At 39.9% G+C, this 115,364-nt stretch overlaps 7 protein-coding genes and 2 long non-coding RNA genes across 11 annotated transcripts in view; 5 read left to right on the forward strand and 4 right to left on the reverse strand.

Moving 5' to 3' along the window:
• The window catches only part of LOC103362532 (Kv channel-interacting protein 2-like), a 28,572-nt gene extending 12,475 nt beyond the window's left edge, over nt 1-16,097 (forward strand). Inside the window, exons 2-9 of the mRNA XM_008288912.1 lie at nt 11,533-11,635; nt 11,829-11,949; nt 12,062-12,131; nt 13,449-13,519; nt 13,846-13,953; nt 14,056-14,160; nt 15,849-15,911; nt 15,994-16,097. Coding sequence (XP_008287134.1) covers nt 11,533-11,635; nt 11,829-11,949; nt 12,062-12,131; nt 13,449-13,519; nt 13,846-13,953; nt 14,056-14,160; nt 15,849-15,911; nt 15,994-16,041 — 689 coding nt within the window. The 3' untranslated portion in view covers nt 16,042-16,097. The remainder of the gene's footprint in view (nt 1-11,532; nt 11,636-11,828; nt 11,950-12,061; nt 12,132-13,448; nt 13,520-13,845; nt 13,954-14,055; nt 14,161-15,848; nt 15,912-15,993) is intronic.
• A 1,981-nt stretch (nt 16,098-18,078) lies between these two features.
• Nucleotides 18,079-42,935, reverse strand: LOC103362533 (junction plakoglobin-like). 2 transcript variants are annotated; one of them, XM_008288913.1, is made up of 16 exons: nt 42,790-42,935; nt 32,938-32,990; nt 32,283-32,453; nt 31,943-32,196; nt 30,528-30,766; nt 28,640-28,841; nt 28,198-28,342; nt 27,936-28,039; nt 27,500-27,838; nt 26,183-26,335; nt 25,966-26,085; nt 25,737-25,887; nt 23,013-23,134; nt 22,686-22,725; nt 20,440-20,578; nt 18,079-19,082 (listed from the first exon to the last, which is right to left on the reverse strand). In XM_008288913.1, exons 2-15 carry the CDS (start codon nt 32,948-32,950, stop codon nt 20,442-20,444), a joined length of 2,190 nt encoding a protein of 729 aa, XP_008287135.1. In that variant the 5' UTR covers nt 32,951-32,990; nt 42,790-42,935; the 3' UTR covers nt 18,079-19,082; nt 20,440-20,441. The 2 variants fall into 2 exon arrangements, with proteins under 2 accessions (XP_008287135.1, XP_008287136.1); XM_008288914.1 differs by lacking the exon at nt 42,790-42,935 and adding an exon at nt 33,116-33,138.
• Nucleotides 42,936-49,801: 6,866 nt separating this feature from the next.
• LOC103362540 (uncharacterized) lies at nt 49,802-62,241 on the forward strand. The gene is made up of 3 exons (XR_520469.1): nt 49,802-49,911; nt 53,259-53,394; nt 62,079-62,241. It is a non-coding gene; the product is annotated as an uncharacterized LOC103362540 (long non-coding RNA).
• A 1,663-nt stretch (nt 62,242-63,904) lies between these two features.
• Nucleotides 63,905-88,953, reverse strand: LOC103362538 (uncharacterized). Of its 2 annotated transcripts, none has more exons than XR_520468.1 (3): nt 88,934-88,953; nt 87,971-87,972; nt 63,905-64,154 (listed from the first exon to the last, which is right to left on the reverse strand). It is a non-coding gene; the product is annotated as an uncharacterized LOC103362538 (long non-coding RNA). The 2 variants fall into 2 exon arrangements; XR_520467.1 differs by lacking the exons at nt 87,971-87,972; nt 88,934-88,953 and adding exons at nt 68,662-68,666; nt 83,533-83,543.
• hap1 (huntingtin associated protein 1) lies at nt 69,515-84,353 on the forward strand. The gene is made up of 14 exons (XM_008288918.1): nt 69,515-69,777; nt 74,572-74,648; nt 74,894-75,010; nt 75,107-75,201; nt 76,272-76,380; nt 76,576-76,654; nt 76,741-76,871; nt 76,965-77,039; nt 77,375-77,586; nt 79,597-79,815; nt 79,950-80,287; nt 80,931-81,119; nt 81,353-81,455; nt 82,693-84,353. Exons 1-14 carry the CDS (start codon nt 69,588-69,590, stop codon nt 83,093-83,095), a joined length of 2,337 nt encoding a protein of 778 aa, XP_008287140.1. The 5' UTR covers nt 69,515-69,587; the 3' UTR covers nt 83,096-84,353.
• Nucleotides 84,422-85,040, reverse strand: LOC103362536 (cholecystokinin). The gene is made up of 2 exons (XM_008288917.1): nt 84,794-85,040; nt 84,422-84,623 (listed from the first exon to the last, which is right to left on the reverse strand). The coding sequence occupies exons 1-2, from the start codon at nt 85,038-85,040 to the stop codon at nt 84,547-84,549; spliced, it is 324 nt and encodes a 107-aa protein (XP_008287139.1). The 3' UTR covers nt 84,422-84,546.
• A 426-nt stretch (nt 88,954-89,379) lies between the features above and the next one.
• LOC103362535 (keratin, type I cytoskeletal 19-like) lies at nt 89,380-95,779 on the forward strand. Its single transcript, XM_008288916.1, has 9 exons — nt 89,380-89,711; nt 90,763-90,891; nt 91,526-91,608; nt 91,863-92,019; nt 92,142-92,303; nt 92,391-92,516; nt 94,775-95,004; nt 95,093-95,130; nt 95,214-95,779. Exons 1-9 carry the CDS (start codon nt 89,406-89,408, stop codon nt 95,318-95,320), a joined length of 1,338 nt encoding a protein of 445 aa, XP_008287138.1. The 5' UTR covers nt 89,380-89,405; the 3' UTR covers nt 95,321-95,779.
• Nucleotides 95,780-103,218: 7,439 nt separating this feature from the next.
• krt15 (keratin 15) lies at nt 103,219-105,449 on the forward strand. Its single transcript, XM_008288915.1, has 7 exons — nt 103,219-103,780; nt 103,950-104,032; nt 104,142-104,298; nt 104,415-104,576; nt 104,672-104,797; nt 104,897-105,114; nt 105,220-105,449. The coding sequence occupies exons 1-7, from the start codon at nt 103,298-103,300 to the stop codon at nt 105,332-105,334; spliced, it is 1,344 nt and encodes a 447-aa protein (XP_008287137.1). The 5' UTR covers nt 103,219-103,297; the 3' UTR covers nt 105,335-105,449.
• A 2,880-nt stretch (nt 105,450-108,329) lies between these two features.
• On the reverse strand, nt 108,330-111,881 carry krt98 (keratin 98). The gene is made up of 8 exons (XM_008288919.1): nt 111,543-111,881; nt 110,919-111,001; nt 110,369-110,525; nt 109,725-109,886; nt 109,521-109,646; nt 108,725-108,945; nt 108,576-108,586; nt 108,330-108,472 (listed from the first exon to the last, which is right to left on the reverse strand). The coding sequence occupies exons 1-8, from the start codon at nt 111,879-111,881 to the stop codon at nt 108,375-108,377; spliced, it is 1,197 nt and encodes a 398-aa protein (XP_008287141.1). The 3' UTR covers nt 108,330-108,374.
• Nucleotides 111,882-115,364: the final 3,483 nt, after the last annotated feature.

Below are 115,364 nucleotides of genomic sequence, written 5' to 3' on the forward strand. Positions count from 1 at the left end.
TGTTTAAAATCTGTTCCTCAAAAAATCCATAAAAAGATTTTAAAAGTGGTGTGGGAATTGGGTCTAAAAGGCAGGTTGTTGGGTTTACTTGGGAGAAAACTCGACCAAGTGTCCTTGCATCAACCAGGGCAAAACTCTCCAGTGTTTCCTCAGGCAAGGGCAACAGTCCAGGTGTGTTAGCAGGTAAAACTTGTTGGGATAAAAGGCTGGACCTGATGTCCTTGATTTTAGTTCTGAAGTGGTCTGCAAAATTCTCGCAAAGAGCGTCTGTTGACGTATTAAAAGCTTTATTAAAATTAGTGCCTATAAAAATATCAAAGGTGGAGAAGAGGTACCGGGGGTTGTCTTTATGGTCTGTGATGAGTTTTGAGAAATGAGAAGTTCTTGCCTGTTTGATCGCGTTATCATAGGTTTTGAGTTGTTGACGTAAAATCTCATAATGTACAGTAAGTTTTGATTTCCTCCATCTCCTCTCTGCACTCCTGCAGTTTCTTTTTAATGTAATGATTTTGTCGTTGTTTCTCCACGGGGGTGTAGGTTTTCTTTTTATTGTTCTGGTTACGAGTGGAGCTACTGAGTCTAAGGTTGACTTCAGTCTACTGTTAAAACGATCAACGATAAAATCACAGGATGCAGGTAAAAAGTCAGCAGGAGTGCTCTGTAAAACCTCGATAAAATTTGCAGCTACTTCAGAAGTTAGGTAGCGTTTCCTCACCGTTCTCACCGGGGCCTCATGCAGGTTAAAACTGGTGATGTTAAAAAACACACAGTAGTGGTCAGACACAGCCACAACAGAGGACACACCAATGGACAGGCCATGGGTTATGACCAGGTCCAGGGTGTGTCCTCTGTTGTGAGTCAGCTGCGTGACATGCTGTTTAAAATCCATGCAGTTTAAAAGGTTTAAAAAATCTCTGGACATTCGGTCCGAGCTGTTGTTTAAGTGCAGATTAAAATCACCAGTTATTAAAATTTTCATATATTTGGAGTGAATGATGGATAAAAGTTCAGAAAATTCACTGATAAAAAGGCTAGAGTTGTTGAGGTGGTCTGTAGACTGTTAAGCAGAGAATAGGAGTGCTGCTAAAAACAAAGGCGTGGTGCTTAAATGAGGTGTAACTGTTAAAAGTCACTGCACGTTCCTACCTCAGAGACATCATAGAACCCATCATCATCCCCTAATTCCGCCAGCACACCCCCAACTTTCTGTTCATGGATGACAATGCTCCACCACGTCGTGCCAGAACTGTCACAACTCGACTTCAGGAAGTCGGAGTGCCTCATATGGTGTGGCCAGCAATGTCTCCTGACCTGAACCCCATAGAGCATGTCTGGGACCAGCTGAAGCAGAGACTGGATGACCGTACTCCACCCCCACGTGACCTGGCAGAACTGCGTGTAGCACTTGTGGAAGAGTGGAACGCATTGCCTCAGAACAACATCATGAGACTAGTGAGGAGCATGAGACGTCGTTGTCAAGCTGTCATTGCGGCAAATGGTAGAAACACCCACTACTGACATTGTCAATTTTTGTTATTTTGGGGCTATCCCTGTTATTGTTTAAATTTTGGGGGTAATAAATATTAAACTAATGAAAATGGTGTTTCTTCTCATTCATTATTAGTAATATCAAAGGGAACTTTTACTTATTTCATTAAAATTCAGACCAAATAGGAAAAGCACTAATGTAAATAACAATGTCCCTAACTTGTTGTGAGTAGTGTAGTTATCAAGTTAATTTCATGAATTTGTCTTAACCTGAATTTAGTTTTTAATCAACTAATGCAGAAATGTAAGTAATTTAAACATATTGTCAAATTGATGGAATTACTAGCATTATTATGTAAACACAACCCATCTATATATCCCATCCATCCATCCATTATCTATACACCACTTAATCCTCACTAGGGTCACGGGGGGCTGGAGCCTATCCCAGCTGACNATCATTTCGAGGCCATTTCATGAAAATTAACGTGTTAAGTGCAATAGAACTATAATAGAATTATAGAAGTGTACAGCTTCCCTGACAGTGCTAACATTAACTGTAATCATTTTTTAAGACCACAAAGACAAACAAAACAAGAAGCCCACTGCTTCGGCGAACGTAATCATTTATTAAGACAACAGCAGCACACACTAGCATCATTACAATGTAGCGCGTCTCAGTCGGTCGGCTTAAAAATCGTTACAGTTAATCCTAAAGTATCTGACTTTTCCCCTAACTTTGCCTACCTAGCCTAGGTTTTAGCTCTGTGGGTTGAAGCATCAGACCAGGCCTATATTCTGTTTGATAACAAATAATAAATACATAGCATAAATATATAACATCATTTATAACATTGAAAAAGTTAAATGGATTATCCATTTAGTATGCATGTGCTGTGGTGTGGTAGCCTACATTTATTCTTGTCTTGCTATTGTTGTGTATCAGTCTCATTCACCACAGCAAATTCCTTGTGTGTGCAAGCTCACTTAGCAATAAAAAAAAAGCTTCTGATTCTGATTCTGAACTAACTAAGCCTAATTTTTTTTTTGATTTTGCCATTTTAGAAATTCAAAGCAGACACAGGCTCTTGCACTTTATTTTGTACCATGAAATTATTTTATTTATTTTGTTTTCGTTTTGAGCCAAATTCTGTATTGTTTGGTTATGACAATACAGCAGAGTTTGAATGTGATAAAATAAATAAGAGTAAGCTGTTCGGCTTAAATTTCATATTCAACTGGTTCAGGAGTGGTTCTTTTTATTTACTTAAGGACATTATGTTGTGACTGGCTGGAAATCAGGGTGACATTCATCCATCCATCCATTATCTATACACCGCTTAATCCTCACTAGGGTCGCGGGGGGGCTGGAGCCTATCCCAGCCGACTTAGGGCNGACCTTCTTGCTGTGAGGCAACAGTGCTAACCACCGAGCCACCTTGCAGCCCCGCTGGCTTAACTGTTGCTGATAAAATTTTCTGCTCAGCTAATTGATTAGTTGATTGATCAGTGTTGTGTAACAAACACTCTGACTCCTGTCTGGCTCTGCTCTGCCTGAGGACAGGCGAGGTAAAATGAACTGAGACGAACCTCTGCAATAATCACCGAGAAGCTCATGATGTCAGCAGAGGTGAAAGAGCGAGTACAATAAATTTACACAAGTTTGCGTGAGTGTGTCCTCGAGGTTTGTTTTATTTAGTTTTGTTTTAAAATGGACATCTATAATGTGAACTGTCTCCTTATCGGGGATTATTGTAAGCACATAGGCTGTTGTCTCAGCAACATTAGCATACCAACGTTCATTTAGCATTGCGTGACCCTCCTTAAGCTGTCATGACCTCCCAAACTAAACACAAAATGCTCCCAGTGAAATAACACAGATGGAGGACGAGTGTTTCGGTTTAAATTACCAATTCTTTTTTGACTTTTTTTTTTTTTTTTTTACTTCACAGGTTAATAATAATCTGTCACAGTGGGCTGTTAATGCTCAGAAATAACAAATATTTTCTTTTTCACTTATGCCCCACTGACATACTTTGGCTGATCTTTTTGGCGTACAGTCAGGATGGAAAATTAAGTTTTTGGAAAGAGAGTTTTGCCTTTTATAGCACTTTGGTGGTCATGGCTTCTGTATTTTCTCTGCAGATTTTGTCAGTTTTGTGAGAATTGGGCATGAAAAGTAAGAACTAATTCAACCACTGTGTGAAAAAGCAAGTAAAAACACTCATCATGTATGCAATCGCCACTTTTGAAGCTAACAGCCCTCCGCTTTATGGGTCAGTTTAGTTCCGAAATCAATATTTTCAACCTTTTTTTCTTGTGTCTCTCTGATCCGACTCATCAAAAGCCCAGTAAATGGGTTCACATCAGAAGCTTTGAAATCTGCTGAAGTGTTGTTTTTTTTTTAGTGAACATATTGACTTTATATAAGTAGAACTCACTGTAAAGTTGTCCAGAAAAAAAGTGGTTTCAAGCGTGGCCTACAGAAATGTTCAGCGCTCTTCAAATTTCTTTGTGTCTCCAGTTTAACCACCTTGAACTTGAATTGTTTGCAGCAGTAGCAGATAGAAGAGCCTTTAAAAGTGTTTGTAATGATGGGAAGAAGTGTATTGATCCGCCTCAGAGGGATGCAATCCTTCAAATCGATTTGCACTATCAAAGTCACCCTGAGGGTCTCTAAAACTGAGAAAAGGCTGCTGGAAATGTCAACAGCAGCTGAAATAACTGTTGAATGGGTGTTGTTCATCAGCAAGCCCCCTGCAGACACATTGTGATCACTGTGTGCGACATGTATGGGCCAGTTAAATGGCTGCTGAATATTTAATTACCTACTGTCAGTTGCTTTTGCTCATAATATGAACAGTGGGAGCAAAGTACAAATTCTCTCAAGGAAACAACATTTTGTCTTGTTTTTAAGTTTATGTGTAAAATAGCCTCATCAAACAGCAGCCTTCTCAGTAACCTAGAGAATATGACTGCCCTACACTCTGTCATATAAAAATATCAGCTAAAAAGAAAAAAATGACATTTTCTCCTGTTATTTTACTGTTTTTAACAATTTTGTTCTCTTGTGTCAAAGCGTTTTTGTGTTGCCTGTGTGTGTGTGTGAGGAGCCATTTAAAGCTTTGTTTGTTTTTCCATAGTCACGCAGCTGCTGTATTTGATAGTTTGATTGATACATCCTCACTATCCACTGTCACTGATGCTCATGATAAGCGCATTTAAAGGTAACTGCTGCCCTGGGAGCCACAGAAATTGGCTCTATAAGGTATAAACTGTTGAGATAAAAAATGAGCAATAAAGAGTGATATGAAACATGCCAGGATGTTGAACATAGGATTTAACAGAGAGTAATACATGGTTTGTTCTAACAGAAGGAGATTGTATTAGCAGTTTATGCTTATTTATAGTAGCCATCAAAATTTCATTTTTGCAACTAAAGGCTGCTGATAAGCTCTTGAGTACACATTTAATCTGCGTGTTGCTGCAGCTGTTATACACGAGTTTCATTGCATGTTTCAATGTGCTGCTGTGTGTTTAACTGCAATTTAATCCCTGTTTATTTTGCATTAATCACAACTAAAGCTCATTATACAATGGAGATCTGCAACAGTTGCAAACAATGACTGTTGTCATCAGTGCCGTAGCTTCAGCCTTACCTGTGAACAGAGATGGAAGAAGTACCAATACAGCAATGTCTAAATACTTCATGAAAAGCTATTGCAAGGGGCTGCAAGGTGGTGCAGTTGGTTAGCACTGTTGTCTCGCAGCAAGAAGGTCGCCGGTTCACGTCCCGGTGGGGGCACCGGGATCTTTCTACATGGAGTTTGCATGTTCTCCCCGTGCAGCGTGGGTTCTCTCTGGGTTCTCCGGCTTCCTCCCACACAGTCCAAAAACTGTAGGGTGAATGTGAGTGTGCTTAGTTGTTTGTCTCTAAGTGTAGTCCCTGCGATAGACTGGCGACCTGTCCAGGGTGTCCCCTGCCTTCGCCCTAAATCAGCTGGAATAGGCTCCAGCCCCCTGCGACCCTAGTGAGGATTAAGTGGTGCATAGATAATGGATCGATGGATGGAAGCTACTACAATAAAAATCACACTTAAGAAAAATGACAGAAGTATTAGCAGCAAAATGTAGTATTGAAATTAGGATAAAGGTTTATATGATATGATTGAGGATTGAAAGTGAAGTGACAGTGTGTCAGCAACATGGTACAGTTGGAACTACTTTATTTGAAGTTTTATAAAAAGGGACAGCAGCTAAGTCTGAGGAGTCTTCACATGATAAATGGGAGTAAAAAAGATGAAAAAACAAGTTCAGATTCACAAATCTGTTCTTGGTTTTTAGGACTTTTCCTCTAACCTTTGATTTTTGTTGAGCTGTTGGATCAGTTGACATTTTATTGAAATGATGTGAGACATTTAGAGGGAAAAATCTGTATTTTGTGGTGCTGTTAACAAGTCATCATTGTTACAAACTGCTTTGTAAGAAGTCTAAAATGTTGGAAATCAACCACTTAAACTATTGCAATGTGCTGTATTTAAACAATTTTTAGATTATCTACTGTATAGAGTCTTCATCTTACATGTGACAAGTTGCTAGAGCTGTAAAATTAGTAGAAAAACAATATTTCCAACGGAAATGTAATAAAAGAGGAAGGACAAAGTAGCAGAAAATGAACAATTCTCAAGCAGAAATACCTCAAAATTATAAAGTTTAGTAATACTACCTTTCTTAACTTTCCACTACTACATGACAGACATTTTAGTGCAGGTTTCTCTTTGGTTGTGAATGAAAGTTTTGCAAGTTAAAACTCTTTTATATGTTTTCTATCATCATTCATTCACCTGAATGTTTATTTTCATTGCAGTCAGGCATCTATGGATTAATTCTGCTTGTAAAACAACCAACAGGTTTCCCTGTCTGTGTGTTTTGGTGTTCAATGAAGCTCACTTGAGCTACATGCACTTCTGTCTCTGAATTTGAAGCCTTTTACAGTCATGTGTAGTCTGATTGTAACTCAATGCTGCCTCCTGGTGGCAGGAAATACCCACAAGTACTTAGACTGGAAGTAATTTTATGCTCTTTCAGCTCCTTTCAATCAGGCAATCAGAACAAACAGACAAGGCTGATAACCGATTAACGAATAAAGAAGATGTTCTGCAGATGCATGACTGACTGACAGGAGCAGAAGTGTAGAGTAAGTCCACAGAAGGGAAAGTTTAGAAAGGGAATCAAAGACGTGACACAAGATCACACTGAAAAAATAAGACAGAGAGCAGAGCATGAATAGAATAAAAATGTCAGAATAGCTACTTTTGTCCAGCACCTTTTCATCCACAGTCTGTTTGTTCTTGAGTTTCTCGGCATCAGAACAAAGTTTCTGTGTCTGGTTGTGGATTAGAGAGACTATAAAAACAAGATGCCTTCAGCTGAAACCAACTGAGACCCTTTAACAAAACACAAAGAGGATTGAGGACCAGGAAGAGATTCAGAAATAAAGGATGAAAGGGAGGTTTGGGTTTCACCCCTCTGCTGCTCCTGCTGGAATCAGAGAGGAGGATGGCAACGCTCTGTTTCCTTCAGTCAGCAGCTTTATGAAGATACTGAGGAGGATGTCAACCTTTAGGATTATTGATTGATTTATATGCAGCTCAGAGCTAGTTATCAGCTGATAAAGCTGAAAGAAAATAAGTGTGGATTCAACCAGTGTGGAAGGACTATAAAGAAAGTCAAAGGAGTGTTGTATGTCAGTCTCACACTGAAGACAACATCAGTGAACATCCTCTTTGAAGGAGCTCATCAGAGGTAAAGGCCAATATAATGTCCTACAGAGGAACCAGAAGGTGACAGCATCAGCTAAAGACGGGCAGATAATGTAGTTAGAGGGACGAGTGAATAAGAGGAAGAGTGTGAAGTTTATTTGTTTTTTCCTTGTTCATTTAACAGTTAAGATGTTTTGATTTTAATGTGACTAATACAATGTTTTCATAGCTGAGATTGTATGATGTGCTTTATTTAGTGGGTTAGTGTTCATCATACATGTTTAAATATTATCAACATGCTTCTTAATTCTAAGAGCTTCAGTAAAAAACAACTGGACATTCAAGAATCTAAAAGAGAAGTTCAATCACTTTTTACCAGGACCGCAATGAGTCAGAATCAATACCGACATTTTGCCTTGCTTCTTAATTATTACCAGTGCTAATATGTTCCTGTTCATTTAAGCCTTGCACATTCAGTTAATCAATTGTGTCAGTTTTAAGGCATTAAAATGAAGCTGTTTATGGGTCAAACACAGACAGCAGCTCGTTTGTGGGTCTGTTGTAGAGAATCCTCAATGTTCCTGTCAAAGGTCAAGTGACAAAATTGTGTTGTGTCTGTAAATGTCAGCGGACCATGACGGTGGGCGTCTGGTCTCTTTATTCAACTCCATGGAGCATTTACTTGTCTCACTACAGCTACAGCACACATTTTTGTTTTAGATTCGAGTACGAAGGTAACAAAGAAGCCAAACATGTCAGGTTAAACGCTGTATGTGTAAAATAATGCTCAATACTTCCACTTTATACAGTTGTCCAGCTAAAAACATGGAGTCTTAGATTTGAAACTTCATGTAGCTTCAGTGAAAAGTTGAAACAAGATGATAAAGATATGCAGTAAACTGATCTAAAAAATGATTCCCAGAATTTGACAATCCTCAGCATTTTCTTCAAGAGCAGCCATCAGGTCAAAATGTGAACTTCTCTAATACTTGGGTTTATGACGCTCCCATTAGTTTCAGTTGTATTTTGTTTTTAAGGTCAATTAGCAAAAGTTAGCATGCTAACATGCTAACCTAAGACAGTAAAACACACGACACAAAGTTCCAAATTATTATGCAATTTGTATGTAAGTGTCAAAAAGATTACTTTTTTTTTTTTTCAAATTAAAGTCATGGATGGTATTGTGTCTCAGGGCTCTTTGATCACTGAAATCAATCTCAGTCTCCTGTGATAATTAATTTGCCAGCTGAGCCCAATTAAAGGAAAAACTACTAAAGAAGGACGTTCCACATTATTAAGCAGACCACCATTTTTAAGCAATATGGGAAAGAAAAAGGACCTCTCTGCTGCCAAAAAGCATGAAATAGTTGAATGCCTTGGACAAGGTATGAAAACCTTAGATATTTCACGAAAACTTAAGCATGACCATCGTACTTTTAAGAGATTTGTGGCTGATTCAGAGCCCACACAGGTTTGTGCAGATAAAGGTACAATGAGGAAGGTTTCTGTCAGACAAACGCATCGGATTAACAGAGCAGCTACTAAAATGCCATTACAAAGAAGCAAACGGGTATTTGAAGCTGCTGGTGCCTCTGGAGGGCTGCAAGGTGGCGCAGTTGGTAGCACTGTTGCCTCGCAGCAAGAAGGTTGCCGGTTCGCGTCCCGGTGGGGGCACCGGAATCTTTCTGCGTGGAGTTTGCATGTTCTCCCCGTGCAGCGTGGGTTCTCTCCGGGTTCTCCACACAGTCCAAAAACATGTTGAGGTTAATTGGTGATTCTAAATTGTCCGTAGGTGTGAATGTGAGTGTGCTTGGTTGTCTGTCTCTAAGTGTGGCCCTGCGATGGACTGGCGACCTGTCCAGGGTGTCTCGTGAGGATTAAGCGGTGTATAGAAAATGGATGGATGGATGGTGCCTCTGGAGTCCCACGAACATCAAGGTGTAGGATCCTCCAGAGGCTTGCAGTTATGCATAAACTTTGTATTCGGCCACGCCTAACCAATGCTCACAAGCAGAAAACAAGTGGGCAGTGGGCCCAGAAATACATGAAGACAAAATTTCAAACAGTTTTGTTCACTGATGAGTGCCGTGCAACCCTGGATGGTCCAGATGGACGGAGTAGTGGATGGTTGGTGTACAGCCACCATGTCCCAACAAGGCTGTGAAGTCAGCAAGGAGGTGGCGGAGTCATGTTTTGGGGAGAGAGCTGCATCTTTTGGAAAAAAATTATCTTGTCTGACATCATAAATGGTATCAGCTTGAAAAATCACACAGGAGACAGAGAAGGCCTTGCACTGAGAAAATGAAGCCAGGGTTTTGCTACTTCCTGGTTGACATCTTGGATTTTTGGAGCCAGTGACGCAAAAATCGTCGGGGGGGTGGAGCCATAGGAGCAGCGATTGGTCAGACAGATTGAGAGGCAGGCCCTCTCTGCCCGCCCACATTTACCGCCTTCTGCTCGCTTCGTCTGCATCGTCGCTGACGACTGTCAGCCACGCCCCTTGCCCCGCAAAATGTTGACGATTTTTTAAAAATTCAGTACTGATTTATTTTCAGATTGGCCGCCTGATCTCTGGATTTGATTATGAAAACTAATAAGAAAAAAATCCTGAGCTGTAGGAATGCAGTATTTCGTGATCTGTACTTACTTCTTTTCCAATTCCAGTCTATGGGAGCCAGGGCTTTTTGGAGCCAGCAGCTAACGGACGTAGTGATATTGCAGGTTTTTGACACTTCCGGGTTGGCTTCCTTTTTCAGGGCCGGTTGCAACGTCCATCTTTTATACAGTCTATGGGCATGAAGAACTATGACTCATCATGACATCATCATCTGCAGCTTTAATCGTGATTGACAGCGCAGTGCAGCTGCTCATGTGACTCACTGACAGTCTGAGGCATAGACTGTATAAAAGATGGACGTTGCAACCGGCCCTGAAAAATGAAGCCAACCCGGAAGTGTCAAAAACCTGCAATATCACTACGTCCATTAGCTGCTGGCTCCAAAAAGCCCTGGCTCCCATTGACTTGAATTGGAAAAGAAGTGATCACAGATCACGAAATACCGCATTCCTACAGCTCAGGATTTTTTTCTTATTAGTTTCCATAGTCAAATCCAGAGATCAGGTGGCCAATCTGAAAATAAATCAATACTGAATTTTTAAAAAATCATCAAAATTTTGCGGGGCAAGGTTGACAGTCGGCAGCGACCATACAGACGAAGCGAGCAGAAGGCGGTAAATGTGGGCGGGCAGAGAGGGCCCGCCTCTCAATCCGTCTGACCAATCGCTGCTCCTATGGCTCCGCCCCCCTCTGACGATTTTTGCGTCACTGGCACCAAAAATCCAAGATGTCAACCAGGAAGTAGCAAAACCCTGGCTTCATTTTCTCAGGGCAGAAACCAACAGGTGACGTCATGGTAGCTACGTCCATCTTTTATACAGTCTATGGTCTGAGGCTGAGAAGAGAGACTATGAAAATTCCCTGTTAGTATGTCAAAGTGTAGTGAAGGGGAATAAATTGTCAAAATGGAGGTCAGACGGGCATGAGGTTGCAATACAGACCGAGGACCCGACCAACGCTGCTTGCAGCTTTAATTATTGTTGTTTTCGTGTCCTTTCTATGTTTTTGGATGCTGCTGTGGCGTGTAAATTTCCCCCAATGGAGGATCAAAAAAATAACTCTAAATATCTAAAAATCTAAAATAATTCTATTCCATTCTATTCTATTCTATTCTATTCTATTCTATTCTATTCTAATTTGTCAGTTTTCACTTTGACATTAGATTTTAACACCTTGGGTCCCCTTTAGTGTCATTTTACAACATGCATTAAACACTTTAATTAGTTATTAATTTAATTTAACATCGGATTAAGCTCAATTTGGACATTTAGTTCCCTAGTCTGTCTTTCAAAAGACTGAATGAATAAATCAAGGATTTAAAAAAAGCATGTTTTCTCATCATGTCAAAGAGGAACTAAGACCGAACAGTGTCACAGATTTAGGTCACACTCGAGTTGACCCCTGTATCTCAGCTCAGACTCCAGTCATGTGCCATTTCATCTGTGACCTCTCATGGTGGACGTCTTCCAAACAGCTTTGATCCTGCTGGGTCTCACTGGTTCAAAGCCAGGTCAGCAAACTAATTTCCCTGCACCGAGTGGCATGGACAAGTGATTACAAGTGTTCGAGCCTAGTTTGGGCAGCGTTTTACCCATTCACCATGGCAGTCATTATGTGGGCCACCTTATCTGCCTCTAATATCTGCTCTGATTGGTTGTTTTCCAGGTAATCCGCCATCCAAACCCAATAAAAAGACCCTAAAGCAGCGGCTTCTCAAACTGCTGCTCTGCTGTCGCTCTGGCTCCGACCCATCAATCGATAAACGCAAGTGCCAGGACACACAATCACACTAACTCAATCACTGAGCAAATAAAACACTTTAAAGCTTTCAGTCTCTTTTTTTCTTTTCCTCCCTTTATGTTTTCCACTTTCTTTTCTCTAAACCCAACACTTTAAAGATGCTCTGTTGTATCTCAGGGAGTAACTATTCCTCTTTTCTTTCTGTTCGTTCATGTAGAAAGCATAACGGAGGAAGGTGAATTGGCAACAGTGTGTTACAGACCAGAGGGACTCGACCGTCTTGTGCAACAGACCAGCTTCAGCAAGAAAGAGCTGCAGGTTCTCTACAGAGGATTCAAAAACGTCAGTCAAAGATTCCTGCGAACTATTGATTCCTGTGCTCAGTGTGCAAAACTTTGAAGCTATAGATCTTTGCCTGTGGATCTTTTGTTGACACTGTTTGTGATTTCTGCAGGAGTGTCCAAGTGGCGCAGTGAATGAGGACACGTTCAAAGGCATCTACTCCCAGTTCTTCCCTCAGGGAGGTCAGTCACGCCCATGCCCTTCATCACATGTTTTTAATTTCACTTGATTCCTCCATCTGCAGCGTGTTCACATCTGAAGATAGCTGATGATGACTCACGCCTCTCAAACACACCACCAGATCAGGTCAGCGCTGCAGCTTGTGTTCTCTGCTTTGAGCTGTGCTCCTCTGAGAAATCCTTGGTTTTGCATTGACTTGCAAGCTGCAGTGTTAAATAGGATTTATAACTTGTGGAATGATGTTTAGTCATACACTTCAAAGCCTGTTAGTCATATATCGTACTTAAAGAGCCCATATTATGCTTTTCTTTGGTGTGTCATAAAGCTGCTTTCTGTGCATTTAAAAGGTCTGAAAACAGAAATGACTTCTCCTTACCTGCCTGAAACTCCTCCTTTGCAGTCCAGGGTTTTTTTTAATTTTTTTATTGTTGCCTATCTATGTCACCATGTAATACATTTGCATAACACCAGCCTCTTTAATGCAGTTGCCCATACAAAGTACACACTGTTGCATGCACTATACATACATTTGGATTGTAGTACTTTGTCATGATATAGCACCTTAACCAGCAGATTCCCAAAACCTGCATTTTAAAGGCTTGCCATGTTACATCATTTATCAGAGCCAGAAACTGTAAAAACAAAAGAAATGATTGGATTTTCAATTTTCTGATTGTCCTATCCTAACATATCCTATCATATCTGACGTGTAGTTTAAAGCTTAAAATCATGATATTTCATCAAAATAACTTAATTTTAAATGTCTCATTTAAAACAATCCACCAAAATGAACCCTTCTTGTGAACCAGATTTTGTAAAACTTTAGGGACTCTTTGCCTGAACTGGGATGAACTGCAGTCAGTGTTCACAAAATACAAATAGGAGACAAGTATAGAAACAAATTAAGTAGTGAAATATCTATAGTATGTGGAGCTGCCATTTCCCCCACAGTATTGATCACACATGTGGGTACTTAGTAACATGTTGACTCCAGTTTTTATCATTTTTTGTAAAATAAATAATCAAAGAAATTTAACTTCAATGTGCGAAAAAGACATTTTTGAGCTGTGTTTACTTCCAAACTTGGCTGTGCTGTTACAAAATGCAATATACAACTACAGACTTAAAAATGATGTCAAAACATCACAACTGAAAACTCATTTCAGTCAAAAAAACATGTGCAGCTCATGTTACTGCATGTCTAATGTCTCTAATATGTTCCTCTTCCTCTCAGTTTAGGCAGTAATATACTTGTTCATGTGCTGATCACACAGTTACAGTCAGAAATGTGACTCATGCTTATATTGTCTTTGTTCCAGATTCAAGTATGTACGCACATTTCCTGTTTGAAGCCTTTGACACCCACAACAACGGATCGGTCAACTTTGAGGTGAGACTCACTTTTCTTTAGTTGCGACTGTCCAGACTAAAGACTTCCTTTTTCATCTTTGTGCTCTTCATAGAGCAAAGACAACACAAAGCTTTCTTCTGCAGCTTTTCCCTCATATTGCATAAATCACATAACTTTTTAGGATTATTTCACTTTAATAGTTTGTATCCAGGCTTGAGACTGAAACAAGAAATGCACTATAATATGATGCAGTATAAATCAGTAGAGTGAATATAGCTCCTTCCTTTTCACTTTATCTGTTGAGTCACTGCTATTATCTTTTCTGATTTCAATCATGCCTCAGTTTTTCTTTTTCCCTTCTGTAGGATTTTGTCATAAGTCTGTCCATTATCTTAAGAGGCTCCATCACTGATAAACTCAACTGGGCCTTTAATCTTTATGATCTGAACAAGGACGGCTGCATCACCAGAGAGGTACCTGAACCGCTCTCTGTCTGTATGAACTGCCTCGTGTTATGTTGGTTGCTCATGTTCTTTTTTTTAATTTTTTTTTTAAACTCTGTTTTTTTCATGCAGGAGATGACAGATATAATGAACTCCATCTATGACATGATGGGGAAGTACACTTACCCCTTAATGAGGGAGAATGCACCAAAAGAACATGTTGACAACTTCTTCCAGGTGAATCAAATCAATACACTCCACAACTCCAACACTAAACTCAAGTCAGGGAATTTATTGACATTAATCTGATGGAAAAATATATTTTTTGTGCGTGTTTGGAGCTGCCATGTGAGATGCTGCTGAGCTCCCAAAATGTGCAGCTGGAGACCCGTTGACCCTGTCAGATAGGATACAACCACAAACAATAACACTTCTTTTTGCATGTCTTCACTTGAAATTCTTTTTTTATTAAAGTATGTTTTAGCATTCAAATTGTGCTTTTAAACAGGTGCAAGAATGTATATTTCCCCAAACACTTGAGACATTTCATATCAATCAAAATATTGTGCAGTGTTTCATGTACTGCTTGTTCTGCGTAACAGCAACCAGCATTGTTCATTTAAAGGAACCCTTCAGAGTTTTGCTTGGAGACACACAGAAGTAATATTTATGCTTTGTTATTTACTTTCACTCTAACAAATATCTGCATATACCTTGTTGTAAAGCTATTTTTAAGTGTTTTAAATCCAATGTTTCTTACATCCGGCTTTACTTGCTTGCAGTTTTCTTCTTCTGCAACTGAAGTTGCTTTTTATGCCTGAAACCAAGGTTCATGTTATTGTCTGTTGTGTACGTTTGATCCAGTTTCCAATTGCAGTTATACACTAAAGAGCTTTATATAACATACCTGTCACCATCTCCTACGATAGCTGCATCTAACTCTACTTCACATTGATTGCTTTCTGGATCACTGCTTTTATTTGCTGTCCAGACATTTTTGAGCCTCTCTTTGAATACTGTTGCTGGGGTTTTTTGATCTTTAGATGGCCTCTCATTCTCATTCATCTTTTTTTCAATTCAACTGGCTTTTTATAACATTGTTGGAACCATATTTCAATCACCAAACATGGCTTCCTCCTCTGCCCATGTGTTGCTGCAGCTTCTGAACAATTCATAAAATGTTTTCACACTAGAAACAAACCGAGTCATGGCTCAGTTTGTTTTGGAGCAAGACAGCATCTTTTTTTTGGACCAAGGTTTGGGGGAGTTTTCATGTCTGTTGTCTAAACGGAAAAGTCTGCACCAAATGAGCTGTGAAAGAGCCGTTTGTTGATGCATTGCTGCATATTTTGGCATGTTACCTTTACATGTAAGTCAGTGTCATACTATCTGGGAGGAAGGTGTATTGTGTGATATGCCTGTGCACACTTGTGCATGTGTGTCTTTTCTGCACATGCACAACATAAACAAAACGGTCAGAAACTCCCAATCGTTAACCAGCAAACAGAACTGATGTTCTTGTCCGTGTTAGCTGAAAATAAAGACTTAAAACACTGCATGTTGTTTGAGCTACTTATTACAAATACACTCTGGAGATTTTGTCCACCAGAGGCACTATGGAAAGATGTTTTGTGAGCAGATTCCCAATTTGTTTGTATCTTCTGCTACAAGGAGGCTCCTACTGCAAGTTTTACACTGTTTGTCTAATGTCTAGTTTGTAGCATGATGTTAGGAAAAAAGATTTTAAAAAATGTGGCTTTGCAAATGTCTTATCAAAAACTAAATGTCTGACCCTTTAGCCCTCAATGACACACACAAGGCAGAGAAATAGGGTGTAACCAATACATTTTTAGTTCCCATAAACAACAGAGAGCACTTTAAGGTAACTTGTGAAACAACTCGATTATGTGTTTTTTTTAAATCAGAAAATGGACAGAAACAACGATGGAGTGGTCACCATTGACGAGTTTCTGGAGACGTGTCAAAAGGTAACATGAAATCAGATTATATCATCTACACTTCAACCACACAGCTGCTGAAATTATTTCAATCTTTTGTTCCTCCATCCAGGATGAAAACATCATGCAGTCCATGCACATGTTTGATAACATTATCTAAACATTGTTGGACAAAGACAGAAGAGAGATTTTCCATTTCTGCTGCAGTAACAAACTCCCAGTCAGGATGGTTTCTGGGCCTGAACAGTGAGGAAGGTTCAAACAACAAAGATCCGAGGATACAATCCCCAAAAAACATCTTTTTAAAATTGTTAGTGAAGAGATTGAGCAGAGTGAGTCAAGTCTTTTTGAAGACTAACTTGTGTGAAATGTGAAATGTTAGATTTTTTTTATTTTTTTTTTACTAAGTGTATATGAAGGTGTTTAAAGGTGGATTCTGGTGTTTTTTAAGACAATGACAGACTAAAGCTCTGATGACCAGATGCCTCAAGAAAACACACAAGTAGCTGCAGTTCCAACGTCCGATGTCTTCTTCACTCGTACAAATGGAGTGAAGTGTTTCTCTGATGCTTGTGTTAAACCCTAGAGAGAGACTATATGTGCAGACATGTTGAACAAAAGGAATAATGCTCATGATGTTGTAAAGTACCTCACGCTTTCACTCGTATTCTACGACGAGGAGGACAGCTCCAAGTTCAAAAGCAATAAAGTCGACACGTGACCGGTTCGTCCTTGGTTTTCTTACGGAGTTCACCTCTCACATTCAGTAGAATAGTGTATATTGTGTCTGCATGATGTGTCTGTTTTGACTGGCCATTGAAATTATTTTATTTAAAGTGTTAATATATGTAAATGGTGACAGTGATGATGAGGAAATGGAATAAAACCACACAGTTGCTATGCAAAAGAATTATTTGGTTTCTGACCTGCTGAAAGTTGATGTAAGAGTTTGGGTTGTTTGTTTTTATTCAGATGAAGGTTAAATCAGTGATTAGGAGGCTGATGTTGTGTTCCCTTATGATTATGAAGTATTATTTCAAGGATGTGATGAGAGTTCAACCTTGTAATGGTAAAATGTTATTTAACAACATAAATCCAAAATGTTTGCTTTTAGATCCTCTCTACTAATATAACAGTATTTTCTGTCCTGTACCTCATTCAGCACCAATTATGAACTGAGATACACTATGATTTCCAGGATTACACAAAATTGTGGAATAAAATCAACCATTTTTCAGGTCAAAGCAGTGTAGCAGGAAAAGATTTTCTTTCCTGAGAATCATGATACTGATGATTGAAATCAGGGGAGTTTTAGAGATGGTAAAGAAACCTTGCTTTCCTGTGAGGTTCCTGGAGGAACCTTTAATAGCTCAATTCAGAGAAAAAGGCTGCTGGAGAAACCAGTGACTTCTGTATGTGTATGCTGGCCTGGGGTCTGGAGGAGGAAGGAGGAGCTTTTCTTTTTTTAAAACACAGTCAAGATCATAAAGTTATAGAACTCTTCAGAACAACATTGAAGATGTTCTGCGAGTTATAGATACTGGGTATATTTAAGTAAAATCAGGGTCTTGTCTGACTTTCTGCCAACAGATTTGTGTAAAAATGGTCCCTGACACCAAAGGCAAAGTCTCTCAATTGCATTTAGAAACATCCATAATATGTTTTTGGGATGTTTGGAGGATAAACATATTCATTACATATACATACTGATAATAATTAAGAATTCTAAATAGATACAATAGAAACAGTGGCGATAGTGAAGAACCCCAAAGGGACCTTAAAGCCCTTTTACTTCTGAGCGTGCATCCCACAATTGTTTTATTTTTCATTTGGTTGCAACCTGCAACTGCACCAATAGATGCTATTGAATTCTTAACACTGCATATTTATAAACGTGCAATTTTGAGGCAGTACAACTGTTTGAATTTAGCATAAATTTACTATAAAGTAACATAAATTGATTACTTTCGTGGGCCTGCTCCACAAGAGATTAGCATGAAAACCCATAAGAGCCATTTAACAGTGGAATGTGACAGAATATTTTCTTATGAATGAAAGTTTTTCTGTGTGTGTGTAACTACAGACCACAGAAGTCTTGGTATATGGGATGGATCTCAAACATTGATCACAGGTGTAACAGCTTCTGGATTATTCACAATTATCAATGATCTTTAACTCAGTAAACACGGACACCATAACATGTTTAATATATCCTTTATTTTTTATTAAACAAATTTTCAGTAAAAACTCTTATTAAGTAGAAAGACAAATTTCCCTGTCAGTAGTTTGCTCCAGCTGTAGGGCGATCCCCGACTGAATCCTCTCATGTGTAGACTAAAGAATCAGATGGATCTACAGAATCTGCTTTACCCACAATGTTGTTCTCTTTCTTACTACAGCCACATACAACGTTCTCTTTAAATTCAGGTTAAAATCAAAGACATCTTCTTTTAATAATCTGGTAATAGTGGGTCACCTTCCCCAGTAAATAACTTATAAAAGATGAGAAACAACTCATAAAAAACAAAACAGCTGTAATCATCTAATAATACACATCAGCCGATTACAGAAGAGTGGGGAGCATCCCTACGCTGCTGCTCAAAGACCTCCACCTCTCCCCGTTTGTTCTACTGAATCAGTGCCACAAGACAGAAGTGTTAACCAGCTCTGCACTGACTCTTGGGTCACAGCGGGAGAAAGTTGACAGAATATAGTATCAAAACTACAGCAAGGACAGTAGTGTCTGTTACAAAGGCGTTAAGTGGAGCAGTGAATAGGTGCACCGTGCACGTTGAGCCACCTCTGGCAGTGTTTTCAACTATTATTCTCTTTTTTTTTGTTTCATTTTCTTATAAAAAAAAAAGGAAGCTACATGATTATTGTCACAAAATAAAATCTCTTTGGCATAGAACACCCACCCGAAAGCGTAAACACACATACTCACATGCACACACTCTGAGAAGGCTCTCTAACAGAAACTTACGAGCATCGTCACTGTCATAATTATAATCCGCAAAATTATGCTATAAAACAAAAGTTGAGCCCTGTTAAGATTATGAGTCCCGTACTCGGCAATAATTGCATATATTACATCAGGTGGAGAGCAGAGGGAAATAATCTCCTCTGGTCACCACGTTCTCTCCTTCTTTGTATCCAACTTCAGCTGCTTGGCCGCCTCTGACTTCTCTTTCTGCTCTGGAACTGTTGAAAAACCAAAACATATAATGAGAAAAGAATCCCCAGAGAGGACAATTATTTTAGAATGTTTCTGCTGGATGAAAAACTATGAGCTTTTTTTTTTTTGTCACTAAAGATGTTTCAGTATTTGTGTTTTTATCTGTGCTTTTCTTGCCCATTTGAACTGGACAGGACTTTTATTTTGGAAAAAGGTGATGTCATACCTTGACTACACCAATCAATGAGGTGCGCTTATGTTTGTTGCCTGGGAGATCATTTCAGATGTACAATTAGGAAAACTTTTTTTAATGTTATCAATATATATGCAATGTATATTGTGTTATATGTATATATAATATATGCAGTCAGGAAATTAAAGAAAAATTACACCTGGAGGCAAATTCAAACAGAATTAATTCTGAAAGATATTAACTTCAAAATAAAGTTTATATATATACATTTAAAAAAGCGCTTTAAAAAAAAATTCCACATATTTAACCAGGAAAAAGTCTCCCTGAGATTAAGAATGACTTTTACAGTTTTGAGTGTCACAGCTAAGACAGGCAGCAGCACAATTTAACAAATGAAATTAACATTTATTTAAAGATTGAGAGGACAATAAAAAAAAAAAAAAAAAACGCTCCACATTATTAATGTCAATGTGAGTTAATCAAAACATTTAGATTCCAATATGTCTGCCTCCATGTCATGTAAAGCTACAATAATGCAATTTTCATCATCTTTGCTTATGTGACTATAAATATAGTAAATCCTCAACTTTTTGAGACACGTGCTAATATAACTACACTTTAAAAAATAAATAACTACAAAAATGTGGTTTTTAATCATGTTTTCAATACCACTAATGTTCCCAACCACTTAAGCTTCGAAGAAATCACTGGTTTCTATGACAACACAAATAATGTCAAGAACATTCTCTAGATAGTTTTCATTCTTTTTAGTTTCTCGTCTTCTTTAGGTTTTGTCTTAATTGAGTGGAGCTGACGTCCTAATCTTACGAATAACAACAAAAGCTAAATATACATATATTTTTAAAGAAAATATGAATTTCCATTTTTATTTTTACCCATCTGACAGTTAAAAAATACATTTCTACAACTTTATTTTCCTTCTGCTTGTTGCATGTGTTCATTTGTCACCTCCTCAGTTTATTTATTCATTTATTATAGTATCATATGTCATAATTACATTGAACTGCTGTTGTGTATTGGATGTACACTTGTTGAATAAATAAATAAAAAAAAAAAAAGTATTTGATCTGAAATGTAATGACAGTTAAAGGGTTGCTGGCAGATCACTGTTGATTTGATCAAACTGAGTTTTCGAGTGCTAAAATCTTACATCTTCAGCCTGTACTGACCTTTAATAAGGCTCGGGGTAAGCTTGTCTGTCGTAGGCCATGCTGGCTGGGTAATCTTCATGCATGATGTTTCCGTCCATCCCGTCCATAGGGATGTCACCTGCATATCCTCCGTAGCCATGGAAACCAGCGTCTAGCTCTGCAAGAGATCATAGCATTTAAATTTTTTTTTTTAAGTTATTTTTTTGGCCTTTATTCGATAGTGAGAGAGAGACAGGAAAGTGGGGGAGAAGAATGGGGGAAGGACGTGTGGGAAAGGGTCATGAGCGGGACTCGAACCCATGACCTCCACATCGGGACTGTAGCCCTGTACATGGGACGCCAGCTCAACCAGGTGAGCTATAGCGGCGCCCCACAGCATTTAATTTTTTTAATAACAGGTTACATGTCATTTAGAGTCACTTATTTTTTGCTATTGTCATGAAACTGACCATAGAGGATGATATCAGGGATATAAAGTGCAAATCCTTCCACATTTCAGTACATTTTAGGAAAACTGATCACAGAGCAAAAAGCAGCTGATTTTTTTTTTTTTTTTTTTAAGTCTCTCTGCTTAGAGACAGAAAATACCACGGCCATAAAAGGAAGAAAAGGGATGTGAAGGAAAGCACGGAGATTAAGGAAAAGATACAACCACAGATAAGGAAACACCAGGAAGGAGCTTGATGGAGGAAAAAAACATTTAGACATCAACTTGGCAGTGAATAATAGGAAATTATGTGCCTGGAGGAAAAAACAAAAAAACCTTTAAAAGTATTTTATTATATGCATTTGAATACAATGAAATGTTGGTGCAATGTGACTTGTTTGGGGATAGAAAGTACAAAATGTACAAAAACTGGAGAGGACTGATGGAAGAGGTTGAGTTTGTGGTTAATTTGAAAGAGATTGGGAAATAACATCCATCCATCCATTATCTCTACACCTCTTAGTCCTCACTAGGGTCGCCGGGTGGCTGGAGCCTATCCCAGCTGACTTAGGGCGAAGGCAGGGGACACCCTGGACAGGTCACCAGTCTATCACAGGGCTACACTTAGAGACAGACAACCAAGCACACTCACATTCACACCTACAGACAATTTAGAATCATCAATTAACCTCAACATGTTTTTGGACTGTGAGAACCCGGAGAACCCGGACAGAACCCACGCTGCACGGGGAAAACATGCAAACTCCACACAGAAAGATCACGGGTGTCCTCACCAGAACACAAACCGGCGACCTTCTTGCTGCGAGGCAACGGTGCTAACCACCGACCCACTTTGCAGCCTTTGGAAATAACACTGGAAGTTAATTTAAAGCCACACAGTGCTGCTTGAGCTCGCTACTAAAACCTATTTATATTAATTTCGATATATATTATATCAACCTCTGAACCCGAAACTTGCTGGTGGGTTTGAAAAGCATGTTATCTTTCAAAAATTACCCAAAATAACACCATTTATAAGAGCAGGAAACTGTAAAAATGAAAAGAATAGTTGAATTTTCGACTTTTAAAGTCCTTGCATTAATCATCTGTGAAATGATGTTCTGGTTGAGAAAGGAAACCATGAACAAATTCTTTTATTCTATACCATTGTCATCATTTTGAAATTTGGCAAAAATAAATTCTTTGCTTCAATTAAATTCTGTGGCTGAACTCAGTTGAACTGCAGGCTGTCTTTACACGGAGCACAGAGTAGACAAGTACAGAAACAAATAAAAATCTAAGTAATAAAATATCTGAAGTATGTAAAGTCATGTTTTTTCCCCCCCAGTACTTGGAAAAATGTTGTTCGAGTTGATTCCAGATTGTGTCATTTTTTGTGAAATGAAAAAATGAAAGAAATTAAACTTTCATTCTTACTTCTTTTTTTTTTTTTTTTAATTTATGGCATTATAACTTTAACATGCTGCACAAAATACACTTTTGAGTTCTTACTACTTCTATCCATGGTTGTCCTGTCTCCATAAAGGGTGCAAAACTTTAAATTCCAGTGAAAATGAGCTCACAGTGAGTAAAATGTGACAGGAGCAAGAACACACAGACCTGTTTGGGGTCAATAACAAGTAACCATGTTTTGTTTTTTGTTTTTTTGCCAGAAACTCCTACAGCTATGAAATGAATGATGAGAGTAAATGGAATTTGTAGGCAGCAGGAGGGAGGACACCTACTAACACATTCGTGCTGTGGTTGCTCCATATGGTGGAGTGACCTGCTGCTGAGGAATGTGCTGCATGTGCACATTTCAGTCACAGTTACTCACCATCTGCATAGGGTCCTTCCATGGGGACACTGTTGTGGGCCTACAGGGAGGTCACAGGAGGACAGTGGTCAGAAAAATGCAACTCTTATATATAGAAAGCCTAATAATAGTACAGCTCTAATATTATTAACAATATATAATAAAGTAGCAGTCTTGTAATGTCAGAGAATGTGAATTAAAGCTTCAGTCAATAGTCTGTAACAGTGTTGGGATGTGTTTTTTTTTTTTGTTGTAAAACCCAAAGAGTTGAAGCAAATAAAGAAATGCATGAATCTATATTGGCGTTTAGTTGTCATGTGCTGGCAGCAGAGGGTGCCAGAAACTCACCATCTCCCAGGCAGCCGGATCGTGTTTGAACAGAGAGTGTGTGAGCTCCACGGATACTCGCTTCTTGTAGTCAGAGGTTTTGTCCTCTGAGATGCGGAAGAGCACGGCTGCGGCGTAAGTAGCTGAAGGGCAAAGAAACGGCAAACAGTAAGCAACGTGCAACACACACACAAAAAAACATCCCAAAATTTTAAATAATGCGCTATAGTGTCGGTGTATTGACTGTGGAGAGCACTGGAAACTTAAAGAGGTTTAAGTTTTAAAGGTCAGACAGGTAAAATATACAGTATGAACCCTTGTTAATGTCAGCAGTAAAACTTTAAGAGCATATTGTCTGGTATCACATACAGCCCAGACCATACAAGAGGTATTTGGACAACTAATATTTTTTCTTCTTTAGATCCAATTTAAAATAGAGAGAGAATAGAGAGAGGAATACTACATTAAAGTGCTAAATCTGAACTTCACTGTGAGTGAGTTTATATAAGTTTAGAAGGAACTGTGTGGTAGATGTAGCCCCTTTTAACACACAGAGCCCAGATGTAATTGCAGCAGAAGTAATTGTACACGAGAAGTAAAACAAAGTCAATTTAAGTAAAATTTATTGCACTCAACGACCGCCTCAAGTTTTCAACCCACAAACATCAGCTGATGCTTTGTCTCTTCCCTGGTCTTGACTGTCAACACCTTCAGCTTTTTTTCATCAGTCTATAGAACTTTGCTCCACAACCCTACCAGCTTATTCTTATATGTTTTTGTCTGCTACAGTCCGACTGTTCAGTTTTTGAGCTTTTAATCCTCTGAGGTTTGACTATCAAGTCTCTTTGTTGACAATGACACAGGTGTGTTTACATCCTGGAGATCATTTTGGACTTTCTGTGCAGCCATAAAGAGGTTTCCTCCACAGTGCAAATAATTTTCTGCTCCTCCGCAAGACTTTTGCTCCTCAGTTTATCAACGATTTTTTTGCTAATTCCCTGTGCACGCCTTCTTTTTTAGAATTATCCAACTGTTGATTTCAGCAAACCAACAACCTTTAATGTCTATCTGATTTTCCTTTTTTTTGCCACATTATTATCTTCTTTACTTGCATGGTCTACTCTTTTTATATTAAGAAAAAGCTCCACCTCAATCTAAATGCAGTCTGACTGACAGGATGTAGGCTTTCTGTCTGCGCTGCTGTTTTCAAAATCTCTTTTGCTAGAGGAAACAACAACCTATACACTGAAAATGGCAAGTTTTGCACAACATTTGGATTGTGTCATAGGGCAGACAGGCTTGCTTGGTTCTTTTGAGAAATGAGCCATTTTAATTACAGCCTTTAAATTACCTTTAAAGTTCCCCCCGACACGATTTTACAGGGACACCATCACTGCATCCTGAGCTTAGCATCACTCAAGAAAATTTGGCTCCAATTTCGATTGCACGAGCTGTGGTTATCAAGTAATTCAGTTTTATTTAATTTAAGCAAATTAAAAATAGCAGATGTTGTTTACGCTCTCCTATTGATTGATGTGCACTATGTGGTTCAGGCATGCACAGGCATGTGGTTCGACTGACATAAGCCAAGTCTCATTATTCCACGGTCACACCTTGTACATTTTGCAATACGTCCAGTACATCTGAGCCAGGGTTTAAACTGTCATGTTAATCATTTTACACATTCATCACTGGTTGACAGTCACACTCTTGATGGTGTCTCACGTGGTAATGATCCATCATGTTTTTAATTTATTGCACAGTGAAGACTGAAATATTTTTTTTAAATGCCAATCAAGACATGATATCTATCAGAAAAACAGAATTAGCATATTTCCCCCAAATTGTTCAGCCCTGGTTTAAAAAAATACAAACAAGCCAGTGTGAATGTTTTTTCCTATATAGCAACATGAGAACAGGTGCAGTTAGACCATTCTGCAGTGCTGTTGTAGTGCTTTGTAGAATGGTCTGACCCTGTGAAAGCATCTAGATAGCAAATCTTGATCAACTCTGAGCTTTAATGTGCATAAACTGAAACCAGAAACAGCTGTCCTAGAAACATTTATTAACTGTCCAAATAAGTACAGGCTGTGTATCTCTGCATGTGTGGCCTGTTGTACCTTGTCTAGTGCAGTGTCCATGTGTATAAGGCACTTACTACGAGCTAAGCTTGATGATTTAGGCAAGGAATGCTAAAACTAGCTTCTAAAGTTTCTTTGAAAATGTCAACTGTACCTTACCTGAAGGAACAATTTAACATTTTGAGGCAAAACATCAGATAACCTCACTTAAAGATTGGGAACAGGGCAAAAATCTTCAGTAAGACAAAAAAATATTTACAAAAGCAAAGCAACTTTGATTGAAACTGTAATTAAAATGACTAATTGAAGATTTTTTTCATGTGATGCCATTGTTCAGTTATTCAGATGTAATGTAAACTGAAGACTGCTTCAAGCTAAAAAAAAATCAATTACCCATATAATAAGTCCAAATCCTGAACCCCTGGACCCTATCGTATGATCACATTGTATTCTTTAAATGTAGGTTGCGATATGTCGGTATGAAAGTTGTGGAAAACAAGTACACCATCTCACAAAATGGACATAGTCATGTTCAAGGTAAGGACATCGAAGCTGCACTTGTAGCAACTACAGCACTTGAATAAATTGCCTCTGTTGCTTTCCCCCTATGATTAAATGCTACATTACGGTAAGCTAATCGCAGTGCATTATCTCGGTGTCCTACCGATGCCCTCGTTGTTGGAGTGCAGCAGCTCCATCAGTGGAGCTGACGCGCCCTCTTGGTCGATGAGCTCGGCTGACTGTTTGTCCAGGGCCAACTCGCACAGGACGCCTGCTGCCACACGCTTCACATTGTCCACTGGAGAGTAGAGCAGCTGTAGAGAAGAGGAAGAAAATGAGTAAAGAAGAAACAACAAGAGGGTTAAATATCAAGATGAGGAAGCGTGCGTTACCTGGACGAACAGGGGAATGGTCTGTAGGTTGGCGATCTCCGCTCTGTTGACGGGATCTCTGGCCAGGATGTGCAGAGCTCCTGTGCAGCCCTCAACTATCTCCTCCATCCTCACTCCATCCTGCAAATGAAAAAAAAAAGAATGTTATTCCACAGAAATACAACCACAAATGTGCACACTCGCCTTGAACATCCTTTGACACTGGCTCATCATGTACCTGGTACGCCTGCTGCTTGGATGAGTCATGCTTCTGGGCGTCCTGGTGGGCTTTGAGCAGCAGGTTGACCAGGCGGGGGATCGCTCCTGCATCCCTCAGAGGGGCCTGGTTCTCCGGGCACAGCGCCAGGTTGCGGATCAGGCCGACCACAGCCTTCAGAGAGGAAGATATAGTCATGATACAGTTCTGTTATATACTTCCTTCTGGCTCCTCTTGTAAATATATGTATATATTGTTATTTGTGCTTTTTATACCTTTACTTTTATACTTTTGCACCACTGGAGTTGTCTTTTAATTTCGTTGTACCTTGTGTATGCTGACAATAAAAGCATTCTATTCTATTCTATTCTATTCTATTCTTGATCGCAAAGTAAAACGACAACTGCTCACAAACTCAAGCTTTTGTCTCTGTTGGAAATACAATGTACTGTTTTCTATTCTTTGAAGCCTGATCTTGCAAAACATACTGTTCCTACGGTCATGAGCATGTCATGATATTTCAGGCTGACTGAACTTCTGACCCTCTGCCCTGTCTACCATCTTCTTTGTCCATCTGTCCAGTTCACAGCCTTCCATCTTTGCACTGTTCAACCCTAGGAATCCTAAAACCCACCAGTGCGTGTGAGAAGGATGTTGTGCTTTTTTTTTTTTTTTTAATCCAAAATGACACCATTTATCATAGCAAGAAACAGCCCTTGCACTACTCATCTGCTTCAACAAAGCTAAAAATTGTGATATTTCATCAAAATCACAGAAATTCTGCAAAATACACAAGTAAGTAGATTGCATTAAAAAAACAACAACTCTGTGCTCTTTGGTGTAACTGTGAAGTCATGACTAACTCGACTGCAATCAACAATTACATGTCAAAAATTCTTAGACTTTTTGGATGAGCTCAGTTAAACTGCAGGCTGTGTGTCAGTGGGAACTTGGAAAAAAGTTGAACACATTGAGGTTTTTCCAATTTGCGTCAAGAATCAAACAAATTCAACTTCTGTTTTTTTCTTTTTTATGACATGTAGTTCTTTCTACTTCTAGACATGGTTGTACAGTTTCCATAGAGGTGCAGGATTGTATATTTCAGTGAAAACTGAACCAACAGTGTGGTAGGAGAAAAACTAATGCACAGAAACTGCTTGAGGTTCAAGGTGTTTGTCTCCTTAACTTTTTTATCCTTTGGACCACCTGCTTTCAGTCTACCTCTGCTCTCCTGTCTAAACTCTTTACGACTATCTTCATGGAACCATCATATTTCAACAGGAGCATGCTTTTCCTAAGTCCCAACTATCCCCCATCCCTATCCCTCTGTCTGTCTACCTTGACGACGGGCCAGTAGTAAGGCTGGTTGAGCAGCTTGACGATGGCGGGGATGCCATAGTGTCTCCTCACTGCGTTCTGCGCCACCTCGGCCTGCTGGTGGCGTGAAGTCAGGTGACGAAGAGCGCAAACGGCGGGTTCAGTCACATCCTCCTTCTCCCCAGCGCGCAATATGGCGTGGATCAGCGCCTCGACTCCATTGCTCTGGGTGACCAGAGTTTTATTGTGGGCATTGTTGCATGTGAGGTTCGACAGGATGCCGGTGGCGCAAGTGAGCATGTTGAGGTCATCTGAGCTGAGCAGGGTCACCAGAACCTGCAGCAGGCTGTCCATACCCTCCTGCAAGAAGGTCAATTCCTTGTGAGTTAATCGTGTGTGAAGTTATGGGGAATTAAACAAGATGTTTAAGAGGAAGAGAGGAAATGTAAAGGGTCACCTGCTTGGTGGCAGCGTCAGACAGGTTCCTGAGCGTCCACAGGCAATTCTGCATCAGACGCTGGCTGGAGCCCGTGAGGTGTTTACCCAGAGCCTGCATCCCACCTGCAGGGAACAGAGACAGAAAATCACTCAGCAACATCTCATAAAATGTGCTGCCAAGGAGACGCCGACCACAGTTCAGGCAACAAAAAGCTGACACACCTGTATGACTGACTTATGCACACAGGTGTGCACTGACACAGAAAACACATATCACATACCAGCTTCTACAATGGCAGGCTTGTTGCTGGGGCACACAGAGAGGACTTTGAGCACACGGCTTGTGGTCCACAGCAGTTTCTCATAATTGTTGTTTCTCATGATTTGAACGAGGCCCTCAGGACCCCCGTTGGCAAGGATGATCAGCTGTCAGACAAAGAAGCTGTGTGATTATGTGCTGCTGTTCAACGGGAAAACAACTTTCACTTACAATGCAGAACCTGTACAAAGCCGTGACCATCCAGGGAGACTAACTGACTCATTTTACTACTCTCAACAAATAACCACACCCATACCCTTGCTGCTCCAGCACCTGAACAAATCTGTTCACATGCCACACCCAAGCGTCCTCACATTGCAGGACTTGGCTGCTATGAAGTGTACCAGCCAGTTTATTACATGCACTTGCACAAAACTTAACTGACAGTCTTAACTGACACTTACCTTGCTCTCCTGGTTTCCATACGACAGCAGCTGCAGACAGTCTGTGGTGATGGCCAGGAACTTGGGGTTGCTCTTCTTCAGCAGGGGAACCATCCTCTGCAGCCCGTCAGCCAGACGCACAGCCATCTTAGCTCCCTCCTGGTGCAGCAGCAGGTTGTGGAGTGTGGTGATGGCGTAGAAGAGCACAGACTCCATGGGGGAGCTGAGGAAGAGAAACTGGCATGTTTAATGTGTGTCATAAAGTCATGAAACACGTATTCTTTAACCCTCTGAACCCCAAAACCCACCAAGGGGTTTGAAAGGCGTGCTATTTCCTCATAAATGGGCAACATTAGGTCACTTTGCAAAGCGAGAAACTGTAAAAACAGGAACAACTGTCTGATTTTCTGACAGCCCTCAAACTAATAATGTGTGACTTTTGATTTTGTCAGGGAAAAACAACCAAATCTAAGATTAAAATGAGGATATTTCATCAACATCACTTTTTCTACATATATCAGTAAAAAAAAAAAAAAAACAAGCAAAAAATTGTTTACAGTAGCCACATTCTGTAAAAAAAAAAAAAAAAAAAAACTAAACTAAACTAAAAAGCCATTGTTCACCTAAATGTAACCAACAGTCACCTGTGAAAAATTCTGAGACTTTTTGGCTGAACTGCAGGCAGTGTTTACACAGAACATGTAGGAAATAAGTATGGAAACAAAATAAAAAATTTAAGTTGTTGTATTTTTAATTATCCGACAGTCATTGCACTACTCATCCTTGACTTGACATTCCTTCGGAAAACTGAACCGACCCTCAGCTTAAAATTGTGATGTCTCATCAAAATCACTTTAATCTACATGTCTCATTCAAAAATTCTGCACTCTTTGGTGTAACTGTGTTGTCATGACTGACTCAACTGCAACAGCCATGTGACAGAAAATCAGACACTTTTTGGATGGACTAGGATGAACTGCAGGCTGTGTTTAAACAGAGCAGATAAGAGACAAACATATAAACAACTTAACAATGTGAGTAGTAAAATATCTATAGTACATAAAGCCGCAATTTTTTCTAGTATTAGTGACACATGTGGGCAAAAATTATGTACATTCTGATTTTAGGTTTTTACAATTTTTGCAAATTGAATAATCAAAAAAAATTCAACTTTCCTTTTTGTCTTTTTTATGATTTATGGCATTACAGCTGTGGCATACAGCACATAACACAGTTCTGCATTCTCTCTACTTCTAGACATGATTGTGCTGTTTCCATAGAGGTCCAGGATTTTATATTGCAGCAATAAATTTGCCCACTATGAGTAAAACTGTGACAGGAGCACTGAAACGTTCTGAAACTGCTTGGGGTTCAGAGGGTTAAACAAAAAAAAAAAAAAGAATCCACTACTGGATGTGCACACTGTTAGATACGATAACTTGTGACATTTCAAGTGATGTTTAATCTTCTTGTCTTATTTATTTCTACCAAAATCTGAGTTCCCATATTTTCCAGATAACTCCTGAGACTTTGCCTGAGCTAAACTGACAGAAGGAACAACAAGGCTCTCCAGCAGGTCTTCTAGCTGTCTTACAATGTCGTCTTTGAGTGATGCTGGTGGCTTTCTCCTGTTATTTTGCTGTTAAACATCAGTATAAAGTGGCGTTTCCTTCTTCAACTGACCTGAAAGTAGCTGAACTGCAAAATACCTCTACGTGACCTTACAGTGTCTGTGTATGTTTCAACAAGGATTTGTTGCAACATTGAATTGCTTTCTAAAACAGTTTCAATGTTTGAAGATAAGAAGTCCTTCTATTTGTAAACCAGAATAAAAGAGACAAGGATTAAACTGTAATAAGCTGAAACTGTGATTTATGTATGATCCGTCCTTCTCTTTGTCCAGCAGTACCTGAGCATGCGGACCAGAGCGGGGATTCCTCCGGACTTGAAGATAGAGAGCAGGCCCTCTCTGTTGTGGGACAGGTTGTGGAGGATGCTGGCTGTGGCTCTTGCCGTCTCCATGTCGCTCGTGTTCTGCATAGCTCGCACCACTGCCGCCACCATCTGAGGAGATTGCATCAGCGCATGTCGCGATGCCTCCTTGCGAGTGAGCTGGTTGACGATCTGTGCTGCCTTGCTGACCACCACCTGATTAGAAATTAAGGAATTAATCTTTAGTGGTGGAAATGAGAATGAAAGTGACTAGCCTCTTTTTGTGTGTAAATAGTACACATGTAGGGCTGCAACTAGAAATTCTTTTTAGCATAAATTATTTGTGATATTTCCAAATTTGTCTGACCAACTGTTAAAAAAAAAAACAAAAACATGTATAAAGCCATGAAAAGCGATAAGGAGCAAATTCGAGGAGCTTAAGGAGTTCAAATTAAGTCTAATTTGTTGCATATAAAAGGAATTATTCCACCTTTTACAAAAAGGCTATTGCTGAGAGTTACAAAAGAATATTGCTACTGCTTTCACATATGTCAGTAAATATAAGCTAATGTCAACAGTGTTTAGCATAGTTTAGTATATATATATATATATATATATATACTAAACTATATATATATATAATCCTTGCACAAAACACTGTATTGTTTTACACTTCACTTTTACAAATTTTGTACATATTAAACAAACAACATGTTAATGACTGAAATTTTGAGGTGTCTGATTTTCTTATGTTTGAAAAGAGTTAGGTTAGCTGTTTTCAGTCTTTGAGATACAGTGGCTAAGCTAAGCTAAGCACCGACTGGTGCTCACTTAACACATAAGACCTTAGCATTGATCTTTTTGTACAGTTCTCAGTAAGAAAGCAAGTAATTATATTTCACAAATGTATCCAATTAGGCAACTTTTCTCTATTTTCAGGTCAAACTTTCTAGCTGTACCTGTGTTGCCATATAAATATTGAGAAAATTAGAAGCAAACTAGTTTCATAACGTTGCAAAAATTTGTAAAAAAAGAAAATGAGAATTAGACTTTGTATTAACTGCTTTGAGTGAATAAACTAGGCTCTTTAATTTCATCAAAGTCTTCACTTAGGCAAGTGTTTATGAAATCTTTCATGTCAGCCAGTAGCCTACTGGACATTTTTTATGTTGTCCAATGATTCTAGAACCTTAAACAGCTGATCAGTCATGCGAGTTAAATGTTCACCAAGTCAGAACTTATTCGGAAAAGGTGTTTAAATCTCCAGTGAAGCACAAAAACCACCTCAAGAGAGCATTGTAACCTCTTTTTTTCTTGAATTTTACCGCAAGTACAATTGTTTAAAGGTGTGGCTTGTGTTTGTTTGTGTGGCTGTGTCTTTGTTTTCATCACCTGGTCTTCGTCATTGAGCAGTTTGGTGAGTTCAGGCACGGCACGTGTAGCCAGCTCAGCATCGTCCTGGTAGTTGATCAGATGAATGATGGCCGTCTTGAGCATCTGCGAGGGCTCGGCCAGCCGCTGGACGTTAGTCATCTGGGACGGGTCGGTCTGAGTTGACAGGATGGTGGTTCCTCCCTCCAGCGTCTCTGGGAACATCGCAGCCCGAACCCTCTGGGCTCTGGTCATCGTGTACTGACTATCCGGGTCTGTTAAGAAGTAGGACAATGACAATAAAACAGCCTACATGTAATTACAGGAAAGTTACAGTAGGTTGGCTCTTGCTTCGTCTTACCAGGCTCTGAACTGACGGTGGTGGTCATGGTGTAGTGTTTGGAGGTGGTGTAATCGCCGTCGTCATCTCTGACCGTCGTAGCTCCGGACTGGAAGCCCGAGTCTTGGTTGTACATCGTCATCGACTGCTGCCACTCTGCCACCTTCATCGTACCGCTGTCCATGTCACCCACTGCCAGACAAACAGAGAGAGGAGCATTTTAAGCATGTTAAAGTAACACATTTAACAAACATTGTGCGAAGTTATTATGCAGGTTGAGGAAATGTAGGCCGTCACCCCATTGCAATTATTCTTCATTTAATTATTTAGGATTTAGAGTTTTTTTGTTAGTTTTACCACTAATTTGTATCCCCACTGAGGGCTGTACTTCTACACCAAATACAGGAACTCTTTTTTCAGAAGGAACCTTTAGTTATCATTTGCATTAGGGAAGTGACGTCAGTACAAATGTGTGGAAACAATAGTTGGAAGTTGGAAAGGTCATGATCTAAATGTTAAGAACATCGTTTTAGCAGGATGTGATTCAGTCAGATGTGAAATCTAGAAAATGCACAACTGCAATCAGCATACAGTCACTGCATTCCGAAAACAGAATCAGCAGGAAAGATTTAATCTGACCATAGAATGCATAAAAATGGTCACAAACAAGACTTACTTTGCATTGCCATCCTTGTGTCCTGTTATCAAAGCGACAATGATGGAGCAAACCTAAAATACACAGAGAAAGCTTAAGTCAGGAAACATTTCCTCAGTTGCAAATACTGACGATGCATTTCACAACATAACACCACGTTTTCATTAATTACTAAATATTCTAGATGGCTCTTTGTTACCTTACTCGTTCTTTAGCAGCTACTCAAGTGTAACAGCTCACAAGTTAGACTGCCAGCCCTCAGCCTCGCACCCTGACCTAAAAATGACAACGCAGAGCGGCAGAAGCAGCAGTTTGTGAGTGCAAGTGAGCAGAGAGACAGCTGTAAGTCAGAAATTCCAAGCAGCCAGAGTGACCTTTCACCCCAGGCCTCCACCCATGCAGCCGTGGGAGCAGCTTGTTGCTAACACAACGCAGTAAGGAACCTGCCTTTCAGGTTTTGATTCCAATGGTTGAGTGTGTTTGTGCACAGAAGACAGTGAAGACACTCCTTCCCACGCACACAGGCCTAAACTTAGATATGAAGTCCTTTAAAACTTGATTTCAACATTTGTCTTTTCAGATACAACTGGTTCCCTCCTGCAGCACATCAAAGCCTTGTAAGTCTTTTTAAAAATGTTTCTTGCAATCCTGGAAACTTTTTCAGCTACACAACTGCGCCGGTTGCTACTTGTTGGTGCAAGTTTGTTCCACGCCTCTAAGATCATCTTGTTGTCCTGATTAAAAAAATAAATAAATAAAAATCATTCTTCTCACTACATTGAACCACCATTAAATGCACCTTTGTGTAAAACTGTGGGTTGTGCATGTACACTTTTTGAAAGATTGTACAACAGACTGAGCAAAGGTACACTGCCTCCTGTCAGGACAATGAGAAACTGTCTGTCAAATTAAATTTAATACTTGCGTTTTCATCCTGAAACAAAAGCCAGACATGAAAAACAGGTTTCGCTCAGAAGAGGCTTCACAGATGCAAAGTAAGCCCCCTGACTGTCAGAACACGCAATGGATGTTTTATATGTCCTTGTTTCTGCAGCCTGGATGCGATTCATGCAGAAATTCCCTTCATCGCAGAATGATCTGCATTTATAATAGCTGCCTGCCACCGCATGTGACATTTTGACCGATCACACAATGCGTCCACTGTGCTGGTTGCAAGTGTTTTCAGATGTTTGACTGCTGAGGACATTGTGTGTGAGTTTTGCAGATGCACTGGAGGGGTGTGTGTTGGGGAGTGAGGGAGGGTCTCTCTGCATGACAGTCAACAAACAAAAGTTTCAACACATAAGGAACAGAAATACTTTCATATGACAGCTGTTTACAATGTGATTCCATTTAATAAGCAACTACTACAACTAGGTCCCATCCTTAGTGCTAGTAAAACAAGTCTAGGCTAAAACACACAACGCTGAGCTGCAAACGCTTAAATTACCACCTTTACCTGTGCTTACATTCAAATCCATGGAACGATCATCCGCGCACAACTTAACAATGTGGCAAATACTGTAATCAAAGTTGATCGATGGGCTACAGAGTTACAATTTGCACAAAATGCATTGCTTTGTCTCTCTGCCTTTACACCAAGGCTGTACATGATGTGCTAGTAAAGGTGCCACTCCCTCGTATTTTTTACCGTCTGGCTTTGCATAAAGATGTGTTTGAGTCCCTCAATCGTCCCAGCCCAGTTTTTCTCCCTGCTGAATTCACACTGTGTGTTTGCAGTTCTGTGTGTATGTACTTTACTGTATCTCCTGCAAGCTGCTTTGTTTTCCATTACAATTTGTACGCTGAGTGTTCCTCCATTCTCTCTCTGTGCCCCTTTGTTGTTATGCAAATGTACAAAGCACTTTCACCTGAACCAGATATTCTTGTAAGATCCCAACATGTCCCCCCCTCCCCCCAAACCAACCTTTGCAGGGAGTAGCAGCAGCAGCTCAGTGAGTTTCAGCTGGAGTGAGTCTGGCATGAGATCCTGCAGGACGAGGCCTCACAGGATTGTCTGTGCTTGCAGCTACATGCTACCTGACGGATAATGCACTGACTCACACAACTATGCTTCCAAAACACTGTGCATTCTCAGCTTTCTTGCTAAAGGTGTGGCTTCTTTTACCAACCCAAGCATGAGAGTTCGTCTGCCCATTTGACAAGCGATTACTGACTGTTTATTGATCAGTATAGCAATGAGAACGTGACCTTTTTGCAAGATTTTATTGTTTTAATGCTAAAGGCACATACACAACTGATATAAGTTGAGCCCATATGACTTTGTGTTTGAAGCAGAATGCCTGTATGTATGCCATGTCCACACAGAACCTTCCTGTTCCCTGTAAATCAGGGACAGTGTTTGTGTAGTCTTTGTTTTCCTGGGCGAGGCAGCGGGTTCAGCCAACTGTTGCAATGCTGTGACACACCCAGCACTATTGCCTAGGTAACTGAAAGTCTGCACTGTACTGTGGGGGTTTTATCTGCTGACCCATCTCATGTCTGAATCTACAGACACTTGTTTATGGATGGCTGCTGTTCCCTACTGGGTTTGGGTCATTATTTCTTTTTTTCCCCCCAACAAAGCTTATAACTGTGCTTCGAAAAGAGAAAAGTCAAAACTAAAGCCAAGTGACAACAAGTAAAAACTTCTCTTTTAGTAAATCACATGTGAGTATCAAGGCTTATCTGCCAATCCCTCCCAAATTGTTCAGTGCCAACAAAGAGCTGTTGGTTGTTTTGTGTGATTGTGGCTGGACTTTGCTCCCTTCCAGTTAATGAGTGATACTACCTTTCACTCTTACTGTACTTTGCTCCGTCATCGCATTTACCAACATTGTCCGTCCGCCTACTCAGTCTCAGAGTAACATGGAAGCCATACCTCAGCAAAACACACATTTCACAAACGTCAACCTCCCACTATCTTGTTAAGCAACAGCCCCTCTGGACGTCTTCAGGAGACTTTACCAAAAAAAAACAAAAAAAAACTTGCAAAGTAAAAGCAGGAATGCATATCAGTGAATGCTGCCAGTGAGCGAGTTGCAACAGAAAAGCAGGGACAGATACTGTTGAGCATCCGGTGCTGAAACGCTGGTGTGACATTCCACACTAACATTGTATATTCAGTGCTGTCCTGTGTTCAAGTCTAAATCTTGTGCTGAAAAAAAAGTGCATGCATTTGTATTATTCTCAAATGAAAGCTTTCTAAACTTGACTCGTTCATTAATAATCACTAGCTGAAAGTACCAGATGAGGACATGGTGACTGTGACAAAAGGATGAGTAACTGTTCTTAATAATGAGAACACATTCGCGATCCTGCCTCCCCCACAGGCATGTCTGACAGGGAGTGCCTCCCCGGCAGTGACAGGTTCTCAATAAGGGTGTGGTGGCAGAGAGTGTATGACTGCACAGGGTTAGAATTAAAGCATCTAATGGCTTGAAGGGAATCTACCGTTTAATACTCTTCAGTATCCTCGCTTTAATTAATACGTTTCGCAGCTGCAAACTGAGCGTAGTAAAGAAAAACATTCCAACGGGCCAGATTTGGACTTGGCTGGCCGAAGCTCTTCTTTGTATCACAGCAGGAATGAATCAGGTCAGGGAAGAGGCCCAGGGGGGCTGGAGATAAACTCTGGTCATATTCCAGCCGTATTCAAGTGGCTCCTAACATACTTTACAGTGTTCATAGTGATTTGTTATTTAGCCTAGCCACATGCCTGTTTGGCAGGCAGGGGTGTAAATAACATTTTCTCAGAGTCAAGTTTAAAGGAGTAGTTTGACATTTTCGAGAAATACATTACATCCTCTTGCACAGACTTGTACAAGAAAATTGATACCACTCTCTGTCAGTCAAACATTATACATGTGAAGATACAACCAGCTGCCAGTTAGCTTAGCTTAGCATAAAAACTGAACACAGAAGGAAACAGCAAGCCTGAGTCTGTTAAAATATAAAAACATCACCTTCCGGCATCTCTGAAACAAGTAAATGGTACGTTAGGTAGTCCTGCCCTGCACATAAATCAGTCAGTTGAATACTAAGCTAAGCTAACTGTCTCTGGCAGCAGCTTCATATTTGTTGTAAAGACATGACAGTGATTCATATAACTTGCGGCAAAAAAGCAAACATGCAAATGTTAATCACACGTTTTCCTGCTCATGAGAGAATCGCGACCTCGATGTTGAAACTTAATCTCTGGTGTATACGTGATTTCTAACAGGCTTGCTAATGTTATGTTTAGGCTGACAAGCAAATAAAGCAGATTATGTCAGCCGCACACATCTGTAAAGCCTCCAGCACCATCTGGACAGAAAAGTATTTGACATATAGGCCAGCCGACGCCGATCCCCCCCCGCACGCTTGCACACACACCCTGCCACATATATGTCCCCTGACATGCAAGTCACACTCCTCTTAGTATGAACTGTTTCCCAGATGACTTTAACACACACTTTGCACACACAAGGCCCAAAATCTCCTGACATGGTAAATGGCAGCTTCAGTCAGCTGAGTCTTCACATCTCTGCATCCTCTCTGCACAGATTTGGGATGCAGTCATCGCAAAGGAGGATGAAGCTTAACACGTCCTCTCCTGGTCTCCAAACCACATGTCACTGATCTCCTCCTTGTACAACAATAGCTGTTACGGCTCTGTAATGGTGGCAGCAGGGCTAAACTGTATAGCTGTTTGCTATAAATCAATAAGGGAGGATGTGAAGTGGTGCACAGCTAATGGATTTATTGTGGTGGGTGACAGGAAGTGATGGTCAACATTATCTGACTCACCAACACTGCCGGGCCATCTGGTCAGAGAGGGGAAGTTTATTAGCAGAGGTTCTACTCTCCAAACTGTTTCCACATACTGCTGACACAAAATTACAGTGACAAACTACTGTAAGGTCTCACATCAAGGCCACATTTTGCAAAAGCAGAAACTTTCTGAGGGAGAGCATTTGTCATTTGTCTGTAACAGACGGCTTGATAAAATCCAGACCACAGCAACGTCACTGTACCAAGGGCCCGCAGAGAACCAAGCAGCCAATTACATGTTACGGGTGCGCAACACACAAACTGAATTTGTCAGTGCTGCTCCTCCCTGCCTGATGTGGAAGCATTCCCAACAAGGCTGCCAATGAATAAAATAAGCAGCGAGAATAACTAATGTCCCCTGATCTGCCAGTAGAAATTCACCGCAGCTCCTTTAATGAGTTAAATTAGGTTGGTGGATGCAGCGCGGTGGCTATAAATTGGTGTGTGTCTCTTTGCTCCCTGTGAGATCTTGCTGTGAATCAAAGGAAATGTGAGCAGTCTCGGAGGAGGTGCCTGAGTGCAGACCAGAGTCAGATTACACAAAAGTGATAAAGGAGAAGGGAATGAGTAAAAAAAAAAAGAAAAGGAAAAAAAGGGGTGTACCTCGGGTGGCAATAAACACTCATTTGCAAGGCCTGAAGAGAAACAAAGTTCATAAAGAATCAGATAAGCATGTCTACAGACTGTCCTCTATCAGGAAAACAATGCATCATAAAGATTAAATATTTAAACACCTTATGGCCAGCTTCTTAATTTTTGGTTTAGGAAAGTGCTTTAGGGCAGTGATTTTGTCTGTGGACCAGAAAGAAAAAGGACATGGCCCCCTTCATGTTGTTCGTTCGACATTAGGAAGGAAGAGGATGAACTAAGCCTCTGATAGCACAGAGAGCATCTGTGTTGCTTTGTCTGGGGTAGAGAGGAAAAGAGTAGCCATATTGTCCCATTGACTGCTGTCACAGTGAAAAGGAAACTGGTCTCAAGTGTGTGTCACCCCCCCACCCTCCAAACCACCACCACCACTGACTGAATGCAACCAAAAAGGCATCAAGATGACCCAGTGTGTTCACCGGCCAAGTCTGGTGGCCAACGTTGGATCCAAAAACCCGGTTTAAAGGGCTGACGGGGAGGTTTCTCCTCGAGCTGCCACCGCCACGCATCAGTGTGCGCCTGAGCACTGAGGCGATGTGACACATGATTAATTTTTCAGGGAGATTAGAGGCACGAGGAAGTGGGAGGGAGAGCAGGGCAAAAAGTCTGAGGGGACCCTAAAGAATACAGCAAGTTCCTCTGACAATTTCAAATTCCAGGTTGTTCATCTTTATGCAAACGCACGAAAAGTGGCTCAGTCTGACAACCACGTCATGCTATTTGTTGTGCTGTCACCTAAAACCCCCTCCACAAAAATGTCAACTTTCCAGGATAAAGAAGAAACGAAAGGAGGAAGAACAGCCTCAGTTGTCTAAAAAACTGGGGTTTTCCTTCAGTTTATCCAGAACTCGCAGGCGCCAGGGTTGCACAACTCTTACAACCCAAGAGAGACATCCTTGAAAAGCAGCGAACAAAAGAAAACAACTGAACAAAACAGCAGCAGCATGACATTTTAAGTCAGCAAATGCAAAAAGCTAGATGTTATTTGTGTTGCTTATCTAACAAGTCGAGCCTCTCAGCAGATTTGAGCTCCGTTTCAACCACACCCTTGCTGTCCTCACTTTTCCTCATAGTAGTGTAATTAAGGGACAGGGAGGAGATGAAGAAAAAAAAAAAACAAAACAAAAAAAAACACAAGACACCGCATGGAATCATCGGAGACGCTGTGCCGAGAAGCACAACTCAGCCAAATCATCCGACTGTGAAAATTTTGTCTTTTGAGTCAGCACTGGAATCTGGTTCACTCCCTCATTGCCTGGTTGTCAGTAATGAAAGAACTATCAATGGTTATGTATTTATGAAGAAAACAGCAGAATTCAGCTATTATCAGCATGCCGCTGGACCGACGTGTGGGTGTTTTACAGCTTTGATTTGAAGAGCCGACTTGAAATGACCCAGTTGGCTTTTAGAAGCAAGAGTGATGGGAGAGAAACAGCCATTAGGCCTTTGACATTTTAAGTAAGGGCCATTTTCTTGCCCTTGTCTGATCCAAGAGAGAGAGCTGCTGGGGACTGTCATGGGTAGAGTTCAGCTGGGCAGTGCCAGTTTACTTGCTCAGCATTTTACCACCGTGCTGTGCACGAAGCTTCTGATTTTAGGCTTTGTTGTTGACATCAGAAATCTTTTTCACTAAATGCTGTCAATTATTTAATAAACACATTCATCAAAATGCTTTAGCTGGATTCAATCTTTGTTTTAATTTCCTAATTTAAAGCTAAATGCTTCAATTTCTTGCCGGTTGAAGATAATAATAACGACGGGGAGTGAAGCCCTGGGTGTCTGGAGGCTGCAGGATTGAATAAATCTGCTTTACACTTGACAAGAAGCATTGTCCGAAGAAGATTTCCTCTTAAGCCTCTGCAGGTTAACCCTATGGAGGTCTTGATGCTGCAACACCACTTCGCTTCAGCCCACAAAGATCGTGTCTGATGGGGAAACTTTATCTCCCTGCTTCCCCGTCTCCATGGGAACAGTAAAACACAAAGGTAGGGTGATACTGCAAACACAGTGCAGGTCAGTCAACCTGCGGCTGAAACCAAACTCCCCCCTCTGGAAACTACTTAGTCAGGCACCACTGCTCAGAGACAGAGGTGAGCCGAGACAGCGAATCCAAACGAAAAAAAAAAAAAATTAAAACCAAGAGGTTAGACGGTAATCCCCTTTTGAAAAGTATGGACCTATTTATAAACTGAAGGATCTCGTGGCCTCTTGCTCTGCTAATGTAGGACAGTATCAGGGAATTAAGCAGGAGGGGGGAGATTATCACTGTGCCACCACAGCTGTAGCTGCGAAATCTACAGTAAGTCACCCCTACCGCCGCTGTCCCACCCAGCCATCCACCCTCTTCCCTGAGGGCAGACGGGAACAGCTTTCCAACCACGGTGCTGTCTGCCGCTGCATCATTTCATGACAGGGGATGAGCTCAGTATAAGGCCGGACTGGCAAAGAGTAGCGGCTAACAGACATTCAACAACCTCAGCTGGACACTTTGGTCTGCAAACAAGCTGGATCCCACGGACTTGTTTGGTGCTTTGTGCTGCTTGCTGATAATTCAGACACGAGAACAATAGCTAGTGCGATTCAGTGTTTATTGGTCTTCGAGAGAAAGGCTTGGGTTTCTTTCTAATTCCAAGTCCAATCATGTTAAATGAGACTTTAAAACTGATCATGAAGGACACTCAAATGACTTAATCGCATAAAAAAGAGAATAAGATAGACATCCTTTTAATTGGATGCTGATTTCCTGAAATCAAGTGAAACAAATTTGTGCTCTTGTGGTTCTTAAGCAGCATTCAAACATCTGCCAAGTTAGTGATATCACAGAAAATTTGGCAACACCGGGAAACATGACGGCTGACATTTAGGGTGTGGACGGGAGTCATAGTAACACCTACATATCACCACTGTCATACATTTCTGACATGCAGGAACACAGACCTTATCCCCTTCATGCACAGTCAGCTCGCTAGGATATTTACTAATGCTTGATGTCATAGATCTAAACTTGGGGACGCAACAAATGACTATTTCCGTGATCAATTACTGGGGTGTTCACTTTATAGATTGATTACTGGCCTGTGAGATGCCAGAAATTTGAGAGTATAGTTTCCACAAAATAGATGAGGTGTTAAATTAGATTTTTTTGGTCCAGCTAATAGTCCTAGATGCAAATATGTTCAACATATTGAGGACTAAGAAAACGAGCATTTAAGACTATGGAAAAATTAGAGCCCAACGATATTGGATAATGACACCAATATTTAGGAGGTAAAACATTTTGATATCACTGTTATTACCCCCTCCCCCTTTATTCTTTTAAAGTATGCATGTATATGTTTTAGAAGTGAAAATGATGTGGTCATTATTTATTAATCTCTCAGCAATGTCTTTCACGAACCAGTTATTACGTTAACATGAAGACACCAGGCTGACTCCACACCACCCCAGGCTCTGCTACATGTAATGCAGACACTGCTGATAGTGTTGTAAACAATGGAGTCAGAGCTGCTCGGCTAAACTGACTACGTGGACAAGGACCTTTTACTCCTTTATGATAAGTTAAAAAAAAATTCTTAGCATATACAACAACATACAAGCCAATACTGATTTACAAATGAGAAATATTGGCCAATAGTAATGTCTGGCCGAACACCAGTTGGACTCTAGTGAAAATTGGTGAAAACTGGCCAAGAAAACTTAACCTAAACAATCAGTTGATTATTGGTAAGTGAATAATTTTCTGTGGATGAGCTGGTAGAAGTTAGAACAATATATGCTTTATTGTTTTAAAGTTCGTGTTCTATACTTTTATCAAGACTTTTACCATTATAATCTAAATTTTGTAACCCATTTTTTTGTATTTCTTTCTTTTAAAGAGCAGGATCTTTCTTCCTTTCTTTTAAATGTAGATACTGTCGACATTTCCAACCCTGTTCCTCTTCACCTGCCTCATGGGTAGAGTTGTTACGCACACAAATGAAACGCACAAACTTCCAATGACTCTATCGACAAGTGACGTCAAGTTAAATAATCCATACTAGTACCGAGCGTCATTATGGTCTGACAGAATGGGCTCTCTGACACTTTGGACGGCAATAAAAACTTTGTTGAACGCAACGGGGCGAACTTTTCCGTCTGGAGAGCTCACTGTAAGCTACGTATCAGCAGACAACAGTTTCGGCCATGCGGAAATGAATTCAAACACAAAGCTGAAATTGCGCACAGGTAGGCAAAGTATGAAAAATACACATACATTCAGATAAACACACGCGCTTTAGTTAAAAAAAAAAAACAGGATGCAAACTGCTTTACGCACAAAAGAATAGAAGAAACACAACAACAGCGTAGACACTGAGAGCAGTTTAAGGGCAGTAAAAAAAAACTGTCGGAAACGGTAGAATCGGTGAATCTTACCTGTCGAAACGCACGGGATCTTTTTGGATTATTCCTGGTCAGTTTGGTTTTCTAGTATTTTTTTTTTCGGTACAGGACACTTGTGCGTGTTTCTCCTCACTCCATTCCACTCTCTCCCTTCTGCTGCTGCTGCCAGACAGTCCTCTGAACAAAAACTGAGTAAAAGGAGCGTCACCTCTGCGCAGACTCCGCCTCCCGTCACCCCGACCCCACCCTGCACGATCCACACTGACGGAGGCCAAGCTTCATTGTTGGGAACGGTGGGAGATTAACAACACAATGAAGTTTATTTATTTCTTTGTCTCATATCATGATGCTGTTTTTCATTTTAAAGCAACCTGGTACATCGAACCAAGTGGGAATGGCACAATATGGTCATTTAAGTGGAATAACGTCAATAACAAAATTGATTTTAGGTGTTTTACTGCAGTAAATACAACAGATTTCAAGTACTTTTATTTCCTCATTCCCCATATATTGTGTTTTTTTCCCTCCTGCTTTCACTCCGTTAGTGTCTCATTCCACCGCGTGCCAACAAACCTCACCTGCCTGACGCCCGACCACACCTTGATTACAACACGAAACCAGACGACGCAGTGAGTCACCGCCGCTGAGAAGAGTTCCGCCCTCAACAGAGCTCCTCACGCAATTTTACCGAGAAACAGATCATATCTTTATGCATGTCTGTGTCATGCGTTTCAGAAACAACAATGCTTTCACTAATTCCTCCCAGCCCTAGACCTGAGTAGGAGGAGAAGGCAGTGAAAGACACTTAAAGATAAACGGAATTAATCACGATGTTTCCTGGCATGTTCAGGCTTTGTATTTACGGCGCAACTGGTTTGTGAAATCAGACGAATCACAAGGCTGCACAAGCCTATAATTACTCTATTAAAACAATAAAGTAATCATCAATTGCTTAGTGTATAATATGTAAGAAAATACTGCAAAATCCTAAGCTTTTTTTTTAATAACACCATTTGGCTGAGTATGTTTTTATTTAAAATCAACTTTATTTATATAATATTTTTTAAAGCAACCTAGGAGAAAATTTTCCAAAAAAAAAAAATCAATCAATCAATCAATAAATAAATGAAAAAACTTGCTCCACCAAAAATTTAGTTGAATTGAATTAAATTTATAATTACATATTTTGGGTCACAACAACTAATTAAATTAGGTTCAACTTCAGCCAATGTCATATATTAAATTGGGGGAAGGAGATTATACTCTACAATCAATGGTACTTTAAATTACCAATTATATATTAATTAGTAGTGATTAACACAGAAATTTCGGTTTAAATTACACACAATATTAATTTAGTGTAATTATCAACATTATTATGTGAACACATCTCATCAAAAATAATGTTTGCTACTTAAAAGGTTCATTTAAATCAATTAATTGGAATTTTTTATATTGTGACCCTGCATTTAAAGGTATTGGGTCCCCTAAATTACTCCTTAGAGTCTAATAAGGTAGGTAACAGTGGAAATTTTGCAAAACAGGACAAAACACATATTACCCAAAAAAAACCAAACAAACAAACAAACAAACAAACAAAACAAAACAAAAACAACATAAACATAAATTGATAACAGCTTGTGAAATCAAAACTATAAAATAATAAAATATGATAATAGTTTATTTCTATAGTATCTCTCAAAACTGGGGCTACAAGCTGGTTTAGAAAATTCTTTAAACATACAGCGTTTCAAAAACCAACGAAACAACATTTCAAGAATGCAAAACATTAGCATAGACATCAAAAATCCAACCAAAATCCACTAAAAGCACAAATGTCTTAGGATTTTTCTTAAAAGCGTCGATGGACCAGGAACAAACACAAACATTCCAGCATTTATTTACATTCACATTATTAGAATTAATAATTATGCGGTATTTTAGTTTAGGAAATGACTTAAACAATGATTTGATCCTTACAGTTGCTGCAGACTCATATCCTGTTGATGTCATAGCAGTTAATCACTGCGGTCAAAGTAACCATTTCCCATCTAAGTAGCCACATTCTCACATTTTAAAGCATTTAGTGACATCAATAGTTTTACCTGTGATGCTTCTGTGTAAATATATCTGTGTATGTAAACATTGATCAACAACAGTAAAACTACCTATACATGAAGTAAATAACATTGATTATGCTGTGATACAATGCAATATTTTGCTGGAAAATGTTGGGTCCTGGCATAAATTTGGATATAACTTTCACACGTCCCAAACAATGTGCCCAACCACACTTCAAAAACTGCTCAGGAACAACTTGAGGAACACAACAAAGAGCCCAAGACGTTAACTTGGCCTCCAAACTCAACAGATACTATCCAGTGGCCCCTCGGTGTAGCTTAAACATAGATGTAAGGCAGCCAAAACATGTTGAATTGCAGTTTCTATTAAATACAAAACCCTGTGGCGAGCTCAGAGAGGTCCCATAACCAAGTCTGAATTGATTTATTTTTTATTTTTTTAATTACGGCTTCTGCACGGGCAGTTTATTGCCAGAGGACAGACTGGAACAATAACTGTGCTCCACCTCTGGAGGGAAAAATGAAAAATAGTAACTTCATGATAATTTAACTATACTACAGATTGCAAAAAGTAACAACAAAGTGCGCACAGAAGCTGCCTGTATGACACAGTGGCAGCGGATGACAGACTCAGATAGGTCAGGCTGTATTCTCTGTCCTGCCTCGGGGTGAACTGTCATGGCTCGCTCTTATGCGGCCATTGTGACAGTTATCATCTGTGCCTCGGAGAATGAAAGAGACAGCAGTGGAGGGGGACAAGTCATGCTGGGCCACTGCTGGTTATATAGGCCATTATATCTGCCAGAGAGAACGTGTGGACTGACAACCCTCTCCTTAAAAATAGCCCCAGGCCTAATTGACACTCTTGGGTTTCCATGTGTTGCTCGAGGGGCTTGATGATTATTAGACTGTTCATTGAATGGAACAGTGCCTTCATCTTGCCAAATGTGGCCATCTGATCCACTGTCAAACGTATGACTTTCTCTTATATTTTGCATGTCTTTGACTTTCTCAGATATCCCTGGGTAGTGGACTCGGCGGGGGGGGCTGCAGTGACATGAATGGCACCATTGTTTTGAACACAGCAGCCTCTTTATGTTGAAAATTAGCCAGGAATTAAAAGAGTGGGATTCATGTGGGACTTCAGTTCCTGCTGCCAAAACACCTCTCTTTTTGGTTTTAGCACTGATACAATAATTAGCTTTTGATGTCAGGTTATTTTATGAAGCAATAGCTTATATATAGAAGCATTAAAAAAAAGCACTCACTGAGCTCATGTCTCATCATGTCTATGTCAATCACAGCTATGCAATACCCTGCACAATGTCAGATACATTCTCCAATAAATTTTCTTAACATCTTAAAGGCAGAGGTCAAAAAGATGTCTGCACTGATGTCTGGCCTCCCAGCGAACATACCACGACTCTCCCTGCACTCTGTATCTCTGCTTCATTGCAAGGGCAGCACATGCTGATATGATGTGTCTGCTTTACAATGCTGGACTGTTTCGCTCTCTCTGGTCCTTGGCTTCGCACCCCACAGGAAATGGCTCCATTGTCCTTGGGAGAGGAAGTGGCCTGGAGCAGACCACTAGTTCACTGGGCTGATGGAGACTGTAGTAAATTATTAATCATCTCTGACAAATGGAAGACACACTCACACTGCATGCTGTCCACTCAGGAATGCTGTGGAACAAAGGACAGTAGAGCTGCAGCCGACCACCTGTAAGAGGAGCGAGATACTCTGGTAATCTGAGTAGAAAAACTTAGCGGTAGAAACATTTAGAAAAGTTCACAAGTGGGGCAAGTGAAAAAAAAAGAAAGAAGGAAAGGTCTTTAAAAAAAAAAATGTATTCACTTCCCAAACTTGCAAAGGAGATGAGCTTGCTCGTTAATTTTGAAACAGCGCCTAAGACTTCTTTCCTCATTTTTTAAACAGAATTTAACAGCTTTAACAGAATCGGAATCAGCAGAAACAGTAAACACATACAAGGAATGTGATGCTGGCATTGTCTTTGCTCTCATGCAAAAGAAAACACACATGCATTTATACAAAGACAACATGATACAGAAGGAAATGAGCATCCAACTGCTATTTCACATTTCAACAATTTCCCTGAGGTTTGCACCAAAGGGATCAATAAAGTTCTATTCTATTCTATTCTATTCTATTTTATTCTATTCTATTCTATTCTATTCTATTCTATTCTATTCTATTCTATTTTATTCTATTCTTTTCAATTCTATTCTATTTAAAACCACTGATACATGAACCAAAGTTTAGTCCAAACAGTCATGAACAAGAATATCAGTTACTGACACCTTCCATACATGAGGTAGGTGGACGATAAGCAACATTTCTATGCTGAAATATAAACAGGTCTTTGATATATTGACAGTATATACAGTGTATACATTTATTCAGTGATCAGAAATAGTTGTTTCTGACTGATTCAAATGTTCAGAAGAGTGATGAACTGTGAGAAAGAACTGTTTCTGTGTCCGTTTGTTTTGCCGTTTTATCTGTATCACATTACTGTCTTGGTGTTTGCCCTGTCACGAAAGTTAATACTTTCCCTTTTTTTCGGAGTGTTTTTAGGATGTCTTGTCTATGTTGACTAAAAAATTGAGCAGACAAAACAATCCCCACTAGAGGGTTGCTTACTTTGTGGCTCCCATTATATATCTATAGTGGGTGTAAAAGAAAGTAAAACGTTAACAAGTAACTGAGCAGGAGCTCTTTGAATGAGACTAAAATCTTTGTGTTGATTCTAGGTTTTACCACTAGAGGTTGACAGAGACTCACATAATCGGCAAACAGCTCTGCAAAGCCTGAAGCATCTGTTCTGTGATCAGATCAATAGTGCACTGGCCTGCTGAGTTAAAATAGCTCAGCATCTGCTCTGGTCACATGTGGGAATCCTTGCTGGTTCAGTAACATCCAGATAAAGTAAGAGAGGCAGGTAAAATTAGCATCTACTACAGATGTTATTTAAATGGCACACAAAACAAACACAGAGATGTCGGACTTGCAGAAGCTGCTGTTTCTTGAGAATTAAAACGGCTGTGATTGTTTTTTTTGTGATCAAATTTTTATTTTATTTTAGATAGGAAAAATAAAGTCAGGCATATGTACATTACAATAATAAAACAGTATATGGGAATTTACATACCTGTATAGAACTTGAGATATACAGTTAGAATAACACAAGTAATAACCTTAAAACAGAACAGAACAAAACAAAAAGAAAAAAAAAGAAGAAGAGAGAGAGAGAGAAAAAAACCCCCCAAAAAACAAAAAAGAACATTCCCTGGATCCAGAACTACAAGCCTCAGTCATACCTTACACTTGAAGCCCACGGAGGCTAATTAGAAGAGAGTGTCAAGTCTTTATAGCAGAGTCTTTAGCTCCGTGAATTCTGACTGTTGACAACTCCAAATAAACAATGTCCAAATACGTCAGAACCCATGCTCGGAAAGAGAGTAAGTGTGGCAGTTTCCATCGTGTGGCGACTAGTTTTTTCCCAGCTATAAGTCCAGCTAGCAATGCTCTTGTCTTGTCCAGGGTTGAGCCAAATTTTGGCAGATCATTCAAAATGAGTGTAGCAGGTAAACAAGGCAGTTTGCTCTTGAACAGCTTAGAGAGGTTGAGGGCAACCATCTTCCAAAACTTGGCCACTGGAGGACACTCCCTTCCCTAACCTTCACCAAATGAAGCTTCCTAGGAGTTGTGTATATCCTATGTATATAGTTGTAATGTATTTGCTGATGATCAGGATTTCTGGACGCTAATCCCACATTAAACCATACTTTATCCCACTCAAGTGTGAGATTCAGATCTGGAATGTCTTCTCTCCACAACGTGTCTAATGCCGGGGGTCTGTAAGAATGCTGCAACAAGAATGCGTACAGTCTTGAAACAAAGCCACTTCTGCTTCTGGTAGAGTGGAATAGTTTATGAAGAGGGTGTGGTGTGAGAGGGCTCTGTAACGGGGCGCCACTGCCCATCAAGACAACCTCAACTATAAATTAAAAAAAAAAAAAGAGGCACGTGGAGCAACAAACTTAGCACACATGTCCTGAAAAGCAAGTAGCCCCCCTTCCCCATAAATATCACCAAGTATGTAAATATTATTTCTTTCCTAATCAGGAAAATGAATGGGTTGATTGCCAATCAACAAATTGTCATTTTTAAATATTGGAAAATGTGGGCCCCTCACAGCAGAACAACCAGCCAGTTTCTCAGGCTTCCTCCATATAGAAAGCAAATATGACATAATCGGACCAAATCTCAGAGGGCATTGATGGATTGAAATATTAGAATGTAAAAAGTTTGAAAAATTAAAGTTTGGGAGAGACAGGCCACCGTCTTGCCTTTCTCGCTGCATAACAGTGAGCTTAATGCGCGGTCGTTTACCTTGCCAGAGAAGTTTTGATATTGCGGTTTGTAACTTGCTCCAATATTGAGAGGGCAGAGGAAGGGGAAGCATTGAGCTAACAAAATTGACTCTGGGCAGGACATTCATTTTAATAATGACCAACCTTCCCCGAAGTGAGTTTGGCAGGCTAGACCACCTGTCAAGAGCCGCCACTACTTTGCTTACTTTTGCTTTCAGGAGAAAAAAAAAAAAAAAATCACACTGATGATGTAGAGGTCTCAAAAACTCATGTATCAAATATGATACACTTGGTGTTACAGGACTAAACACCACCAATTTGCCCCTTGTTGTAAATCCTGTAAATTTTTCCACATTGTACCAATGAGGGATCAGTAAAGTTTATCTTATCTTTATCTTATATTCGTTATTGGAGTCCTTATTTTTAATGTAGACACCTGACATGCATCATTCAGTTCAGATGTCCTTCTTTTCTACCAACAGTTACAGAAACCAACACTTCCTGACTTCTGTTTACAATTCAATAAGAAAACTTCAGTTCCCATGATGCATTGCTGCCGAGATGACCAAAGGGAACGCAGGGCAGAGCGGCCGCTGTGACAGCTAAACTTCAAGTTTGCTGAAGGGGAAACTTCAGCACCGAATACGACCTTGAACACACACGAATTAATCTAACATGTAAGTCCAACTTGTTCCTTTTTCTTTAAAGCTTTCTGACGCTTCTGTCGTCGTCCTGTCGCTTCAGTGTTTGTTGTTGAAACTTTTTTTGAGGGGAAATTTGTACGGCGCTGCGGGAGGGTGGGTTCTGTCCGTGGGTGGAGGGAGGTGTTGATGCTAGTTGTTGTGCTTTTTGACATCCTCTGAATAAACTGACAAACATACCAAATTTAAGTCATAACGTCAGTGACACTTTGGTTAAACGTAAATGACACAGTTTTGTGTTTAAAGTGCGTTATTTTGTGTTGTTTTTTGTGTATTTGTAGCTAGCTAGGTATCTTCTGCCTTGACGTCCTGGAGTTTTGCTAATCCTGTTATCCATAACAATGCTAGCTAATGCGCTAAACGTGAAATGTACAATCTCTGGTAAACTGCCATCCCTGTACGATATTATTATGTAATATTAATTCTAGTTTTTGTTACCACCTCCCTGGTTTAACCACAAAGGTTTACAGTAAAACCATCCTTTAATCTCCAGCCCCTACTCTGTCAAAACCGTGTGCAAATATATGGTTAAAAACACGAGTTTCGCACCTGAAACAGTCTCACTATCTTGTTCAGGTGGTGGTTTTAGAGTCAGAAAAGCTTGTCTTCACCTCTTGTTTCTACTGTACAGTCAGACAGCGGGGACTCACACAAGGTGCAGCCTCTGTACACACAAACTGCATGGACATGAATAGCACCTTTGTGTTTAAACCGCACTTCATTCACTGCGATTCACCAGTGTTGACTGAGATATGAAATACTGGCATTAACACAGGCAGAATAGAGAACACTGCTAACCCATGATTAAGTCTAAGATATTTGAAGTAAGACGCACACCTTTAACCCAAGGGGAAAGAATAATTAATCTGCCTCAGGCTGTCTTTCTCTCTCTCTTTGGGGTCTTTGCCTGGATCTTAAAACCTTCACACAACTGTTCACTTATTGCAGGAAAACATTAACAAAGGTTGGATTTTAAAAGAACACTGCTAAGATGAACAACTTCAAAACATTTTTAGAATGCACTGAATTGCAATTAAGATTTATTAACACACACACACACACACACGCACACACACACACACACACACACACACACACACACACACACACATATATATATATTAGAATGAGTAGTGTTGAATGGTATCTAATAAATACTGTCTGTAGCATAAACTGTCAATTGGTGTAAGTTGGGATCAATTGCTTGCTCAATCACATTCAGTTTTTTAACCTATTTTTTGATCGGATGTTCTTTTTGAGAAAATATTTCACATTTGAGGAGTCGCATGCTGACATTTGACTTCAACCAAAGTAGAATATCAGCTGTCTGTGAAGATTCTCAGTCATCCAGGTCATGGTTATTCCAAAGAATATAAGTATCTGGAACTCCCAACTAGTCAGTCAGAACTGATGAAGCCTCTTGAGAAGTGAAACGTCTTCAAGGAGCTCAACCAGTTGCTACGATTAATCTACGAGAATAGAATAACAGCTGTTTAAGAGTCTGAAGATTTAATTTCAGCCCCAGTAGAAGCCTGATGGACTGGAGTGCACTTTTCAGAACATCTTTTTCTTAACTTAAAGTGGTTTTGCTTTTCAGTGGTTTTGCTTTTCAGTGTCCAAATCCCACACTTTACATGAATAAATATTTCTTGTTGTTATTTTCAGTCAGTAAACAAGCTTGCTGAGTGTAGAAGTGGTTCCTCAAGGAGGGGACTCAGCTCAGAGTTTAACAAAGTTGAAGAATTTAAGCTCCTTACTTTATGAACAAGATCTTGTGTGCTGTAATTGAAGATTTTAGCTGTTTCCTATGATGTCATGACTGTGGCAGGCTGTCTGCTATTTTACATTAAGAGGACAATCTTACAGAAACAGTGCCCTTTTTTAGTATACGTGGAAATACATAAGACTGAGTGACTACTAATTCAAGTTTAAAGAGTTTTTCTTTGTCACATTCTCATGCAGTATGGGCATTGAAATGCAAAGTGACTGTTGCACAAGGCCGTACAATAACAGTAAGACATGATGACGTAATACATAACAAGGAGTAAGGAGATTGTAAAATTAAAGTGCAATATACATTGTGCAAAAGTTTCAGCCATGTATGTGTCTGTATGTTATGTTAATGCATACACACATTCTGGTTGTTTTAAAAATATGTACATTAATTACAGTCAGTTGTTGGTTTTTGTTTGGTGCTTCTTTGTTTCCAGCATCCTTGTTTACAGATTTGTCTGAACCACCACAGAGTGATTTTGTTCCCAGCATTAAGTTAAGCCTTATTTAACAAACAGTGGTGGCCTCACTGTGAGCTGCATGTTAAACGAGTTACTGTACACATCACTGCTGTTGTCCTATAAGCAAACATTTGTGTTTAAATTGGCCTTCAAGGGTACTGTGTATCCTTAAATGTTAATGTTATATTTAAACAAAAGTAGCATCCAGAAATCATCCATAAAGCATAAAGAAAATAGAACAGAATAGAATAGAATCATTTTTATTGATCCTCCATTTGGGGAAATTTACACGCCACAGCAACATCCAAAAATATAGAAGGAAAGCAGAAGAAAATAACAATAATTAAGTAATATGCATCCCTGGTGCACACAGCAGGTCCAAGGCCCCACCGTCTCTGGTAGGGCAGTCCTCATACTGGCTGAATGTGGGGAAACAATGTATGATTAAAATCTCCTGAGATGATGATCAGAGACTGAGGGTGTGATGTTTGCAGCTGGGACACTGTGGAAGAGCTCACAGGCCACAGCAGCATCAGTCAAGTAAACTGCAATTGCCAGGATGTGTGAAAATTCCCTCAGCAGGTAAAACGGCTGCAAACCAATGGCCAAGAGAAGACATGTACTAGACTAAACTGAACTGATTTGTTAGTTTTGTTGTCTTAGATAGCCAGTAATTAATCACTGATTACTGTCTGTAAATCAGTGGCCAGCAGTGCTTGGAAACAGACTTGGCAACGTGATAAAGGTTGAACTATAGGACTCAATCTAATTTGTATAATACAGTTGAGACCAAAGCCAGGCTCTTTGTACTATTTGGTTGATGCAAATCACTGCTTTCATGAGGAAGAGGGAAGTCTGATCTGCTGTATGACATTAATCTGAGGACATGCTGACTCACAGACTTCTATCATGTTCTTTTTTTTGAGTTACTACTGTCCTTATTGTGTCTCAGGCTCACACTGTGGTAAACCAGCACGCCTTTTTTTTCTCTGGACGTCCCTCCTCCTCCTCCTTCACCGCCTCCCCTCTCGTTCCCTGTTCAGCCCCACCTCCACCCTGCCTCACTGTTGCTTTCTCTCTTTCTGACAGGACACGCTCAGGACAGGACAGAAGCCGGCCGGTAAAACAGCACTAGCAGCGGAGAGCGTTTAAATTGACGGGTATACATTAAAGGAAGTATCCTACACTGAACACCAAATGCTAAGACAACTACTGCAGCAGCACAGTAAGTCCTTTTCACAGTTTCACTATCAGTACCGTATCAATGAGTTTGTCCTGTGTTATTAGCATATTAGCATGCTGTTTCTCCCTTGAACTGCTGCAGCTGTATTCAGTCTCTGTTGATTAATGTTGATCCAGCATAGAAGCGTTTACCTTTTTGTTTTCCTCCACTCCTGGTGTTTGTCGTGTCAACACAACCTAACTCAGTGAAAAGATGTTTTGTTTGCTGAATTTAGCCGCTTTGGGCACAAAAAAAGATATTTATTAATGAGGGATTGATTTCCATTTGTTTTTTGAGTGTGCTGATCATTTAATTTTATATAAATTAGTCACTGGGATTCTTTAATTTTGCTTCAGGCTTGTCTTTTTGTACTTTTGAAACTTTCTTTTCTGTCTGTTGTTTTATGCATCAACCGTTTCTGGCCTCGCAGTTCACTCAAACAGGCGCACGATAGGTGTCATAACATAAGACGCAAACATTCATGATTGAACATGTTGGCGTCATGCTGTAACTGTCAGATGGTGTTATACCTTTCCAGCTTGTTTAGCCTAAATAACAGAAGAAGGAGGTTATAGGTTAGAGAAACGTGTGTGCTACGAAAAGCGTGGCATTTTATCCAACTTGTATATCATCTCTAAAGAATGTTAAAACTTAAGAATAGTGTGCAGAAATCTGTTGCCCTTATGTTCAGCTTTCAGGGTATCTCAGAGACACTTCTCCTCTACAGTAACCTGTAACACAACCTCATACAGATTTGCAAATTTAATCCAGTTTGGCTCTAAGTTACACATTCCAATGTTTTGTTTTTTTCCCCCTAAAGTTTGGCACATCAGTTGTTGATTGTGACTATGAGAAAACTCAGCTGGATTCAACGAAGGGCCATAGACAATATTGTCTTCCTGTGAAATATTCTGTTGTTTCATGCTGTCTTTGCAACATCATTAAAATGCATAATATCTGATTTAGGACTTTGGATAGTACTGATGAGCATTTACAATCTAAATTAATTATTTCAGCCTTGCTTTTTGATCTGTCTGTAGTATTTCTGTCTTGAAGGTCATGGCAGTGAGTAACTCAGCAGGCTCACTCTTTGTGGTACACTGGCTATATCTTTAACTTTGAGTCAGAGAAGTTGTTGTTCTGCTCAAATCTCAAAAATCTGCAAGGTGATTATGTTGGATTAGGTGTATGACGTTTTGAACCAAGATTTTCTGTGTCCGTTACAGCTCCCCAGAGCAGATCTTACGGGACACATGTTGAGTGAACAGAGCAGATTCCTCTTTAGAGAGTGAGTGATTGGTATTTGGGTTTTTCTGACCACTTTCTTTTTACGTGGAGCTGCTGTCCAGATTTAGCTCTCCCAGTTGTCAGGGTGACATTCCTGCTTACGGTGCTCTGTTGTTTCCCATGCCCTTTTTTTCGTGTTATTTCTATTTCATCTGTGCTTCTAATAATAACTGGCTGTGATCTTTAACACTGGAGTATTCAGTGTTATATTAACAAACAATTAATCATTCCTATTTAAATTACCCATTAGTTGCAGTCCTGCCCTTTCCTCCGGTTCCCTGGGTTTTTATCTTAGCTGTGTTAGCTAATTTCCTAAGCCTTTCCAGCTATCTTTTAATGTGGCAAACCTCAATATTTGTTTTGTATCTGACACTACAACCTGTTTTGTCATGAAGTCATAATGTCTGCACTGTGCAGTCATATCCCAGATATTCTTAAGCAAAGATATTATTTTGAGTATAACAGATCAATAGAGAGATAATTCTACAACATATCCACGTTATATGTATTTGACAAAGTGATGAGACGACACCAGCCTAACTAACTGTCATCATGTGAGTTTGAATCTCCCACTTCCTAGCTCTTACTGGCGTCTTCTTTATGGCCGATATCACGAAATGACTCATAAATGTTACCTTTTATGGGAACTTGGTGAAGTGAGTGTAGGTTGCTAATGGTTAAACAAAAGATTGTCACAATTCAGTGCTATGATGGAGTCTGGTGGTTCAGAACAACTGTAATTGCCCATAATGAGTGGATGAGGTCATTTATAGTTTTACAACTGTCAGTTGTTTCACTCTAGTTTCACTTCAGGATAGAATTGTTTTTTGCTGTGTGGAGTTTATGTACCTCAAGAATAAACAGTTTTATGAATGAAAATGAAAAATACTTTATTCATCCCAGAAGGGAAATTCAATATTATTATTGTTATTTGGTTGTATAATGTTGTGTGGTGGTCACTGATAAAATCTAACAATAATTTATTAACTTCTAAAGTTTTCAGCCCAGTGTGTAGTGAGTTTAAAGTTTTATTATTTAGATAATTTTCACTTTTTAACCTCACTATTAATTTATTCTTGCATTTAGTTTGCCTTGTTTGAATTAAAATAGAGTGAAGGATCAATGTGGTCTTCAATTTTGTGTGAGTGTCACAGTTGGAATCCAAGGAGCAGAATATTGTAGTGGTTGGCAACACAGATACTGTTCATGCTTTTCTTGTCAGGCATCATATTGCAGTTTAATTGTGCCATAAATGTCTTGTGATGCGTGTGCTTGTAAGCAGGTTATAGGTATTGTGGATCGTCTGAGGACTTAATGATGCGGTCTGATCGTGACCTGATGCATGTTCGCTTATCTCGATACAAGAACAGACTGTAGATGCACCGTTGGCTGACCTTATCCTCTTAGCTGATAAAGTTCAAATATTTAATCCAGCATGATGTTTAGATAGGTGATGAAGGGAGGATAAATTCAGCAGAAGAGATGCAGCTTTTAAATAATTTGACTAAAGTTTTTCGTTGTGCTAGCTTTGTAGTATCACACAGTCATAGACAGATTTTCAGAATTAACGCATAGAACAAATATCTCAAAGCATTATGTGCAACACATGGCCTCTTAGCCCGGCAAATAGTGCCTCGTAATCATTAAGTAATTTCAGTCCTCCACACCATGTGCATTATTCTCTGGTGTTCTGAAGGCCAAAACTATGAAGTGTTTTTCATATTGAAATTGAGTGAGTTTATTTGCACTCCAAGGAATTTAAAGCACTTGAAGTCAAGGCTCTACTTACTGTTATTGTTAGTATTGTACTTGTTTTTTTTCCTAGATTTTGATGAAGTAAAAAAATCAAAGACAGTCTCACTTTCTATTTATTATTGTTAACTTTCCTGTTCTATTAATAACCAACTCTGCAGGTTGTGCAGGCAAGCAGCTTGTAGTAGCTTGTAGTTTGAGCGAGAAAAGAATGTGCTTTTGCCTTTCATTTTATTCATTTTAACCAGATTTGTTCGGTTTCTTTTTGTCCATTAACTTCACACAAAGTGAAGAACCCTTGCACATAGTGTTTCAAAGTACTTGGAGGTTGTTCCATGCATCTTGAAGAAGTTGCTACTGCTCTTTTTTGGATTTATACTCTTTAAATGTCGATAGTGTCTTCATTTACTCCCAGACTGACTTTATTATGTTGGGATCAGGGTCATACCATCTGTTGCAGGACTCCTTGTTCTTCTTGTCACTAAAGATTTGTGACTCTGGTTGTTTTTTTGGGGTAGCTGTTGTGTTCCAGGATGAATTTGGGAATGATCAGATCACCTTACTGATGGTGTTGTTCGCTGGATAAGAGTCTAAACATTTCAAGTGCCTAAAATGTTTACACAGTTTTGTTTGCTGCCTTGTTAAAGATTAAATCAAGGACACTCGGCCTGTTTGGGTTGTGACCCCTCACAAATATAGCTGTAGCTGTAGTCCCTGGTATATGAGAGAGTGCTTCCCCTCTAAAACATCTCACATGGTTTTCTTGGCATAACCTTTGGGTAGAATTATGCAATGTTTTCCAAAATAGTAAGAAAAATAAGGATTTTTTTTCCACACAACTTTTCTTTCTAGCTGAAACAAAAAGGGTGTAAAAGGAGTAATGACTTGTGTTTTGCAGGTTAAACATTGAGGAATTTCGCACCTGCTTACAAAAAATGTTTTTGGTGGAGATGTCTGACTTTGTGAGTAGTAACATGGGAAATTCCAGTTATATTTGTGTGGAGGGCAAATGCCTACAAAGTGTGTCGAGCTGTATAGGCAAAACTGACTTACTGCACTTTATACACCATTATTAAAATGTTTACAGATACTTGCCTTTTTCCTCTTCGCATTTCCGTGACCTGTCAATGAAAGGAAAGCATAATCAAAAACTGTTTTGCTTAAAAAATACATGCTTAGGAAATAGGCTAATTAAAATTGGCTGCTTTTAACCTCATTCATTTCCACTTCTTGGGTGTTCATTTCCACTTTTTGGGTGAAAGCTACAGGCAGTATAGTGGGGCAGTGGTTGGCATCACAACAACGTCTGGGTTTGATCCTGCTGGCCTTTCTGTGTGGAGTTTGCATATTCTCCTGCACTGGTTTTCTCCAGTTGCTCTGACTTCATTCTTAAATGGTAGGTTAATTGGTGTTTCTAAATTGGCCGAAGGTGTGCATGCATTTTTGTTTGTCTCTTTGAGTTAGGCTTTGCGATGGACTGGGGACATGTAGGGTGTAACTCACCTCTTGCCCAGTGTCAGTTGGGATAGGCTTTCTACAGGATTGTAACTGATGGACATATGACAAAAAGTACAACTGAAAAAAGTGCTTCTTCACTACATATCTTTGATTTCATGCCACTATAGAAGTAGTGTCAACAAATTTATTTATGAACTTAAAAAAGTATTTGTTAAATGAATCACCCAGTTACTTGCGATAAGTTCCACTTGATTTTCTTATAAGTTTAAAAAAACTGTTGTAGTTCATGTTTTGCTATATTTAAGCCTAACCAATGCTGCTTAAATTTTCCAAAAACGTAGATCTTTTATACCTTGCTGCAATAATTACAAAATAACTACTAACATTTTGTCTTGTTCTCTGTTTCAACCTAAGCTCTTAGTTGTGGATTCCTTCTTCTAGTAATTGCAAACAAGAGATAAAAGAAAAGAGGCTTCTGGCTTGCATGCAGAATGTGGCTCATCCAATCTGCTAATGATAGGGTGAATATAAAGTGTTGACAATCAGTGTCTTTTGTACCCTCTTTCCTAAGTCCTCATGTCTCAAATGCACCCTCAGAGAACTCCCTGAGTGCAGGCGTTCTCTGTCCCTCCCCCTCCTGGCTCAGCCACTCTTCTCTCCTGTGTGCTTCAGCTCACGTACACACCCTCCTGGAAGGGCATTGTTTGCACAGAGTACTAAAGAACCTTCACCTCTTTCGCTCAGATTCAGTCCAGGCTCCAAGGTCAAAGGCAGGATTTCAGTTCAGGTGTGACGTGAAGTCAGAAGCACACAACACCAACGTTTTTTACTGTAATTCCTGCAAATAATTATTGTTTTATGAGACTGAACATCTCACCTGCCTCGGTTATGTGTACACTTTGAAAAATCCCTGATGGCATTGTAAGTCTTTTTTTGACTGCTGACTGTTGTTGAGGTTGGTGCACTCATCTTCTCTGCAGCTCCATTATGTTCTGTTTGAATGATGTCCTAGCTGATTACTCAGCTGGCTGGTTTTTCCTTTCTTTCTCTGGCATCCCGCCTAGCAGGCTAAAAAGATGGGAATACAAAAGAAGGGGAGAGGGCTAATAACCACATCCTCTGGTGTCACCCCTAAGTGGCTGACAGGGTCTTGGTTGGTTGCACGGTTGACTAACCAATGGTGTGTTTCAGTAACTGCTAAATTGGAACTGACAAAAGCTTGTACAGGCCTCTTCTCTCTCTCCATGAGTGCATTGCTTTTATATTGCGTACATATGAAATTAGGATATTTTTTACCTTCAGGGTCTATGTTAGGTGAGTGTAATTCCGCTGTGAATATGTTTATGTGAGAACCTGCAATCTCTGGTCACACTACACATAGATTTCCTGCCAGAAATGGTCAGACTGATAAATATTCACACTGGTTAATATCAAAAGTAAAGTCTATGGGTGCGCTGTGACTCCCGAGACATCTCTAAAACAGAGAGAGATGATTGATGGGGAAGTGTTGGCCACAAACCAAAACACTCAGCTGATTGGATGCAGTGGAAAGCAGAAGAGACCACAAGATATATAAGATAAAAGGGCCTCTGCTTGGGGTGGTCATAGTGATACCGGTGCTGAGGGGAGGGGCATTAACTCATGTGTAGTCAGATAGGTGTGTTTGATAGCGCATGTGGATACAGCTGCAGTCTTCAGCTGTGTCATGTGCATATGTGCATTAGCCTGTGCTGTATTTGCCAGTAGCTGTTGCTTTAATTGGACCTAACCCTTTGCCCTCTAGCCAGCATGTTTTATTGACTGCAATAACTAGGCTGAGGTATCAAGTGTCCTTTTGTTACCAGCCGGGATAAAACATGAAGCCTTTATGTAGCTTCAATTAATGAGGAAGGTGTTATTTTAACAATAAAACACAGATAAATACCCAGCTATTTGAACTCTGTGAGAATATCTTCATATTTTATTAAAAAAAAAAAAAAAAAAGTACTTGCTCGTTAAAATCTTAGTGTAGGAGGATCCACATGTCAGTTTCTAAAAGCTGAAACTGGTGCTTTGGCAAGAGCAGTGATGGAGAATCTAGAGAGGAGATCTGCCAATGTTATGCGCTTTGAATATGCTGCAAAGCAAATAATGTTTTTACATAAGGCATTTCATCAGAGTGAATACTGAACACTACAAAAATACATAATTCTGACGAGGATCCAGTTTAAACTTTTAATGTATTTTTGACTACATTGTGACCAATTTTAGATGCACAATATTATTTTTTGTGCTTGCAGTACTTTGCTCTATATTACTACATTTGCCTTTAGTAGGGAATTCGCTATCTATTCTTCTGTTACCTTTAAAAACAAAGTGTAAAGTGTATATATATAACGGTGTATGTGCAGATTCAAAGATATATAAAGTAGGTGGCATTATTGGGACATACCGTATGGTGTGCTATGTGACAAACTGGACTGATTAATTCACAGAACAGAAGTGCAGATCCTAACTGACATTTTGTAGCCAGGGCTGTACCTTCTGTTAGTATTGACTCTGTGTATAATTCATATAGCATGAGCTAGGTCTTGCTGTACAGTGTACTTGTGGGAACGTTGTTTTGAGGAACCTGATCTATGTGGAGCTTCAGGCAGTGGTAACTCTATCTTTGTGACCCTAAAACACAGACTGGAGACTGGGTCCTGCTTTGTTAATAGTGAAAGACTCTTTAATCCAACAAAAAGGTTCTTTTAAACCTCTTTTAAAAAACACAGCAGAATCAGTTACATACTTAGATGTGTCAGAAACTAAAATCTAAATAGCAAGTCGAGGGTGGACCCGCACGTCATGTTTATTTTCATTATGCCAGTTTGTAACTTGCCTTGTTACTTCCCGTGACAATTGTAAGGGTCTCTATGAAAATAATTATCTTAACATTTACCATGAAGAGTGGCTATATAAATACATATAAAACCATATGCTATGTACAGTTCTGTATGTTGCTAGAGTTGCTGTTTTTTTATATTACTATGGGATGCTTTTTTTTTTTTTTTTTAAAGCGTTTGATCACAGGAATACAGTATGTTAGAGTCTGGCTGTACAAATATTTGAAATCACTGTACAACCCACATTAATTTGTAAATCTGCAACAGGAATTGATTATCATTGGTGTTATATGCTTCGTATTCTGCTTTGTGGGTCTATTATATTTCTCATACACACGTGGACAAAATTGTTGGTACCCCTCGGTTAATAAAAGAAAAACCCACAACTGTCACAGAAATAACTTGAATCTGCCAAAAGTAATAATAAATAAAAATTCTATGAAAATTAAGCAACGAAAATCAGACATTGCTTTTGAACCGTGGTTCAACAGAATTATTTAAAAAAATAAACTCGTGAAACAGGACAAAAATGATGGTACTCTTAGAAAAGACTGAAAATAATGTGACCATAGGGACATGTTCAATCAAGGTGTGTCCTCTAATTAGCATCACAGGTGTCTACAAACCTGTAATCAGTCAGTCGGCCTAATTATAGGGTTACAAGTAGTCACTGTGCCGTTTGGTGACATGGTGTGTACCACACTAAACATGGACCAGAGGAAGCAAAGGAGAGAGTTGTCTCAGGAGATTAGAAAGAAAATGATAGACAAGCATGCCAAAGGTAAAGGCTATAAGACCATCTCCAAGCAGCGTGATGTTATGTTAACTATAAAAATATTATAAAATATTAAGTTAAGGGTACCATCAATTTTGTCCAGGCCTGTTTCATGAGTTTATTTTTTAAAAATAATTCTGTTAAACCACAGTTCAAAAGCAATGTCTGACTTTTATTGGTTAATTTTCATTGAACATTTATTTTTTATTGCTTTTGTCAGATTCAAGTTATTTCTGTGACCATTGTGGGTTTTTCTTTCATTAACCGAGGGGTACCAACAATTTTGTCCACGTGTGTAGTGAAAAAACAACAAAACTGTCATAATCCTAGAGAGTAAATGTTAACAAACAATGTCTTTATTAGATATACTTACTTGAACGATTGAACTGTCATTACACCATACTGCTCTCTCGGCATGTACTAATGCATGCAACATGCAGTAAAATGCACGTGCAGGTAATACATGAGACTTTCTTGCATATTCCATTCCTGAAACATTCTAATGTCTTTTCTGTCCTCTCTCCCCCTTTGCTTTCTCCTTCCTCAAGTCATTACCTCCAGTGCCAGCCTGAGTCAGGTGCCCTGGCTGCCTGTGTTTTCTCTCTGAGGAACCAGGGGGCCTTAGTCTTGCAGTGGGACACCCAGCTCTGAGTCTGTCTTCACCCTGAACACTCCAGCCCCAGTCAAGCTGTCCCACCCTGCCTTCACTCCCTCCTCTCCTTCTCGTCAAGCTTCTCTTTCTCCTCCCTCCTGGCCCCTACAGGCCCATCTGGACTCCCAGCCAGCCTTCTCCCTCCATGAGGGGCAGCAGGAGGCGCCGGGGGCCCTGGATGTGGACCCCCAGCCTCTTCAGCTTGCTTCACCGGGGAACCACCGCGACCTAGAACGAGTATACTGCGATGTGTCCACTCTGACAGGTAGGTCAGGGTTAAGGATAATTAAAAATATTGAGTGCCCTATATAAATATACACCTAACCCTATGGACCGCAACACTTACTGCCGTGTTTGAAAGGAATATTACATTTTAATTACAATTACACTGTTTATCAGAACCAGAAACTGTAAAAATGGAAGGAATTGTTGAATTGTCAACTTTCCAATGATATTGGTAACAGCTGGGGCACTTAAAAAATGTTGCACATGTTGACTCCAGTTTTTTTTTTTTTTCCAATTTTTGTAAAATAAGCAATCAAAGAATTTCAAATTTTGTTTCTTCTTTCTTAATGATTTATGTCATAACTGTGCCATACTGCACAAAATACCTTTTTGAGTTCTTTCTACTTGTAGCCATGCTTGTGCAGGACTTTATGTTCCATTGAAGAATGAGTCCACTGAGGACTTAAATGTGAAAGAAGCAGAAAAAGGCCAGAAAATACACTATATTGCCAAAAGTATTCACTCACCCATCCAAATAATTGAAATCATGTGTTCCAATCACTTCCATGGCCACAGGTGTATAAAATCAAGCACCAAGGCATGCAGACTGTTTCTACACACATTTGTGAAAGAATGAGTTGCTCTCAGGAGCTCAGTGAATTCCAGCGTGGTACTGTGATAGGATGCCACCTGTGCAACAAGTCCAGTCGTGAAATTTCCTTGCTCCTAAATATTCCACAGTCAATTGTCAGTGGTATTGTAACAAAGTGGAAGTGCTTGGGAACGACAGCAATTAAACCACGAAGTGGTAGGCCACGTAAACTGACAGAGCGGGGTTGGCGGATGCTGAGGCACATAGGAAGCAGAGGTCGCCAACTTTCTGCAGAGTCAATCGCTGCAGACCTCCAAACTTCATGTGGCCTTCAGATTAGCTTAAGAACAGTGTGTAGAGAGCTTCATGGAATTGGTTTTAATTATGGGTTACAATTATTAAGCCATTAATCACCAAGTGCAATGCAATGTGTCGGATGCTGTGATGGAAAGCACGCCGCCACTGGACTCTAAAGCGGTAGAGACACGTTCTCTGGAGTGACAAATCACGCTTCTCCATCTGGCAATCTGATGGACAAGTCTGAGTTTGGCGGCTGCCAGGAGAACGATACTTGTCCGACTGCATTGTGCCAAGTGTAAAGTTTGGTGGAAAGGGGATTATGGTGTGGGGTTGTTTATCAGGAGCTGGGCTTGGCCCCTTAGTTCCAGTGAAAGGAACTCTGAATGCTTCAGCATACCAAGATATTTTGGACAATTCCATGCTCCCAACTTCGTGGGAACAGTTTGGAGTTAGCCCCTTCCTCTTCCAGCATGACTGTGTACCAGTGCACAAACAAGGTCCATAAAGACATGAATGAGAGAGTTTGGTGTGGGAGAACTTGACTGGCCTGCACAGAGTCCTGACCTCAACCTGATAGAACACCTTTGGGATGAATTAGAGCGGAGACTGAGAGCCAGGCCTTCTCGTCCAACATCAGTGTGTGACCTCACAAATGCGTTTCTGGAAGAAAGGTCAAAAATTCCCATAAACACACTCCTAAACCTTGTGGACAGCCTTCCCAGAAGAGTTGAAGCTGTTATCGCTGCAAAGGGTAGACCAACGTCATATTAAACCCTATGGATCAAGAATGCAATGTCACTTAAGTTCATATGTGAGTCAAGGCAGGTGAGCGAATAATTTTGGCAATATAGTGTACTTGAGATTCAGAGGGTTTATATGTGTGCATATTCAATCTCCATTCATAGTGGACACTTTTATGGAGTGTATTGTATCTTGATAGATTTATCAGTAGAGGGCAGTGTGTCCTTGCAGGTGACATATTAGCCTCACTGTGGTTCTTGAAGTGCTGTTTTCTTTCTCTTTGTTTGTCTTTTCTCCTACACAAACTTATACACTCTTTTATCTTTATACAAAACACAAACACGTGTACACACAAACTCTTCCTGCACTCAGACCTCTGTTCAGACCTGCCAGAGCTGGAGATAGTGAGCCTCCTTTCAGAGGGACTACCCAACTACACTCTCCGAGCAGACACTGTGTTTGGATATGACAGTGACGACTGGCTGCACACCCCTCTGCTGCCACGAGAAGTCGTACTGGGACTCACACATGAGCAGATTGAAGAGACGCTCAAGTACTTCTGTGAGTACTTGATTTTATCACTTGATTGTAGTGCTTTATTTATTTCCACTTAACATGCTGTGTAGTCTGCACACATGGAATTGCCAGTGTCGGGCTCTGTGGCATTAAGCCCCACTTCATGTTCCCCAAATTACTTTTTGGCCATTGATGTGAAATATTTTATATATATTTAGAATTCCTTAATTCTCAGTGTAGCAACTAAAAATGAACTTTGTTTGTGTGTGTGTTTCTAACATGGACACTTATCTTATCCCGCCGCTCTCCTCCGCACATACTTCCTGGTTTAAATACCACATTTGTGAGTCACAGATGTCAAATATCACCAAGCCTATTAAGCTGTCGTCACTTGGCTTCCTAAGTGGTCTGAGCTAGAGCTCTGCAGACATTGTATCCTTTTGGTCACTCTGACATCATGATGACAATGTTGGCATTTCAGTTGCTGCAGCAACACAGGAAGAGTTTAGACTTTTAAGTTGTGTGAGTCCAGACTTTTAACTACTGTAAGGCATAAGTGATCATTTTTAGCGTCTTTGTTGACCATCCTAAAACGTCTTGATCTGCCCTTAGATTTAGTGAGTCTTAGAAATTCTGCTCCGTTTGCAGTATGTAATATTTAACTGAGCTGAGAGTTAAAGTTGAAGAGCCTCACTTCACAACAGAATAGTCAGACAAGCCAAATATGTAAATTACTGCTGTGTTTATGTTGTAGTAATATTTGCAAAAGGTTCAGGAATAGTTTTGCATTTCTTGTATGCTTGTAGCAGACAGTTCTGTTCTCTCCTACCAGAATCCACATTTTTCTATATGTCTTGTACTGAACTTGCACTTACCAAGTTTTTTGTTTTTAATGAATGAATGAATGAATGAATGAATGAATGAATGAATTTTTTATGCCTACTGTGCAAAATTGAACAAATAAATGCTAGGGCCTTAACCTCCTAGGTATCTTCTTCTTCTGGAGACCTCAGCTTAGAGTAATAGGATTTTCTAAGATGTATGTTAGTGTCCTCATATTGCTTAATAAGCTGAACCTTGCTGATGCCAAGCCGCATGTTGCTATCAGGAACGGGACAGACAAACCTGATCCATGCACATTGTGCCAAGTGTGCCAGTCTACAGTGTTTTGACTCTTTTTGGCAGGTAGCATACGGTGTTGTTGGTCACTGTTGTTTAATTCAATTCAATTCAATTCAATTTTATTTGTATAGCGCATATTTACAACAACAAGTCATCTCATAGCACTTTACCACTGGTTACTGCTTCCCCCACTGTACCATTTCCAGTCCTTATGGTGCAGTTGCTCCAAAGTTATCATTCAATAGAACTTTGTATTTCTATATTACTAATAGATAAAAAGACCAAAGGTATTGGTAATTGTAAATGGTTCATATTTAAATAGTGCCTTTTTTAACCTTAGTTTCCAAAGCACTTCACATTGTGCATCTCATTTGCTTGACTGTCACACTATTTTTTACCTATCAACACAGTGCTTTAAACCTCGGATCAGACACTGCACATTGTATATCCTAAACTGCAGTCTTTGCGATTTGCCGAATGCATTATTCAAATTGCGATTTTGATTTAAAATTGATTCATTGTTCAACGCTATTTGTAACTAGTAACATAATGTAGCGTTTATCAGGTAAGAGTTTTTTTTCTGATAATGTCTACCTGGATGTAAAAAAAACCCTGGATAGCCGCAGAGGTGCGCTTGCTGCTGATGGCCCGTGGTGCAGCCTTCAGGGTGGGAGACAGGACTGCTCCTTAGTCAGCCAGATCTGAGCTCTCGAAAGGGATCAAGGCTGCGAAACGCGTCTATGCAGAGAAAATCCAGGAACACCTCTGTGACACAGGAAACACCAGATGGATGTGGCAGGGAGTCCAGGCACTGACGGACTACAAGACCAGGCAGGGGGTCGACAACGATGGCACTTCTCTTCCAGACAGGCTCAACAACTTCTGTGTGCGCTTTGAAGCATTGACAATCAGAGAGAGGGCTGGTCCTTCTCCTTCATCTGTCAGGCCAGCTTTCACCATCAGCGCAGCAGACACACGGAGGACCCTAGCCAGGGTCAACCCACGAAAAGCAACAGGACCGGACAACATCCCGGGACGTTTGCTCAGAGTCTGCGCTGACAAGCTGGCAGATGTGCTGACTGACATTTTCAACATCTCCCTCAGTCAGGCCATAGTCCCCAGATGCTTCAAAAATTCAGTGGCAAAGAAATCAGTTGCAGCCTGTCTGAATGACTAACACTCGATCACACTGACACCAATTGTGATGAAGTGTTCTGAATGGCTCGTCAAACCACACATCACAGCCAGCATTCCTGCATCGCTTGACCCCCCTTCAGTTCGCTTACCGTCCCAACCACTCCACAGAGGATGCAATATCCACTACCTTGCACTCAGTCATCACCTACCTGGAAAATAAAGACACCTACGCTAGAATCCTGTACATTGATTTCAGCTCATCAGCTTTAATACAATCATCCCCCAGAGACTAATAGAGAAAATCCTCCTACTCGGCCTGGATACTGCCACATCTCTGGGTCCTGGACTTTCAAACCGAAAGACCCGAGTCTGTCTGAATCAGAAGGAAAATCTCCAACTCCATCACACTGAGCACTGGATCTCCTCAAGGCTGTGTACTCAGTCCACTGTTGTTTACACTGCTAACACACAACTGTGCAGCCACACTTGAGGGGATCCAAATCATCAAGTTTGCTGATGATACCACAGTAGTGGGACTTATTCAACAACATTCATAATCTGCAAAACCACTAATCCTCAACAAGTAGTACATGTGTAACACCTACAAAGCAACTCAGACAGGCGGCGCAGTAAAGGGTGCTCACATCTCTGATTTTAAAGAGACTTTGTCCTGCATCTGTGATCTCCAATAGATATTGATTGTTTATGTATTAGTTCACATGATTGCTGTCCATCCATCCATTATCTATACAACGCTTAATCCTCACTAGGGTCGCAGAGGGGCTGGAGCCTATCCCAGCCGACTTAGGGCGAAGGCAGGGGACAGCCTGGACAGGTCGCTAGTCTATCACAGGGCTACACTTAGAGACAGACAACCAAGCACACTCACATTCACACCTTGCGACAATTTAGAATCACCAATTAACCTCAACATGTTTTTGGACTGTGTGGGAGGAAGTCGGAGAACCTGGAAAGAACCCACGCCGCATGGGGAGAACATACAAACTCCATGCAAAAAGATCCCACTGCCCCCACCGGGATGCGAACCGGCAACTTTCTTGCTGCAAGGCAACAGTACTGACCAGCTGCACCACCTTGCAGCTCACATGTTGTGCGGGACTCTATTTCTATAAAAGCCATGAGCCAAGACAAGGTGGCAAATGACCTTTGCAGGTGTTCCCACTCATAAATACATATCAGTGATATCAGCTGTCTGTTTGCAGAGTCTTGTACGTGTGAAATAGTTCTTAGCAAACAATCATATAATAGAGTAACTAGTTGTACTAGTTTTTGAGTTGTTGCCTGAATCAATCAATGTTTTGCGTAAACTGTGCATAATTGTCCATGTTTTTGTAACAAAGGGCTACAGAGTTAACGATTGTTAATCGTTAACTCTGTAGCTGTTAATGTTTGACTTCATAGTTTAGGTGATATGATTTCTGAAGAACCTTAACTGATGGTGCTGGATTAGCTTTGATTTTGTTCCTGTTTGATAGCTATGATAAAGCACTTATCACGCCTTTATTTGCTGTTGTGGCCAAAGTCCTTAAAACATTATTTCTTTATAACCATCTATTTCTCTTGCAGCCCTTTGTTATTATAACATTGTGTTGTTGCCTTGTAAGGGTTGAACCACTCCTCCAGATGAGGATTTGCATGTAGCCCCTACGCTTTCAAAGGTCTACCTCTGCACAGACTAACAAATGCTCGCAAAGACAAGAAATAGAATGGCACACTGCGAAAGTTGTATCTCTGCTGTCTCTTGCGTGCAGCGTTTGACCTGCAAAGAGTCGGTTTGTGGGTGAAAAATTAATGAGGATGTTAATATTTGATTAGAAGATACTGCTGTGTCTGGGGTACCAAATGCGAGGGTACAGGTCGGTCAGACTGAAAGGTGAATATGATGACAGAGTGTAGAATGACTGTGGGTTATGGCAACACATAAAACTTGACTGTAAAATTCACTGGAAATTCTTTAAGCCTGATGGTATCTTTGTTATTAGGTTGCCCTAAAATTACAGACAATTAGAATATTGTTACTTTCCAGTTATAGACAGCAGCTCCATTCATGTGAATTCATTTTTAATTACAAAAATGTATAGGAATTGCCCCCAGTAAGGCATTTATTTTGGCAGTAATTATTCGTGGGAGCATTGACTTGATCTTTGTCTATACACTGTTGCCTCTATCAGGCCTGTGTGGGTGTGGCTCTGTCTGCACCAGTCTTACGCAGAGCTCCCTCTCTATCTGCTGTTATGTATGCGTGGAGAAAAGAGCAGCCGTTGACATGGGCGGAACCTACCATCTCCCCCTGTTCTCAGGGGTGGGTTGGCTTTGTGCAGCATCCTTTTAGACTGCATCAGTTCTCTCACCCTAAATTGTTTTTTCACTTATAGGCACATCTTGCACGTCTTACAGTGATTGGACTCAGTCAGCATGCATAGCATCAGCTTTTATGGTTAATGGTTTAGGTATTGTTTCCGCCTTTACCCCTCCTCCTCCTCCTCTCCTCTTTTCTTACCCGGTAGTCCAACGTGGCCAGGTGAACGGAGGCAGGCATGACGACAGATGGCTTTACAGTCTGAGGGATTATATATTAACACTGAGCAGCTCAGATTCTCCTGCACACACAAGTGTATACACCCACTCACGTAGACTAGTGGATACTGTTTACCAAAACACACAAGCTAGCAGAATCATGCCAGAGACAAAACTGGTGTGTCACAGCACATCCGGCACACAGTAGAACCAGAAGGACAAGGGATTTAACCCATGGACAGAGACACGGAGAGCAGTTTTTCATCAGTCACCATGGAGGTGTGGAGCTCCTCATCGTCTGAGGAGGAGGAAGAGGACAAGAGTGCATCCAGTCTAGGCGATGAAATAGTGGAGGAGGAGAAGAAATGCCACAACAGCAATAACAATAACAACAATGACAGACTTTGCAGGGAGGTGACACAAGGTGAGATGAGGCAGTGTGTGATGTGACAGGGAATAAGAAATGGCAGGCGACTGATTGGTGATCTGCTTGCTCAGACAAGATACTTAAGAAAATGTAATAGTAAAGTATAGCAAGAAGTAAGGAGGGTCATTGTCGATGTGCTCATTCTGCCCAAATAACCTTCAGTAATGCTGCCTGCTGTGCTCTGTGGTACATTGCATTCTCTAGGTCTCTGTTATCTAAGCGCTTTAATACTTAATAGTGTCCTGCATATGCTGCAGGCTGCAGTGATGTCATTGACAATGCATACAAATGAAGATTAGCATCCACTAAAATGATTGTTTTTGCAGCACTTGTCCTAAGATTCATTTAAGACAAAGTGCTTCAAGACATGTAAAGTTTAGTAAATATATTCAGCTTGATTGTTTCTTCTTAGTGTGGTGAAGGTCACTGAGTTTGTGTATGCTTGTGCTTGTGTCCACACGCGCTGCAGCGGCATAATGAAGCCGTGTGTCCATGTTAGCAGTTGTAAATGGCATAATTTAGAATTTCTGTTGTTGTCTGTATTATACGGAGGTCAGTGCAATGGAATTGTCAAATTGCATTTTAATGTCCCAAATTTGATTTTCTTTTTCCTTTTTTTATTTTTATTTTATTTTTTTCAAAATTCTTAGTTAGTTTAATACATTTTAGAAGGAAAATTGTGCTTTAAAATTGGTCCAATGAGACTGGTTGTGGTTTTCATTCCTAGCAAAAGGTTGGGGTTTTGTGGGACAAGAACTGCAGGTACATTAACTATGCAGCTGGCCCAGTTCAGTAATTTAAGGTGTCTATGCTTTTACTTAAATGCCTCGAGTAACGTTACACTTTACATTTAAATGTGTCAAAAATGGTGTTTTTATATACGTATGATAATTTAATGGTGTTGGCTTCTTCTCTGGACCAGGTTTCTTGGCACACTATAGACTTTTTGCAGTATTTTTTAAATAAATGTATGAGTTTTGATTATAAAGATGCATACTCTGATCTTTTGGGTTTAATGTGAGCAGGGAGTCTCCTTTATGCCTTCTCTGTATGGGGCGTTCTTTGTCTGAATGGGTATGTGGCTGGCACATGCCCATGTCGCATTATTCATGCGACATGGGCACCTCTCCAGAAAAATGAGACGCTCTGGATTTCTGGCCTTGTATTTTATGTTCGCAGATGCTTATGCTGCACATTCTGTGCATGTGTCTTCTCATGCCAGGATTTTAAGCTAAGAAAAATCCAAATGTTATTTTAAGTCCATATTTGTCGTTAAAGTAGCTTTTTTTTTTTTAACCATTACCACTGTAAAGTCTGTTGACACTGAAGACTGAAATATTCAAACATTTATGCACTCCTGCCAAACTTGCCAAGTGTGCAGCTTCAGAACAGATCAATCTGAATCCTATTCATGGAGCTCATCCATGCCCGTTTGATCCCCACAACACAACAGACGTCATAAGTATACCTAAGTCAGCAAGGTTTATCCATTGGAACAGTATTAGGCTAGCAGTTCATTGTACCTGTCTGGATTTAGCTCAACCTAGACCCTAAAACCTCTTGCTGGCATAGTGAAACCTCTTTCCTTGATCTTCTCTGGGCTTTAACAGTCAGGTCAAGAGGAAATAGATCAGGTGTCTTGGCTGGTGGGCTTGGATAGATGTACAGTTAAAATGCTTGCTGCAGGATGAAGGATAGGACTCATTCATTTAAGTACAAATAAGCCATTTAATAAATGAAGCATTTTAAATCACCCTTCATTAACTGTCATTTAAAATAGTATAATATGTAGGAAAAAATGAGAAGTTAATATTCCTGATGCAGGAATACATTGATGTTATAGGCTTATTAAATGTGTTTAATTATTAATATTACTATCATTTGGCTGCACTGTTGACGACATTTGAATGAATCTTTCAGTACAGTAGGATTTAAGGAAGCTGGACAATCACCTGATTAACCTTTGTTAATTTATAGCAGGGAGGCTCAGCTTGCTTTGGCCAGATAAAACGGATTAACATTAAGAGGACCATAGCTCATCTTTCTTTGAAATTATTTGTTTTCAAATAAACAGTAACAGCTAAAAGACTTTTTTTTTTTTTTTTTTTTAACATGCACAATCTCAAAAAAAAAAAAATCTTAATGTGAGTCATTGTATTTTCATTTTTAATTTGAAAAAGGTCAGCTGGCATTCTGTCATGACTCTGATATGACCTGAGGGCCTTAAGTCGAGTATAGAATGTATTTTGATTATTACACAGAAGGACTATATGACCATAATTATGCACAGCTCAGGAACTAGTTTACTGTTAATTATGATTATTGTTTACTGAACTTCCTGATTCATAGAAATTTAATCAAAGATAATTACCAGATAGTACGATTTTGATGTCAGAAATCAACATCTTTACTCTCTTGTTGGTTTGAATGTTTAAGGGATTTAATGTATAAAAGTACGTTTTATATTGTTGTTTTCATCACTGTAATGAATAATATTAATTTAAATACATTTTTTTGAGCACTGGAGTTTATTTGATCGCAGTCAGATCTCAGAGATATTGTATTTTGTTTTTAGAATTTGATAAATCAGACAGTATTCGTGGCCTGACTTACTCGGCCGACAGCGTTAGATTCGTCCTTCTAAGGGAGACTGAGTATTCAAGTGCATTCACCCTGCTGCAGTATCCTTGAGAGAAACATGAGAACCTGCCATGTTATATAGCCAGCAGTGACCACTAAAATTATATTCACAGGGTTCCCAATGTCATTTGTCATCACTTTGTGAGAGTGATTTTGATGCATGATGATATTCCTGTCTGCTCTCCTCCTGACAAAAGATGTCTTGCAAAATCTTTTGGATAATTTTTGTCTCATTAAACTGCTTCACACTTGTGAAACATTTTTGTTACTACATTTGTGTTAATCTACTTAGTAAAGATGAAACACAGCATCCATCTAACAGTAAATCCCCTCAGACTGCTACAAACTTGATTTATGTTATATAAGTCATGGTCAGTATACGTTACTTCTGTCCATTAGACTGATTGGATGCTGATACAGCTATCCAGTCACTCTGTTTCCAGGCCAAATGCAAGGTCCTTAATCTAATTACTTTGCTATAGGGCAACTTCCCATCTCTTTAGTTTGGCTAAGCTTCTGACTGAAGTAGGATTACACAACGGGTTTTGTTTAGAAGTGTTTAGGCTCATTCAGCATTGTACACTGGTTCAGGCTAATTCTGTACATCTTTAAACAGATTCAAACTGTTGTTAAAATTTTGTAGGCGATTTATGTGATTGATCTGTGCCACTAAACAGGAAGGCTTGCAAAAAAAAACAAAACAAAAAAAACAGACAATTTAAACACACCATAGAATTTACTGTGTTTGGTAAATTTTAATTCAATTCAATTCAATTTTATTTGTATAGCGCAGTTTACAACACATGCTATCACACAGCGCTTAACATAGTAAGGTATAGACCTTACAAATTTAAACAGAGAACCCAACAATCCAAAGTAGCCTTTGGACTTCCTCTGAGCAAGCGGTTGGCAACGGTGGGAAGGAACCAAAACCTCCCCCAGAGGGAGGGGGGGAAAAAAACCTCCGGTAGAACCAAGCTCAGGGAAGACGGCCATCTGCCTCGAAATGTTTAGAACATAAGGCTCTGTCAATCAAAATAATAACCTTTGAATTTCCAATGAATTTAAGGTTATTAACAAATTAGAAAGGACGTCAAGTACACTGGTGACCATGTCAACGTCAGATCCGTCTCAACTGTCCTGGCTAATTGGTCTTCTGCACCCTTTTAGCCTTACTGACTTTGGTTTGTTTGTGCCCACTTGGTTGTCCAGGATGTAAACAAAGTTACAGGTCAATAGCCAGTCACTGTTATCCCTCCCATGCTGTACATATCCTTCTGGGGTGAACACTGTCAATTCAGCCCTGGCAGCCTCTCCCACTGAGCTATATTGGTATCCAGGAGAACGAGGTCTTTATTGGTGTCTTATCTGGGCTAAAAGGGATCAAGCTAAGAGGATAGCTGTCTGGGTGACCACATGGAGATGTTGTGGTCTGTCGCTCAGGAAACTCAAAGACAGTAACATGCTTTTTAGTCTGGCCATGTTGTTACAGGTTATATTAAATGTTAATTGTGTGACAAGTACGTATTTATGATGGAAGTCTCTCTTTCTTCACTCGTTTATAATCTATGAATAATGCTATTTTTTAAGCACATAAATCCATTTTCATCGGATCCAGAAACTTAACAGACAAGTGATATCTTGACAGTGCACTAACCAATAAGAGACAGCAATATCAGATAAAATTAGATAAAAGTTTATTGATCCCTCATCTGAGAAATTTACGTTACAGCAGCTAGATAAAGATGAGGCATGAAACAAGCAGAACAAAAGTTACAAAAGTACAATACTGCTAACAATGATAATATAATAATGGTATAATAAAGAGGCTTGATAAATTTACATATTGATATGTACAGATACGGCATAATTTATTTATTATATAAATAAGTCAACAAGATGTCAGTCCCTTCATCTCTTGTAAGTAAAAATGGTCTGTTTTTATATATTGTAGTAACAGTAGGTCACTGAGTAGCTTTCTGAGATATAGAAACAAGAAGAGATGAGTTACAAATAATAAATGAAACATTCCAACTGGCTTGTTATTGTTGTTTGTAACCACCGTCCTATCATAAGTTATCAAGCCTTGTTGCTATTCCCTTTGTGTCTTCCTCCTCCATTCATTAAATCCCTCTCTTCCTCCTCCCTCAGTGTTGTGCTCAGACAGAGTTGGCCAGGTCACCAAGACATATCATGACATTAAGGCAGTCACCCACCTGCTTGAGGAGGTAAGAGAGAGACGCACAGCAGATGAACGGGACTAAAAAGGTTTAAATTTATCTGCCTCACAGACCATCGCAATTTGTCACCATTTTCAGCACTCTTGTTTCCATCAGTGTGATCAGATGAAAGTTTCTGAAACCGGATTAAAAAATAAATAAAATTAAAAAGTGATTTCCTGATTTTAAACCATGATTATGCAACTGCAAAACTCAAATAATGAGACTACCTGTATTTATTCATGTCTGTGCAGAAAGAGCGGGATCTAGAGTTGGCAGCGCGGATTGGTCAGTCTCTCCTGAAGCAAAACCAAGAAGTAACAGCACGCAATGAAATGCTGGATGAACAGCTTGAAATTGCAAATGAAGAGGTATAAACAATACACAGTTTTTGTGACGAGTGTAATTCTTGATCTTTGTTGTGTCACAATCTGCCGAGCTCAAGTGATCATGACTTATTTTTCTAGATCGCTCAGCTTCGCCATGAGCTCTCGATGCGAGACGACCTCCTTCAGTTCTATGCAAGCACCGAGGAGATCGAGAACGCTCAATCGCAATCACCGTAAGTGCAAACACATACATGTACACACCTACCTGCCACTGGATTAAGCAGCATGAAAGCATACAGTTTATTTATAAGTTTATGTCAAAAAAAGGGTACATCTGTGGCTTAGTCTATGATGATTTCTTTAAAAACAAGTAAGCTTTGCTATTCTACAAGTAGACAGAAATTATAAAAGCAAATCAATTTAATTGCAATTTTTATTGATTAAAACTTGTCAATATGAGCATAATAGAACATTTCCGAGCATCAGACAAGGTGTGCTTTATCCATGTCCCTTATGAAAAATCTGTAATTAATGCTTCAGGTAAGCACAAATGCTACCCTAAAGTAATTCAAAAGCCCTCATGCTTCTCTTAAATGATATATAAGATGTGTTTATCGATGTTTATGATTCAAAATTCAAAAGTTTTTATTGTCATATGCTCATAGGTTATGTGCAGTAAAATGCAAAGTGACTGTTTTTCAAGGCTGTGCAATAACAATGAGACATTTTAAAAGAACATTCTTTAAAAACAATAGAAAAATAGAGAAATAAGAGATAAAATTATTCTAAATGCTCACTATGAAGAATTGTGCTTTACACTGTTGCTCACTACAGTGAAATTGTGTGTGACTAAACACACGTCAGCACATGTCCACTGATCCTCTCAACGTTTCCAGCTAAGCATGCCAGTAAACTCCTCCCCAGCAGCAGTTGATCATTATCATCCCTTTTGAGGTATTTTCACTGCTGCTGGCCGTCTAATACTTGTTAATTATCACCTATTTTTAAAAATAACAGGCTGGGTGTTTATTTATCTACAGGTTGAAGTTTGTGTATCAGTGGAATGCATTTAGGAAAAACATACAATAAACCAATTAGGAATAAATATAATCTCAGTCTTTTGACTTAACATCTGAGCCAATTAACAATTTTTTTGTGAGCTTTGTGATAAATTTAAGCTAAACAGCCTTGTGTCTTTGTTTGCTTAGGAGTATAGAAGCATTTGTTTTGGAGTTTAAAATTCATAAGAGTGAATATTTCATAGTATATTTTAAGGTAATGCTTTTTTTTTTTCTTTATGCAGAATCAAGAGGAATGAATCATGCAGTTCTCTCAGCAACTTCGTCCACTACGACTTCCTGCAGCAGAAACTGAAGGGTTTAGAAGAGGAGAACCGCAAACTGAGATTAGAGGTAAACAATTTCCTCAGATTGAAATGAAAGAAAAAATTTGTTGTTTTGTATAAAATACGCTAAAATAAGACTCTTAAAAAACATTTTCATTCTTTATGGTTTCATTTGTGCTTCTATTTGATAGTAGGAAGTAGAGTACGCTGTCTGTTTGTACTCACACAATGCAAACATTTAACATTGATGTCGTTTCTTCAGGCCACGGAGCTCTCAACAGAGACGTCTAACTATGAGGAGCAAGAACAGGAGTTGATGATGGTGTGTGTGGAAGAGCTCTGTAAGTGTTATGTTTGTTTTTTTTAAATGAATACAGGGTAACTGTAACTCAGGTGCAGGTGCATTTATGGGACTTGTGTGTTTCAGCGTCTGTCAATAAGCAGGTGGTCGATCTGTCAGAGGAGCTGGCACGGAAGGTTGAGGATTCTCTCCGACAGCAGGAGGAGATCAGCTCACTGCTCGCTCAGATTGTTGACCTACAGGCTCGTTGCAAAGGGGTGAGGAAATCACACACATATACACACAAGTTCTGTTATATTTTACATCAAATACTTGTCTTAAAACTAATAATAACTCTTTCCTCTTTTTAGCTGACCCATGAGAACGAGGAAGTGAACCAACAGCTGAGTGCCTCCCGTGAGAGCCAGCTGAAGCTGAAATCAGAGGCAAGACACTCTCAGCACTATATTTGGAGTTGGATTAGGATGTTTTCACATTCATACTTGAGCTCAGTTTTGTTTTTGTTTCTGCATGGCTGAATAGCTGTCATGGTGGCGACACAGAAGGAAGGATTGTGGTGTTTACAGACACCTATTTTTAACCTTAGAAAATGTGCAGTTAAGATTTTAAGAGTCTCCACATGACTTCCAATAAATGTCTGTATCCTGACACCTACCTGTGCATAGGCTTAACTCAGCATCACATATTCAACTCCTCCTGTATGCGACAGTGTTTTGTTCTTGCTCTGCAGTTTGACTCATTTACCTCCCCCTGTCTGCAGCTCAAGGATTTGCAGGACAAGTATTCCCAGTGTGAAGACATGCTGCAGGAGGCCAGAGAGGACATTAAAAATCTGCGAAACAAGAGCCTGCCCAACAGCACGGTGCAGCGGTACACTTCACTGGCCTCCGTCCTTCCCATGGACTCTCTGGCAGCAGAAATAGAAGGCACCTTCCGCAAAGGCCTGGACACCCCAGCTCCCTCCGAATACAAGTGAGTCTGTCCCCTGTAACAGTAAATATTACCACGTTGTAACTGTGTGGTTTATGTGCAGGTCTTAATGTGTCACTTTTTCATCTTTACAGAGTCCTCCGATTTTTTGCTTGTAGATTGTTTAGTTTACAGTGTAAAAGCTTGGAAGCAATCGTGTGTTTGAATTTCTATTAACGATTTCTGTAGCTACATGAAGTTTATCGTTCAGAAAACTAAGGAGACTGGATTGAACTTGCTCAGCACCAGAACATTAACTTTATGCATTAAGTGCTTACATGTTCTGGTAGTTCCACTTCCTGCCTTTATGACGCCTGAAACTAAGACACAGTCCTCTAGAGTCTCTTTAATTCTAATAGCTAATAGATAGGCAGGTCAACCTTCATTAAACACATGCATTTCTGACAACTCATTTTATTCTGTGAAGGGTTGAAAAGGAAATAGTTGTCATATTTTAGCCTAGACATGTATTTGTGACAAACTCTTGAAAGCAACAAAACGGGTTATGCTGCAGGCAAGGTGTAAAAAAATTCCTGGAGGTGTTTAGATACTTTTTTCCCCGGCGGTGAAAAACCAGCACCTGGCAACAATCCAAGCTGAATGTAGCTTTAGGGGATGACTCTTTGACGTGATTTGTTTAGCTGATGTAAATATCCACAGCAATTCGCTGTGAAAAAAATAACATAAAATGCTGAGGTTGAATACAAATTGTGCGCCATAACAATATAAACACTGTCATCCAACATAAACACGCAATTTTCACAATTAAGAACTGTCTTTGTAGTTCTATTTCTCCACATACTAATCTGGATTTAGTGGCATTTGAGCCAAAATCTGACAACGGTTTTGTGTTTTTTTTGTTGGCCAGCAACTGCCAATTAAACTTGAGTAAGTTCATCCATCAGTAGTGGTTGGATGGAGGCCTGTAAAGTCAAACTAATGGACTCTAAAACTTTATTGTGCTACAACTTTAAAACATCATGGCTATTCAGTTTGAGGGAGTTTGTGACCCACCGAACTGATATTGGAAGATGCCCCTGTTGAGTTATTTGGGTTTTGAACTTAAGTTGTCTGCCTGAACTTGACTCGCCATTGAAGACAACAGAGGAGGCTGGTCACCTCCACTCACTTTCCATTTTTATTTAATCTTTTCAGAAAGGAATCAAGCTGAGTGTTTGCTAGTTGATAACCTTAGAATAAAAAACACAAACCCATATTATTCAATAAATCCATCAACAATAATTTAAATTTTCCATTTTAATAATTCCAAATTAAAATGATTGGCAAACACTTCATATACTTCGTATTACTTAATTAAATAAACCAAGTCCAGAAACCAACATCCTAACACAACATGAATTAAATAACAAACTCCAATTTTATCCTTTAAAGTCACTTCAAACTGTCTATACATACCAGTAGCGTCTCTGCAGTCATCAGTACAATGAAGATTTCTGACCTTCCTCCCTGCACTGGCATGAACGGCAAACAAAAGAGAACACACCTTCCCAGGACCCACTAATGAAGCCTTCTTCTCCCTTCAGGCCTGAGCTGACATACATATCAACTCAAAATGGCAGCACTGCCCCCTTGCTGCTAGTAAAATAAAGAACCAGGTGAAAAATTAAATAAACAAATAAACACATATATACACAGCAACATAACTTAATTCATAACTTAACAGCCCCTGAACTAAAAGTTTTTATAGCAGCAAACTTTTGTAAAAAGTTTAAATGTAGGGATTTAATTGGTGCAAAGTAATCAATAAGTGGGACTAAAGTGCTGTGGAGTTGACTGGTCTACATAAACAGTTGTATTGATGCAAAAGAACTGAAACACATTTGGACTGATAAAATTTGGTTTTGACAGTTTGTGAGTTTCAACTGCAACATCCTGCTTGACTGTCAAACATACAGCATTTTTGGTGCATCCACAGCTTGTAGAAAACAGTATTAGCAGTATGTATAATGAACTGTGATTGAGATGACACTAAAACCTTGTTTGTCCTGGCAGGAACCACCCGTGGCGAGTGTTTGAAACAGTGAAGGTGGTGAACAAGGCTGGGAGGTTGCGGTCACGGTGCCACTCTCCAGGGCTGCCAGGCTCCAGCCCAGTGTCTGCACGTTCCAGCTGTACCAGCACCCCCAGAACCAGCTACTATGGCTCTGATAATGCCAGCCTTACCTTGGAGGACAAGCCCAGCTCCAATCATGCACAAAAAGAAGACAACAGGTGACCTTCTATTATTCGATCAAGTGGAAAATTCCAATAATAACAATAATAATAGTAGTAATAATATAAAATAATTTTTTAGAAGCCTTAGGATCTCCACATTAAAACTACATCATTGGGTCTTCCCTTTGTAGTGTTAGTGGGCCAAAACGTCTTGGTCAGCCAGGCACACCGGGAGGCCAAGACCTCGAGGCTGCCCTGCGCAACCTCTCTGCCCGCCAGCAGAACCACTCCTCTGAGCGGCCTTTCTTTGATGTGGAGCGCGAACGTAAACTCCGTGCCTTGGCAGCAGACTGCGAGGAGGGCGAGGGCTCCAGTGGCTTCCTGACACCAAACGACAGCCTGGTCTCCAGCCCAGCAGCATCGACGGGCACCAACTACTCCAATGGCAGCTCACGACACTCCTGTGGCTCCTCGAGTGGATCCAGGTCCTACCTGCCCGACCGTCTGCAGATTGTCAAGCCTCTGGAAGGTAAAAACTCCTGCTTTATGTTGTGTTCTGCCAATATTTTGGAATCTACTCCAGATTTTGTAGCGTAATGAAGAATTGAACCAAGACAAAGAAAGCTGATCATTGTTGAAATTAGCCTCTAATTCAGATGGAAAGCTGCCACGCTCTTAAAAAGGATGTTTTCACTGGAAAAGAAAAAATTAAACACTCGCATAGCAAAGACAGGAAAACATTATTTTTTTACTTAATTGTAAAAGTAAAACTAGCAAATAATTTGCAACTACATTTGACATTAACATCCATCAATGAATACATACTTAATCATAGTCCCCACTGGTTATTGTAGTTTAGCTCAAATTGTTTTAGTTCTAGGTCTGTGGAGAATTAAATACATTTAGCTTCTTTTAGGATTTGTGTTCACACACTTAGCATTTTGGTAAGAAATTTCTTCTAATATTTTAAAAAAAAAATTTTTTAGCTTTTTTGGCAAGACTGACGAAGAATGTGTAAAATAATACCATAATACAAACATCGATAAAGTATGAAATTCAAATGTAATGACAAAAATACAACCTGTGGTAAATTTTTTCTAGGTATTTTTGATTTATTGGAATTTAATTACCCCATACTTCAGCTTCAGTCCCCTCTGGCTCTTTACCATCAGGCTCAGTGACTCTGCACCAGTGGCAGCAGCTGGCCAGACCAAACCTGGGAGGCATCCTGCACCCACGGCCGGGCGTCCTGACGAAAGACTTCAGGGAGCTCGAGGTCGACATACAGCACGTCTACAGCCTGAACGACCTGGAGGAGGATGAACCGGATCTGTCACAGCTTTCTGGAGCTCATGGAATGGGTATGACATGATAACACACTGTACTCACAGTTTCACTCCCTTTGTCGTTTCTATTTACTTCATCACATTCCACGTTTATTAGTGTCTCCCCTCATTGTTCAACGTGTTTGTGCCATTTGCTGTGTAGAATTAGTGTTGTTTCCATCTGCATTGGCTCCTTTAGTGCCTCATTAGATGTGTGTGTTTTCCTTCATGTGTAGTTTAATGCATCTTTTACCTTCATGACCTCACAGTCTCTCCGTCGGCTCACAACCTCCCTCAGACCTCTCCCACACATACCATTACCACCTGCCAAGTCCTTCAACCCTCCCTTCTCATCCCCTCCTTCTCCACTAGGTAAGAATTCATATGCTGAAAGCATCTGCCTTTGTTTTTTTAATGTATTTTTTCATGTGTATTTTGTGTTGTCCTTGTATTTTTTTCACAGCAGTGCCAAGTGAATTTCCATCTTGGATAATGTTTAATTTGACTTTGCACTAATGTGATTGACCTGAGTTACTGCTTCAAGGAGTTGATTAACCCAAAGCTTTTCTTTACAGTGTAACTTTCATTAAGTGAGTGTGCATATTCCAGATTGCTTCTTCTTAATCCTGCTACCTTTCTTCCTCCTAACTTCTGCTGTTTACACCCTCAGTGGCAGAAAACATCTGTCGAGGCTCTTTCTCCCACTCTAGAAGGAGCCTTCAGGGCAAAGTAAGAGCACAGTGTTACAGATGCTCTCTGAATGCCTAAATAATGTCTTGAATATTAACAACAGAAACACAGTACCATGTTTGTTTAGCTAAATGACGTCTTGCTTGAGCTTCCTGCCTGAAAATAATTCTTTCAATAAAGTATGAGATTGAATTGTTGAATTTGGTTTTAAACACCATTTATTGAATTGTTTCTAAAAGTGTAAGGTAGTTGTTTGCTGTTTGTTGTACTTGTCAAAAATTCTGAACTACCATATAAACAAAAATGAATGACCTTATTACTTAAAAAAATAGTTAGATGTACTTGTATTGACGTACAATTACGTTTTAATGTGCTATAAGCTATTTATCAAGTGTCAATACATTGCTTATAAATGCTAAACACAGGGAAAGGTTAAATATTAGTTGCTGCTTTATAAAGAAAGCCATGCACTGTGCTTCTGGTATATATAAGTCTTCACCTTCTTCACCTACTAACTGTTTACTAAAAGCATTTAAGCTGTTATATCGACCCTCACTTGTTTGTGCTCCCCACATTCTTTATTTGTTAAGGCCTATTCATGCTGTCGGCAATGGTACGCTTGTTAAGCTGCACACACGGACACAGATAGCATGAGTTGGCCTTTACACTACACATTTTTATGTCCCTTTTTTAGGTTTTCATCTCAGCAAACCACCAGGTCTTGTTTCATCAGCACTGACACGCTAACATGTTTATTCATCTCATAGTGAAGACAACCTGAACTAACCAAAACTTTTAACACTGCCTTGTTTTTTAAATTATGTGTGAAAGTATGTGTGTGTAAATACAGCCATTGGGTGTTTTTTTTTTTTTTTTTGCTCTGATTAAATAATTTTTCTTTTTTTTTTTTTGTCAGCAGCCTTCACTCTTTCGGCCTGCCATCTTGTTGGAACTGTGAGCACGTGAACGTTTCACCTACTTCCCACCAGCAGCACTTTGGCCGGGGAGGTCGGACCACCACCACCACCACAAATTTAACCCCTTCATCACTGGGACTCCTGCAGCTGCTGCAAGAACGCGGCATCTCAGCCTCTCCTCATCCCCACCACAACCTGCACTACAGCCACAGTGTGACACCCCCATGTTCCACAGTAAAAGACAAAGGTGGAACGGTCTCGGACAAAGAGGAAGGAAGGATCGTTTTCAGTTTGAACTTGGTGGAGAAGCTTCAGAGTCTTGGGCTGCACAGAGTGGCAGCCTGGGGGATGATGGGCCGCGGTGGCAACGACAGAGAAGCAATCAAACATCCTCCTAAAGTGTGATGTGCTCACTGTTTATTCACCCCAGTGACTTTACATTAAGCCATGTGCAGTTCAGGGCCCACCACAGCACCCGTGTCTTGAAAACAAAAGCCACAGAATGTGTTAGAGCCATACTTTTGAGTTGTTGGTAGTGTACAGTACTATCCTTTTTCTATGAACTCATGCACATTCACTGTTAGTTTGCGTGTGAGACATCGTCATCTCAGGACGGCAACCTGATCACCAATCTGTTTGACTCACACATTGCTTCTTTTTACACACAAGAAAAGGAACATCAAGAAGGGAAAAAAAAACTTTTTATACTGCGTTTTGTGGATTTCATTTTACAGCTTTCCTCATCACTGGTTTTAAAAACCTCCTCACTTGTTATTTTTTTAGTTTCCAAAGTGAAACAGCCACTATGTGTAAATAGCATCAGTGTTGTTTAAAGTATATACATATATATATATAAAATAAATTGTGTGCAGTAAATTACAGTTAGTTGAAACAACAAACCAAACCAATTCTACCACACTGAGGAAAATGCACTTAAATACACTTCAGGTCTTCCTGCTTATACACTGCTACATTGAGAAAAGCATGTTGTATATACGGTAGTCAAACATACTGATAAAGAAGCACTGCAAAGACTTCTGATACAGCGACCAAGCTGAATAATGATAATAATGTTCCTTTGGCTGTCTGCTCTGCTGTATGTCACATAGCGCTTGCAGCATCACCTCTGAGCTGTTGAAAGTTCTGAATTTGTAAACTTTACTCTGAGCCAAACCCTTCACCAAAACCAAATCAGGTTTGCTTGTGCTGCATCGAAGACAGTAAATGGGATGTTTTTGTAGCAACATATGTGCTAACTCACTGTCTGACTGAATATCTTTGTTTGGACAAATCTGTATATCATAGCATCAGGAATTTTTACACCTGCTGGGATTTAAATTTGAGCAAAAATAATCGTGCTGGGCATTTAAAATGATTTCTCGTATTTATTAAATACAAGTAGAGGAAATGTCAACTATTTAAGCAGCATGTTTCTTTCTGAACGATCGACTGTAGCAAAAATACAAAAAGGCATAGGATACTGTGGATTTAAAAGGGAAGAAATCATAAACACAGGTTATAATAATTTGTGTTAAATTGACTTAAATCAACCAAACCACTGTTTCTCTGCACTACTGTTTGCTGTAGTTTGTGTTAGCATCACAGCTGTATATGTCAGTGTGTATAAATTGTACCACCTGTGAATAAAACTTTCCATCCAGAACAGGTTTGAATGGCTGTAAATCTCCGTCATCATCACCGCACTGAAATCAACAGACATCCACGCTGTGGTGATGATTCTGCAAAATAGTTTATTTTCAAACTTGCAGGTGAAGTAAGACATTGAGTTTTTATAAAATCTGGATAAAAAAAGCAGGAAATGTGAGCTCCCATGCTGCTGTTGTCGTGGTTTTGCTTCATTCTGCATCCCGGCGTCCGAAGTCCACCCAACCCTGGTAGTCCCGATCCGTCATGCATTCAGAGTTCATCATCTCTGTGAACAAACCATTCCTACATGAATCACACACACAAGGCTTCAGTGCACAGGTCAGGGAATTTCCTTGGAAATCAATTTTTTAAAATGTATTTATTTGCTTTTTTGTGGCAGCAGCAGCAGCAACAGACAGAAACAAAACACCAAAACACTTTCACGCCCAGTCATACCTGAGATTGCTTGCATTATTTGTTTGGTCATAATCTCGCGTTCATCTTCCGACAGGTGCGGCCGTCTCTCCACCCGAGTCTGAGGCGCCGGCTTTGAGCCTCTGATCATCTCCCGCCTGTTTAGAAGTCGCTGTAGGATTTTCGCCTCCTTTGCTTCTCCGGATGCAGAGGGTTCAGGTGAGGAGGCTGAACCAGACACCAGCAGTGCAGCCAGCAGTGCAAAAACAAGAATACGTTTCCCTGACATGTCTGTGTGCAAAAAGAAGGAACAATTTCTGTTAAAACCACACGCATAATCCCTCACAGCTGCTCCAAATGACAAAGTTACTGTACCTGTGTAGATGAAGTCTGCGATGAGTTATGCCTTCAGTGCAACTCTGGTGACTCTGAGCAGGTCTGTCTCTTTATACCATGAGTTTGTTATACGTGATATGCCCTAAAATCAAAGACTGATAACAGTACAGAGCACTGGATTGATTGGGAGACGGATACATCGGAAGGATGTGCGTAAAAGGAAACGATACACCTCTACACCGACAAGTCCATTATTGTGATTTACACTTACGTAGAAAGGCACTGCAATGACAATAAAACAAGTCAATGTGTTTACATAAGAAATCCAATACTCATTTAGGGCCTGTTGTAACCAACACAAAGAAGCTTGTGTGCAATGAGGCCACTTTGGGATTCAACTATTCCAAATACACAACATAGACATAATAAAAATGTACCTTTACTTGTAGCAAACATCCTTAGCTTTAAGACAATATGAGTTAATGGTTTTTCACCTGTCCTTAAAAGAAAGTAGAGCTTGAATCTTGATAAATCTAATGTGAAATCTGCACACTTTAATCCCTAGTTCATGGTCATTAAACTGTGCTCTGACCTGTACTTTCCAGGTGATGTAAACACAAAACCCTTTTAGCAAAAACACACCAGAGCTCGGATGACATTAGCACTGTTTACATAGCAGCTCTATAGATCTTTTTTTTTCTCTCAAGTGGCCCAGTTCCTCAGCATCCACAGACGATCTGTTGCTGCTAGTAAGGCAGAAACACCACAAATATTTTCAACCTGGCAGAGAAAGTGTTGTCTGTCAGCAGTGAGCAATTGTGTACCAAGTACCAGTGATGTTGACACAATAGAGAGCAGAAAGTGCAGACGCTCCCTCAGGTTGTCATCAAAAATCTGAGCAGCTGAGAAATGTTTGCTGAAATGTTACATGTCAACTTTTGTTCATTACATTTAACGATACTGTGGTGCAAAGATAATCACAGATCTGACCGTGATTTGACATTTTGAGCGGCACACCCACTGGAAAAATCTGATAGAGGACCCAGATGTCGCATTCTGCCGGCAGCTTTCTCCTTTAACCTGTTGCTCAGGCTACCTTTGTACACACCCATCTAATCAGACAGAGCTGTATCATGCATAAGTGGACAACCGCAAAAAATGGTTTCTTGTTTCCCACTGAATTGCAGAAAGACACTTGATGAGACAGCTTTTCTATCAGTACTGGATTATGGGGACATTTTGTACTTGCCACTTTTAATATTTTACCTTTTGATATTTTAGTGAGGCTGCAAGGTGACGCAGTTGGTTGTACTATTTCCTTGCAGCAAAAAGGTTGCCGGTTCGCGTCTGGGTTCTCCGGCTTCCTTCCACAAATCCAAAAACATGTTGAGGTTAATTGGTGATTCTAAATTGTCGTAAGGTGTGAATGTAAGTATGCTTGGTTGTCTGTCTCCAAGTGTAGCCCTGCGATAGACTGGTGACCTGTCCAGGGTGTCCTGCTTTCGCCCTAAGTTGGCTGGGATAGACTCCAGCCCCCCTGCGACCCTAGTGAGGATTAAGCGGTGTATAGATAATGGATGGATGGATATTTTATTTTAGATTTACATTTTATTCATTTATTATTATCCATGCTTCTTATTTGTGTGCCTATTTCTTTTATTTTTTTTACTCTGCTACACTCTAAATGGTCTCAATGTATTCCAAATTTAGGAAAACGAATAAATGAACCTTTGTGCTAACTTACAGAATTCCTGAACAGCTGGTGAAAGTTTATATAAATTAATAGTAAACTTTATCATCAGTGCAGCTTAAATTCCTGGTCTAACTGTAAAGATTTAGTCTAAATAATACCTCTGAAAGGTCCTTATTATCATCAGTGTTGAAGGCGCTGGTTTGACTTTTTTTTTATTAATGTCCTAAAACAGGATTTTCTGAGCATCTTCTAGCTAAAAAAGGATCTTCGCAGCTTCAACACTGTGTCTTCATCACAGTCAAAGTGGATGAAAACATTAAGCAAGTCACCTTAAACTAGATATTTCATAGGAAAATCAGTTGAAAAAGGTTTCTGTGGATATGTCCAAAGTTGAGAGTTGCTGAAGTCATTTTATTAGTATGATTTAGAGAAAATATAAAACAGTGCTTCTGTTTTAAGGCAGAAAAAGAAGGGAAAGAGTTGAATGTGATGATACTGATGATAATCCCATCATGTTTAAGCTTCACATTCAAACAAAACTAAAAATCCCTTAGATTAGAAACACAAATTCTAACCTTGTAGAATGGAGTTTGTCTGCAACACGTATGTAAGTGAAAGTCACTGCGATGCAACTATAGCGTGCAAAGCGTTATCTATCAATTTCCTTGACTGGGTGTGTTCCACTGCAGATTTTTTAGATTCTTCTGTCACTCACTTTACTTTTAACCTGACCACATGTGAGATAAAGCTCCTTAGAAAAGGCGAGCCTGCGGTTTGGACAAACACAGCTCCTAAATGATCAACAGAACAAGCATTGGCTCCCATGGGTTCGCCAGAGTAGATAGAAATATCAAATAACTTTTCTAAAGAAAGGGTTACAGAGAACTGGTTTGCTGTGGTTAAAAACAAATCTTGTTCTTCCAGATTCTCTTAACGTCTATGCATTATGCAAAGTAGAGTTCTAGCTGTTCGTACACGTATAGATGTGTGGGACGACTTTGGTGCAGTTTGAACATGACAGTGATGATGAAGGACAGCAGTACAAACAAATGTAGAGAGAGTAGCTGCTGTGCATTTGTTTGCTGTTGTTGATGCACATGAAGGTACAACAGTGAAACCACACACACACACACACACACACACACACACACACACACACACACACACACACAAAACAATGCCAAAACCACTGCTTTAATCCTATCCGCTGCCACCAGGTGAACAGGTTGATCTCACTTCACACTGCAAAGCACTTTGATTTATGAGTTCAACAAAAGCCACTAAAATGTTACATAATTAATTATTTTTAGGTCAAACTTAGATTAGATTCTAACAAAAACATTCTAACTTTACTGTCATAGCACAGAATATAAGTACAGTGATGACAAAATGCAGTGTAAATTAGTTAACAGTTCGATAACGATCTATAAATTAGTTTATATAGTGACTTTTGTTGGACTTAGTAGGTGCTTTGTAGAATGAAACAAGGTTAAATACGAATATATGTGGTTTAAAGTAATACCTCGCAGAATATTTTATTGTATGCCACCCACATAAGTTGCATTCTTTGGTTCTGGGTGCAGGAATAAAGTTGTGTACACTTGTATTGTGTAAATATTTGTGTTATTTAGGAGTTTAACAAAAGCCACTATAAGGTTGCATAATCAGTCATTTTTAAAATTCAGTTTAGATTAGATTTATCTTTAACTTTAAACTTTTTGTCGCTGCAGAGAGTAGAAGTACAAAGACAACAAACTGTAGTATAAAGTGTCAAAAGTACTGTAGATTAAATGAAAATTATGAATTACTACATATAATGGCTCTTGTTAGGGTTAGGCTAGGTTAAATATACACTTGGATCAAAATAATACCTTAGTTAATGTTTTGTTTTACATCATCACATGGGTTTCATCCTCTGGTTCTGGATGCAGAATTAAAGGTATGTGTGAATGTGTGCATGAGAGAAAGAACCTACTGAGTTTTATTTAAGAGTCTAACAAAAGCCACTCTGAGGTTGCACAACTAGTCATTTTTTAAAGATTTAGATTAGATTAGATTTAACTTCACTGAATATAATCTAACTTTGATGCACAGAGTACAAGTACTAAGACAAGGAAAGGCAGCATCAGCAGCAATAATACTGTATAAATGACTTTATATATATATATGTATATAACATAAAACTAATGTAACAGTACTTAAACAAGTCTGTGACACCAAAATATGCAAAGCTGCTGGTTATTCTAGACCAAGCACTTGCAACAGTAACCCCTGCAGTGAAATGTTCTTTTCCATATTTTTTCTTTAAAGCATCTCTGCCATTTAAACCTGCTCCTCTTTCAGCAGGATGTGAATGAGGTGACAAGTTAGAAAACAATTACCTGTCTGTGCGGATGGATATCAGTCTGCATATCAGTTTTAAGCTGCCCAACTGGATTTTCGAGCCTTCTTTTCTACCGAGCGTCACTAATGCGTCTGTACACACCTAATGACTTTTTAAAACAAATTATTATCTGCATTCCGAGCGTTGCTGTGACCCGGGACCTGACGCCGCCTGCCTCCTATAAAACAGCCGAAGGTGTAAAGCTCCATCACTCCTCAGAGACTCTCCAAGCCTGCCTCGCCATGGCCTTCACCCAGCAGAGCATCTCCAGCGCCCGCAGCATCTCCAGCGCCAGCCTGGCCGGAGGATGGATGCAGCAGGGCCGCATGTCCACCGGGCCCTTCGCCATCCAGCGGGCGGCCAGCGTGTACGGTGGAGGCGACAGCTACGGAGTGCGCATCTCCAAGTCCACCTCCGCCTTCTCTGCAGATTCGCTGAGCGCCTTCGGAGGCTCCTTCGGAAGCTCCAGCGGAGGCTCCGCGGTGATCGGAGATGAGAAGTTGACCATGCAGAACCTCAACGACCGCCTGGCCTCCTACCTGGGGAAGGTAAGTCAAGAGTCTGCACACTTGTACTTGGAGCATTCACACCTCCCTGCACTCCTCTGAATGCATGCATCTACCACTGCTGCAGTCTTTATATTGTAAGAAATATGCAAAAAGTTGGTTTTGAACTACCCACATGCATGTGCAAACACGTACACAACTTTAATTCTGCACCTGAAAACAAAGGATGCAACACCTGTTGGTGACTTACAACAAAATATTCCTCAAGCTGTTACTTTAAACCAAATATAAATACACACACACATCACTTTTTTGTACTAATTCAACTCACTAGGAACTTGACCCTTTACATTGTTCCATGTTTTTGTCCAGTAATTATGTTTTGCACTTTAATTTGCTTTAATTAGGTGTGGTGCCTCCTTAACTATAACTGGTTTAGTGCAGAAGATATGCATATAAAGGTGGACAGAGCATGAATAGTGCATTAACTGGTACTTGTGCACTTCAGAATTAAATATTTGCACTTATATACTTTATATTTTTACATTTAGTCACTAGTTACTGAAAATTCAGAATTAAAAACCTATATGAACTCATAAAATACAACATAATTGTGGCTATAAAGGTGGACAGAGCATAAATGGTGTGTTAACTGTTTTATATTCATTAGTTACAGAAGAAACACACAAAATACAAAACATTACTATATCGTAACTCAAACAACAAAACACACTTTAAATTAGCTCCATTCTGACCACTTATAAAGGTCAATGAAACTTGAAATATCAGTTATAATCCATTTATATAAAGGACATTCTGCCACATTTTGATATTTTAAAGTGCATTTTGCTGATTTTCTGGAGTGAAATTTTCAATGTAGGACTTTTTTTTTTTTTTTGCAGTTTTACTTGAGTAAAGGATCCAAATACTTCCTCAAACATTGACAGAAGAGATTAAAGAGCAGCTTTTTTGCATGCAGCTCCTTGCATGCAACATTTCACTGTCACGCTAAGTAAAGCATTGCCTTTTTATGAAGCAGTGAGAAAAAGACAAAAAGCCTCAGACATTGACTGGATGTTCTTTTTGCCTGCAGGTGCGCTCTCTGGAGTCAGCCAATAGGAAGCTGGAGTTGCAGATCAAAGAGTTCTATGAAAAGCGAGCTCCTTCTGTTGCCAGCGACCACGCAGGGTACTTTGCCACCATCGCTGGGCTGAGAGAGCAGGTACTTTTTGTTTTACATTTTACACATCAGATCTGCACATTAAAATGACGAGAAACTATTTTACAGTGCAATAAACAAGAAACACAGAATGCATATGCGCTGCGTGCCAAAGAAAGACTGACCAAAGCAAGAAACCAAACACTTCTGCTCACCGATTTAAAATGTCGACACGTGACCTGTTGAGAAAGAAAGACGAAGGATCTCTTTAGCTGTTCCAAACAAAACAAAATGTCCACTGTGGTTAAACAGATATCTTTGGGATTATTCACTCATTCATCGCTAATGTTTTTGTTTTTGACATATTTACAGCTTCGGTGCAGTCTGAGCTGAGTCACATTTGTCACTGTGACAATGTGTTGTTTGAAATGCAAAAGCACATCAAGTGCATGTAACACGACAGCTGTGACAAGGACGATGATTGATAAGAGAACAGCTTTTTTTTTTTTTTTGACTCCTGTGCTCCCAGACAGGTTGATCAACTGAACTGCTATGAACAACATCCAAAGGAAACGGAACTGCTGCAGCTTTGGAACATAAATAAGGATTTGAATCCTGAAAATTTATTAAAAAAAAAAAAAAAAAAGTAGCCTGTACATAATATAGAATTAACGTTATTTCGTTGCTCCCCACTTAGATTGCAAGAAGACATTCTGCAAATCAAAGCATCATCCTGCAGATTGATAACGCTCAACTGGCTGCAGAAGACTTTAGAGTCAAGTAGGTTTGCATTCCTGTGTTGCTTCATGTTGTAATTCATGTGCACTCTGTAATTAAGTCATTATATGCTGTACATCAACAAGTGTAGCATGTAAATTTGAAAAACAAACAAACAACATTTTTATTTTGGCTGGAGTTACATTACAGATACTGGAAGAGCAGATGAACCTGAAAATGTTATTTTATTACAACTTATGATGACACAGCAAGTAAATGTTAATGAAGCATGTCTAACTTCCTGTATTCCTCTGTAGATATGAGGTGGAGATGAACATGCGCTCGACGGTGGAGGCCGACGTGGCTCGTCTTCGAGGAGTCCGGGACAGTCTCACGCTTGGCATCGGTGACATGGAAATGAGGCTGGAAAGCCTGAAGGAGGAGCTAGTGTACATGAAGAAGAACCACGAGGAGGTGAGAAACATTTACTGTCACACAAGCACATTGACTGAGCTGGTGTTTGCTCTGTTTCCCAGTGCAATGATGCCATCTGTTGGTGGTGGAGGTTAAGACGCGTCCTTTGTGCGCATTTGCAGGAGATGCGTCAGATGAGGGTCCAGCAGAGCGGCAACGTGAATGTAGAGGTGGACAGTGCACAGTCCGTGGATCTGTCGAAGGTGCTGGAGGAAATGAGGGAGCAGTATGAATCTGTGGCAGTGAAGAACAAGCTGGAGCTGGAGAAGTGGTTCCAAGCTAGGGTGAGATGCCTGACATTATCAAAACAACTCTGGATGTGAAAAGTGTGATGATAAAAGATAACACATTTTTCACATTTGTGTGCAAAGGTGGATTCTCTCCAGACGCAAATCCTAACTCAGACGACGACCGTGAAGGAGTCTTCCTCACAGCTGTCAGAACTAAAGAGAAGCTACCAGACTTTAGAGATTTCTCGGCAAAGCCTCTACACAGAGGTGAGCCATGGAGGAGGCAACAGAATGCAAAGGCACACTTACTTACTTACTTACTTGTACTTAAAAATCGGATTAAAGTGTTGGTTTGCAGGTCTTAAAACAACACTCACAAGCTCATACAATCATCCACAAATGTATTCATACCCTTCCATTAAAGAAAAGGCAAAATTTCACAACAGTCACTCAAATAACTAAGAACTGAAACAAGTAATGATAAATAAAAGTTTGCTAAATTATAATTTAGTGAAATAAGAAAGACTTTTGATTTGTGGTTGAAAAGAATAATTAAAAAAACAAACAAAACTGTCCTGGACAAATGAGAGCACTTTGCTGATGAGCTGTGGGCCAAAATCAAAATACCTATCAACAGGTGCAGAAGTCTGATTGAGAGTTACAGAAAACACTTGATTGCAGTGATTGGCTCAAAGGGTTGTTCAACAAAATATTACTTTATGGGTCCCATCATGCTTGTTTGCTTGTTTTTTTGTTTGTTTTTTAAAAATATTTTTGTTGAACCACAATTCAAAAGCAATGTCATGATTTTCATAAAATCTTTATTTATTATTACTTTTGTCAATTTCAACGTATTTCAGTGACAGCTGTTTTTTTCCTTCTTAATCGGAAGGTGTTATGTAATATTTCCATCGGTTCATACTGTTCATTACAATCTATTCTTAGTACACTTTCCATCTTGGTGACAGAGGATAAAATTCACTTTCTTTGTCCTGCAAAACCAAATACAGACGTTTATCTGAAGTTTAATCTACACTGTAAGATTTGAAAAGTTGATTTTACTTAAATGAATCTAGGAAACCGGTTGCACTCAAAAAAGGTAAGTGAATATAACCGTTAGTTTTAAATGCAGTTTACTTCATATCTACTTGTAAAGTTTACTTAAAATTTAGCTGTATTTACTTAATTTTGTGAAATTAAAAATAGCAAGTATAATGAATTTGATCTTTGTGTTAGAGTGCAGTGCATGTAAAGTTGTGTTAGAAACTTAAATTGTAATAATAATTGATCAGATTTATATACTGCTTTTCTAGACACTCAAAGTCACTTTACACTGTCAATTATTCATTCACACATTCATCCCAGGAGTGGTAAGCTACACATTCACATCAGGCAAGGTGGGTAAAGTGTCTTGCCCAAGGACACAACAGCCATGACACAGGTGACATGACGGAATCGAACCACCAACCTTCCAATTACTGACCAACTGACTCTACCACTTGAGCCACAGCTGCCCTGTAAAGTTTCTGGAAACTTCTCCTGCACTTCTCTACTGCACATGCGCACTGCTGAGCTCTGTGTTAAGTCCAGGAACAGAATGTTTCAAGTTCAGTTTACTCAAGTGTACTTAGTTTTATAACTCTTGAAGGAAAAATGAGGACATACTCACAGTTCATGAGTTAAATCAACAGGACAATGAGATATAAGTAAAGTACACTAATGTGATTCAAGTAAGCATCGGTATTACCTTTTAGAGTGTAGAGTAATTCAGCTACATACATTTGAACTGGAACCATTTCAGAATAATGACACAGAAAGCTCCACCCTAAAAATTAAAAGGATGGGTTCCTCAGATTTGCTACATATGAAACCCAGGAAGTCTAAATCTGTGTTTTTTAAGACTGTCATAGGTGCACTTCAGTTTTAAGATGGAAATGCTCAGACGTGGTGTTATTTCACTCACAGTGCATCATCTAGCATAAAAAAAACACCATGTGGGTGTGTTAACAAGGCCTAAAAGTTAACTTTCATCAGAGTTGGCTTTTTGAAACGTACTAGAGTTTGTGTTTAAAGGTGTTTATCGGCAACAAAATAATGAACAACAAGTTATAACACTCACTGACAGGATTTTGCAACTAAGGAAATCACATTTTAACTCCACAATTGTGAGGACGACAGCAGAAATATGACTTTACAAAGAAATTTACAAGGAATGTGTGCACGGCTTTCATGCAGGGTGACATAATGTTGTGTGCAGCAGAAGTTGAGCCTGAGTCAACTTTTATGTCAACTTCTGACACGGTTTGGAAAGACCCTCCATCACTGACATTCGAAACATATTAGGAAGGAATGTGTAGGGGTTTGCATGAAATCATGGAATAATTCTCAAAAATGTAAACACTTAGAAAATAATTGTGAGCCTTTAAGTTTGTGTTTTGCAAATGCACAACAACACTTAAGAATAATAGCCTTTAATGCACCTCTGATCACTCTCACATGAAGCTCTCCTAACATCACTCCTGCAGATTCAGTTGCTGCAGCAGAATCTGGAAGAAGTGAAAAGTCGCTACAGCATTCAGCTCAGCCAGCTGCAGATGACCATCACCTCGCTGGAGACGGAGCTGCAGCAGCTCAGAGTCTCGATAGAGCAGCAGCAGATCAGCTACAACCAGCTGCTGGACATCAAGATGAGGCTGGAACTGGAGATCGCTGAGTACAGGAGGCTGCTGGAAGGAGAGCAGATTGTTCAGAAGAAGTGAGAGATGAAGTGTTTTTTTTAAGTGGTAGGCCAACAGCTGGAGCACTGAAACATGTTTTAAAATAAATGTTCTCTGTCTCCACAGGTCTGTGGTCATCAGCAAGGTGGTAGAAAAAGTGGAAGGTAAGCATCTCAGTCCTCTGTGAGCTTGTGATCATTGAATTCTCCTCCTTGCACTGTGATGCCATTGAGTTTGTCCTCTGCAGAACACAAACCCCATGTTGAGAGACGAGTGAAGACCATCGTGGAGGAAATCATTGATGGAAAGGTGGTGTCCTCTGCCGTCGACACCCAAGTGGAGACTGTTCAGTAACACTTAGCTCAGTCCTGCTGCCACCGAGCTTCCACTGTTACATCGATTTGACCTAAATTGTCTTAAATCGATCGCTGTAATTCACTTAGTTGGGAAAAAGCATCTTTGTTTCTTGCCATTTTCTTTTATTTTCTTTTTAATTTTTTTCTGGAAATGCAAAGCAAAGTTGCAACAAGGCATGATGTTTTCATCTGATGAGTGTGAAACCAAAATATGAATAGAAGTCAGAAAACGAAGATTTAACATTTGGCATCATTTCATCACAAATCTGTTGCTAAAACCACTTTTTTTCCACAAGGGTTTTAAAAGGGTTAAAAGACAAGTCAGCTTCAAGTCACGTAAAGAAATGGATAAAAAACTCAAAGTGTTTATGTTGCATGGGCGTAAGGTGTGCATCTCCTGTATGTTTGCTCTGGTGAAAATCATGAGAATCTGCAAAAATAAATCAAGAAAAATCAAGCATTTATTTTAAGTGTGGTATTTACAGTGTGATTTACCTCTTGGCCACCAGATGTCACCTTTGACTTTCTTTCTCAAAAAGTGGAATCTTGGCTCCACTTCAGTGGTTTGTGTAACCATCTTTATCTCAAGTGGAAACACATTGTTGCTGCACGGGGGACCTTCAGAGCATGATTAGTTTAACTTACTCAGAGAACAATAAACAGTGACACTGTGCAAATAGTGTGGAGTCAGGGCACATTAATGATGCCATTTTTAAAACTGCAGATGCAGAAGTGTGCAGAAAGAAAAAACATTCCCCAGAGAATATAGAAGTCTATACATGTCTAAAAAATAAAAGTGGTTCACAGATGCCTCCTCAATGGTGGAAGAACTATTCAGATCCTTAACTTAAGTAAAAGTACCAACACAACAATGTAAAAATACTCCATTACAAGTAAAAGTCCTGCATGAAAAATCCTACTGAGGCAAAAGTACATAAAAATTAGTGAGTAAAAGTCCTGGTTTGGTCCCTCTGACTTATATATTGTTATATATGGCTTCTTTACATGACATTACACATTACAGCTGCTGCAGGTGAAGCCAGCTTGAACTACTTTATAGCCAGTTTACATACAGAGACAGCAGATAAATCGAAGAGGCAGTGAGATGATTACTGGAAAAAGAAGAAAAAACTAAATACTGATACATGAATCTGTCTTCAATTTTTGTACTTTTTCTTTAATCTTAGATTTTTGCTGAAATATTGGATTGTTTGAGCATGTATTGAAATTAAAATGTGCAAAATTTAGAAGGAAAAAAAAAACAATGAATATTTGATGGTGCAATTTATAGATACCAGAAATGTGGCTGTGACTACTGCACACCGTTTTATGCAAAAAAAAGAAAAAAAAGAAAACAAAACAAAACAAAAAAAATTGAAAACCACTGCTTAAATCTTTAACGATATGTTATATTAAAATGCTTATCAGTCTATCCAGTGTGTAAAAAAATGTATCTTAAAAGAACTTAAGCTGTCAGATGAATTTAGTGAAGTAGAAAATACAATATTTCTTTTAGAAATATACTGGAGTGGAAGTAAAAAGTAGCATAAAATGGGGAAAAAAAGAATTACAAGTACCTCAAACTCTTACTCAAGCACAGTAACTGAATAAATATATTTAATTTCTTTCCACTGCTGTCATTCCTGAGTCGCCAAATATTCTTGGTTTGGGTGGAGCTGATGCAAGTAGAGGCTTGACGTCTCCAAACATCCAAAACTCTCTAGTTAAATCAATCAACCTGCTGGTTAGAATGATTCAGCAGTTAATACTGTTCTTCCTTTCACAGCTTTAGTACTGCTTTTTTTTAAGCACATCAATGCTACTTTATAATCCGTGGTATTAAATGCAATTAACAGCTCTTTTGAACAGTGATTCATAGTGTTCCAGCTGTTTTGTGCAGCAAAGCAAAATCAAGTTTAGACAGCGAAGATGACATTAATTCACCTCGCTTTCCAGATCTCAGAATTTAGATTAATCTGCATGAAGAGACAAGAACAAAAAAAAGCATCATTGTTGTACCTTTGCAGCTCACGTATGTACAGAAAGTCACATTTCAAACTGAAACTGTAACCTTGCATTTGCTCTCCTGGTGTCAAAGTTGTCAGTCAGACAGGGTGGACAAATTCCCAGCTGGTGTGTGTTTTTGCTGTTGTGCTCTCTCTGTGGATGTTCGGTAAGCAGAAACAGAAGGCACAGTGGTTACTTTCACCTCATGTTTGGCTGCATTACATGAGGAAATGTAAATCTTTCTGCAGCTGAAAACAATCATCCTATTAATACCACAAAATACAAAATTAAGGGTTTAACTGGCTTCACATGGTTTTCAGCTCAGTTAATACTCAGTACATAAAAGCAACACAGAGACAATTAAGGTACTCATGAGTTATTTTTATTTCTTTTTGATATCAAAAACAGTAAATCTGTTTCTGTTTAGATTTGCATACAGTCTTTGCTGGAAATTTCCAGAGAATCAGAGCCTGTGCATGAACTGTTCCTGTCCGCAAAGGGTGTGGACGATAGCTGCAGGGCATTGCAAGACACAACAGAAACCAGTCTGGCCCTGAAACAGAATGGTTAGCATACACATAACAGCAGAATAGCATGATCAGAAAGCAGCTGCAGATTCTGCGGTGAGTCACGCTGTCGCTCATTTCCTCTCCTTGAGAAGAAGAAAAAGAGATGTTGTTTTGTGGTGGCTTGCACACACCCAGGTAGAAGCACCTCCGGCTATTTGTCAGGCCGCAGCACATAGCGTTCTTGTTTTCATCCCAAGCTGCGGTTATTTGTGTCAGCGAGGCACTTCGTACTCAGACTTGAATGGGCTTTTGGCATTCGGAGAGGTCGTTTTTTCATTTAGCTGAAAAGTGAATGGGGTCTGTGGCATAGTAAATCTGTCAGAAAGAGATGCTGACATGGTTTCTGGCGAAAGTCTGCAAGATGAACCACAACCTTTAACCTCCCAAATGCATGTAGACACAGAACACAGATCACTTAAGGCTTCAATTCATTTTAAATGTTATCTTCTGATAAACCAAATGCTCCTTTTAATGAACATGTACTGGAGTTAAAGACTACATGCTTTCTTCATACTCTGCTTCACGCATGACCAACACAGTCACACCTTATGTACCATTCCAAATACCATCAACATTAATCACTCAATCAATCACCTGTTAGCACAATACTGTCTTTATTGTCAAAGTGAGAGAATGTGTGAAGTATCTGTCAACCTATAAGGGAGTGTGAAGCCCAGGGAGCAGTGTTTAAACAGCACATAAGGAGTGTTGTACAAGAAAACCTGAAATTAAATCTAAAGCTGGTCAATGGGAACATTTGCAATGTTACTAACTTGTATCTGCAAGTTTGTAGATGCTTTCCTTCAGTTACAGCTCCCTGTTTCACAACCACAGCTGCCTCAACTAGACTTTTATATGATTTTTCTGCGTACATTTTCAAAGGAGTTTATGTCATTTATTATGCATGCATACACACTCATTTGAAAAGTACATCTCATGGACACTATTGGCTTTTTCCCCTCATATTTAGACAAGCAAACATTTTATTCTCTTGGAAATAGCGCTGACAGATGAAATACTTAGTTGAATCATTTTCTGCAAGTTGCTACACGAGGCAGTGCAGCAACCTCAAACGTCTCCGATATCGTGCATCACAGCTGGTTTGAGGTTCTTTTACCAAAAAGCAAACATGTCTTCTGTTTCTGTGGCCGAACAATTCCATCTTCGATTCATCTGTCAAGAGCACATTAATCCCACAAGACCTGCACTTTGCCTGCATGTTTAATAACAAGCTGTCACTTTCTGTTTGGACTTTGAACACTTGTCATGCAGGTCAACTTCATGCAATCACTTTCTGCACCACTGTGATACCAACATTTACCTGCAGATCCTATGATAAAATTTTGGGGCTCTTGGAGATGACTTCTCTTCTTTTTTGCAACAAAAAGTCAGAATTTTCTTGGGCGATCAGCCCCCTACAATCTTCAGTTATTTGAAATAGATGAAAAATGATTTTTTGCAAATGATTTTTGAGATCTTTTAAAATTCCTTGCCAGAGACCCACAGGAATCCATGTAAATAAACAACACACTTCAGAGAACAGAAGAGGCTAAATGTCAGAAGTTCAAAAATAAAACAGATTCCATCTGTCGCTCCTTTCAGGAGCTTAGTGTTGGCACCTCACCTGGAGGTAATGGATTTGAAGGTCAGATAAATATACTTACCTGTACTATGTGTCTGATCTGTCATTTTCTTATCAGCTTTATTTGTCATGAATTTGAGTGCATCACTTTTATTAACAAGACCTTTAAGCTCCAGTTAAAAGCAACTTGACTTCTCTTTTAGGCTCTTGAAGATATTTCATTCCTCATCCAAGTGGCTTCTTTAGTTCAGGTGAAAAGAATGTCCCATTGCTTTTTCCTGAAGCTCCTAGGACAAACACAATCTAGACAAATCTGCTTAGACAGATCTAAATTATAAGCTTTTATGCAAAGAACATTTAACAAATACGCAAGGAAAGCTAATGTCTTACTTTTTTACATGAGCAGAAACAGATAAAACACATTGAATATATATTTAAAGTGATGAAAAAAAAATTTTATTCTGGGATTTGGTTTAATCCCAGAATTATGGTTTAAAAGCCACATTAAAAGCCACATTATCATCAAATGTGGCTTTTTAACATAACTTGTGAAAAGAATGAACATTAAGCCCATCAGTTAATGTCAGAATTTTAAGGACTTGTGCAGAATATATCAGAAATAATCGGTCCTGACCTGCAGGACCCTGTAGTAGGAAATTTAAATGACTGCTTTATTACCATTAAAAAAAAAAAAAAAAAAAGAATTTTTATTTATTTATGTTTTTAAAAAAATTATTATCAGTTTTACTTTTAACAAAGCACAAACTTTTTCACATTCGTTCCACAGATCTATTTATGACAGAACTGCTGCAGATAACCTGCTAACACTGGATGAAATACAACAAGGCAACAGCTTTAGCAGCTCTGTAAGGCTTTACTCAGATGCAGTGACAATGGAGGAATTAAGAAATCTGCCATTAGGAGCTAAACTATGATATGTGTAGTGGTGATTAAGCTGGAAATGGCAACATTTTTGTGGCTATTTCTAGTCTTACACAAAGTATTGGATTAATAGGAATTTTGACCTGATGATGGCATTCGATGAAAATCCATCAGTTCTGATTCATCACCAGGAAACATGAATGCAATGTATTTTGTCCCCTCCAGTCACTGGATAAATGAAGTTTACAGTTAGCATGCCCTAATGCAAACATGATAAATGCAACAAATGAAATAATTTTACACAACAACAATAAAATGACAATGATTTCACTGCTGTTGTGTTACACGTTTCATTTGATAGATTTAGTATGTTAGCATATTCGAGTGGATGCACCTTGCTAACATGCTCACAAAGGGTTTGTTTATAATTGAGAAGCACACGACATCGTAGACAGGTGGATGAAGAAACTATCAGATGGGGAATGAACTCAATCAGAGAAAGACGTCTTCGCCAAAGCATTCAACTCCACAGCAGTCACCAGTCATGGACCTCATCACAACCGCAGAATCAGGCATAGCAACAAAAATCTAACAGAAGCAGAGCAACACAGGTTTGAAGTTTCAGCAACAGTGCGTAAATATCTTTTTCTAGCCTAACATCCCAAGAAAGGAACGCAGTAACATCACCAAGCAAGAGCAAGAATCCTTTCCTTCTCACCAACAAAGGAAGGTGCACAGTGATACTCAACACAATCAACTACTGCACTTAAATAAAAACACTACACAGTCTATACAAAGACATGATTTATAACGTTTTAATATGTTTAAAGATGTTGCAAGAAAGTTTTAATATCTTTCTGTTTCGCCTGCTAACAGAAATGATTGTGTGTTTCATGACTGTTAACACACCAGCCAGCGTCAGTCTGTGATACTATTCAACAGCATGAATTTGAGAAGCAAAATTAAGTTTGGAACTCAGCGTCAGCTCCAGCCAGAGTCCCATTCTGGAACTTTGCAACTTTTTGTTGATCTGCAGATTAGTGTGACTGACAGACAGACAGACAGACAGACAGACAGACAGACAGACAGACAGAACCACCACTGAAGCAGCCGTTGCCGTGCTGCCAGAGGAAAAATAGTTCACTGATGCTCTACATCATATTTGACAACAGCCAATTACTAATACAAAGCCTTCTTTCATAGCATTTGCTGAATGTCTTTATATTCTCAAAATTGCACCTTTTATATTAGGTGAATTGTGAATTTGTAAACTATGTGGTGTGTTTAGTATTTAACATTTAACATACCAGCTAGTTTCACAACTACAATCAGAGTATCACAAACAGGTGAGTGTTACAAAGTCTCATTTAACACACTTTAGCCTGTTTTTCAGTGTTATGACTTCTGAAATCTATCACACCTTAACATATCTTTGATATCTGTTTTTCAAATTGTGACTCTGACATATGGTAAACTTTACATAAACTAACTCAGCCGGTCTCTTTTTGCACTGTATTGTTTGCACACACATTTATACAAACAAGTTGGTTCTGCTGGTAGTGCAACAGATCCGTACTAAAACAGCAAGGCTGGGGGTGGGGGATGGATCAGGCTGTGCAGAACTACATGGTGCAGTCTGTGTATGCAGGGGTTTGGTGTGCTGGTGTGAAATGCTGTCTCTAGAGAGACAAAAACCGCCTCACTCATATATAAGTGCAAACTAATCACTGTCTTAGACATAATTTATTGCTGTTTAACACATGCACGGGAGGCATTTGCAACCTCAAAATGATAAGCAGCAGTGAAAAGACACATCTGGTTTGTATTTCTTATTTGTGCACAGTCTGCAATAGTTATTTGTTACTTAGAGGTAAAGAAAAACTCTTTGTTACAGTTTTAAAATCATTTCTACATCCTTGATGTGAGACAGTTGAGCAAAATCCTCAGGGGCATTATAAAAGAAATACCATGGCGACATGGAAAGAAGTGAACAAGCAAGAGCTTGTTCTTTTTGGGCATGGTGCACATGCCATAGCACAATGCCAAATCAAAGTAGAAAAGCAAATAATGTGCAGGAGCATCTGTGCTGAGCTTTCCAGCAGTGTGCTGTGCCCAGTCTTGAATAATGCCAGGTCTCGCTGACATCACGTAGGTCTATAAAAACTGCCTGTAACTGGCAAACCCCTGCAGGCTACTGCAGAGCACAAAACAGAATTAAGTTTTTAATGTGAACATACCTACACAAAAGAACCAGTGCATGAAAGATGTTTTTTATGGAAGGTAACATAGACAAGAAAGACAAAGGTGTGTGATAATAAGCTTACTGGCTGTGCGTCAAGTAAAATAAACTTGATACAGATCAATTTCACAGTGTTTACAGTGCTTATTGCCTTGGTAACAAAACAAGTGTGACTGGTATGGACTGGCTGTCCTCCTAAAGAATAAAGGTACACATCTAAAACCTGTGCAATCGGCTGAAGAACTAAGTTGAGGCAAACAGTGATGGGTGTGGCTGTTTCATAACTTGTAGTATATGTTGAGGAAACAAAAGCTCAAGGCCCACGAGGATGGCCTGATGCACTATGATACTTAACCTTGGAAGAAAAGATGAATATCATGATGTAACAAACATGTTTCCGCATCTGTATGACGTTTGCAGCTAGTTGGAAAGTTTAAATCAATTCAGAAAATTGCTTTTTAAAGTAGAATACAGCTTAATCTGACTTCTTTTGATGATTGCACAAAAGAGTTTGAAAGATGTGTGTGATGGGTGGGGCTGGGCACCCATTTTAGGTAATGCTCCTCCCTTCAGGCCTCCACCCACACAGCACACTCATGCACGATAAAAAGGAGGCAGAAGCAGAGCTGTGCATCTCAGCCCTCTCCTTCTTTTCAGAGCAGGCAGACCTCCTGAGCAGGCTTCACAGCAACCACCATGACATCAGTCACCACGTCTTACACCAGGCGCTCTGCCGGGGGTGTAGCCCCGGTCCGAAGGATGTATGCTGCCAGTATGTATGCTGGTTCAGCTGGAAGTGGATCGAAAATCTCGACGGCTTATGGTGGTGCAGGAGGCTCAGCTGGTGGCTACGGTGGTGGCTACGGTGGTGGCTACGCTGGAGGCTTCGGTGGAGGCTATGGTGGTGGCTTCGGAGGTGGCGCAGGTGGAGGCTTCGGAGGTGGCGCAGGTGGAGGCTTTGGCGGTGGTTGCATTGACCTCAACGTTGGGACCAACGAGAAGGCCACCATGCAGAACCTGAATGACCGTCTGGCCTCCTACCTGGAGAAGGTGCGCAGCCTTGAGAAGGCCAATGCTGAGCTGGAGCTCAAGATTCGGCAGTTCTTGGAGAGCAAGACCTCACCTTCTGCACGTGACTACTCCGCTTACTTCGCCACCATTGCTGACCTGCAGGAAAAGGTATATCACACAAGAGTATTTACCATGCAATGTATGCATGCATACTTAAAAAGTTGCATTGGAACTTGAATCATGTGCATGTAAAATTTTCTGTCTTTTTGTAGTTGGAGACCATTTGATGAAAACATTGCTGTATTTATGCAATAAGAAATTTTTCTCCATCACACAGATCCAGAAAGCCATTTCTACCAATGGAGGCATCTACCTGGCCCAAGACAATGCAAAGCTTGCAGCAGACGACTTCAGAACCAAGTAAGTGTCAGGAGGAATGATAACTTGTAGAACTAAGCAAAATATGAAAGATGTGTACAGTGATGTAAGATGATGCAAATGTCTCAAATGATCTCTTGCTGCCTCACAGGTATGAGAATGAGCTTGCCATGCGTCAATCAGTGGAGGCAGACATTGCGGACCTAAAGAGACTGCTGGATCAGCTCACGCTTGCCAGATCAGACCTAGAGATGCAGATAGAAGGCCTCAAAGAAGAGCTGATCTTCCTCAAGAAGAACCACGAGGAGGTGGGCAGCAAACACTAAACAGACGTCAGAGCAAATTTGCATTGTAATTATTTTCCTGTCTTGAATGTAGAACAACTCAGCAGAGTGTAAATCTCCTCAAACTACTTATTCAATAGGAAATGGCAGCTATGAGGAGCCAGATGACTGGACAGATCAATGTGGAGGTTGACGCAAAACCACAAGCAGACCTGAATGCCGTTTTGGCTGAAATTCGTGAACAGTACGAGGCTGTGGCCGTCAAGAACCAGAAAGAACTTCAAAACTGGTTTGATGACAAGGTAAGACTTGTTGAGTTTGTGATTTTACTTTGTCTGCATAGGCTGTTGTTTGAAGGTATGCACTGACAAATGACATTTTCTCTCGTCTCCTGCAGTCAACCACGCTGACCAAAGAGGTCGCAGAAAGCACAGAAAGTCTACAAACATCCAAATCAGAAATCACCGAGATCCGTCGCACGTTGCAGGGCCTGGAGATTGAGCTACAATCACAACTCAGCATGGTAAATGCCAATGATTTATCTTTACTCCTATTTACCGTTGCATCATTTTACCATCCCGCCTTCAGTTTATTCATTCGTTCTCTTCTGTGTCCCCCTCAGAAAGCAGCTCTGGAAGGCACATTAGCTGATACAGAAACACGATATGCTATGCAGCTACAAGGCCTCCAGATGCAGGTGACCAGCCTGGAGGAACAGCTGATGCAGCTGCGTGCCGACATGGAACGCCAGGGCCAAGAGTACAAGATGCTGCTGGACATCAAGACACGGCTGGAGATGGAGATCGCAGAATACAGGAGGCTACTGGATGGGGAGGGCAGGTAAGGAAACACAAACGAAGAAAGAATAGTATATAAACTATCTCTGTAAACTGAAGCCTTAGAAAGATTTTAATGCAAACACTGCACTTCTGTCTGCCCCCACAGCATTGGCGGTTTAGATACCTCCAGCTCCAGCACCAGCACCAGAAAGGTTATCGTGGTCACGGAGGAGATGAAAGACGGCGTGGTGATGTCCTCCTCATCCTCCATCGCATCATAAACTGTCACAGGGTGCAAATGCAACATACAGAGGCCACAAACTCACTATCTTAACAACAGAAAATTGCTTCAAACACAAGTGTGACTGCAATAAAAGCCTCTCTGTTTGCTGACTACCATGTTGTCCTGTTTGTCTTTTTAATTCCAAATCATTCTGCACTATTTTTCATGAACCATTAAGGTCTTTCTTTAGGCTTCTGTCAAATTTCAGACATCATTATTCTGACAGATATGAATATAAAGCCTACCTAGAATTGCATCACAATATGTGCTGGATGAAACTGGCTAAAGGAACTGAGGAAGTGAATATGAGCAATAATGTTCTCTCCTTTTCTCAAGAATTTCCACTAAAATACTAGTGAGCTCTGGATTTGGGCCACATAAAATTTGGCAATACAGTACTACAGCTCTAAAGCTGTTCAAAAGCAGCATTCAGGCTCATTTTTAAAGTTATTTTGTTGGTCTTTGTGCCTTTATTTGATAGTGCAGTGAGATAGAGACAGGAAAGTGGGGGAGAAGAATGGGGGGAGGGCCATGAGCAGGATTCGAACTCATGACCTCCATATTGGGACTGTACCCCTACACATAGGACACTTGCTCAACCAGGTGAGCTATAGTGGCACCCTCTCAGCAGAATTTTTAAACAGTAAATAAAACTTTGGAAACATTTAAAAACACCCTTGAAAGTTAGTTACATCAAGTGTTGCAACATTAGCCTATGTTTTACATTTGTGAGATTCAGATATGGAAAATTAAACATTAAAACCTTTTTGCTATATATCATTGGCTGTATTGACAACTGTTAATAAGTGAATCACATGATAATGAGGAAATCTTTAAATTCTGACCCGACTCAGCCCCACTGGGAGTCTGATGTGGGCAATGTAGCATTCAGTCTCGCATCGTCTGTCAATCCACCTAATCCCTCAGTGTCATGCTCGGCTTACCATCTAATTTGAGTTCTCATTCATTATTTCTTTGTTTAGTTTTGCCATATGCCTCCAACATGCTGTTCTAAACCTTTGTTTTTTTGTTTTTTTTACGTTCATGGGTATTCAGGTTTTTTCAGCTGTAATATGATGCTTGCTGGTAATAGCATCCATAGACACACTGCTAAATCCTCAACATGTTTTTGGACCTTGTGGGAGAAACCGGAGAAAACCCACGCTGCACGGGGAGAACATACAAACTCCACGCAGAAGGATCCCAGTGTCCCCACCGGTTCTTCTGCGTGGAGTTTGCGAACTGGCAACCTTCTTGCTACGAGGCAACGATGCTAACCACCAAGCCACATTGCAACCCCACTTGTACTCATTTATAAAAATGTTCTCGCCCCTAATACACACTTTTGGACACTGTTGTTGCTCATAAAACAAAAAAAAAACTGCATCAACCTTTGTTTGGCCACTCGTGGGCAAAACATCTACATATCTGAGGAATGGTGCCTTCATGGGTTCCAGAAAAAAACAGTTAAAATCTTGATGGTTTTAAAAGCTGTAGATATAAGAAAGCACTATAAATCCGCTCTTTTATAATTACAGTTCATGGGGAAAATGACCTCTCTCCTCAGACCCACCTCATGCAACTGTTAACACTTCCTGCTTGTTGGAGAATGTGCACTGTAAAATATATTACAAATATTAAACTACAGACAAGAAAAGGAGCAGTTGTGCCCTTGACTTTGAAAATTTGGCCTTGTAGTTAGAATATGAGTGAAGATTCAGCAATTGGACTGATTATTTTGGACCTGAAATTTGTTTAGAAACAGATTTTGGTCTATTATTAAGGAGAAATCAGTGACATAGCCTGTGTCATAGAACTGAACTCTACTCATTTTGCTCAAACCCCAGATCCAGAAACTGTTCTTCATTTGGATAAGTAAATGTGAATCTTTCTGAATTAAGAAATGCTACCACAATTATTGGAGGAAACACCATATAAATGTGCCAGTAGGAAGCCGGTCAGGGTTTATCTGAGCTGCTAAAAAGTTAACTTCTGCAACTCCACTTTATTTTCTGTCTAGAGTCATGAACATAATATTTAAAATCCATTGTATTCCTGGGGCGACCCTAGTGAGGATTAAGCGGTGTATAGATAATGGATGGATGGATGTATTCCAGGGCTGCAAGATGGAGCAGTAGTTAGCACTGTGGCCTCACAGCAAGAAGGTCGCTGGTTCACATCCCGGTGGGGGCAACGGGATCTCTCTGCGTGGAGTTTGCATGTTCTCCCCGTGCAGCGTGGGTTCTCTCCGGGTTCTCCGGCTTTCTCCCACACAGTCCAAAAGCATGTTGAGGTTAATTGGTGATTCTAAATTGTCGTAAGGTGTGAATGTGAGTGTGCTTGCTTGTCTGTCTCTAAGTGTGGCCCTGTGATAGACTGGCGACCTGTCCAGGGTGTCCCCTGCCTTTGCCCTAAGTCAGCTGGGATAAGCTCCAGGCCCCCTGCGATCCTAGTGAGGATGAAGCGGTGTATAGATGAGATGATGGCAATGTATTCCATCACAATTTTTGCCCATGAGACAGAGAGACTTAATATTAAAGTTTTTAGATCAAGTGTGTCTTATTTAGAGACCATCAACTGTTTAAATTTAGAAAGTTTCTTGGTTAGAAATTTACCAAAAGAACCAAAGGGGTAAGGGGTAAATCAATCTTTTAGCTCTATCCAAACCAGCATTTTCTCTGTATCAGCTCTTTGTAGCTTGTTTGCTATAATACAGTCTTAATAGTAAGAGCAGTGAGACTGAACCCCAAAGTAAATATGCCATATAAAAAGGCTTAAAATACAAAATATTTCTCAGTGTGTTTGTACCTGCAACATTTTTGTCACATGTATGTGAATATGAAAAAAAAACTAGTAAATGTGACTACATTTTCCCTTATACAGTATTTGTACTGTAGAGAAAAAAATGTGATTTTTGAAGAGTGAGTGACAATAATGGTGAAACGGGAAATATTCTGTTCATCTTAGAATCACAAACAGACCACACAAGTGACTTCAATTGGACTGCATAATCTTTATTGGCTTTTGCTTTCAATTTTTCACTCAACTTCATCCACATCCACGTCGACAGTCTTGCTGCTCTGGATCACCTTTCCATCCACAACTGTCTCCACCACTGTGATTACCTTTGTGACCACTGAGGAAAAGAAAAGAAACAACAATCACGACATCTCCTCAAACTAAAGCAATGTTTTCATTGATAAAATAAGAATATAGTAGATATGTGAAACCTTGCTTACCTTGTTTTGAGCTTGTAGCGGAGGAAAAAAAAAAAGAAGAAATCATTAGTCTCGATCACTTGAAAGCACATTTTTTTCCCTCTGCAGTTGCTGACTCAATATTTCCTCATCATCTTTTCCAACTTTTCTCCCGTCAGTGTTTCTCTCACCTCTCATCCTCCCCATCCAGTAGCCTCCTGTACTCTGCGATCTCCAGCTCCAGCCGGGTCTTGAGGTCCAGCAGCATGTCATACTCCTGCTTGTTGCTGGTGATGTTGGTGTGGAGCTGCGACAGCTGAGCCTCCAGGCTTGTGACCATGTTTTGGAGGTTTGCGAGCTGTGCGGCATAGCGGGCCTGAGTCTCTGCCAGGGTTCCCTCCAGAGATACTTTCTGTGATTAGACATTAGAAATTCAGAGGTTGATGCAGGTTAAACAGTGTGCATAGAAAAACCTATCAAAAGGTCTGTTATTATGACTGAGCAACGACAATGTGAGCAATACTTTTATTTGCTTTCCTGCCAAAAGCAAGATAGCTAAAATTCGCATGTCTATGCTAAACACAAAGCGACAACAGATGGCAGCAAGTTAGCTTGGCTTAGCAATAAAAACCGAAAATAACTAGCCTGCACCAGATATATGGTAATAAAATCCACCTCCAGGCACTTTTAAAGTTACCAAATTCACACATTGTTCGGTGCACTTAAACCTAATCCCCGTAACGTTGCAACATTTTATGGCATTTGGAGGTCTTATGCACCAAACTATTTCTTTTGCAGCCACCATGTGGTGCCTCTAGTCTTCATTCCAACTGCTTCTAACAGCTTCCCAGATCTGGCGGTCATATCACTCTCCTTACTCTTGGAAGCTATTTCAATAAACCTGCAGCTTGTTATTAGTCTTGAAACTGTAGCACAACGATGTTATTTCTAGTAGATATTCATTAAGATTACAATTTGCTGCCTTACCATGCTCAGGTGGGACTGCAGTTCAATCTGAAGCCTCTGGAGGGTGCTCTTCAGGTCTTTTATCTCTGACCGGGACGTCACTAGAATCTCTGTGTGTGTGAGCACATCCTGCTCCACTGCTGCGATCTGAGCAGAAACACAACATGTTAAAGCTGCCGTTCAATCTTTAACAGGCACTTGAGTGGTTGCAGCTTCACCTCTCACCTTGTTCTGGTACCACGACTCGAGCTCCTTGCGGTTCTTGGAGATCACAGTCTCATAGTGATCCCTGATCTCTGTCATGACCTGGTTCAGGTCCGTAGAGGGGCCGGCGTCCACGGCCACGTTCACCTGACCGCCAATCTGGCTCCTCAGCAGAGCCATCTCCTGCAGGGGTCAAGAGGCACAACTTCATCATCATCGTAGTAAAATAAAATGATTGTGTTGTGGGTCATTTGATTTGTGTGTGTGTGTGTGTGTGTGTGTGCGTGTGTGTGTGTGTGTGTGGGTGGGTGTGGTGGGTGGAGGTGTTGGGCAGCTATGAGCTAATGGAGCGAGAGAAGAATACATGGAAGTGTGCAGAGAGAGGAAGGTCAGCACGGGGAAAACGAGAAGACGGCTGAGCTGTTTATTTGCTCAGTGTTATCACTGTTAGGCTGAGGTCACGTGTTTGAAATCTGACCAGCTTAGGCCATGACAGATGGCAAGTAGTGATAACTTTGTCTGACAGTTGTTGCTGGCATGTGTGCAGGAATGTATTAAATGTAAACTAATTAATTTTGCTGCTTGTAAAACTGTCATCAGCAAACATTAGACTGATTCAAACTGGTGCACCGCCACTCGCTCTGCATCACCTTCTACACTCTCACCTCTTCGTGGTTCCTCTTGAGCATGAGAAGCTCATCCTTCAGGGACTCGTACTGACTCTCCAGGTCCATCCTGGCCAGGTTGATCTCATCCAAGACCCTCCTCAGTCCGGCGATGTCGGCCTCCACAGCCAGCCTCATAGCCAGCTCGTTTTCGTACCTGAAGGTGCATCAGGTCAGGCAAGGTTTGGTGAGTCGTTGTAGATAGATAGATAGATAGATAGATAGATAGATAGATAGATAGATAGATAGATAGATAGATAGATAGATAGACTTTATTGTCTGTCCCAAATAGTGACAGAAATTCTCTTTTGACAAGGCTCCAATAATAAAAATACAACACATATAATAACACACTTAAGCCACAAGCTCACAAAGCACAGATGTCTAAAAGAATTGTTAAAAAGAAATAGCAGCCGATAAAATGTACTGTTCAGTGTCTTATTTCATTTTGTTCAGGGTGGTTATTGCAGATCAGAAACTGTCACTGAGACACGAGTTCACGCTTTGATGTAAAGAAAGGAAGGGACACACACACTCAGAGCACACTCACTTCACTTTGAAATCATCAGCAGCCAGTTTTGCATTGTCAATGTCCAGGACTGTCTTGGCGTTGAGCCTGGAGGCGATACGGATCTGAGAAGGCAAAAAAAGTCATGGTTCATATAAGAGTAATACATATATACTTTCATTATAGACTCATAAAACTCATTTTTGTTTGGAAACATTTGTTTAACTTGAATGTTAATGTTAACATAGTGAACAAACAAAAACAAAATCAACATTTAAAACTAACAGCAAAAAAAACTATACATGCAGCCTGTACAAAACTGTAAAATGTAGTTTAACTGATATATCAGTCGAGCTCTATTATACACCTGCACTGCAACCTTGCGTAATTATCAGTGTGACACTGATTGCTATCAGAAGCTGGAATGAATCTGGTAGAACAGTTGTGAAAAACACATCTGCACTTCCTCCATGGCCTATGTTGAAACTTTGACAATGATGGGTTTACGGGCTCTCCAACTCAAACTTATGTGTGTCCCCACATACAGCACATACCAACAGATGTTTTCTCTCCCCCACACACTGACAGTGAAACACCAGAAAGCTGAGAGAGGAAAACAACAGAAAAAACACTGAGACACACCCATCTCTGACCCCTTCCTCTTACCTTGTCCTTTAGATCTTCGATGGTGACAAAGTAGCTGGTGTAATCATGGGAGATCACGGTTCTGCTCTGGTACCAGTCTCTGATCTGCTTGTCCAGGCGGTCGTTCTCCTTCTCCAGTGTGCGAACCTTCTCCAGGTAGGAGGCCAGACGGTCATTCAGGTTCTGCATGGTGGCCTTCTCGTTGGCCCCAACGTGGAGGTCCAGACCGTCGGCCAGGTTGAAGCCTCCAGGAGTCGGTGCGTAGCTCATCTGGGATGTGGAGATCCGGGTACCGCGACCTCCTGCTCCACCATAGACACTCATGGTCTTCTGGCCGTAGGATCTGGTGTTGAACGACATGTTGGAGGGTTTGGATCTGAACCAGGTAGGATCACCGGAGTTGGTCTGCAGTTGCGAGCATCACTTTGGTCTCCTTGGTTATATAGCCGCCACACAGAGCCAGGTGGGAGGGGTTTGGCGCGTTAGATGAAAGGGAGGAATGCGGCTGACAGTTCACCCCCCTACCCCTCTACACAATCTCTCCATCACTGTGGGTGTGGGTAGGGGTTCCTCCACCTCTTTTCAGGTCAAACTTGTGATTCCACATTTTATTGTTTCTCGGCACAGGGGCGTTCATTCCTTGAATACTCACAAACCTTAAGCTGTTTGATTGCTTGTTTGGTTGCCTGAAAACAAGTTTAAAGACACAAACAAGGAGTTTTAAATCATGTGTTCCTGTGTAAAGCTATTTTGTAAAATATTCACTGTAATTGCCTAACAGCTCACAGCAGTGATAGAAATGACACATACCAGTGACAGTTTCACCTCAGTGAAACCTAAAGGCCGAGGGCAAGGCAGCTAAAGATATTTTCGTCACACGAGCTTCAAGGCAATACGTTAAAGATTGTGTAAAATAAGGTTTTTACATCACAGTTATAGTGATTAATAAATAAATGTCCCATGTGTTCAAAGGGGGCTGCAAGATGGCTCGGTGGTTAGCACCGTCGCAGCTGGAAGATCACCAGTTCGCGTCCCAGTGAGGACTGCATGCAGTCTGCAGCGTGGGTTCTCTCCGGGTTGTCCGACTTCCTCCCACACAGTCCAAAAAATACATCTTGAGGTTAATTGGTGATTCTAAATTGTCTGTAGGTGTGAATGTGAGTGTGCTTGGTTGTCTGTCTCTAAGTGTAGCCCTGTGATAGACTGACGACCTGTCCAGGGTGTCCCCTGCCTTCGCCCTAAGTCAGCTAGGATAGGCTCCAGCTACACGTATTATACTTTAACAGTAGCACATTTATCAGTACTTCAATCCATTTATTTTAATTTATTAATACAAAAACACAACCCTATTTGTAAACCCCAAGAAGAACTACATATTTCATGGCGAGTCCAATCACGTTTTATTGTAATGCTACTAGAAGTTGTAGTTCTTTCTTCTAAATAGACGTTTCTCCTAAATGGAGGGTGAAATATTAAACTTTAAATCCATTTAGGGGTTTAAATTGATGAGAACTATGTTTATTTGGACTGCCTTTACAAAAGAAGAAACATGGTAGCTGCTCAGTGCCGGTGTTTACAGAATGTTAACGTTGGTCAGTGTGGGCGCACACATCTGTAGAGTGATCTCTATAGTTATTAGTGTGGACGGGCCATAACAGGAAAACTGGTTAATGCCTGTCGGAAGAAAAGAACAACAAAAACATCCCAGTAAATGCGCTGTCTGATGGGGGAAAAACGTGTCCCAGACACGAAACATAAATCCAATTGAAATGTAGTGGTTTGAAATTTGTGCTCGGGAACACGAAAAAGTTGGGCAAATAATAGATTCAATTTCGTGACTATCTTATGAATTGCCGTGAGATGGAGTTGGTTTGCATATGTTAGCAATAAGCAGTAAGTACATTTGTTTGCTAATATTAGCATTTAGCACAAAGCACTGCAAAAACACTCACTTGACTTTGTCTACAAAATTATATATTGTATCCTCATCAAGTCTCACAAGCCTAAATTATTTTAAGGGCCAGTTTCTAGTCTGTGTTTTGTGGTGTGATTCTACAGTAGTCCCACATTGATTTGATGTCTTTTTTATTAACTACTGCATAATTATTTGATTCTTGTGTCGCACCAAATATATTTAATTAAAACAAGAGAAAATTTAGTTTCTTTTATATCATTCTGAAACTTTGATTCCATTCCAAAACAAATCTGACAAGTGAGTGATAACCCAAATCTTTCTAACAGGCTTTCATTAAAATATTTGTAACATTAGTCTGAGTAAACACTATTGCACTGGTTAAAAATGTGCTAACTGGTTCTGTCGGTTTATAATTATCATTGTGGAGTCCTCATAAGACAGACACATCCTCATGCCAGTGAAAAACGGATCTCTAGGTTGTTTTTGTCCTCCGTCTATCTCTTTGAACAACAATCAGGCTGCCATAGACACCGTCCTCTGTCATCATCTCACAACTTCTTCATTCAGTGGCCATGTTGATAAGCAGGGTGGGCCTGAAACTGGGATGAGTGATGGTTTGATTTGCATCTGAAGAATGCCTGTCAGTCTGTATCTTTAAACATAGGGAGGAAACTACATAGTAGGCACATGGCACAAATTGATGTGACAAATAAGATGATTTACGGCTGATGATGCCTATTTGAGGCACTTCATTGATTTAACAAGTTTTAGACTGTGTTGTTTTAATTAAGGGCTAAAAAAAAGAGTTTTAGTGACAAAAAAAACAAGACGTTGCGGGTTGCTTTTGTCCACAGAAAACATTTGGCAGAAGAGATCACATTAAGGATGAGATTAGATCTATTACTTAAACCTGGTTTCCCTGCTTTGACATGTCAAAATGTCTGCTGTGAAAAAGATTTGTAGCAATTATCTTGTAATAGCCGCTATGTATCGCCTGAGGTCAATGTTACTCCTTTTATTCTTCTAGATGATTTCTAATACTGATGGCTGAACCAGCATTTCATTAATCTTTCTGTGCATTACTTTAATTCTGGTAATTTTGACTTTTTTGCAACTTCAACCTCTTTTTCCCCCAAAGCCTTGTGGGTCTCCCAGCCCTGCAGCGATGGAGCGATCTGATGGCCATTACTGGCTTGTTTTACCTTTTAAATATTTTTCACAGGCCTTTGTAGAAAAGATCTTTTGTTTTTCTCAAACTCTCGGGGTAAAAATGTTGCTCTGCCTGTTTTTTTTTTTTTTTTACACCGACGCCCTTTAGTGTCACGGCTGCTCTTATCCTTGTGATAAGTGACGCTGAAGGGAGGTTTGCACATGACAGAAGTGTGTCAAGTGTAGTAATTACCACACACCATTATTTGCTCATGCGAGACCTGTGTAATGTTTTATGTAAGGATATTTCATGAAACTAACTGTAATTTCTGTGTTGCACTGCAAAGAAAACTCAGCTAAACTTGCTTTGAGAGTGAATTAAATCAGATGAAATTATGGAAGGTCAGACTCCAAAATACACTGATGTTCAAAGAAAGTGCGTCTCCCCCTAAAAATTGTAATTGTTGTTTGAATAATCTAAATATATGGCAATATTTCTTACAGTTTGCATAAGATAAGACTGACACACATAGATGATGATGTAACATTGCATCAGCAGTTCATTTCGGCCATATAATCACACTGTAATAGCAGTCATTCCTTCCTTGTGTCAGGATGGTGCCTGGTGAACTTTAATTTAGATTTTTAATTTAAAATGATAAACTGAAGCAACTTAAGGCCTCTGATAACAACATAAACATCATCATGGTTGCTAAAACTGATGTATAAAGATTGCAAATACTCATTTTGGAGTATTTTGAGATCCTCTGACTAAACTA

The sequence above is a fragment of the Stegastes partitus genome, unplaced genomic scaffold, assembly GCF_000690725.1.
Source record: "Stegastes partitus isolate 25-593 unplaced genomic scaffold, Stegastes_partitus-1.0.2 Scaffold581, whole genome shotgun sequence".
NCBI classification, from domain to species: domain Eukaryota; kingdom Metazoa; phylum Chordata; class Actinopteri; family Pomacentridae; genus Stegastes; species Stegastes partitus.

Excerpts from the sequence above, each read along its gene's own strand:
- hap1 (XM_008288918.1), top strand. The coding sequence starts at position 69,588 with ATGGACAGAGACACGGAGAGCAGTTTTTCATCAGTCACCATGGAGGTG. Across the intron at positions 74,649-74,893 it reads TCACCCACCTGCTTGAGGAG|AAAGAGCGGGATCTAGAGTT; the intron begins GTAAGAGAGAGA and ends ATGTCTGTGCAG. Across the intron at positions 79,816-79,949 it reads GCACAAAAAGAAGACAACAG|TGTTAGTGGGCCAAAACGTC; the intron begins GTGACCTTCTAT and ends TTCCCTTTGTAG.
- LOC103362533 (XM_008288913.1), bottom strand. Across the intron at positions 28,343-28,639 it reads ATGGAAACCAGGAGAGCAAG|CTGATCATCCTTGCCAACGG; the intron begins GTAAGTGTCAGT and ends TTTGTCTGACAG. Across the intron at positions 22,726-23,012 it reads ATCCGGCTGCCTGGGAGATG|GCCCACAACAGTGTCCCCAT; the intron begins GTGAGTTTCTGG and ends ACCTCCCTGTAG.
- LOC103362536 (XM_008288917.1), bottom strand. The coding sequence starts at position 85,040 with ATGTCAGGGAAACGTATTCTTGTTTTTGCACTGCTGGCTGCACTGCTG. Across the intron at positions 84,624-84,793 it reads AATAATGCAAGCAATCTCAG|AGATGATGAACTCTGAATGC; the intron begins GTATGACTGGGC and ends GTTTGTTCACAG.
- LOC103362535 (XM_008288916.1), top strand. The coding sequence starts at position 89,406 with ATGGCCTTCACCCAGCAGAGCATCTCCAGCGCCCGCAGCATCTCCAGC. Across the intron at positions 90,892-91,525 it reads TCGCTGGGCTGAGAGAGCAG|ATTGCAAGAAGACATTCTGC; the intron begins GTACTTTTTGTT and ends CTCCCCACTTAG. Across the intron at positions 95,005-95,092 it reads GAGCAGATTGTTCAGAAGAA|GTCTGTGGTCATCAGCAAGG; the intron begins GTGAGAGATGAA and ends CTGTCTCCACAG.
- krt15 (XM_008288915.1), top strand. The coding sequence starts at position 103,298 with ATGACATCAGTCACCACGTCTTACACCAGGCGCTCTGCCGGGGGTGTA. Across the intron at positions 104,577-104,671 it reads AAAACTGGTTTGATGACAAG|TCAACCACGCTGACCAAAGA; the intron begins GTAAGACTTGTT and ends CGTCTCCTGCAG. Across the intron at positions 105,115-105,219 it reads CTACTGGATGGGGAGGGCAG|CATTGGCGGTTTAGATACCT; the intron begins GTAAGGAAACAC and ends CTGCCCCCACAG.
- krt98 (XM_008288919.1), bottom strand. The coding sequence starts at position 111,881 with ATGTCGTTCAACACCAGATCCTACGGCCAGAAGACCATGAGTGTCTAT. Across the intron at positions 110,526-110,918 it reads GCTGATGATTTCAAAGTGAA|GTACGAAAACGAGCTGGCTA; the intron begins GTGAGTGTGCTC and ends ATGCACCTTCAG. Across the intron at positions 109,647-109,724 it reads AGTCGTGGTACCAGAACAAG|ATCGCAGCAGTGGAGCAGGA; the intron begins GTGAGAGGTGAA and ends GTTTCTGCTCAG.